This window comes from Calonectris borealis, chromosome 6 (genome assembly GCF_964195595.1).
Source record: "Calonectris borealis chromosome 6, bCalBor7.hap1.2, whole genome shotgun sequence".
Taxonomy (NCBI): domain Eukaryota; kingdom Metazoa; phylum Chordata; class Aves; order Procellariiformes; family Procellariidae; genus Calonectris; species Calonectris borealis.
The window spans coordinates 19,427,212-19,563,963 of NC_134317.1; the positions used below are offsets into that span (position 1 = coordinate 19,427,212).

Sequence of the window (136,752 nt, forward strand, 5' to 3'; positions counted from 1 at the left end):
GATTGGCTTCAGCTTCAGTGGAACCACAGCCTTGGATTTACTGTAAATAAGATCTAATTCTGAAGGAACCTCCTCAAAACAAACATAAGGCAAGTCATTCCATACTCCTCCCCCAAGAAAAAAAAAACAAGTACATAAATTACAGTGATAGTAATAGTAACTTACTTCATCTACTGTATTTTCAGCCACTTGGCATACCACATGTGAGTCTATCAGTTGATTATACTTGATGCTGAACTGAGTTTTACTTATGCAAGATTTAATCTGAACCTTCAAAGAATATTTTAAAAACATTTAATTGTAAGTGTAATGCAATGCATTTTTAAAAGTGTTTTACTATTTACTATATGCAAATATACATGACATATTACTTTGAAATGTCAGTAAAAGACTTTTAAAAGAATAGCTCTCATGGAAGAAATTTTCCAGTTAAATAATTTTGAAAGTAATCCTCTATCAGGTGCTATGAAACTATTTACTATATACTATTTATATACTTTGTGAATATTTTCAGTACTACTTCTAAATTTGAACATAAAATCTGAAATTATGTAAAGAGATATAACTTCAAAACAGTTTTCTTCTATGTACTGCATTAAAACATATGCAATATATACATAGTAAAAATGAAAGACAATCCACAGTTTGACAGTTAAAAATTATGCTAATAATTATTTCTATTAATAAATAAAGCAAAATTGTCATAGCAGCATGTTGGCAGAAGGCAAAAGTGTGTACAGGTGGGATTTGGCTACATGGCTCCTTTTCACACAATCATTCAATTGCATACCAGCTCTAGGAATTTTCTTCTTATTAGTTTAGTATTAGTTTTTTTATCTTTGGTGCATTTTAAACTAGAACTAAAGAGTGACTGATCTGTGCCAATTCCCTCAGCTGTGGCATTCAGAAACACAATTTTTTTTTTTTCTGCTCTGTATTAAAGAAGGAATTTTAATTAAAAAACAAGGCTGCAGCTTTATATTACTAATAGCTATACAGCTATAGTTACTACTGCAGCTATACTATTTTTACTGGTTAGTCTAATGTTCATTTGTATGATACCATAATAATTCTGTAAGGATTCTGTAAGAAAAATTTATGAAGCCATAAATCAGAATATTACGGATTGGATGGACACAATTTCATAGAAACAGAACATTTTAGAGTAAAATGTAGTAAAAAAGCTACTAGTAGAAAACATGCATATGGGAGAAACATTAGCAAGATTCACATTCATCACTTCTTGCTAAATAGTTTTCTCTTAAGGTCTGGGAAAAACATTGAGCAGATCTCTTAGAACTACATCTCTTTGCAGTATTGATGGGTTGCCTGGTGGATCTCTATTGCTCTGCCCTACCAGAGAAGAAACTTTTTATATTAAGGCTAGGTAAGTCTTTGAAAGGTTAGTTCTTTTTTACTGTTGGATGGGTTCCTTGGCCATGAATAGAGAGATCAGAGCGAGATGAAAGGTCCACAGAAATCAGTAGCAAGTCTAGATGGATGGAAGTCACTTTAAAACGGGGCACATCTTGTGGCCTATCCGTGTGAAAGAAAGGGGATCTAAATTTCAAAAGAATGACAGACAAGAAGCATGCTAAAATAAAAGATTATCAATCATTTATTTAGATGAGAGTATGAGATGGGATCTCCCACCAACTACCAACTCATTCTACTACAGCTTTAGTTCACTAAGCTTTCAGCAGTTTGCTAACTCTCATGATTTTACTGAAAATTTCCCAATATTGTGTGATGGATTACACTGAGAAGCTCAGCTTCCATTAAATCAAATCAAAACATGAATTTTCACACAAATAACTTAAAGCTTACCTGTAAAAAATATCAGTGATTTAATAGCACAAATGTGACAGCAGTAAGAAGGAAAATGTATCCCTTTTTGGCGCTTTCTCTAACGTCTCTCTGATATTCTATGAACTATCTAAAGGTGCAGATGAAAATATCTTGGGTTTAGCCTTACATAATTACATTAAGCATCCTGATCTGGATTTTTTTTAAAGCTTCGTGGTATCTTTTCAGATCTTGTGGCTGAAATACAGTCTTCTGAATATTATTGTTCCGAAAGGATCATGATAATTCTAAGGATAAGCAATTATTATATTTAGTCTCTTCCAGTTAGTAATTCCAAATGCTAAAAATATATACATATCAAATTTCACAAGTCCTTTAAGTGCCTTCTTCACTCTATTTAACCAAACATGTACTAAGAACTAAGATGTTATATAATTTCCATAAAGTGTAGACAGTTCACAACAAAGCTTATGGGTTTTTTTTGCATCCTGTGCTCCCTCTAACATATAAAAATTAAAAAAAAAGGATCAGATAAATATGGGCATTGTGTGCTAAGTAATCAAACTTGAAGCTAATAAAATGCGTTTACAGTTTTTGAGAAAAAAAGATTATGTCTGCATTTTATTATTTTTGAGGTTATTTATTTTTAATTAATTTATAAAGCAGCTATTTTAGTATCTATAATCTGATTTATTTCGCAGTGCTTTAAAATGTTTGCTATAGAACTAAGAACAACATATAGTGTTTAAAGGAGTGAGATCAGAAATGCTGTTTTTAACACAACATGCTAATATGATAGCAGGACTGAAAATTAGGACATGCTGCTCTCGCCCTAGGAGAAGCTATCAGACTAGTTAGATTTTAGAGAGAGACTGTTTTCCTTCTGAAGACAGCAGCCTCCCTTTTGTTCATGCCTCTGTTCTGTTCCTTAAAGCCATGACTTGGTCATGCATTCCAGTTTTCCGTTCTCTCAAAATAACAATATATCTCTTCTTTCAGCAATACTCCTCTTTCTTCTTCTTGGAGAAGGCAGGATAAAATGGCTACAAATGGCCAGTAAAGAAGACTTACCAACTTCAGATAGCCGCAAATATGAGACTTTCATAAAGACTAATGGCAACAGTTGATCTGTAAGCAGTAAAACCAAGACTTCTCCAGATAAAAGCTTTGTTCAGGCACTCTAGCTTTAGTTAAATAATACTATTTCATTGATAAAAAAAAGAATAGAGACTTGCAGGCATATTTAAATTAAGCAATAGATAACATAAAGAAGTTCTTACAGATATGTAATTAAATACATTTCATCTCTTCAGTCTACCCATCAAGTGCTCTATACCTTAAGAGTTTATATTCAAATATGTATCTTAGATTCTCCAAATTTAAAGACAGTCACTTTTCTCTCACTATATTATTTTTAATGATTTCTTTAGTGTTTAGCTTAAATTAAGCAAGATAATTCACTAGATAGTTCAGCAAAGAATTCCATAAATGGTAAAAACTGTGAAATCATTCTTGCCCATCCTCCACTCATGCAAGCAGAACTCTCTGTAACATAGTTTATAATTCATTGTCTAGTTTAAATATGTCAAGTATTAGTGCTTTCATCCATCTTCTTTCAAGTCTGAATACATAGTTTAAAATTAATGAAACTAGGCCCTACTCTTTTAAAACAACTAAACATTTCAGTTTGAAAAGCAGCTACTGTGAAAGCAGCCTGACTTAAAGAGAAAAATACAAGGAAATTCTGGATCCATAATTCACCCTCCACCTTCCGACCCCACCAACCGCCATATTAGTGTGCCCCCACCAAAATACCAGCTTGTGTTTACAGTTTCATTTCTCCTGATGGTGGATGGGCGCGTGTACACGCACTCGCTCTATGTGCACTCAATAGGATCATGATCTGGAGAGCTGAAAATGTAAACACAAGCTGGTATTGTGGTGTGACTAGCGGTTTGTGGTTTCTTTGTTTGAATATTTCAAAAATGGCACACTGGTCAGAACTAAAGAGGAGAAAAGCAGAGCTGCTATTTATAAGAAACTTTGATGGTTCCAATAGTCATATTTCAGGTAGATAAAAAGGGCTACACAATTGGAAGTATTTTTCAATACTTTATTTTTTACATAGTTGACTACACTTCAGTGCAGGAATTTTATTTTCAGGGATCGATGAAATATACTTTGTCCTTAATTTCACATAATGAGGAATACCCTGCTTGTTTAGGTGCCCATCAAGCAATTTTTTACAGAGTAGGAATGCTCTGTTCATACAAAGGTGTCCGTAATCATATGTCTGAAGCAGGGAATATGGTTAAGCATTCACAAGATTAGCTCATTTTAGGTGACTACAGCTCATTCTCTTTTCATAAACAATTTACTGGATCATGGAGTTTGCCATTTTCCCTATTCAAGCTCAAACATGGATTCAAATGTGGACCAAACATCCCAAGCGGAGCTCCGAAATGGCATATCCATAGAGTTACAAGAGTGCAAGCTTAAACTGGTGTCATTTCAGAAATAATTTTTTTCTTTTTGCTTCACTGGAAGTAAAAGAAGCAGAATGACTCTCTGAAAAGACCATGAGTCCAAAACCTTATTTGTTTTTTTCTAAGTATATCAGCCGGTCTTAATAAAACCTCTTAATATAAGCAGTTTTGCTACTGTTCTGAACATGGTGAGGAGGGGAGAGGACTGAAATTCAGCTTATAAAGTACTGGATTATATCCAGGTATATTATCATATGATACTTAATTTTTTTTTTTCAATAAGCTTATCAAAAGTAGATATTTGAAGTAAGGTATTTTAGTTTTTTCAATAATTTATTTTAATCAGAGTTGCAGACTGGTTCTAACACCTATTGCACATACTATACATCCTCATCACTGCAAATTTAAACAACAGCTGAAAGTACAATCTAAGAAAAGATTGAAAAAAGCAGAGTGGTCTTCTCAAAACAGTGAAAAAAGTCCAGCAATTCTATTGGTATTAACGCAACAACTCTTTATTCAAGAAAGAGGGACAGTTCTGCAACTAATACCAGCGTTCCATATAAGAACAGCAGTGTTATTCTTACAGTAACTCACAGCTCATGAAAAGAGCATCTGGTTTATAAATACTTATCTGTTCCATTTGATTGAAACATATCTGCCACATAAAAAGCAGGAAATTCTTTCTTAAAGTATGTAGTATTACCTTACACACAAAATCATACAATAATAATGCTTAATTTTCTGCTTCAAAAACTTTTCATGTGTATTTTAGAAACATTTGATCACTTTACACAAACTGCACAACTGCAATGCCATCATAAGGTAGAACATCTTGCTTCTTTTTAATACATTACTCTATATAAGCACCCTCACAAAGACAGCTTGTGAGCATTTCACAAATTATAATAATGGAACCACCTACATGTATATCAGTGCTGACAGATCTGGATCATCTTATTTTCACCTGCAGTAAGTTCAGACTCAGCTGAAAACTAAATTATACAATGAACAGCTTTGTTGTAGGAATATGCATGGCCTTATTTTCCACCAACATTTGCAGAATAAATGCATGTAGCTAGCATAGATATTTAATATTAATGGTAATAAATACTAATGATCCTGCAATCTAACTTTTTTCCCATCCAAATCAAAGATAAAGTTCATCACTTTATTTTTTATATACTGCACTATAGAGGAATGGTTTTGTCTATACTGAGGCACACCTGTTCAATAGCCATTATCTGCAACAGTTTAATGTACGAAAAGGAAAATGTATCCAAAAAGATCTTCTTGCTGTTAGTTGATACTGGTAATAGCATTCCCATTGACTGCAATATCATGAATTAGATGAAGAATTAACTAAAGGAGAATTTAGCATTCAGCTATTACACAAAATACCATAGAATTCTGACAACCGTTTGTAGACAGGTTCTTTACTATATGTTCTTCTTAAAGGTAGTGGCAGTTCTGGTTTAAAATAAGAGGACTGCCAACTGAGCTGTTAACGCCACTCTGGAATTTCTGAGCTTTAAAGACCAATATTGACCAAATATAGACCAACAAGACCAAATACTGGTCATCTTCCTTGGGCATTGTAGAACGGTTTATGCCAGGATGGCTTGAGTCATATAGAACATGTTCGTAATTCTTAAAAGGGAAAAACAGCATTATTCACAGTATTTCCTAGTGTTTGGAGATCTATCTTAACCATTTTTTCTGAAGAAATAGAAATAAATACTCCATGCAAACATGAAATAAATGTGTGCAATACTACATAATAATACATGCCTTCCCCTCCTACTGGCATCAGTCAACGTAAAATAAAATAAAACCGTCGTTCTTTAGTAAGCTTTATGAAACAGCATATTTAGCACCCTTAGCTGCTTCTACAAAAAAAGCACCCTGCTTATTCAACTGGCAAAATGACAAAGACCTCAAGAGGCAATAGATCTGTATGCCCAAGTTTAGGCAGAGTGGATTCTTCCTCCTTCAAAATACCACTTCACTGAAAATATATAAGGGATAGCTGCTTTCTCTGTCATCAGCAAGACTTGATATTATTTAAGGTTTTTTTCTATTTGTATAGTAAAACATAATTCTAGAAGCAACAAGGAACAAAACTTATCTACATTATAACAGCACATAATTATAACAACATATAAGCAGAAAAGAAAACCTTACTCTACTTTATTCGTGACATGAATATAATCCACATCAGTCAAGAATATCTGAAGCCAATTTTAAATTACAAGGGAAGTATCAAAACTACCTAGAATTTTAAGCAGTGAAGAAAATTTAACAAATGTTCAGGAAATTAAGAAGAGCTGAAAGAAGTACCATAAAATAAAAAGGCCTACATGTTAACATTGTAAATAGCTCACCAACTTTGTTGTTGTTTGAAAACTAACTGCAATATCAAAGCTATTTTCAAATAATTAGAAGCATGATTATTTTTCACACAGCAGGCAGCCTATTCTTGTGCTTCAAGACAGTAAGGGTGGTTTGCATTTACAAAATTGTTTGTTACTTAAGTATTTGTGTGTATAACAATATCAGTCACATAGAAGTACAGATCTAGATTGGACAACACCCATACTGTCAGCAAGATAAAAAGTTACAATAGCTTCAAACTGTTTTCTCAAAAATTAAAACAAGAAAATATTTCTTTAAAAAACTGTGTCCCCTGCAGAGGGTCAGAAGACATGGCTTAAAAGACCTGGGCTCTACACCCAATTTTGATGATTATTTGAACAGATTATTTGGTAGTCTACATGTGATGATCACTATTGGGGATTATTTTTCTCTTACTTACTTGAGAAACAAAAACGTAAAAGCTTGTATGGAGGAAACCTGAATGAACTGGTTTTGAAAGTTTTTCAGTGGGATGGAGATCCTTAAGCTTACTGCTTATGTATACCATTAAGAATATATTTCGCTGTCTTCCATTACAAAAGTACAGAGCTAGTTTACCTACCACTCATTTAAAGAATATTAACTATTCGTGTATCACTACTATTACAAAATCCTAGATCTATTACCAAGAACAAAGTCAATGGGTAAAGTAGAGCACAAAATTTGACCTTTAAAAATATTTGTAAAGTTTTCCTGTTTTTTGGAGAGAGAGACACATTTTGCTGAGTGGTTGATGAATTCAAATACTGACCATTTGACCTGGGATTTTGAAAGTAATTAGCAGCTCCAGTTACCTGAAGGATGGATGAGCAGGCAGTTTTAAATCAGCGCATTTCTAATTAAAAATTATGTTATTTACAGTCACTCAATAGCAGTTGTAAGCGTCTGTGCTCATAAAGAAATATGCAACAAAGGATTGATGATTTTTAGCGGCTATCCACAGTTGCTGAAAACACCAAGTGAAGGATGTTGAATACAAAAGGTAATTGTTAGCTAGATGAGACTGTCACTCTTGCTTAAACTTATTTTTCAGGTAACTTGGAAATATGTCATTTAATTAATTTCTATATCCAAGTTTTGTGGAGAAGGGAAACCTCTTCCCAATACTGAGCACGAAACTAAGCTGAAAGGAGCAAATAATTATATTAGCTTGTTGGACAACTGCTGAGAAGGGTACTACAGAAAGGCCAATGCAGTGGGAGTTTTAAGTATACAAACACTAGTCAAAAACCCCAAGCTCCTAAAATACACAAAAATACTATTATAAAGCTTCAAAGGATTCAAATACATTACTTTAAAAAGGTTTGAAACCAAAATTATAGAGTGTGTATTGTAGCACATTTTAACAACCCAGCAACTCAGATACCAGCAATACAATAATTTTAAAAACTTCATGAATATCCATTTTTCATTATCTGGTTTCAATATTTTTCTTTAATTATAACAAGCTTTTGGATTTACTTTTGCCTCAGACATTCTGCTTATCTGTGTGGTATTCTGCTTATCTGGATTTAGATTAATTTTTATCAGTGAAACAAAATATAATAATTTAGACAGTGCTGTGATGACTAACACTTTAACAGCAGAATAAACAAGGGAGTCCTATTTACTCTTTTTAGCAGAGTAACTAAATCTGAAATAAAATAATAAAATAAAGTTTAAATTTAATGAAAATTAATTTAATTTAAAATTAACATATAAACTATTCACAGAACAGATCAATGATGCCTTAAGTACCTGATACTGAGAGTTGCCTCATCAGTTCTGAGGAACTCAAAAGACAAATATGCAAATCTTTTTATAAAAAATAGTATGTGCAAGTATAATATTTGCATCTACCTTCTCTGCAAGGGATAAAAATGTCCTACTGTTTGATTATCTTAGCAAAAAATATCTGAAATGCATCACATTTTCCACATCCTACCTTTGCAGAGAAAAGGCTTAGGTTCAATTGGTGCTTGGACTGAACTCTGGATCTGGAATAAGATTTAAAAAAAAAAAAAAGGTGTTTAGTAGTTGAAGCTAAAAGGATCAGGACTCCCCAAATGAAGAAAAAAATTCGGAGGCATAGGAATTAAAAAAAAAATGGCTGAAATTAGAAATCTGGGCAGTATTAAGAGTTTCTTCAGATCATTTCTACAATGGGAGATTCAAACTGCCACCACATGGTCCCAAATATTTAGGTCTCCAAATACCAACCTTTACAACATATAATTAAAGTCAGTTTATAGCCTTTAATCAACTGAATCAACATAGCTGGTGAGATGAGATAAATTGCTACTGTATTTATGGCACATAGCCAATAAGGATAAGAATAAGGATCTTGCCTTACCTGAATAGTTTATTGCTAATTGCAAGTACTTTGCCTATCCAAATTACACTTCTATCAATGTTTGTAAGGAGCTTGCCTATTCAGTAGAATAAAATCCTGAAAAATCTTACTTCTGACAATTCAGGTACCACAAGAATGAAAAAAACCTTTTCTATGTACTTCTAGTATTTTTACTGTGATCAACACAGAGAACAAGACATGATCACAACTGTACAAATTGTGTATAGTCAAGAAACAACTATGCTATATTTTATTTTCCTTTTCCTTCTACCAGTGCCTCATGTGACAAAAAGCTGAATTGACTGAAGTATGATGTATAAGTTTAATCAATAAAATAGCTGTTTTCTAAACCAACCAAGCAGAAGAAATATCTAAGTGTATCTAGCTAGCTGTTTATAATTTGTATTATCTCAGAAAATTTCCAAACACAACAAGGATCCATCATGCTTTAATGTTTATAAGCAATAGCAGAGAATTCCACTAGGGAGGACATGGAAGAAAGAGACAGGGCAATGAAGGAGAAAAATACCATGGGGTGTATCTTGGTGGACTGCAAGAACTGAAACCATCCTGAAGAGGAGAGTCAACATGATCTGCTCATTAGCTTGCATAACTCTGAAGAGGAAGACTATGTGCAAGTTATGAATTTCATGTGTAAGTTAGATACATTATTTTGTATTTAGCTCCAGTTTCTATTTAAATAGAAAGTACAGGTTCTTTCACTTCCTAAGTAACAGCGTAAATCACAAATGATGAACAGAACCTTATTCTGTAGAGGCACCAGGACTGCAAATACTTTATTCTCTGCTATATCACTGTGATTATTAGAGTAATGTTATCTCTACAGATTTAATTCATTTATGGAGAGCACTGTGGAATGAAGCTATGTAGCAATTCTTCATTACTTTTGTGTCATCAGAGAATTTCCAAAATCTACAAATTGCATCACTGTTTGTGAGGCAATTTCAAAGGAAAAAGTTCTGGCTGAGCCGAAAATCTGTTTTTATAGAATAGTATCATCCCTACCAGCCCTTTAATAAGTCATCATAATTACTTTCACTGTTGTCACCATCATTATGTCCTCCAGCAGTATAGTCATGGATAGCTTTTCTTTAGCATTTCTTTAGAAGTTGAGTTGAAAGCAATCTATTTTCTGCAAAATGGCTGCTTTTATTGTATACAGGACACTGAACCTCTTGTGCGGGACCTTTTCACCATGTTGTGATTGATTTTACATCTATTGAAAACAAGTCTGGTCTCTGCCATTTGTTTACCCGTGTATTCTCTCTTCATGCTTTGGTATGCATTTTTAATTAGATACACTCCAGTTCTTTCACCACTAGCTAACACTTTTATTTGGGAAGCAGTCTTTACTAGCCCTGCAAATATCCGCTGTTCTTTGCAATGTCAAGTCCTTTTCTCACCTTGCTTTGACTTGGTTATCACTTATATCACAAGTAATTCATCCATCTGTTAACTGCTCCGATTCACATTACTTGGCTTTATTTTGAAGATCTTAACAATGGTCAATGGTCTCATCTGGCAGCTGGTTTCTTGTAAAAAATGTGCCTTTCCCAAGTGACATTCTTGTAAGGATCAAAATATTCAGTGAATGGGTTTTATCTAGCAGTTTACAGGTCCCTCAGGCTCTCCATAGAACATATTGTACATACCCAGTACTTTGGGCATGCCATGTGTAGCAATGTGGAAGACTTCACCTTCTTCACTTTTATGTCACTCTTCTCCAGCTTTCTGCCATGTTTTCTTTCCATACTGTGGGTTAATTCTTGCCACAAAAAAAATGATGACACATATCATGCATCTACATGAATGTTTAAGTTTGGATCCAGAGTGAGCCTTTAAAGCAAAACTCTCTGTTCTGGTGCACTTTGGTGCTTTGATTTGCCCCGTGAAGCTGTCTGGGAGCGCTGAAAGTGGATTCTTTCACATGAAAAACTGCAGATCAGGAACATGCTTAATACACTTGGGTTGCAAATAGGCATTCACTCTGTGGGACTCAATTAGAGCTATCCAGAATAAAAAAAGCTGAAAGAAATATAGTGTGGTTGCCTGTTCAGCCCTACAGATTTGTCCTACTAGTCCGTACTACTTCCTAACACAGACATAGCCACAGAAGTGATTGAAATTGTCTTTATTTCTTGGCTTTCACTACCTGACATCAGTGAAAAGCATTATACCAGTTACACAGCATTTTTGTAAAGGAATGTTTCAGTCCAACAACAGAAATATCTTAAGTACTAAAGAAAGTGTAAAATTTATTTTTATTGTGTCACAAATAAGGGGAAAAACTCCCACCAAATAAAGAAAAAAATAAGAATTAGGTGGAACATTGTTCCATCCCACAGTAATCCGGAAAAAAAACACAGTATGTCCACTTTACATACCACCTTTCTCTTAATTTACAGTCTTCAATTTACAGTCTTCTACACGGTTATTTAAATAATCTGTCTCTCACAGAGTAGCACCTTTGCAATTGCCAGGGACACAAACCCACTTCTCTGTTTCCTCATAAAAATTTTCCATAGACACCCCCAACACAAGCATTTCCACTGATTTTTTCTTGGCCTTGTCTTCTCCAGATGGTTTGTAGATAGTTCTCACAACTCAGCCATCACTTTAAATAGACATAAAAAGACAAAAGTCCAGTTTCCTTTAGGACTGTATATGAAACTTGTATTGGCTGGCGAATACTGAACCTTTCAATATAAACAAGATCTTTTAGCTCCAATTGGGCAGGGGGCCGGTTATTATGGCTCACTGTAGGGAATGTTTGCTTTCTTAATATTCTCTCCCTTCTAAACTGGGATGGATTATATCCAAATATGTTGTTACCATTCTTCTCATCCAAATTAATCTGGGTTTATACTTGTCATACTTTAATGGGCAGGTCTATGTTCTGGAAGAGATTAAAATAGTTTTGTTTGCAGGTTTTCAATAATCATATGCTTCATGATTAATGAAGCCTCTTTCAAACCCCTAACAGCCTTCTGCAGCTGATTGTAGAATTGTTGAGAAGACTAAAAAAAGTAATCTCACTCTTGTATACTATCTTTAACTAATCTTGTAAAATTTTAGTCATTGTCTGTGACAAGACCTGTTATTAGTCTGTATGCAGCAAAGAGTTGATCAGGCATTTTACAAGCTGTTGCGGATGTCACAGAGGTCATCGTAGGCACTTCTAACTGTTTTGAGTGCTTGCCAAGTATGACAGAAGAAACCATTTTCCCATGTACAGTCCATTCGCAGGGTAAAAGGCTGCAGTTTAAGAAACTACTATTCCTTTATTACTTTTTCAGTGTTCGACTACCAAACATAGTTCTATGCAGAAAAAAAAAAAACAAAACAATAGTGTGCTGCTTCTGACTCTATTATCCCCTCAGAAGGATATGACGTCAGCTCTTGTACTCCCCAATGTATATTCATTCCCTATGCTCTGTTCTACATGCTTAAGTATAGAAAATATAGCTGTCCACAACTCTAATGTTTTGTCTAATCCACAGTGCATCATGTATTCTAATCCCAGGCTTTCTAAAATTCTATCTTCTGATGGTTTTTTTGGTTTTTTTAAAAGTACTATAACAAAGTCCTGGAGACTTCCTCCTGTCCTAGCACAAACAGCCCTCTGTTTGTCTATATATATGATTTGCAAGAAAATTGTGGCCAGTCTCTCAGTGTATTACTTGTGTTCTACATACAACTCTTGAATTTTGTCACTCAGCTCTGTAAAATTAAAATAATTAATTACAGAGCTGCAGGAATATTGCTGCTTTAACCCAGTCACAAACAGACTTCGGGGACAATCATATACCAGATAAGCCAGGAGTTAAGAAAAAATGGTGTGATGTCTAGCAAGTCTGATCCCTGTTGATGGCTTTACTACAAGCAAGGATAGGTTAGTATGGGGAAAATTGGAAGAATGTAAGGGTCCAATCAAAAGAAGTTTTTATCACTGATGACAGCCATACAAGTAATAAAAAAGGGAACAAATCTTGAACATTTTCATTCAGCACTGCATTACAGCAAAACAATAAATAAATATCTTCTATGGATTAGTCCTGGTTAGACCAAAACACTGAGGGATTCAGTAGCATGCACGAGAGTGCCCTTCAGATTAAATGACAATTTGGAAGTGTTTAACAACATATGGCGTCTTTTCTTTGACATATACGATTAAGACAATATCTTTTTTATATCAAAATATAAAATACCATCTGTCATAAGTACCAACTATGATACTGCCTCTATATATCCAATTAATTCACTATACTTTCTAATGTAAATATTTCTCCTATTTTATTTTTTCTTCTTATGTAACTATATTTATTTATAAAATTACAATAAATGTATATATTAAAAAAGTCAATACTATGACTTGAAATAGGAATGACTTGTAATTAGGAATAACAATGAAAGTCTATTTCACTTTGTATTTCAAAGGAGAAGGGCCAAATCTTCACATGGTTTGAAATGACATAGCTCATTTAAGTCAGTGGGTATTGGTAAATTACAAAGATCTAACTATGTTGGTTTTCCTTATTATACACATTAATCCAGAGGAATGCTCACTTTTCATAAATAGTTTTGTTTTTTGCTTTTTTCAGAAGTGCAGAGTTTCTTAAAGACACATGAATGCAGAGTGAGAATCGAAATATAATGACTGTTTCTCATTAAGGCGTCAGAATTCCAGTGAACATGGAGGAATAAAAGGATTGCTCTCGAAAACACGGTGCAAATCAGGAAAATATATAATGCATTTCAGTCCATGGAATTAATACTTTACCTCATTAATGTAATCTCAAAAAAAAAAAAGAAAAAACCTTTGACCACATAATTATTTTAATGAGTTTTGAGAACATTAAAATATACAAAAGTCTCAAAATACAGTCTCAAGACTGTAGGAGCTAAGTTTTGCCAAGCTAAAACAGGAGAGAATGTAACAGCCTGTTTGAAGCAGGGTGCAAGTTTTCTTTTGTATGAGACAAACATACATAGATAAACATACACACACAGACACACACACATACATCTTTAATCTTTTTTCTGAATAATTTGGCTGTGGGCACATCAATAAACTGCACTAATAGGTTTTGCATTAGTAACATGAAAAAGAAATGACTGACCCACAATATAAACTACATTTTAAGCCTTTAGCTTTTTAAGAACTTTTTGGAAATTTTAACTCTTGTGATTCCCTCAGCCTATTAAAGATCTTAAAAGGGATGGAAGAGACAATTATAGGAATATTGTTTTTCAAAAAGATTGCCCGCTTAAAAGGCAGAATAGCAGGTACCATGGTAATTCACTTTCTCTTTCTTTTGATTCATTTTACACATCACGGTATAAAAACCTAAGACTTCTGAGTCTGCTGACGTGTCATGGAAGGGGTGACTATATCTGTCTGAGGTTATTTCAGTATAATTTATAACATACCACCTTTTCACCTGCTTCCATGTAGTTGTCTGTGAGCAGAAAATGTTGACCATCTTCTAATATTACATTCTCAATCCTTAAAGGAGCTTTCAAAAACAAACCATAATGCTCTTGGTCATTCATGGCAGAAACTTTATATACAGTCCTAAAAAATTGCTTTTATAGGTTCTTAAGCTGTCCAATACTTTCTAAAATATTTGTAGTATTTCAGTAACTAGATATAAATGAACTTCTAAAAAATTGTATTGTTTTAGCCATAATAAGTTCCTGAGGCACTGAGTTCCACAACATGTTCACATATTGTCTGAAAAAGTATTTCCTCGGCCTTGTATTTTCCTCTTTTAATTTACAAAAGTTTTTGCTCCTGTGTTAACATAATAGAAATTCCAGTTTGCTTCTCTGCATCATTCATCAGCATGCATGCTTTTATCTTACTATCTCCTATTTGTCTTCTTTGTACGGCAAAAATTCTCACTCTTTTCCATTTCTGCTTATGCTGTTTTTATACATATGACCACTCCTATTACTCCTCTCTAAATTCTCTTCTCTTCTCTATCTGTTTTTTAGAGGAGTATCTGTGGTACTGTTCCTACTACAGTAATCATTTTTTTATTGATTTGATGACGTATTCGTTGGTTCTTCTGCCATCCTATTGTCTAGTTATGTGAGCACAGGTGCCATTCGGCTGCAATTTGATTCTGAGCTATGGACAAAGTTAACGCACAGCACTTCCCAGCAAAGCAGTTTAAGTGCTTCAGTTCAGCATGTGCCACTTTCCACTCAGTGTCACTTAGAGACTGTGTCCCTCTGAAGGTCTCTCTCCCAAAAGCTCCAAGTAGCTGTGACAGCTATGGATTTGTTAGTGCACAATCCAGCAAGCACAATGGACATCGTGGGTGCGACCATAACATCCCACTGCCTCAGGGGCTTCTCAGGTCCCTTCTCACTACTGTCGCCAGGCTCTCAGTGGCCCCAGGCCCAGGCCGGCCACAATTCGCCCTCTAGTCTCGCCGTCCCTGGGGCCAGCCTGCACGGGAGCGCTGGGGACCGCCGCGGCTAGCTGCGGCCTGCGCGCCCCCATGACACCCGGGAGAGGCCTCCTTTCTTGCTCCGCCTCCCAGAGGAAGGCCGACGGCTGCAGCGGCCGCCCGCGGCCGGGGCCGAGGACGGTTTAACGGCCGCAGCTGCTCCCGGGCGCGAGCGCCAAGCGCGGGCCGGGCGGCCGCACGCGCCGCTGCCAGGCGGGCCGCGTTGCCATGGCTCCCAGCCCCCCCTTCCCGGGCTGCGGGACCGGAAGCCCCCGCCGCGTGCCCTTTGAACCGGGAAGTCCTTGCGGAGGCCTGGGCGGACTCGGTTTGAATGAAATCCGGCTGATTCACGGTGGCCCGGGCCGAGGCGGCGCGGCCGGGGAGGGGCCCGCGCGGAGGTGAGGGCCCGGCGGGACGGGCGCCCTCGTCACGGGGATCCTCGGGGGCCCGGCGCGGCCCGTGGGGGCCTCGCTGCGGCGTGGGGCAGCCTCTGCGTGGCGGTGACGGCGGGAGTGGGGCCCGCGGAGAGGGGGCCCGAGCGCCGGGCAGGGAGGCGGGCGGTGGGGACGGGAGCGGCGCTGTTCGCTGCCCAGGAGGGGGGACGGGGCAGGTCTGGTAGCCCCGGGGGGGGGGCGGTTTTCTCCCCGTGGGGCATCGGCCCGGGCGGGGAGCGCGCCGGGCCCCGTGGGGCCGGCGGTGCGCGCCCGCGATGGTGCTGCTGGCGCCCGAAGAAAGTTTGGGCGCTTTCGGACAGCGGCGGGGGCGGGCGGCGGGGCTGTACACAGCCGGAGCTAGTCGGCAGGAGGCGGCCGGGCCCTGGGGAGCCGCGCAGGGGGGGGCCCGCCGCTGGAGCGGCCGCCTGGGCCTCGGCGCCTCAGGGGCCCGCGGCGGCCCTGCCGCCTTCCCGGCCGAGAGCAGCCGTCGTGTTGCGCTTCGGCAGACTCGGGGCGGGCGGTGCCTGCGAGCGCCCGTTTGTTCTACGGGCAGCAGCGGGCTGTTTCCCATCGGAGGAACTTCACGGATTGAGAGGCTGCTGCTGCTTCTGGGGTGGAGCCTTGCGGCGGTCCCCGCGGCACGGCTGGAGCTGTGGGGCGGGGAAGCGACGGCAAAGCGCTGGCTGGGGTACGCGGAGGAGAAGAAATCTTTAACTCGTGTCAGGAAAGACGAAGGGGAATTAAGTAGGAAAGGAGCGGTAATCAAAATTAACAGTGCTGTTTCTAGTGTGCAGCAGACTGAAGTTTCGTTTTCAGAACAAATCTATGAGACGTAGTTGGATACTTGCAAACAGTTGACAAATCTGAATGTGTGCTGATGTCATCTCTTAAAGCTGTACTTGTTTCCGGTACACTGTAGAAAACCAGAAAAACAACAAGGATCGAGATTGACTTTTTAATAAAAGTTTTATGCAAATGTATTTGAAAGCTGTACGTAGCTGAAAAGTCTGACGGGTTTGTATTAATCTTAAAGCTGTCACCCCCTGTGAGTCCAAGGTGTATTGTATGCCTCGGATATAGGGAGTACACTTAGAAGAAGATTCTGCTGAGAAGTGCACCGTTTGTGAGCTTGTGTTATAGAAACAAGGAAAAGATCTGTGTTTGTGAAGAAATCCAGAAATTGGCTTGCAAGTGAATTGCTTCTGAATCACTCAGCGTGACTTTGAGCAACTAGGTTTTGCCCATAGCTTAATGGGAAATTTGTGTTCCATCAGCTGTTATAACATGCCACATCAGGGATATTTGATATCTATGGTTAAAAAAATGAGAAGTTAGAGCATACTTCAAAATTAACATTAAATAATACCAAAATATAAATTAGTTTGTAAACTGTCGTGGAAGTGATTCAGTCTTGACAGGCATTATGGAGTGTATGCTAACAGTAGCTACAATTATCTCCTAACATCTAGGATGATGGGAAAGGACAGGTAGTTAGGATATCTTGAATAATAGAAAACTGGTGTGATGAGTACTTGCTGGAGTTGGTGGCGGGGGACGATTCCACAACAGTTGTGTGTCTACCCCCCCTCTGCAGATTTCAGAGAAGCTTATTACTTTATATATAGCATAAAATTAATTTTGTGGGTTTCTGTGGTGGTGTGATTTGTTAATTAATCTTCCTTTACCTGTAAGTTTGGTGTAGATGTACTTAAGTAGCTTTAGAGTAGTCTGCTTGGGTCTGGGTTACTTCAGTAACTCCAACTCAGCAATGAATGTAGTAGAATAAGGTTTTCTGTGCTTCTGGAAATCAGAAAGCAGAGTCTGAGAAGCTAACCTGCCTACCTTCTAGTCCGGCTCAGGTCTGTTGAGATTCGGGTCTATATGGTCCAGAAACAGAGCTGAGCACATTATGGAAGCAAAGTAGTCATGTAGCTCTGGATTTGCACTACTGAGACTGCATTCATTCATGGCTTGGTTAATCTTTAGCTTTAATGAACAGATTACTGAGAATTGATGGTTGTTTTTTTTTTTTTTCTCCTCCACTTTTCATACAAAATATATAGGAAGATAGACTTCCCCGCCCTTGTCACGTGTGAAGTCTCTGGTTCAAGTTTCTTTCATTCTGTGTTTGGTGACTTTACCTGCAGTGAGTTTTTGTTCTTTTCTCAGTGAAATGATGTTTCTCTGCAAGATGCAGTTCCTCAACTAATTTACCTTTGTAGCTGTTTATCATCCCTACTGAAGCTGAAATTGTTATAGTTGCAGCAAAAACCTTAAACCACTTTTTTAGTTGCTGTTAATAAAATTGCTAATTCATGTGCTATGTGGAACTTCTCAACAGGAGATCTGGAAGTGCTTATACAAAGCTTAGTATGTAGTCTCAGGTGGAGAAACTGAGATACCAAAGATGAAATGATTTGTGTGAAGTCACTCGGTGTACAAATTGCAAAGTGTGGAGTAAACTGCTGTCACCCGAGTCTAGCCTGATACTCTCTCCACTAATAGGACAGTTTAGTAGCCAGTGTTTTCTCTTCCATGTGTGTAGAAGCTAATATTTTTTTTTTTAACTAACTCAAAAGTTGTCAACCAGGAGAACCCTCTTTCGTTGAGGGATCGCATCATGGAGTGTTAATGCTAGATAAAGATAGTGCACTGTAGTGTGAAACTCATGTGTCTCATGCAAAGAGATACAGTAATTTAAGACTGTGTTTCAAGTCGATTTCAAAATACGTGCTGAAACATGCCAAGTATAAGCACAGTAGCTATTGGTTTATACCTAGATGTGTATATACATTTGTGCATAATGCATTTATATAATTTCATCCCTATGTTACCTAAGGAAAAATAATTTCATTATTAAAAGTCAGCATTTAAGTCAACATTTAAGTGACTTGAAGGTAGTAACCAACAATTGAATGGTGAACCAGAGCTCTCCAAATGGACAACTCTTGCCAATTATTACAGTTACCTAACGGTAGTATTATGAACAAATATTAGACATGGGTTTTTAAAAAATTTCTGTTTTCAGATCAGTTTTCAGATGCTCTGTGTATACTTCCACTGCATTATTAATCACCACAGACTTTTCCCTTTTGAGGCCAGGACAGTTAAATGGCAGTAATGAAGGTTTGGGTTTTTTAAATACCATCCTATGACCAAGGTTTTTTAGCTGAGGTGTTTCAATCATGGACATGCACAAGCAGGGAAGCTACTTAACTTTTTTTTTTAAAAGCCATCAGTGACCATATTGATCTCAATGATGCATGCATGTCATCCAAATCCTGCAGTGCACCAAAATACAAGTTTATTATAACTGGCCTTCTGCAATTTTCTGATATGGAACTGTTTGATATGTGTACCTGCTTCCTTAAAGCTTCACTTTAAACAGAGACTGTTAACTCTTCCTTGCAGACAGAAGGAAATATTATCAAAATACCTTTTGCTGACTTTGGAAGGAAAGGAGGTGAGATTTACCGTGAACTGTTTGTTGACTTTTCTGTGGTTTTTGTGTGTTATCTGTAAGTATATATGTGTATATATAGAGAAAAAACAACAGGTAAGTGTAATAAAAACTAGCTTTTTGCACTTTGCAGCAGAGAGGGGAAAAATTCTCAACTGTAGGTTGCCATGTTGTGTACCTCTCCCAGGGAACCGACCAAGCTCACAGAGATCTGTTTCTCTAATATCCTTGTAGGAAATGGGGAAGGGAATGCAAGGGTGGCCAGCTGGCTAGAATTGAATTGGGTTGTAACTCTGAAGCCCACTTGTGAACTGGTTGCAGTTCTGTGGCAGCCTGTGCTGATATAACTGCTGGCTGTTGTGGTCCTGTCTCATCTGATCTCTTCTGGATCATTTCCTTGTGCAAAGCTGGCAGAAATGTAGCAACTTTTCTTTTGACTTGTTAGTGGAATTCCACCTCAGCCTGTCAGCACTGAGAAACTCTGATTTGTTCTTTCTCCTCTAACTTTCCAGGAAGATGAACACATCTTCCTTTGCTCGTGTACTTCTTTGAGATAAGGTTCAGAACGGTCTCCGTTAAATTACCTCAGTGACTTTAAAAAAAATAACGAACAAAACCAAAAAAACCAAAACCAAAGACATTTTTTGGGCAGCTTTAGCTTAAAGAATGATTTGACATAAATGTCTTCTGGAGTCTGGATTAGTGTTAGAAGCAATCAGCTCTTCCAAGACCTCTTTTTCTGTTATGCCAAGACAACTGTTTCTGGGATGCAGTGCGAATTCTCTCAGAGAAGTGAACAGGGTTAAAAACAACATTTTTGTTAGCCTATCAGTTTACTGCAAGGCTGCACAAATGGCTGTCCTGGCAGTACTGAGAAGGCAGCATCAAGTTGGTAAGCAGCAGCAGCAGCTTCCCCACTGCTCCTTATGTTAACATTGACATTGAAAAAAATGTCTATCAAATCATGGCCACAGATCTGTTTTACAACACTGCACTACAAATGATTGAGTGGATGCGATTGGTGGGCAGTGTTCTCTGGGAAGAGGATAACACAACTTTTAACTCCTAAACTGAATGTGAAGCAGCCTTTCTCGACCTGAATTCAGGCAAACGTAAAGGCCTCTGTGACTTTCCCAGTCACACCAGCTGCTCTTGCAGAAATAAACAAGAAAACTGTCCATACCTGCGGACTGCTCTTTACCTTTGTGTTTAGGTCATCTTAGCTGCGGCAAAATCTTCTGAAATAGTAATAAAGGACCATAGTTTCAGTTTCTAACAGCATTTTAAATTATTGATTAGCTTTAAATTGCTTAAATGGGTTATTAAAATACTTTACTCTTCCATGTAATTTTGAGAAACTTGGAAACTTCTTTCATTGTTATAGATGCTTGGGCAAGACATGGCATGTATGGCTTCCGAGGAGTATATAGTACAAGCGGGGAAAAAAAAAGGCATTCTTTGGGTTATTCTTCAATGGTGCTTTGTCCTTTTGTAGGTCATCAATGTAACATTTCTTTTTACATGTGCTACTGTTTCTAAATTTTAATGGTTTTCTGCCCTTCCCCTCCTTTCTATTTCCTTCTATAGGAAAGAGACCTACTGGCGTCATCTTTATAGTCAAAAAGTGGGAGCTCCTGCTGAGTTTATTCTGCGATCACCTCTTGCTGAGCACCAGGTTAGGAATGCATATTTGCTTTATTTGTAAATGCTAAAGTTATCTTAATTAAGGAATAAAAATTTTGCACAAGGTTTACAAAAGCATTATTTCATAAATGGAATTTATGGCTGAAATAATATTTGGGCACAGTGGATTAACAAAAATTAAAATTGGTTTTAATTTGGATTGCTAACCTAAATTCTTCAGGTGATTATACAGAGTAAACAAATATGTTTAGGTCTAAATATACTGTAATCTACTAAAACATCTTTAGTTACAAATAAGAAAGTAAAGTATTAGTTGCCAAAATTCTAAGCAGAGTCAAGGCACAGAGCTAGTGAAATAATCTGCAGTGCATTTAGAACTGGTTTGTGGAGTTTTTCTCTCTGTGCTACTGCCTTGAGAATCTGAACATCTTCAGTTCAGTGGCTAGTCTGTGATAGGTAGAAAATGTTACATCCCTCCAGTTCTGTAAGACAATGAGATTTTGTTGTTCCAAAACCAGTTATGCTGATAAATAATAAGTTTGTGTAACTTGTAACTTCACTTGCTAAAGTGAAATGTAAATAGGTATAAGACTTGTTATTCAATATTATTTCTTAAATGTACATAGGTAATTATACCTCATAAGCTTATGGAAGTTGCTGTAGTTGTAGGAAAGACCAGTTTTATGGTTACCAGTTGTAGACACTAAGAGTTTTTTAAAATAAATGTACAACCATGATTGATTAAAATCATAATTTTAGTAGTTTAAATCTGCTTCTCAGCTACTCTTCAGCCCTCGTTAGTGTCATGAAAGATGAATCATTGTGGGTTTCAATGGAGGAGTATCTACCACAGAGGCGTAAAACAAAATGTAGTTGGCGTTAATTGTACTCATGAATGTTTTATTGAAGCCATTTACCATGCGCTTACATAATAGCTTTAAACAGCAACTTAACCTTTCCATGGAAATCCTGCAACTTGATTTGGAATTTATTGTAGTTCAGGATAGAAAAGTATATACACTTTGTGTGCAGCTTTTGCCTGTAGTAAAGAAGGTTGGTTTCAATGACTGTCTGAAAAGAAAAGCATAACCACTGACCCTTTAATAAACTCCCTTTTAATTCATATAGTGCCAAGGTAGCTTTAAGAAAGTACTTATTGTTAGTTGAGGCTCCAGTTGTTGGGTTTGCATATTCTACAAAATCAAGGGAGTGAATCAAATGAAGCTTACTAGTGCATTAAACTAGGAAAGTGAAATTAGCAAAAAGAGCAAGTGTTATTGATCCATGTGTCTTAAATATTGTTGTTTGAAATGAGTGAAATTCCAGACATGATTAAAGTAGGAGTTAGATAATCTTATCTAGTGGTAGGTTCAAATGCTGCCTCTTTGTGTGTTCACAAGAAGCTTAAAATATTTGTTTTAAACTTAAACTGAAATAAAGCCTGTTAGTATCTAGCCAGTAAAAATATTAGCAAATTTCAGAAGCAATAGTGAGATGACATTTACCTTCAACATAAAGACTTTCTTATTTTCAATATACAAAGCAAATTTATTTTTCATGAGAAGTTCAAAGTTCTTTTGCATAATTAATTTTAAAAGAAGGTTCTTGAATTAGTATTGTTAATGCAGTCTGTTGAAATTATGTATATAATTCTCATATGTGTAATGTAACATCCATTTGGAGGATGAATGTATTTTGGAAATATACATATATTTGGAAATATTACTTGCTGTTCTTAATTGCTCTTATATCAGCCGAATAGGCTTTGTTGTGTTGTATTAAAACTTGTGCAGTTAAGATCTTAGTTTCTGATGCCTTACTTTGTATCTTCTATTTCACAAATAAAATAAGCCAGTACAATTTAATTTCTATAAGCCTTGGCAATGACTTGGTTTACTGAAAGCAGCTGTTTAAAAAGTAATATTCAGTAGTTTTTGTTTACTTTACCACTGAGTTTTGTTGTATAAAGCTAAGAAGTTGAAAAAGCCAAGTAAGCAAGATAAAAGTCTGTTACAGCTGGGACCCTTACTGATACCCTTACTTAGGTATCCACAATTAAATAGTAGATTGCTTTTCAACAATAGAAAATGAATAAACTGCAGAGAAATAAAAATCAGTGTAATTTTTTTATAGTTGGGCACCTTAACAATTCTTATTTCTGGAGATCACTCCTTTGAAAGTTGCAAGATAGAAAATTTGGGTTTGTGTTTTGTTTTTTTTTTTTTTTTTTTTAAGGTAACGAGTTAGCTGCATTGATTGGAATAATCTTGCACTAAAGCAATGGCACATGCAACACTGAAAATGTATAAAATGACTGTACTGTCACTAGTGTTCTAACTATATACACATTAAATGTTTACTTTACAGTATTTCTTTTAGTATAATGAGTTCATTAAAAAAAAGCTTTTGATGCTAATTCAGAGATCCATAATCTGCTCAGTGTCTTTCACATGTAGTTTTGATGATAACTGACAAGCTGTAAGTTAATTAGCGCAGAACTTACTAATGAGGATGCTAAAATCCTTACTTTCACATTTTTATTGATGCTTTCTGAACGAATTGGAGTAAACTTGATTGTATATCTAATAAGGTTTAGGCACTTCCTCGATGTAGGTGCTGTTCTTAAGCAACAAAAGTCCCCCAATTAATTGAATGATAGGAAAGTTTTGAAAAGTTTGACAAAAGTGTTCGTCTTCAGAAATGGGGATAACCCAAAACCAAAGCAATAAAACAAGGTCTGTTAATTAGCATGGAAGACAGCTTCTTGAATTAATATGTGGTGTTAATTAACAGGAAGTCTGATGTTGTGTTGTAATTACCACCAATATTTTTGACATACTGAGTGACTGAAGGTGAATTATATAGATAGCAATTTAGTAAACACTTCAGAGCTTGGGAACATTTTTCCTTTTTTTTGTTTTTCTAGAAATATGGATAGACTTCTGCGACTTGGAGGAGGTATGCCTGGGCTGGGACAGGTTAGTATATAGCTTGTCGATATCTTCTCTTTAATATTAATTAATTCTGGAATATTCCTTTTATTATATTTAAAAACAGCATCAAAAAAACAGAGTTCATAGTAATAATCTCTGACTCTAGAGATGCTATATAAGTATGTGCAAATCATTGTTACAGCCTGACTGGTTTTTTTTTTTTTGCCTTGTGTTGGCACTGAGTTTACAGAATATTTATAAATCTTTAAATTGGTGTCTGAACATTTTAAAGTTCGGATTGAAAAGCATTGGAAACACAGAATAAAATTAAAAAATCAATTTCCAATAATGCGGATTTTCAGAACGTGAAGATTATTCTAAATGGCTGAGCATACCCACTTGCTTCTTCATAAATGATATATTTCAGTCCTTGGATCACATTGTGATGGGCATTATAAGATACTGAAGTATATGTAAATTTTGGGAGGTAATTTGAGTTGAATTTATCACTTGCAGGTATTTGTAGCCACCTATCTGTGTGTTTTATTGTGTCTTCTCTTGTTGTGTTGTCCTCACTTCTGTAAGTCTACTCACAGCAAAAAGGGCTCCCTGGCAGCTGTCCTGTTCCAGTGGGAGACCCACATGCATTGTATGGCTTCTCCTACCACTAGAGCAAGCTCTAGTGCTTTTTTCCTTGGCCAACTGGTGTGGCCAGCAGTCTTCAAAAATAAAACCAAGCTGATCTTATTACATTGTGCTGACTACTATGGATACAGGGAAAAAAAATAATTAGGAACTTTTTTGTCTGAGGCTTGTAGGAAGAATTATTTCCTTAAGAAAAGGGCTCCAGTGTAATTTTCCTTTGTAGCCTTGGCTGGCTGCAGTAGCTGGCCTTTCTCTGCTTTCCTCATCTGCCTCCAGGGCTCTGTTCTAAATCGAGAATCCAGACTCTTGTTCTTCTAGAGGAATCAGTTTTGTTTGTCTTAGGCTTCATGATGTGTGTGTGAGTTTGCTTCTGGGATGATTGAAATTGCTAAACCCACAGCTTCTTCTGGTTGTCTGTAGTGTGTTTGTGTCCAGTATAACTAGGGAAGGAGTGGTTTAATACTGAAGCATTTGGTGAAATATTCTAAGCTGATTTACAGCCTCTAAGTGTTTTGCCAAATAAGCTGTAACTTTTGGTGCATAATTTTTTTCCTTTTTATAGCTAAAATTCTATTCACGCTCTCTTAGTGAATCTTCAAGCAGCCCTCAGTTATTTTTAGTTTCACTTTCTTAAACAGTTATTTCTCTTGTTCCTCTGAGCTGCCAGCCTGCTTCATGACTCTTCATTTTTTTAACATCTGCGCAGTCTAATCACTCAAGCTTTCACTTCTTAGTCCTCTCTGAACTTGACGCATATCAAAGCTGTTTTTCAAATTTACAGTTAACTCTCTCTGCTGCTTTCTGAATTTCTCAGCTTTAACTTAAAGCTTGCTAGAAAATTGTGGCAGACAATAAAACATAACATTCAGAAAGAGCTCGCTGAACTCCTCTGGCAGCTTTGGCCTGCAAAGCTGCTCTGTGTTTGTTTAAATATGGAATTGTCTCTTAAATGAATTGATGAGTGTGTGTTGGATTAAAAAAAAAAAAGACAGGAAACTGAATTGCTCTTTATGCAAGTTGCTGCTTGCACTGGATATCTTGACTACTTTTGTAGTCTTTTGATCTATTGAATCAGCAGGAAGGCTTTTCAAAAAGAATAATTTTATGTCTTTAAAATACAGTGTTTCAGTGGACCTTCAAAGATCACTTCTGTTCTGAATATTGATTGATTGATGATTGAGAGATAATCCAGAGTGAATCAGATGGCTTTGAGGTGGAAGAGAGAAGTCAGGTATTTCTTGGACATACTTTGTCCTGCTAGAAAGTAAACAAAGTTATTACCATTCATTTGCACTAGAGTGTTTTAAACAACTGTACAAAGCTTTTTGTTTTTCTTGTTGCTGTGTCACAGTTGTTCTGTCTTTGGAGGTTTTGCTTTTAAGGTTGAACACAGTAAAAACATCTGAGTAAGTCATTCTTGCTAACATAAGAATCATCTGTGTGTATAGGCTTGTAGAAAAAGAGAAGCATTTTCAAAGTAATTTTATAACACAATTTGGGGATTTTTTTTTCTTGTAGCTAGGGGTTTGCTTAGCAAGAGGACTGCATCACATAAGGTTTGCTAACAGTCTGCTTGATTTGCTTTGTAACTAATGTTCAAGTAATAGCAAATGCTTGGTCAGCACAGTTCCTATTTGATCTCTGCCAAGGAATTCTTTCTCATTGACTTGCCTTAGCTTCTTCAACAGCAGTTACTCGGCTCTTCCCCCTTGGTAAAACCACCTCTTCTGATTATTATTGTTTGGGTTTTTTGTTTGTTTGTTTTTCTTCATTTCCAAACTCAAATATGTTGTCCAAGTGCTCTTTGGATTAATGTTTTTACAACTTTCAAGTCCTTTGGTGTCTTGTATTCCACTTGAAAACTGCTTCCGGTGAATTCATGATTCTTCTCTTTTCTTACTACTTGCTCCTTCAGCATGCTATTGAGTGGCTGATTGGTCTTCAATATTGAATAGTCCAGAGGTGGTCAGTGCTAAATTCCATTGACCCTAAGCCTGTCTTCATGTGGCTAATAAACAAATCTTTAAGGAAGTGATCTTAACGTGATATTTCAACAATTAGCTTTCCCTCCAGTGACGTGTGGCTTAGAAATTTTGAGTCATTTCCTCTCTTTTAGTCTTAGAAGGACTGTCTTCATGGGGCAGCAGGTGGACAAGAGAGGAGGAAGAGAATCGTGATAGCTTTTGGCATCACATAAGCCATCCACAGTATTTTCTGGCAGTGAAATTTGTCATTAACTTTGTGTTCTTTGTATGGGAAGGTACCCGTGTTTAGTTTTAAACTTGATACCATAAATAAGACCTTCTTTGCAATGCTGCTTCATGCAGAAATTGTTTGTGTCTTACATGCCTGATATTGTAGGCATTTGAATTTCTGCTCTCATGATATATGCAGAAGAAGAATGAGTGAGTGAAGCTTTTTAAAAAAGATGTGGGGGAACAGTTCAAGTTTGCAAGTGTTGTGATGTCCCAAACATCACAATGTTACTTTAATTTCCCTTCTGTAGTTCATGGGAGTTCAGATTTTGGCAATGCCCTTGATTTCCTTCTTTTTTATGGTCTCCTCTCTTCCTTCTCCTGCCCCTTGTCATGTAAGGTTTTTTTAGTTATTACCTTCCCTTTCCTGGTTTGTTCTTTTCCATCTCTCCCTGTTCATCCCCTTGGAATACTACCTACCACAGAATTTAGCTAGTGATTTAATACTTCACTTTGCATGTTACGTTTGCTGCAGATAAATTAACAGGCTTTGTGGGGTATGTAAAAGCGTTCTACTTATGTAGCAGGCAGGAATTTGGAGCAAAACTCCTCTTCATTTTGTACGCTGAACTATTGTTTGCTAGTGAAATCGGTTCTACATATGCCTCTATTAGACAATCCTACTGGATACTGTTTAAGAGTGTGGGCAAATTAAGTGCATTTTTAGCAGAGCTCTCTCTCTCCAACACTTTCAGAACAATAATCCAAGCTATACAAGTTCTTGTCCATGCTAACATATCCTGTCTGTTTTTTTGAATCCAGATGTGAAATAAATGACACTTTTTTTAAAATGCTGTTGAAATAATTTTTCATTACTTGATGGAATTTTGAAAGACTCATTCACATTGCTCTGTTAGTGCAGACAACTGTTCTAGTGCAATAAATGGAAAATAAAACTGATTCTGTATTTCTGAATTAACATATTTGATGGCAGAGGGGAACGGAAAAAATCCAAATGGAAAGGTAAGGAGAGACAGAGAAGTGACCTGTGTCGTATAAGGAGTGTTTACACCTTGACTTGGAATATAGAAAATAGAAGTGCAGATAGCTATTTTGTTTGAATAATGGACTTGCCAATTAGCCATCAAGTGCTTCCATCTGTGAAATAGTTGATCAGATGGGTTAGCTGGGATGTTTCCAGATTAGGGCATTGTAAATGGCACTTGAAAACTGTCACTTTGATTATGAGGTTTCAAGCATTGCACTGCTTGATGCTGTGGAACCTTTTTCCCTCATATTATCATGGTTTTTTAGAACATGCTGATCCCATTTAGTACATCTATGGCACCGTAGGAACTTGGGAGACCTGCCACTGATCTAAAGTTCTGTTTCATCTGCTGATCTAGCCAGGATGGTTATTAGAAAAGAGCACTACTGGCTCAGTATTCTGCAGGGCTTCAGAATAAGAGTTGCTGATCTGGCACACAAAGGAGGGTCAGGCTCAGTGTATATCATTCCCAACTAACAATTAAATGCAAGTCTCCTTGAGTTACTTCATTAAGCTGATGTGTCTCTTAAAGTAAATGACGTGTTCTAGCTGGCTAATCTGCATCCTAAGATTCCTTATGTAAAAAAAAAAAAAAAACAAAAACAAAAACAAAACACCAAAACAAAATAAAAAAAGCCCCAACAAAACCAAAACAAACCCAAACACCCCCATCCCATTCTCCCCAAACCCCAAAAACCCAACCAGAAAAAAACCCAACACCTTAACATCTTATTGAAAATTGTTTTGGTTAATTGTAGAGTGTTTTGGTATCTCGGTATCTGTTGCACCTCCGTGACTTTTCCTTCCTGTGTCTTCTGGGTGTATGTGCTTTATGTGGTTTGAATTGTTCTGATACACTATTGTCAGCTTCTCACATGTATTCGAAGCTTCAGATACTCCTTTTGAGAATACTCTGCCAGGGGAATAAACCTGAATTACAGCTCTTAAAATTGTGCATAATATCTGTGTCATTGCTTCTGAGACATTTTCTGTGTCATTGCTTCTGAGACATTTTCCAGCATTGCTTCTGAGACATTTTCCAGCAAAGTTCTCAAATACTAAGAATGTTAGTATTTCTAGAATTCCAATATACTGGTAGATGAGATGGTGTACAATTTGGGTGGCTTATTGCAGTTCTTCTTTTTTCCGCAGAAGCTATCAACCATTTAAAGAGTAGAAAAAATTTCTCAGTGGCAAACATTTTTTCATCCATTAAAAACATCCAACATCAACTCCATAAAAAATTCAAAAGACTTCGGTTGCCTATGTTATCTCCTGCAGAAAGTATCAGTGTCGGTTTATATATCCAAAATATATTATTTTGTTTTAAGGAGATAAAACACCTTAGATACAATAAACCGTGCTGGTTTACTTTCAATGACTAGGATGAGTATTTTACTGCATTGGTTAGTGTTTTAATACAGGACTGTTCAACCGAAAGTTTTGTATCAAATTTAGGGTATCGGTGTGGCCTGGGTCTGCTTACACTGGCGATGATGATCGCTCCATGGGTAGTGTATGCTTATTTGAAAGTTGTTGGGGATTGCTAAAGGCTGGGTATAGTTTTCCTGCATTTGAAACACAGTTGAGTGATTGTAACGTGATTTATATCCAAAAGTGCTAATGGGAGAGGGAGAGAGAAACACGCTAGAATTGTTTTAGGAACAGTCATATGATTGTACTTACAACACAGTGCGTACTTTGTGTTATAAAAGTGCCTTAAAATATGATGGGCTGTACTACAGTCATACCTTACATATTAATCACAAACAAACGTAAAACTAAAAATAATAAAGTTAGTGGGTTATGCCTGAGGGTTATCAGTTTCCTCTGATCTGCTATTTTCCTGTAAACTCTGGAGACCATTTTTAGCTGCCTTCTCTTGGCCTCAGATCTTAAACTTCCTTATTTCTAATAATTAGGCAATTAGCTTCTCTCTCCTCAATTTAATTGCTAGTGTAGTCCAGCCGACTTTCCCCAGAAGAGACAAAGGAGCTTGGACAAGGAAATGAGTGTAACCCTAATGAGAAAGAACGGGGGGAAAAAAAGACTAAACAAGAGCAGAATCTTTGTGCCTTTTGCGTTACACCTGTTTGCTTGTAGTGTTCCTGTCTGTAAGCAGGAAACAGCCCCCTTACAGTGATCGATTTAATTTATTTCTTTTAGAAATTGTTTCTTCTTTCTGAAATCCTGTGCTATTGAATATTAAGTTGCAATGCTACTATGCAGCACCTTTGAACAAGGGCTTCTGTTTTCTTCCTGTGGTGTAGAAGAGTCCTCTTCAGTTTTTCCTGGAAGTTTGAAGTGTTGTTCTTGTGGTGGTGGTGGTGGTGGTGGGGTGGTTGGTTGTTTTTAATAAGTGTTACAAACAACTAATGTTCCTATATATTGTCCCTGAGTCTCCCAGTTCACCTGCTTGTGTCCAGAGAACCAGCTCTTCACAACAGAGAGCCTGTAGACATATAGAACCCAGTGCATTCTTTTACATATTGAGTAGATCCCCTTTAACTGCTCTGCTGCACAAAGTGTACTTTACGGTGACCTCGGACAGCACCTGCTGAGGGCTACTTTCCCTTCTTGGCAGAACCGTGTCTAGAATAAGGTAATTAAAAATCTGCGTTAGAGCAAGACTTCTGGAGGCGGACAAAATCTGCAAATGCTGACTCGTTATTTTCCTTGAGGCTCTCATTTCTAAATCCCAATACCTTCTGTAATGGTGATAGGAATAGATAACAGGTTAGTCCTGGTTTTATTCTGGAGTGAAACTGACCTTTGTGTTTTCTGGATTTTCTTTTTTCCCAGTAGCTTGAGATTGTGAAAAATAGTAGTCCTTTGCAAAAACATGTACAACGTTACTGAGGATTTGTTTTGTGTCCCTGATCTTATGGTTTTTTGCTAACCATAACGTTGTTATACAATCATAGAATTGTTTGGGTTGGAAAGGGACCTTTAAAGGTCATCTAGTCCAAATTGTCCTTATGCTTGATAATAAGGAATGTTAACCACAGTGATGCAGCATACCTTCCCTTGCGTTTTTGCATGTCTCAGTGAATTTGTACATTGTACGGGATAAAGGGAGAGGAAACACTAGAACCAGGGAAGACTACACTTAAGCGGCCATTTCATGCAACAGTTGTGTTGGGAACATTGCAGAAACTCTGACTATTGCAAATTGCATCAAGGTAATATATGTAAATAACTTTATATCATGACTATATGTTAATATTGGGTAATAAATATTTATTTCTAATAAAAAATTAGACTAAGTAGAATGACTTTCTGTAAAGTACATTGTAGTTAAATTAACCTTATCTGACCTCAAAATAAATTCAACTAGAATGGTTTGATGCCAAATCTTGGTAAATATTTTTTTTTTCTTAGTAAGCTTTAAGTCTCAGTCTTCGAGAATATTTTCAATGGTAGTACTGAAAAACAGTAGTGCTGTTTTAAAATTTTGACAATTTTGGGCAATTAGATGAGCAAAACACATTATGTTCTATAGATATATAGGAAATCCTGCATGTGTCCATGTTGGTGGATTACTATACCTATTCCATGAAACTTAGTACAAGAGAGATTACTGATAGATGGATAGGATAGAAACATAAGCTAAACTTTGGTGGCTTCCTTTCTTTCTTTTTTTCTTTCTTTAACTAAAAATCTGGCCAGGTTCTCTGTGGAGTGTCCCAGTGAACTAGAGATTATTTTTGTTTTAAGTTCTGCTTTTAATTTAAAAAAACGAAACCCACAGAAACAAAAAATCCAAACAAACAGAAAAGGTAAGTAGTAAAGTTTTGGCTTTGTACTGAAGAGGTGTTTGCAGACTGATGATCCCAAGCCATTTAACCAACTGCTCAGAGCTATACAAAGTTTTGTGTTCTGTAATTTTGGTTTTTGAAGAGGAGGGAAACATTATATATTTCAAGTCCATCTATATTGCTGTTTATGGAGTTCTGTTGTAAATGTGAACCTGGATAAACTTTGTTTAGGAGACAGGATTTTGTAAAACATACTGAGGCAGTTTTTTTATCTAGCCTGTTAAGGTTTTTCTTCAGATATTTTTAATTTAAAGTAACAATTGGTGCCATAATATCATCCATAAATGATGCCATACATTTTGGAGTCTATGAGACTGTCTATGAGGCTAAACATATTACTACAATTTTTATTTCGCTGACATATGGTATAACAAGACAATGTGATCCTTTCAGAAATCTAGGCTGTTTGTTGAGACTTATGGTATTTTGTGGTCTGTTATGTATGCTTGATTATAATTGGTATAAAAATGGGCCTAAACATACAAACTGTTTAGACATAATGCTAGCTTCAAAATATAATCCTGTTGATGTGGAACTAACTGTAAAATTGTGTGTGTACTAGTTTGAAAACGGCAATAAAATTTCAAATTGCTACTAATTAGTGCGTGATTCACAGTGCAAAGTAATATATTTTTCTCTTTTTATGAACTCTTTATGATTTTTTCAAATTTTTTATGAACTGGATCATTTTCTCTGTCATGACTGATCATGTTAACTTCCTGTATTGCGGCAAATGCAATACGTGACTTCGGGGGCTTGTTATGACAATGTTGCTAGAACCATTGAGATCCGGGAATATGGCTTACTCCTTTCGCCACTTCCACTGATGGAATACGAGTTGGTATTTTCTGTAAGTGTATTGTCTCAGCACAGGAAAGATTGCTCCACAATCACAATTTTGTTTAGATTCTTAGGCTTAGCAACGTGTAAAAAGCACTATGCTGATCTAAGAAATCTTTTATTTTTTATGTCACTATATCATTAGGTTATACCACTTACTGGCAAAGGGTGAGTAGAGAAGAGTAGTGGTACTCTGGTGAACTTTTAAGGTCTTTTTATTATCACTAATACCTCTGCTTCCTCTGCACGCTTGCTTGAGTTTGTGTCCTCCCTGCAGGTAGTATTCTGTAACTTTTTTTTCCCTTGTACCAAGCTATACACCCACCATTGGATTTACCTCCACAAAACGGTAGATTTAAGCTCACTTTAAGTGCCTGATCTTTCTACGCATCCTTTAATATGATAAATTATTATTTTACAATGATTGCCGTTGCATTTATACCCCAGTTGCCCTTCTCTCCCCCTATATATATAATAAATGTCATGATTGTCTGAAACACTTGTTTTGGAGGAGGTAGAGAAGGGAAGTGAAGAAGTGGGGGGGTGAATACTTTTTAAAATTCAAAAGTAATGCAAGTTTTTTCCGTCTTGTTTTTTTTAGTTAATCTTTCTCAATTATCTTTAGATATAACAGCTGAAAATATGTTCTGAAAGGGTTAAGTCGGCATGAAAGAATTCATTTCCACTTTAATGACCTAGCCGTGCTGGGTTAGGACGATGGGGAACATGCTTCTGACTTGTACTCCTATTGCCAATTAACACCTCCTATAACAGGTTGCCTCAGCTAGTCATTGAAGCAGAGGCAGTAGAAATAGTTTACAAGCAGCTTGTTTTTCACACTAGTTGTTTAATACGCACAAAATTAAACTATTAAAAGGTTCTTTCTTACCTTACTGGGAAAGAAATAAACACTATAGCAGTCGGTGTTTGCTTGTGTGTCCTATGTTCATGTTTAAATTGTTCCAATTGCAAAAATAAAAAAAAAGCAGTAATGATTGTAGCAGTTCTTATATTTTACACAGAAATATGCTGTTTGGTGCACTAAGATTTGCTCTACAGCACTTCAGTTCACTGCCTTTTTTTATTACAGTTGCCCCTGCAAAACAGTGTTTCTTTGTTGAAACAGCTATGATGTATTTCAAAATCATCTTTTGTGCTATTAGCATGACACCAGAGCAGTGTTTAAGATCCATTTAAACAATAGAAAGTGTCTCCATTTGTGGAATATTTCTCAGTTGCTCGTGTAATTAATCAAGTCCACTTTCTGTACCTATTTGAATAAATGTAAAATAGTACAAATAAAGAGCAGTGTTCTAAAATGACACTTTAGTTCACATTTCATCACCAGGTATTTTAATAACATAATAAAATTGGCTAAATAATTGATACCAGTTCACACTAAAAGAAAGGTGGAGTAATATACCTAAAAGTGTTAACAAATTTGCTAAAAGGCCTGAGTAGATAACACTTCAAGGCGTTAGTTTTTATCCTGTTAGAATGGCAAATGCCTTTAACACTTCATCAACAAGGGCTGCCCAAGTAAAGGGCTGCTTTTTATATTGGATGATCTCTTTAACTGTTTGAAACAAAAACAGTATCATGCATAATTTAGTATTACAATGTAATCTTCTGTTCATAACTTCAGTGTGATTCTTTTTCCATTACAAGTCTTACTGAAAAAAACTAAGCAAAAATAAAATGTATTTTAATAGTGATAACTTAATTTTATCCATTATTTTTGAAATTGGGATTCTGCCATTCTAAAGAAAAACAAAACCAGAATTTGGTTAGGTTTTACAAGATGGCTGGCTGTCAGGCAGCTCATTTCACTGACTGACAGCATGTATAGTTGATTCAGAAGAAACATCCATTTTCAGTAAGTAGCACAATGACAGTATCTTTTAGAACAGTTTTTGAATTTTAATAATTACTGTATCCAGCTTATACAGGAATGCTTGGGAAAAAGAATGCTCAATATTCCTTGCAGTTTCCAAACCCCATTTTTCTCCAGTTCCCCAAGAAATTATCCAATAAAGCTGCGAGCAGGCAGAATGAAGGCAGTATTCGCTGTTCTGCAGTGAGATGAACAGTCTTACAAAACTCTGTGCAGTGGGAGAACTGTCTGACCTTCTTTGAATACCATAACATAACCAAAAATACCAGCAGATCTTTTGCATTGCAGATACAAATGCTTTCTTGTTTGGGTTTCTGACACCAGTTAATTTAATTTGGTACTCTGCTTCATTAGGATGGTGCTCCTTTGTGAAAGTTGGCAGGCAGTGAAGTTTATGAACAGTGATAATAGCACATGCTGTGGAGGGTCAGTGTAGAATACTTTGCCTCCACGTAGAGATTAGCTAATAAAGTCTCTCTTCCTCTTTGCTTCATGAAAGAAATGCATAAACTTCTGTGGAAGACTAGCAGAAACAGACCAAAGAAATCTCAAAACATGTAACCCATAGCTAGCTCCCACACACTGTGTAACTAGTATGCAGAAGATGCGGCTGTCGCTCCAAGGCTGTGTTACATTATCAGCCATTTATGGAAAAGGAGGTGGTCAGAGATGGAAGTAAATTGGTTCCAGTTTCGAAATGTCTGTTTTTTCAAATGGCATCATCTAAAGTCAAGCAAACTACTTGGAAGACCCAAGATCTAGTCTGTTGTTTTTATCTGTTAAATCTTTAAAAGTTTTAGGTTAAGAATTTGAAGAACTTTGGGTTTATAATTTTCTGTAGAAAGACACATGTGTGCCTATAGTATTTTATGTGCCAATTTATCTTTGGTAGAAAAGTAATGTGAAACTAAATCTGTTGTGAAGGTAGATTCTGGACAGGTTTTGACCTATGGATCCTTTCCTCCTCAAAATTCATGAATTGGTACATCAGAATAATTTCAGAACGCTTTTGAGTAGTTCATTCTAATCTATATTCAAAACAAAGGAAGGAATATTAACAGGAAAATTAATACACATAATTGGTACAGTGCAATGAGTTGTTTCCTTTTCTCATAATTTAGCTAGTAATTATAATCTATAAGGAGAACAGAGCAAACTGAAAGGAGATGGTGAGGTTTTCACAAAAGAAGCGTCTGTGACTGAGGAAATACTTGGTATGTGCTGTATTTTATAAGATGACTGAGAATTAATAAACCTACATTATATTTGCATTCTATACTACCATTAGCTAATTTTTAAGAGTTCGGGTAAATTGGTTAACTGCGTGATAAGAGTGGAAGCTAATTTTTAACATTTTTACTATCTTGGGCATGTGCTTAAAGTGAAACAGTGAAGTTTGCAGTTAATATCTCCTAATGCTTAATGTAGTCATTTATATTGTATATTTAAACTGACATTTAGTGTACAAAATCATTCACAGTGAATACTATGGCTTCAAAAAAAAAAGAAAAGGAAAAAAATATGCTCAGCAAGTTGATTTACACCAGTGAAGCATTCCTTTATGAATTAGCAACGTTTCCTATGCTGAAAATGAATTGTTGGCTATGGGTGCTGACAGGAGAACTTTAACATAAGTTTTGAAAACAGAAACTACTTTATCTCATAGAATGCCTAAAGGGTTGATAAAGTATAATATTAAATATCCCCTCTTCTGGACCATCATCAAGGTAAACAAGTATTTGAAAGCTCCAAGGAGTATAGAAACACTAAAAGAAGGAAAGATTAGGAATGAGTGCAGTATGCTAACACGCTGCTTTAGTTCCTACCTTAGCTTAAACTAAAGGCGATTTCCTACCTTGTTACAGAAACAAAATGTGATAATGTTTGGGTTTGTCTCCTCCCTATCTACTAAATAGATTTTAAAATGGGAAAAGTTACAAAGAATAATTAAACTCTTACAAGTTGTGAACACAGGTGTCTACATTGGGGACAGAGATGTGATTAATGCCTCGGCTGCAGGAAGGGTGTCAGTGTGATCTGCCATCGTAACAGACATTACAGATTCCATATTCAAGAGCCATGGTCTCTCGAATAAACTTGAGTTCAAGCTCCTGATTTTTGAGAAGCTAGTCTCAGTCAAGTATCAACATTATCCTTCCAGAAACCACAGAACTACTTATGCTAGTTTCGGGGAGATTTTTTTTATGCCATTCATTATGTTAAAAAAATACTGAAGGGTATAATGGGATGCTTGCTTACAGTGAAATGTTAAACAAAATCTGGGACAAATGTAGAATATGTATGGTGATCACAGCATGGATGTTATGGTTCTTCCTAAAGCAGAAGGTTACTCTGTTCATACTTTTACCTTCACTTCAGACCCTCTCTGGTCTAGAACTGGTAGAAAATTGGAAGAGAGCTTTATGTATGAAGAAGGTGGTTTTTATCAAACTAGTAAGTTTTTTTTAATTAAAACCCAACTCATCTGTGCTTTACTCTTAGCAGTGATTAAGTGAAAATATGAGTCTTTGTGCTTTCCAAAGTATTAAGACTTCTAAGTGAAAAGAAGATAATTTAGGATAGACTTAAAGCAGGAGAGATACAGTTAAGAAAGTAAACTTGCATGTTTATGGAGAAAAAGACATAGTAACAGTATGAGAAAATGACTGGACATTTGAAGCTTTATCAGTCAAACAATCTAGTTGTAGTAAATTTGGAAGAAGTGATTCGGGTGCCTTATGCATCTGGTTCTGTGAAATGTTCTGAAGAACTGCTCATAGAGTTTTTCATTGTAAGTGTTAGAGGAACACTTCTCCACTGGAGCATCTCACTATTGGGCTATGGCTAGTCAGGGAAATACTTGATGAAGTGGTGGAATTGATTAAAGGTGGACCTTTGGCGAGAATATTATAGAAGGTGAAAATCTAAACCTGCTGGAAGATTACTGATGGAAAGGCAAAAATTAGCAATGAGTAGTAAGAAGTGAGGGAGGGCAAATATCAAGAGGTGATGGTCAACAGTATCAAAGTTGGAAATAAAGGTTTGAAGGTGTTAGGAAGCAGTTGTGGTTGACACAGATCCATGCACATATGTGAGTTTCAAAATATAAAGATAGGATCTGGAGCTAATAGAGAAGGAATTCATTGACATTGGGGGTGGTGGGAAACCAACTGAATTTTCTTACTGTCTGAAGACTAGATGATGTTTTCCTGTGTGTGTAAAAGTGAAAGTATGCAGTAAGGACAATTAGATGCAAATTTACTATGCCGATTACTTAAGTTCCTGGTTTTATCTTCAGGTGATGGCTTGTGTCGATTGCTGTGTCTTATGTTTGACGTCATGTGGACGCGTGTTGTACTGAATTTTTCCACTTTAAGTGAAAAATCAAGAATTTACTCAAAATTTTTCTTTTTTTGCCCAATTTTGCTTATAACTGTGGAATCAAAGTTCTAAATCTACAAAATCTTTGTGTAAAGACACCGTTTTTTCCCTCCTTTTACTTAATGGGGAGTATCTTTTTTTTACGATACTCCATGGTTGCTTTGTTGCCCTTCTAAGTTTATATCACTTAGTGCGGAAGTAACCTTTTGTCTTTTCAGTGGAAATTCATTGTACACAATTTGGTAATAAAGTAATGAATGTACTGTTAATTGGCTGTAATGAGGTACGCTGATACAGAATTCTGTATGTAAGAGCAATATGTCTCTTGCTCCTCCAGAAAGGGACATTTAAACTGCTGCCTCCTGTGTTTTTCATTTTCAACAGTACACAGAACCTGTTTCAACCAATCATTCACACCTGGGACAGTTGTGCTAATTTTTGAATAACTACTCATAAGGCAAAGAGCAAAGTATTTTGTTCACAGCTTTTCCACCTAGGGATCGGAGGTCCGTTTTTTCTCTCACTGTACCAGTGTATCTGCAAAGTACTCCCATAGCCTTTATCTGCAAGTCCTCTTTAGCTGAAAGCTGATGAAGCAAAGGGAAATTGCTGTTTGTGTTGGTGCCAGTTAATCATGCTAGCCCAGCAGCATTTACATTCACACCACTGTAAGAAACACATAGTTAATTGGAGAACTGGCCGTATTTTACAGCTGACGAAGGTTAGCATTGCAGCAAGGCTGGCTAATGGAAACTTATCTGACTCTCAGCCTGGGTGTCTTGTAACGGGGTTGTACCCAGTGCAATACTTGCCAGTTTTTTATTTGACTGATTCTGATAAGATTGCTCTTTAGATTAGTATTGTTTTGGGGTGGGGGGAGACAAGGGATGATGGCTAGGTGACTTGTATTACAAAATAGATTAGTGAAGGAAGGTGCTGTAAAGAAGTGTTTGGGGTAAGTTTTGTAATATGGAAAACAAAAGAAAATGTTTAGAAACTGCAGAATAACAATGGTGGAGAAAATAATTATTTATTCTTTTCATAGGGGCCACCAACAGATGCTCCCGCGGTTGATACAGCGGAACAGGTTTATATCTCTTCCCTTGCTCTGCTGAAAGTAAGTGTTCTGTGTGTACTGCATCTGTGTACAGTTGTGTACTGCCTCTGTATAGTGCTGGAGATAGAGCACCTGGCACCTATCCAGAGTTTATGGATTTCTGCTCCTTAGGTGCTGCTCAGACTAATTTTTAAAATAAATTATTACTGTTTGGAACGCTCATAGTAAGAAACTTATTTTAATTACTTCTCATTTGTTGGCTTCATTTTTACTATTTTATAGTTTCTTGCAGTTTCCAAAAGTGCTACAAGTTGCAAATTATCTATAGATCAATAAAGGCTGAAAGAACTATCCCAAGTCAAACTTGAACCTCCTGTTAAACGTACAGTGTCATTTGGTCTTAATTCCAGATGTTGAAGCATGGTCGTGCTGGTGTCCCTATGGAAGTTATGGGTCTGATGCTCGGGGAATTTGTTGATGATTACACTGTGAGAGTGATTGATGTTTTTGCAATGCCACAGTCAGGAACGGTGAGTTCTTTGCAGCTAGACCTTGATAATTTTGTTTGTTTCTTTCTTTTTTCCTTATGGTAAATATTTTTAAAAGCTTTTTCTGCTTTACCTCATTTATGCAATCTTAAGGTATAACCTACTAGGTATAATTCAAACATGTCTAGTGGATTTAAGGATTTCAGTTTAAAAAAATCAGTTAAAATATTTTGTTGGGTTTTTTTGTTTTCTTTTGTTTTTTTAGCAAAGATCAGTACATAAGTGTGTATATCAATATATGGAGATGTTATGTCTTTACGTATGTATAAATATATTGGTATAACATCACTTATAAGATTTATAAATTGATAACTTTAAGAACTCATATACTATGAGCCAGGGGAAGGATTCAAAATGTAAGAGGTTTGATTAGAAGTGTATCATGCCCTTAATTGTGATGGTGCTATAGATATACTTCAAACTTGCTCCCTTTGACAGATCTTACAGTGGCATGTTTCTTAAATGACATTTTTGTGATGTGAAAAAAATTATGCATTTTAATTTTGAGTAAGACTATTCATGTTATGAAGAGATATTTTAAAGGGATGATGAGCTAATGGGTATAATTGGAATTTATGATGCTTTTTTGTGTAACTTGAATGAAATATTGTTCTTAAAAGAAGCATGGAGCCCTTTATAACTCAGAGCTGCACATCAATGAAAGTTTTGAATTCTTTTGTCCTGAGTTTATTCTATGCATGTGCATAGTATAAGTAGAATCTGCAAAAAGCCAGTATGTGATATTTATCTTGAATAAAATCTGTGGAGCTGAAATTGTGAGAAACAACAGGCCAGAGTTTGCAGAACAAAAAGAGGAGGAAAAGATTAATTCCTATGCCTATTTAATCATGTTTACTCTTAGTAGAGGTGACTTAAATAGCAATTCAAAATCTTCTTTGAGCATTTTAAAAATCACATTGAAATACATTTATAAAAATTGTATTTTACATTTAAAGGTGTTCTATCAAGTAGTTCTAAAGTAGTCGGTTTGCCCTTTTAAACAGATGCTTATGAATGGTGTTTAAATTTTTGTTTGTGGAAAGTAACAAGTTAAAAGATAATATTGCTTTATGTACAACTACTATGATTTTTGTCTGTGTTCTACATCAGGGTGTCAGTGTGGAGGCAGTTGATCCTGTATTTCAAGCAAAAATGTTGGATATGCTGAAACAGACGGGAAGGTAAGTCACCCTGAAGAGGGCTGACAGTAACAAGTACTCCCTGCATGTTGTTTAGAAGAAACAGCTGGCTTTCCGCAAAAAACTAGTGAATTAGGGGCTATTAATAATGTTTAAAAAGAAATAATTGGCCCAGAAATCAGGTGAGTAGCATAGCATGTAGTTCAGTCCAACTCATGCATTTCAGTTGTTATGTTAAACCTACAGCTTTGATTATTGCACAGAAAGATTAAAATGCTGTTCAAATTAGTATAGGCAGTTACTAGACAGTACCTGCTTAAAAGATTGATTTTTTTGATTTCTTTTAATTAAAATAAATAAGCTACAACTTTGTAATTTATTTATGAGCAATTTTAATGAAAACAAAGGGAAAACAATTTTGTAAAAGATCCTAGTATTTAAACAAATTTTTATTTCACTCCTACCTCTCAACAGTTGTCATCTGCTTGCTCAAATTCTTTTACTGTGGGAAAAACTTCAAAATTAATGTTAGCAAAAGGCTCAGCAGCTGAACAGAACAGTGCAAATTGCTTTTTGACTGAGTTCCTAGTTCTACTGCTGGTTTAATTGATATTTAATCCTTTCCCACTGTTGGTTCCCGTTGTCCATGTCTGAAATGGACTTTCTGCCGTGAAAATTCAACTCTTGGCGTCAAGGAGTTAAAGAGTAGATATTTACTCAAGTGCTGAAAGGGTAAAAACTGGTTCAGGGAAGGTGCGGTAACAGGGTGAAAAACTGAAAGCATGATCTACCACTGCTAATGTGCATCCCTTAATGATAGCCCTCTTTTGTCGCATTTATTCATGTCCATGTTTTCACCATACTATGGTGAGTAATTTAAATATTTCTAGTGGTGTTTTTTTCACAGCTCATCCTAATTTATGCCCTGATACATTACTATTTCTTCTTGTGTTACGTGTTTTTATTTTTAAGAATCTCAATGTCCTCTTTGTTTCAGACCTGAGATGGTAGTTGGTTGGTATCATAGTCACCCTGGCTTTGGCTGTTGGTTGTCTGGTGTAGATATCAATACTCAGCAGAGCTTTGAAGCCTTATCAGAAAGAGCTGTTGCTGTGGTGGTGGATCCCATTCAGAGTGTAAAAGGAAAGGTATAGTAGGCTTGCTTTTTTATTTAAGGTACTTGGTAAGATTTAGTATAGAAGCACTGTAAATATGTGTAAGTTCTTGATTTTTTTTTTTGGAGGCCCATTCTGCATTAAAAAATAAAAATAAAAAAAAAATTCTCATTGTAAATGAAAAGATAATTTTTAGTTTATTCTGCATCTTACATCAGTAGTCCTTAAACAGGCTGGAAGTCTTTGATAATGTCAGTACACATAACCAATCATAATCCTCCCTTAATATTTTGCTATTCAAGTGTCACTCAACATGTTTGCAACTAATAATCGAAGTATACATTGTTTCAGATATTACATTTTAGCCACAAAATCTAAGATCAATTACTAACAGATTGGAATAGGTTCAGCCCCTTAACGTGGGTACTAAGAAGGCATTGATTTATAGGCGTTGCATATGATGGCTTTTAGTATCATTTCTATTCCAAATGTTTTGGGCAATAAAACTTTACAGAAGACTTGGTATCAAGCATTTGAGTTTTTGAGAAGTGTGCAGATAAATGATTAAGTACGTTAAATGATTATGAAAAGAGATTAACTTGCAAAGCATATTGGGTTATAGTTGTCCTTTGTTGAAATCTCTTTTGTTCTTGTTTAGTTCTCTTTTTATTTCTTTCTAGCCCCATATGCCATTTTCCTATTTCCTGCCTCATGACAGCAGGGAGCAGCTCTATTATCACCTTCACAGAGCTGTCTGCAAATGTGAGAGGCAATTCGATTTTGCTCAACCACAGGGAGAGTGGATTAGAAAAACTACAGAACGTACAGAAATTGGCTAGGTGGTTTACTGCTTTAAAATACTGCTGAGGTGTTTTGTTTGAGCATGCACTCCCATTGTATTGTAGAATAATTATTAAAATGCGTCATGGTATATATGGATGATATTAATATAAATTTATAAATATTTTAGAAGTAAGTGTTCATCTTTTGTAAAGCTGTAGTATCATATTTCCTGTGAGACAGATCATATTATAGCTACCAAACAATTCCACTAAGGGTTCCCTTAATTTCATAATAGAATATTCTGAAGCTACAGTTGCATTTTCAGTTAGGTTTTTTTTAATTCTGATTTTTATAGCAAATTTGTTTATGTAACAGGCAATTGAAAAATTAATAGCTTCTGGTTGTTTGGAAGCTAGTAGACATCTGAATCAATTTTGCTGCCTTTTAAATTGCATGAAGAGTAAAAGAAAATTTAGGTAGTTTTTGTGGAAAAAAAAATGATGCAGTAGAATATTTAATTACTTCTGACTTATTTTTTCTAGAACTTTTTCCTTCTGCTTTTTCTTATTTTCCCACTCAAATAGAAATGTTGAAATAGGATTCTTTTTATTTTGTCAAAATACAGTTTTCAGGACTATACTAGTAATTAATTTAGACCTCACTAGCTATTAAATCCGTTAAGGAGATAAGCCTCCCAGTAAGTCACACTACTGTCATACCACACTTGCTCACTAAGTGCTTTTTCTTTTTTTTTTTTTAATAATTTTTTGCCACTGTTCTGTTGTTTGACACAGATGTCATCTTTGAGGGTCTTTGTTCTCTTCAAGAAAATAATCTTTGGCATATTTATTTTGAATGTGAATAAATTTTTGTCCATCTAAACATTTCTGGAATTTTTGTCCATCTAAGCATTTCTCAATTACAGCTCTTCTTATGGCATTGCTGCCAGTACTTGAGATCACTGGAAGTATGGTAATGTTTGTTTTTCATACATGTCTAGCTGCTACAGTCAGATTAAATTACATTCTCAGGTTTCACATTAAAAAGAAGTTTACATCTGTCATGTTTCTGGCAAGTGCATCCTTAAAAGCTTAGAAATAGAAAGAATCCCCCAAATTATGAATACCACTTCTAATTAATTTCTTGATTTTGGGGGGTGAGCTTGGGCTATGGAATGTGTATGACACTTATGATCCTGGTTGGCAAAATCACTTATATTAAAATGTATTTTGACTTTAGATTAACTGAGAGAAGAACATATACATTAGGGCTCAAGGGGATTTCTTAGGTCAGGTTTGACTGCTTCATGTGCATGGCTGCCTTAGTATGGCATCCAGTTAGACGACTCAAGCTAAGCCTATTTCAGGGAAGTCCCTGCTCTTTCTCAGCGCCAGCAAAAGAAGAACTGCTTGCAGAGGTGATTTTGCTAGTGTAGTAGCCACTATACCGGTGGGCTTTGGCTCGTGTATGTGGCTATGCGAGTCCAAGATCATTATTCATTATACCTTTACTAGTATAATTGTCTGGCAAAAAATTATAGTGAACATGTGGCATAGAAGATTTTAATATGGTGTGTTTTGACTGAGATTAGATGTATTTAAAAACAAAGTCCAAAATAACACATTAGCTCATTTTAAACCTGCCTCAGGGCAGGTCTGTGCCCATAAAAATTGCTGTGGCTTATAGTCAGTGAAGCAGTCATGGTTGTGCTAGTGAAGAATAACCGGGGCAGAGGTTATTTTCATGTGTCAGGAAGTTGAAATGAATTCTGTTGAGGAGCCTCAGGTTCACCTTGACTAGCTAAAGCATTAAAAAGCAGTTTGCCCTGTCACTGGTAGAAAGCAAAAACTTGTTAACTTTTGTTAGCTGTCCTCATCTGGATACACGTGTTCCAAACACCTAGTAGGACAGGGGTGTATGATTGCGATTTAAAGATACAGATACATATAATTCTCATCAGTTAAAGAAAAAAAGTCATTTTATATCTTCTTAAAGCCAACGAGCAAAAATAAAAAGTCATATAAAATCCTTATATAAAAATAAAACGCTCATATAGATCTGTGGATTAAATGCCAACTGCTTTAATGACCATTTTAGGACTGTCCAGTAGGACGCATGAAGTAACTCTAAATACTGATCTTACTACTTTACATACATATTCTTGCACATGCAGTATGCTTTTTCATGACTGTGTACCATATACTGCAAGTTTTAGGCTAATAATGTTCTAGCTGTCTGTAAAATAAACTCAACAGATCAGTGAATTTTAACTGAAGGTCAATGTTATCAGAACCCAGAGAGAAAAAGCTTGTTTTGGCTTTTTTTTTTTAATTGATTTCTATGAATGAAGTCAAAGTAAACATGCTGAAATATGGCCAGTGGGGCAACCTGGCTAGTTGTTGCTTCATCTTGTACTTACTAATAAAGCTTTCTTTTACCCCCTCCAGTTTTCCAGTCTGTGCAATGGAAGTTGTAATACATATTTAGAACATTCCACAGAAACAGTAATTTCATTAAAGAGCTGAAATAAAGCTAAATATTGACATTTCATATTTATTTCCAACATACATTTTGAAATGTCTGTATAGAGAACTATATACCTTTGCCAAATGTTAAAAATAAATTTTTTTTTGGACCTTAACTTAGCAGCTGTTCCTCACCTCTTAAGGAAAATATAACTACACTAAACCCACTGTAACATAGTATCTTTAATTCCACAAGCATTAACTTACTGTGTTGCACTCATATATGTTAAATTAAGAAAAAAGTGGAGTGGTGTTTTCTTTTTTGAACTGTTTTAAACTTTAAATTTTAAATCTTTATTATAAAAAAGTCACCATTTAAAATGTTTTTTTCTGAGGCAGTTCATTGGTTTCTCTTGATTAATAATTACTGGCAATAAGGATCAATAAAATATCCAAAATTGTCAGCAGTCCATTTTGTACATCTGAGAAGTTTGTTGGCGCTTGTGGTGTTTAGTAGGATATGTAGCAAAATCTCTTATTCATAGCAAAATTTCATGTCCGTTGTACCATAATTTTTCCTAGCAAGGCACTGTCAGAAGTATTTGTAGGAAGATCTGTTGGTTTATGGCAAAAATCTTTTTTTAATTATTTGCTGAGGAAAAAATTTGTCTTTGCGATAACTTTTTATAAATTTTACTTTGCATGTTAATCACAGGTAAAAACAGATATGCTATACATCTTAACCTTGCGCTTAAACCGTATCCTGCCACTTTCATAAAAGAGGTTTTTGCTCTGGTATTTTATCCTTATCTTAATCTCATTCAGAGGGTACAAGGAGAAAAAAACATGTACATTTGGGTAGCCAGGTAAATCAAAATAATTCCAGTTGTAAATGATCTCAGGAGATCATCTTGTGCAACTTTGTGCAGAGCACAGTGTCAATGTTGAGTTCAGACCAGCTCGCTTAGGGTTTTGTCTGCTTGAGTTTTGAGATGCAACAGCCTCACGGGAATACCTGTTCCAATACTTTATTATTCTTGCAGGGTTTTTTTTTTTCCCTTGTGTACAGTCAGCAGCTCCCCATTTCAATTTATTACTACTGTCTCCTGCCACATACATCATTGAAGAACCTTGTTCTGTCATCAGAGTAACCTCTTCTGGAATTTGAGGGTTTGCTACTTCAAAGAGTAGCCAGAATGTGGGCTGTAGGCTAAAACCATGTTGTTCAAGCCGTTTCTTTTCAGTGGAAGTCGTAAATTGCTTTCTTTTCTTCAATTTATGAGATCTTTAGAATTTTATTCTAAAAGGAGTAACAAATGTGATGAACTTTATCATTTGTTCTTTTACTCATTTTTGAAGTGTGAAAAAAATTATTCTTATCATGCTCCTAGAAGTCCCAAAGAGGGACAGTTATACTGTATATTTTTTAAAAAAAAAAAAGTATTATTTGTCCTAAAATAGCTATTATTTGGAGAGAGAGAGAGAGAGAGAGAGAAAGATGCTGGCTTTATCCTCCTTGTACAAATGAAGAGCTGAGGAGAAGAGAGCTTAGCTGAGTTGCTCCTGGAGGTCCATAGCAAAGTTGTGTCTGTCCACAGCCAAGGTCATCTTGAGCAAGGTGAAGATCTCAAAGTCCTTTTGAGCTGTTAACAAAGAAAAATAATATCTTTAAATATTAAAATTTCTATTTAGAATGATAAAGCTTTCTACGCCTATCGTAAAAGTGTGGTGGCTCAAATACTATACTTTGAAATTTTGTAGTATTCCAGCATGTTTCTAATTCTTATTGTGCTAATGAGATTTTGTCCATTTTTCAAAATGGACAAAATTTATGTAGGCATAGGATAAAACGCCACCACGAAACCAATAGATCATATGGTTGAAGAGAGCTTTGTTTTTCATTTGCTGGATGACCTGTTCTGGTGACCTCTTCCATAAAACACTCCTCTTCCTCTTTTTTTGCACATTGGTATTTCTAAATCTAGATGACAACCTGTGTGTACTTAGTTATGTATAAGAGCAATATGGTTTTGTTAATACCTGATTTCAGTTTTTAACTCTTCAGAGTAATAGATGGTCATTTTGTCGAGTGCTGACTCAAGAATAGCGATTTGCAAATAGTTTTGATCTTTTCTGCTACTTTTACATCCCAGTTTAGATTAAATTTTCTATACGCTGTCTCAGCTTGATGACATATGTGGGGAAAGGCAGCTGAACTCCTTTTCTGAGACAGTTTTTGTGTTGCAAATCTACCCAACTTATCAAGACAAATATGTATGTGAATGGTTTTATAACTTGGTAATTACTTGATAGTCTAAAAGAGTGAAACCAAAAGCAAAAAGAGATTTAACAATTACTCTTCTGAATGTTGGAATTACCATCTAGCCTCAAGAATTTTCTTCAGCTGAACACAAGTCTTACATTAGTTTTCTGAAAGATTGCATATTTTCAGACCTCCACTCTTTCATCAGAGTGCTATTATTTTTCCTTTGAACCTGTCCTTTTCCCTTGTTTGTTTGAATTAAGGATTGGAGGAGATGGTGACTGTTCTTTAAGAAGGCAGGAAAAAACCCAATCCTTAAAATGAGATGTGTGGAGAGACTAGTGTAATGCCTGAAATTTGAAATTTAAAATAGCCCATTAAGAATTAAGTTTGTGAGAACTTTAAGTAGATTTGAGCCACCTAACAAGATTTTCTTTATATACCCAAGTCCCCCTCCCTGCTTCATGCATTTGTCTTAATAACCTTAGTAAATCTTCCCTAGGCACAAGGGAACAGTCACACAGTGACACAATTCAACAGTCATTAGGGTACAGCTTGAAATTATTAATTAAAAATAACTAAACAAAACAGTAAATTGACTATATTGTCACTACTGCTTTGGAAACATGTCTGTTTATTGTGAATTATTATGCAGATAATATTTTACAAGAAAATATACTTTAAAACATGTGATACCTACAATTTTGTATCAGAATCTTTTATACCTGGAACAACTTTCATTATTAGAACTGGACTTGCTAACGCTTTTCTATTGTAAAGGGAAAAATTCTAAAATAGAAAAGATAACTTTACAATGTGTAGTTTTGGTTGAAATTTCAAGGGTACATTTCTGTACGTTTTGTACAATGTCTAGTACATTTAGATACTCTTACAGTACTGTGGTATTTCTTAACTTTGTCTGAACAGAGCATTTTGTGCAGTAACCTGCATATCAGAGGCGGAAACATCCTAATTTGATCTAGGCAAGAACCAAGTTTCGATAGGAGCCTGATTTGGAGAATAAGGAAGTAGATACGTTTGTGCTGGGTTTGATTACTGTTGATTCAATAAAGATTGATGCTTTTTTTCCTGTAAGAGATGAATTGCATCTGCACTACAGTGTAGGCCACTCGGTGTTTTCAGTTCAGGATGTGTTTTTCTAAACGTAGGCATAAACTACAAAGTATTGAACTGTTTTATTACGGCCATTATACCACTGTTTTGTTACTGTTTTGTTTGAAAACCAGCATTTTTCATAGTAGTTGCACGTGTTCAGAATAACGTATTTTGCATATTTTACTTCCTATTTTTTTAATGGGATGCCAAAACTGTTAATATTAATGCTGGTGTTCTAGAATTTGTTCTTTGGACTTGCTGTGATTTAATTAAGCAATGTATGTTCACCTACTAAACCATTTACATAGGCTACTTCCGTTCATGCCCTTCCTTAAACCAAAAAAAGTTCCAAGAAGACTTTTTGTTGAAAAGTATTAAATGTTTAATTTCCTTTTGCCGTGGTGGATATAGAACAGTCCATTTATCTTCATGAAGGCATATAGCTTTAAAACTTGTGGCTTTGCTACTTGGGAGTTATGGATGCATGCCCTCACTTGTCAAGATAAATGTATTATACTGTAGTTCTCTCCCCTTCCAGTATGGGTATTCAAGTTGTACTGTGGATTTGACCACAAGTAAGCAATTCTCTAAGGACAGAGAAGGAAAATGCACATACTCCTAGGAATATATTTTCCAGAGCTAAAATTGACATTTTATAAATAATTTCCATGTTGCAAACTTCAAACTCACAATCACAGCAATTCAGTGATATGCATTTGGCATGAGTCAGTTTCAGTTCTTAGTGCTTTTCATTGGAAATGGCAGAAAAAGTAAGATTTCTTTGAATTTTTTATGTTGTGGGCTTACAGGGGACAGAATATGTTCTTCACTTGTAGTTGTCTAACAGTGCATGGCAGCATAAATAACGAAATAGTCATAAACCCGAACTGCACTTCTCCGGTCACATGTTCCATTTCATTTTTAAACAATCTAGAAACAAACTAAGCAGTTGATAACAGGTCAGTTGCAGGTGATAAAAGAGATTTTAGATGGGACATTACTTCTTTTTCCACACCTGGCATAACCACATTATATCCTTCGCAGAGTTGTCTTTAAGCACTAGTATGTTTGTTCATAAACATATGGCATAAACAATACATCGGTATTTGAATTCCAAGGACACAATACATTTTTAAAGGTAGTCACCATATGTCATAGATTCTTCACTGGAAAAAATATTGATGTTAGAATTTTTTTTTTAATTTAAACAAAAAAGGCTGACTTATTTCTAACTGACGTTTACCATTAAAATATAGTGGGTCTTGCAAAACAGGACTGTTTCTTTCAATATTGTTTGTAGATCTGTTATTGGAGGGATTTAATAGAATCAAGTGTGTAAAGTACTCTTGAAATTATCTTAATTTTTTTTTTTTTTTAAATACCCCACAAAGTTATGAAGACAGTTTTAGAAAAAGTGGTAATATATATATGGCATTTACACTCTCAGAAGAAGCTAAAATAAGTCTGGCTACTAAGCATCCTAGATTTTAATCAGCCATGATTTTTAATAATTATGTGCAGACTATAAAAGGCCAGATTTTTATCTAGTTAGCAACTGAGGAGTCCAACGGTAGTCTTGGGTTGTGAATAACTATGAATCATGTTAATTATAGCTATCCTCAAATTTATTAAGTATACTGAAGATAATTGTAAATTTTGTTTCTAAAAATACATTATGTGGGCTCTACTGTGGGTTGTTGACCCCAGGGAAATGCTTAAAAAAATGCCGTATAGTTATTGTTTTTTAGATTATTATGCTTTTTGAAGCTAAGACAGATGTACAAAAAGATGCAGTTTTTATTTTGTATTGGCAGCTTCCAAATATTTAGTATCTATTTCCAAGAGCTGCAATTAGTAAAGCATCCATGGTACTGAAATCCACACATCCCACAAGCTAATTATATTTGCAAGGTCAGATTGAATACATATTTTCAGAAAAATAAAGGGTTATATAAATGTGTCTTCTACTTGGCTGTTATATCACAGTTTGTTGATCTGGAGTATAATGTGTACAATTCACAAATTTGTCTGATAACAGAAAGTGGTGTGTGATTGTGTTTATTTTACTAACCAGTATATTCACAGCAATCACTTCCAAATATCTCTCCAGTAAAGATGTGTTAATTACAAAACAGACAAGGTCTTCTATTATATTAAAGCTACTAACAAGAAGACAGCAGGAATCACACATGTAAATAGCATCATCAACCCCTATTTTAGTCCTCTGTTTTGATCTGTGAGTTGCGCATAGACCAAAGGTGCTATTAAAGACTCAGTATATGAAATAGGCAGCATTATATGAACAAAATTTATTCAACAAGAAAACAGACCTTTAACATGAATTTAACAAGCCTGAGAAATTATAAACTCTCATATGCTGCAGATTCATGCAGTGATAATAAACAAAAAAGGAAAGTAAGAGGTTTCCTTAAGCTAGCCAAACTGCTAATGGTTTTGTTATAAGCTGTCTGCTGTTGAAATGACCTCTGAAAAGTCTGAAGACACTTGTACTAGGAAAAATTAAATGGTCAGAGTGGTAAAAGAGTTGCACTACGGAAGTGCATTTTAAAAAAAAATTCTGCCTTCATATTTCTGGAAAATATCCCAATGGCATAGACTTTTGTTTAACTTTTTTGTGTCTTTACAGAAAGGGAATTTAGCATGAAGCTTGGAAACTGTAGTTTTTACTAAAACAGTGCACGCTGCATTAGGTAATCTAAGTACAATAAAAGCTTAAAAATTTTGGATGAGAAATACTCACTTCTTGAAACAAAAATCTAAGTAACTGAGGGGTTTTGTGCTGCTTTTAATTAATCCTTAAAGGTTCTTTGTTCAAAATACTGTGTCTAAAGTTGCCATCGTAGAATACGGGGTGACCATGTTGCTGTCATCTGATTGCATCATGCTGTACTTCAAAATACACAATCGTAGAGAGGAGACTTCAGCTTGTACGCACCTCTGAGTGCTCACCAGGGCTTTTTTCTTGAATCTTACTGTGGCATAATTAACACCTACTTCACCCATTGCTCATTAGTACACTGGACATTAATGAGTCTATTTATTTTGATATAATCCTCTAAAGGAGGGACTGTCTTGTGCTCACTGTGAAAAAAGCAATTACATTTTATAGAAATGAATATGTAGGATTTATTGTTGTGTTTATGTTTTTATTGCGTATTAGGTCTAAATTTAGCTTCCAGGTTGTTGAGCATGTTAGTTTCTTTAAGATGGTTGCTATAGTGATAGCAGCAAATTCCTTTAATCTTAGTGTAGTTAAAGTATTTAGTTACCATCGGTCGTCACAAGTGCAACTGAGATGAGAAATATCATTCACACGCGTACTTTTTGTACCCCACTGAGATTGTAGAAATTGCAATTTTATCCCTTTTTAAAGCTTAATATTTATGATTTGTGATTTTAATATTTCATACCACTTTCTGTAGATTGATATTTGTTCTACTTAGGAAATACTTGCAGTTCATTCCTTCAGGAGGACAGATAGAGCGGGCAGTCCTTTCCCTTGCAGGTAGTGCCTGAAACATAAGGAAAATTAATTCTGGTCAGAATTAAGATGCTAGAGTAATATTCAGTATCACTCTCAAATATTTTAGCAGCTAGTTCTCATATTTTAATGTGAAGCTTACCCAAATAGAACCTTGAGAACACCAACTGAAATGTTGAATTTGTTATCAAAACCAAGTTTAATCAGTTTTTTATTTTGGGTTTTCTTTTTATTTTACATGACTCAAGTCCCAAAACAAATCCATGCTGGACAATGCCATTCGTTCTTGGATAAACTCAACATTGTCTAGTGAAGTTCTCAGTTAAACTCAAAACTAGAAGCATGGCTGTTAGTAAGTTATAAAGCAGCTCCTTGTGATTATAGTATACTGCCAAGTTCATGTTTCTTGCTCCTCAGGGTAAATTTTTACTTGCTTGGGTTTTTTTCCCTTTATCTAGCTAGTCTCTGGAGAACCTGTGGTGTGGAATATTTTTGCTTTGCTTGACTTTTTAATTTATACTGCCTGTTTGTTATGGATGGCCATTTCCAGGTGTTCATAAATTAGAGCATCTGGCTAAAATGGAACACAGAGATATATACAAAAGCTTGTCACAAGTGTTTTGAGATAGAGAAAAATCTGATAGTGATAAAAAAGGAAAAAATATAATTATTTTGTATGTTACCACAAAGAATGTATAGATAGATATAGAAACTGTTTCTGATCTTTTTGAGAATTAAGTTTTTAAAATGTATTTCCTTTTTTGTAGCATTAGTATCAGATGGCATGCTTTTGCTGCATATTAAATCTGAATTGTATTTTGTTTATATTATTGTTCAGAAAAAATTGTCGCTGTTAACTCACTTTAATTGGGTCACAACCTAACATTTTTAATAGAGAAGATTTTTTTTTTTTTGTACATTTTCTGCATGCAGTTTTAAGACATGGCATATGCAGATGGATCTGGCCAGTCAGCTGAGAGTCCAGGCAATAGCCCTTAGTGGCACTGAGGCACTCAACATGACTGAAATAGTTGGGTCTCAAAAGTAAATACAACAGGTGATAAGTTATTAGGCTTTTTCAGTTCACACTTCGATAAATATTTTTTGTTATGAATACTTGCCAATTAATTTTCTTTCCACATGAATGACCTCAATATTTGTACTCCTAATAAATTGCATATGTATTTAGTTATTAATATTTGTGTAAATGGAGAGGAAAATGCTAGAACAAGGTGGGAGACTCGATGTCGCTTTCTCTGCAGACTTTCAGTGACAGCGGTTGATTTCTTTTTTGTTCAACATGAAAGATTTGGTTCAGGTCTAATTCTTCAAAATACCGAGCCAGCCATATAAATGTACCTGTTGTTGTCCAACCCATAGTATGGAGAGGAAGAGAATAAAAATGATTGTAGAAAAGCTGTTAGAAGGAGATTTAAACTATTTTGTTTAATGAACTAGAATAACTCTTCAAACATATGCAGACAAGATGCCTGCAAAGTATGCCTGGTGCTATTTCTGTGGATGTACAAGGCTGTATGTGCACTGGTCCAGTTAAAAGACTGGGGCTCAAACGAGAAATCCTATCTTGCAATTACGAATCTGTAATGGCGAGTGGGTTTGAGCGTATTGTTGGTATGTTCTCAATTCTGTTTAATTGCACATGGGATAGGGGTGTGGGTTTTATTGTGTGGGGCCACGAAATCCTATTTCCAAGGATTTTCATAGACAAATTCAGGACAGACAGTATAAAAATCAGTGATGGTTTTACTTTATTTGCAATGAAATAGCACTGAATACTACCTACTGTGTACCTTTAAATCATAAATGACCTTGGTTTTCTTTTACTGTATTTTTTACTCCTGAGCATGACACTGACAAGGACTTTTTAATCCATCAGACAGTTTATAGACCCTTTCTTAGTCACAAGAAGCAAAAAGCATCTGACTAGAAGGGAATACATGGGGCAAGTTCCTTGCTGGCTATAATTTTGTTGTCATTTCAAGTATTGTGGTAGTATAATTGATGTGACAGGACTGGGCTTTAGACTCGGTCCCTTAGCTTGTGCTCACTTTCAGTTTTAGTCTCTCTCTGTCACTCATTTTGATTGGATAAGATTTAGGTGACAAACATATGCATACCTTTGAAGCTTAGAGTAAGCATACATAAAAATTCAATGTTATATGATGATACCATGTATATAAAACTTACAGCTCCATGGAAAACGTAATAATTGGTGTCACCTTACAATATAAGGTAGTGTAGTATGCTGATAGCATAGCCAGCAGGAGGCTCTTTTTTATTAATATTATAATTAAATGATTTTCTGGATAAAGGCCAAAAACAGATGAGAGTTGGTTGTGCCTTGTCCACTGTTGCTTGGCACTATTAGTTGCATTTTCTAAAAAGAATTGACTTGACATCTTGTTTTTACAGGTTGTTATTGATGCCTTCAGATTGATCAATGCTAATATGATGGTCTTGGGACATGAACCAAGACAAACAACTTCAAATCTGGGTCACTTAAACAAGCCATCTATCCAGGTAAACCCAGTGTTGATAGTCCTGTAAATTGCAAGATTGATTCAGCAATTTTGGGGATAGGTACCTAAAACCAGTAAGCTACAAATTGTTTATTGTTCTCTCTATAGCATTTTTCTGCATGCATTTATAATTGATGTGATTCATCAATGGAGTTATATATGTGAAGAGTTTAAAATTGAGCCCTAAATTAGCTACCTAAGTGTGAATGCATGTATAAGTATATACTGCAAAGGTTAAAGTACAGATTTATGGAAATGCAAACTTTTAAAAGTGACAATTGATGTCATACCATGTGATGCAAGATAGGTACTGTTTTCAGAGTACTGCAATTTAAAAACTGCTGCTTATTAACATCTCAGCTTTCCTGAAGATAAATTATTCTGAAGCAAATTATGGAAAGAGTTCCCTCTTCATTAATAATCTTGTCTTTCTACTGTATGCTTATATAGGTTCTTGCTTAATAAGTAATCTAGATTTAACCTTATATTGTGTCATATAAAAATCAGAGATTAATTATTTAATGCAGTAATTTGCTGAAAAATGGTGGAGTGGAAGATTCAGTGGATAAATAGGATGTTTGATTGTCTTCAACTGTGATATTTCTTTTGAGTATGTTGTCTTACATTTCTTTGCAAGCATTTGTGAAACTTAAATATTCAAAGTTTGATTTCTGAAGTTGACTGTCACTAGTAAGACAAAAATGTTGGTCTTCAACGAAGCAAACCTTTATTTTGAGAAACAGCTTCTGTCCTGAAACAAGTATCCTCTGGAGTGATTAATGCTTTTATCTATGTCATTCTTCTGCCTCAATGTTTTTTCCTTTTCTCTCTCCAGAAAATTTTTTTCCCCTTCCTATGCATTCTAAAAGGCATGTGTACTTGCAACCATGAAGCATAATTCCTGCTCTGTTAATCCGTTACTTGAACAATAAAAGTAATATTTGCTAGATAAACATCCAAGAAAAAGACCGTACGCTAGTCATAGTAGAACTGAAATAAGGGCTAAACTTCTGCTGTAAAAGAGCTATCCTTTGGGAGTTACTTTGGTATCACCATACCCCTATCTTTCAAAAGATCGGTTGTTTTTATTACTAATGCATTGAAACCCTTTACTACTTATAAAAATGCTAGCCAAAAAAAAAATCAGGCAATTAAAGAGTGTCTGCTTCAGGAGGTGGTTGTGTCTTACGTTTGATTTTTGAATTGGTAAAAACTGTGAACTATGAGTATGAAATAAGCAACTAATACTCTTGATTGGATATAGGCAAGCCCATGCTTGCATGTTTCAGGACTTTTCTAGCTGGGCTTTTTTGGACTGTGTGTAGTGATCTCCCTTGTAAAATCCTGTAGTATTGTTGAACTTCATTATTTTAAGATCACTGTCACTACAGCATGGCATATTTTGGCCATGGGAGTTTTGGGTTTCTATTGTTAGAGTGGGTATTTTCTGTTTGTGTTGGTTTTTTGCAAGTTGGCAGTGGGCTGTTGCAAATGTCACTGTTAAGCTAAAAACCATAGTTTAAAATGATACTCTGTTCTTAAAACTGCAAGGGCGCTTGCAGTGTTGTTTTGCTTTTATTCTAAGGTTGCGAATAAAATTCTGACCCAGTTGAGGTCAGCAGCAAACTTAATATTGATTTCAGCTGGGCTAGAGAAGCAGGGATTTTAAGACATTCCGTAAAATCTCAGGAATAAGAATAGTACGTGGCTTGGCTTGACTTCATTCCTTTTTTTGTGGTTTTTCTTGTGTTTCCTTATCAACAGCTTTTTTACTTGCTCTTTGTGCATCTAATTTGTAAGGCTTGTTGGAGTGATGGTTTCCATTTGAAACAAAACACACAAAGAACAAGTTTTGCTTTGAAGTGTTTTATGGGTTTTAGTTTAACCTTTTGCTGTGGCTAAACTACAACTATTGTTCAGGTTTGAAGTGGAATAGTTGTTTACTTTTTACATTTGTCCACTCTTTTAAAGAGTGATTTTGGAAGGGGAGAGGAAAAAGAGAGGATAGTGGGGGAAGGCAAAGATGTTTGTCAAATTTAGGAGCTTTAGAAAACTCCCTAAATATCTACAACTGAGTTTAAACACAAACCCCAAAACCTCATATGCAATCATTTTGCGTGGGATAAGAAAATGGCAGTGGAAACTACTTATTGCTAATAGTTTCAACCATAAATTACTTTATTGATGATAAAACCCCTATTTTACAATTCTAATTATAAAAAGTGGCACAAGTAATGGTTATCTGTAACTGCTGGTTCTCGTAAATGTAACCATTCAAGTAGTTTTGTATCTTTGTATATGTGTTTGCAAAAGAAATCTGTTTGAAATGTATGTATGAGAACATTCTGAGTTTTCATACGGGTAATTTTGGAATGCTGAAATATTAAGTTGCATAAGATGCAAATACACATTCATTCTGTATAGCTCTAAAGAATATATTTAAACATAAATAGGTGGAATGATTGAAACATAGGAAATATTTACCACTAATTCTGCATATTTTATGTATGATTTATCGTATCTCATTTCTAAATATATACTTCGTATGTAAAATTTTATTTGAAAAATAGACAATTTTAGTTGTGATGAGAATTTATCATACAATTTTGTTAACTCCCTCCACCCCCAAATATTAATCCAACTCACCCTTAAGTCATAAATATCAAAAAAAAAAAGTTATGTAATGCATGTGAGCAAAATAGAAGATACATGCATATAGGTGTCACTTAACCTAATCTCAGTCGATCAGACTGTGACATACAAGTTTAAGGACAAATTTGCAAAGGGCATAATTATAATGAGAAAGGCTTTTTTTTATTTGAAGTTAAAAAAGAAAACTAGCTTTAATATCCAAGGTTAATTTGATGCACATAGTCTAACCGATACCTGACAAGTTTAATCACTGCTTCAGCTACTCTTTCTTTGTATTGTGCCTTAGACAATGAACTTGGGAATGTTGGCAGTGGTTGTAAATAAATAGATAGCCAACATTCTTTTGTTTGTAACAGAGAGCGCCTTATATTTTAATAGAAGTGATAACCGAATTTATTGAGAGAGGAAGGATTTGAGAGAAATATGTTTGTGCATATGTATCGGTCAAGTGTTTGCAGGCAGTTACCACTTTTTCCTGTGAAAGTTGTTACTGTGTGAAAAAATCCGTGGTTTAGAAATAGAAAGTATAACTGTCAGTTAACGAACACTGAAAGAGAAATAGGAACAGGTATATTTACTTCATACCTACTTATAGTCTCTGTGTATTTGTTTCTCTGTGGTTTTTCTCTTATTTAAGTGATGTTTGAAGATGGCTGTATTTAAATTAACTCTTTCCTTCTAATATTTCTTCATTTCAGTGATGGGTAATTTTTATGCAAACTTTTCCCTGAATTTTACAGGCACTAATTCATGGACTAAACAGACATTACTATTCCATCACCATCAACTACAGGAAGAATGAACTAGAACAGAAGGTAATTGTTTTAGCTTTTATTCAGAGGACAAAGAACACTATACAAACTATTTAAGATTTGTGGCAATATTCTGATTTCAACTGCTGATATTTTCATTAGTTGTTTTAACTCTCCTGAAGTAGATGGCTTCTCTTCCAGAAAGCACTTAGATGTGTAGTCATGATGATGAAACCTTCCAAAATCACATTCTAATATTCATATAAATAGTTTGACAACATTTTTGTCCACATGTTTTATGGAAAGTCCTCGTGCTGTTCTGTGCACTTAACAGGTTTGTGCAAAGTTTCAAGTTTTCAGTGATGAAGCTGAAAGATGTACTAGCTGCCTTAGGTTTTCACAGGCTGGAATTCCGGAAGCTAGAAGACCTGTTTTCCAAAACGGAATTGTATAACCACGGAATCTCAGATTTTTATTGGCTATAATCACTTCGACAGAAGGTGCTTCCAGTTAGTGTGAATGGAGCTCCCCAAGGCTTCACTGAATATCAGGAAGTAGTGATGATGTATATTTACAGAAGAAATACCGTTCGGTTACTGACAACAAATATTTTCAGTTACTTTTGTATCAAACTTCCTCAGTTACAAGTAAAATCTAGCTTGACAGTCTCAACCAGGAAAACAAACAGAAAAAAGAAAAAAGCTTATTTATCATCTGCAGAAGTTAATTCTTGAAAAGCCAGATTCTGTCCTCAGTTATGCCTATGTATGTTCATGGCCTTGTTAGGGTTATAAATTGATCTCAGAGTTGGAGTTTATGATGAAATGGTCAGAATAGTTTTCTCATTTAATTTTGACTTGTAGAGGGCTATAAGTAATAAAAAAACCCCAATTTTGAATAATGGAAGAATATGCATGCAAATGAGGGAGCTGAAAAGAATTTGTGAAATGCATAACCCTTTTTAGGATGGTATCAGACTTTCAAGAACTCAGTGTTAGTGAAAAGAGTAACCAATTCAACAAAACCAGCGCTCTCAGGCAATGTCCAAGAAGCTTCTGGAGATAATTGTTTCCGTTCAAATACAACAGTGTGGCCAATCCAGTCTTTTCTGAAGTTCCAAGTGTGTATTTTCTTTAATGGCTTTACATATGTAAGTTATTACCTTTTGTAAGTAGGAGAATAATCTTGACCAAGTTAGGGAAACTTTAATCTGTGAGGCAGCAACTATCTCCACACATCTTTCATAAGGCAGGTTCATACATTTCTCAGCCCCTCCTCGGGGTGGTGGTGATCTGTTATCTCCATCTGTAGTAAGAAGAGTACATGCTTCATGTATTAGATGAGGAGCCTATCACACCAAACCATAATTTTAAAATCCAGATAGCCTAGCGAAACGGTCCATATGCAGTTTGCCTACAACTCCTTCTGTCAGTAACCAAGATCTTGCTAATACAAATTATGACACACAGTTTCAACTCAGTTCATATGTTCCAAAGCCAGGTTTCTTTGGAAGCTGTACATAGGATGAAACAGGCGCTTTTATTCAGGTGATAGCAATTACAGGGCTTATGGGTTCTCAAAGATGTCTGTAGTAAATGTTCACAAATTGAAGGCAAGCTGAAACGGTTTGCTGAAAGGGTCCTCCCTACAGTCCTCAAGTGTGCAGAAGATCCACAAAATATGCTTTCTTTATTCATGAAAATCAGGAAATTGCCTTTGTTAGCTATTCCTTCACTCTTTCAAGAATGACATCAGAGCATCAACTAAAACATTTAATATATTTCTAACTAATAGTCTGTGTTTATAACCATCAAAACTCTACATCACTTTATCGTCTTGTTTTTAAGGCTGTTTACTTTGTAGGAGGACAAACGCGCACAAGTCATGCTTTGGTTGCTTTTGAAGTTCACTTCATCACAACAGTGGCAGCCGCTTGCATACAGTTCAGGATAATCAGTGAAGCCTAAATAACTACTTCATACATTTAATCCAAGCATTAAAATATTTTTCAACTTCATCAGAGGCTGGAAGCTTCAACCATTCCTTATTTGGCAGCTAAAATATTCGCCTTTCTGTTAGCTCTCCTACAATGCAATTGTGCATTCTCCACCTATAGTAAAAATAAAAAATTACAAAAGAAAAACCTAAGTCCTGTCAAAGTAAATGTGACCCTGGTTTCCATGCCTCATTTTCATATTTAGGGTTCAAGAAGTTTGATCCTTAAAAACTTATGCAAAATCTATCGTCTGCTCTAGCAGAATAATTGATTATTGTATTTACTGTATTTAAACATTGTAAGGTCAATAATTTTTTTATTACATTCTTACTATTATAAATTGTTTTTCTGTCAGAGAGATCTTCACAATATTATGAATGCATTTTATGATGCATGTTCTAAAGAGGTTTTGTTTTGCAGATGTTGCTAAATTTGCATAAGAAGAGTTGGATGGAAGGTTTGACGCTTCAGGACTACAGTGAACATTGCAAACTCAATGAAACAGTAGTGAAGGAGATGTTAGAATTAGCTAAGAATTATAACAAGGTATTCATGTCCCATAATGGTAGTGTAACTGTAGCTGTGTTTTTGAAGAAATTTATTACTTAATTTCAGAAGTAAGAGGTTGATTATCACAAGCTTTATTCAGAATGACTTGTAAAGGACTAGGCTATAAGAACAAAACAATTGTTGCAGGAACTCTTTTGGACTTTGGTGGTTATCTGATCGTATAATCTGTTTTCAGCAAAGAGTTTCTTAGGATTTGGTTAAATTAGGCACAAGTTTTAATGGCCTTGTGGAGACTGTGTTTCTTATTAATCAACTATGTATCATTTCTATGTGAAGTTGCCTATTAGCTCTTCAGGCTTTGCCACTTGACTTTTTGCCCTAAACTAGCAAAGTGTTTAATTACGTGTTTTGCTTTGAAATGTGAGTAATCAGATAAACTTTGTATTTTTAGTTAGTGAAGAGAATATAAGATTCCTGTAGATCAAAATAAGCAGTTGATTGTATTCTTCATTCCTTCAGTTAAGGACTACTTGACCAGGATAGCAGAATAAAGATTATTTATCTGTATCATTCCAGTAGATAGATAGTAAGTATTTAGAACACATTCTAGAGCCCAAGTCAATGTTCTTTTTAGATAAAGAAACTATTATTGCTGTTGTAAGAAAGAGGAATCACAGTTATTTGTACTGTTTTAATACTGGCACTTACACTTAGAAATATTTTTTATAAATATTAGATCTCAACAAGCAATCTACGAGTAGTAAGCATGTCAGTCATTCTTGATGAGTGCTATTTTTTTAACTTCTTAGAAGTACTTAAAAACAAAATTCAATATTATATTCACTAGTTAAGTTAGTGAATTTACTTTATAAAGATACAGTTGTAAGACAATAGAACATTATAAAAATGTATTAAGATGTGACTTTAAACAGTATAAAAATGTATTGAGATCAAACCTCCAGTAGTTGAAACAATGTAGGTAATGTTATTTTTGGTTCTGCTTTACTAGTTTAACTATATTCAACTGTCTTTAACTATTGATACCACTCACTTAAGATTTTTGTTTAAAAACAGTTTTGTGAATATCTGGCAAGAAAACCATGCATGAGTATTTGCCTTGATCTTTTGCACTAACACTTAGTAATTAAAACCACGTCTGCTGAAAAGCTGAAGTACCTTTCCTTTTGACTTTCTGAAATGTGTTGCTGTTTGATTTTTCTTTTTTTTTTTTTTTTTTTTGAGAAAGAGAATTATATTTTGAGAATCTTGTGGCTTGGGGAAAAAGTAAATGAAATCTGAAACACTGACCTTTTCTGTGTTTCTTTCACAGGCTGTTGAAGAAGAAGATAAGATGACACCTGAACAGCTGGCAATAAAAAATGTTGGCAAGCAGGTGAGGTGTGATGAATTAGAGTGAGGTGGAATGATATGCTTCGTTCATTCTAAATATTAATTTTTTTTATACGTGCGTAGGTGATTTTAGTTCTACGTGCAAGATATTCTCAACGCTCCAGATAATGAATTTATTTTTATTGAAGATTGTTCTGTAAGGAACAAGGCTTTTTGACTATAGGTAACCAGCAGATATCTGTAAGTCATGTTCTATCTGCATTTGTATTACATGCTGAGGAGCAGTGTTGAGATTTGGTAATTTTTCTTTTTTTTTTCCTTTTCTTTTTTTTTAACTTCTTTCCAAGAAGAAGCATAAAGATATCCAAGTCTATGTCAGAGAGGCCAAAACTGTGGAGACTTTTAAGTGTTGTTTATACATTATCATGGCTGAAGAGCCAGCTCACCCCTATCCTCAGTTCATGAACACAGTCAGTGCTTAGTTCCAAAGCACACATATGCAAGTAAGCTGCGTTGCTTTGTATTGCTGTTGAAGGAAGACAGTTTAGGACCATAGCTGAAACTGAAAACACCTACTCAATTCATTCTGTCCCTTTGCAATGTCAGGATATAATGTCTGTGTAGAAGACTGACAGAAAACTATTTCTACATTTGATTTCAACATAAAGGTTGAGGAAATGTGCTTTGGTGAGGGAGAGGAGAGAAAAACAAGTTTGTAAGAGGTTGTGTTCAAATTCAGGAAGGGCAGTGGAAACAAGAAATAGCTTTAAAAATATCCAGTGTGTCCTTAAAGAACCAGTATTTATTGTATTGCTAGTAGCAGTAGAAGAATTTAAAGGATTCTGGATTGCTCTTATGTGTCAGCTTCTAGCAGCTATGTCATAACACATCTGCCCTATTGTTCAGTCACTCGTGTATTTCTGTAGCATTCAGAACAATGGAGTTTATGCGCACCTACACATACATAAATATATATATATAAAAAATAAAACATGTAAGAAGGGTTGTATCTTAAGGATTATGATGTTACCTCAAACAGAACTTGAGCTTCACTAGTTGTTTAAATCATTACGCATACCTAAAAAAAAAAAAAATTATTTTTATACAGTTCTTTAAAAAGAAAAGAAATCTTTTCCTGGTAAAATTATTACATTTTCTTTAAATTACATAATGGTTCAGTTAAGTAATTTCCATGTGAGTTTTTTATGCAACTTATGTAAAAAGCTTTGTAAACAAACAGCTGCTCACAATAGGGATATTACATTATTCGGTTGCATAATTTGCTAGGAACAGAGAGAATATTGGAGAACTGTATGATCTTTGAAAATGAGTTATTTACTAGAAAATCTGTGTAAGCTGTCCTTCTTAAACTTTTATGTAAACTTAGATGGGTTCATTAGATTTTTGACTAATTCTTTTTTAAAAAAGTTAAAATTCCCACACATGATTGTCTTCTATATTTTAATTTCTTCACACACAAGAGTGCTACAATAATACTAGAGTAAAGTTTAGAGGTGTTTTTTAAATGTGCCTGATAATTTTGCAGTATTTGGAGATTAATTACTTAGTCTTAATTCTGAAACTGAGGAAGTGCATGAGTATGGCTTTCAACCAGAAGTAATTTTATTGTTCTATGCAGATGCCCACAAATGCCTACATCAATTGAGTAATAGTGTGTGGGGATGTGTATTTTCAGAACGCTGCTTAGGCTTAATGTTAAATTTTTCAGAACATTTGAACATAGCATTGTGCATTTTTTCATTTTTTTGTGGGTATAAATATGCTAATTTTCTTGCAGTCAACTATTCAAAGACTGTGTTAGATCATGCTTGAGTCTTTACAGGATTAGAACACACATTTGTACAAAGATCTGAAAAAAAAATTGCAATGTACCAGAACTAAGATTAAAATATTGGCCTTAGTGAGATGCATAGTGAATTCCACATATTGTGTGTTGTCCTTAACACTCACAGCTGTCACGGTTACTCTTCAGATGCTGGATAGAAATTTACTTCCTAAACCTGTCCTCAACTTACCTGAGTAATAGTATGGACTAATAAAATCTTACTCATGGAAATTCAATCATTTGCTAGGTCTTGTTAGAATGGAAAATTTAGGAGCCTTACTGGCCTGTGTTCCTTAACTTACAATCGTCTTAAATAGACCTGAAGTAAATGAAATCCTTCAGAGATGTGTTTCAGTCATTTCTCTCGTGTATTTCAGGACCCCAAGCGTCATTTAGAAGAGCATGTGGATGTGCTGATGACCTCAAACATTGTCCAGTGTTTAGCTGCTATGTTGGATACAGTTGTATTTAAATAACTGATTTACTGTTTGTGATGCTTTCTGTGTATATTTGTTTATTGTTTCTAATACTCACAAAACAGAGACTGTTGAGGCTATATTTGATTAAACAGAGACATCTGACTTCATTTGCAATGTAAGTGCAGCACTATAACACCTTTCAGTCTCTAATTGTGCAGTTGCTTCAGTTTCTTTATGTCAGGGTCTTTACAGATTCCAAAGCATTCAAGAACACAATGTGGGCAAAAATGTATTACATTTTCATTTAATATTTGGGGAAAAAATCAGTAGTACATATATATTTTGATTGTTGCAACATAATAAAAATACATTTACAAACCTGTCTTAAGTTCTGGAAGGCCTTTTTTGAGAAAGGACGGTGGGAATTAACAGTATAGGAAAAGTGTTGGTAAAGGTTTATTTCTACCCACTGTAAAACTACTGAGATATTAATTGCTAGGACAGCAAAAATTCTCTAATGAAATTTGGCTCCCATTACCAGGTACTCTTAATTGAGATTAAAAAAAAAAAAATTAAAATTGTAGTAGCACTGAATTCTGAGGATGTACAAAAATCAAAATGCTGAAATTTCCCCTGCCAGCTCCCTTTCAATATTATTCAAACCTTAATATCCACAGAAGACAATTGACCTTAAGAAAATGAATTCAGTTATGCTGATAACTGAATCACACAACTCTCACAAGCAGTGTCATAAATAGCAGTATTCTGAGAATAAACATTAAAGTGATAGAGGCTGTTCTAGGTTACATGAACCCTCCCTCCTGCAAAAGAGAACGTATGAGAGTTGTCCATATATATAAATATATGGAGAGAGTCCCAACTGGAATATAACATTTAAAACCATTTCACTGACTAGAGAGGGAAACACTCCCAGGAAGGCAGGTGTGTTGGCTGCTTGGTTTTAAGCAGGCAAAGCCAAATAACTGGGTTTGGGGAGTGACTTTGGGTTTTGGGCAGGGGAGTGGTTGGGGTTTTTTGTTTGGTTGGTTTTTAAGTATTGGTACTTAGGCTGATTTGATTCTTTTGTCTGGGCAGAAGTGTCCTCTTCCTGTGTCACTCACAATATTTTGTTTATGGGGTTTAAAAAAAAAAAAAGGCAACGATTGTGGCACGCAAATATTTTAAAACTAGATACACCTTTTTGTGTTGAAGATTATTTTTTTAAAGTGATTTAACTTCTTACTTGCATAGTAAAGAATAGCCCATAAAGTTGTCTTACTTTCCACTTTGTACCCAGTAATCTTCTATTTACTTATTCATTACCATTCAAAGGTTTTTCTTTTGTTTGGAATTTCTTATTTAGGCCTTTTAATTTACTATTTTAGAGTAACTCTCTCTCAAAGTATATTTAGCATGCATTTCTTTCAGAGGGAAACATGCAGATTTTTGCAGCTGCCCTCCTTATGGCCTTCCCTCTGCCCCCACAGTAGGCAGTAGAATATCAGACTGGGAAAATGGAGACGTACCAAACCACATTTGCCTGCATCTAGTTAAATGGAAATGCTTTCTGGCAATTCGCACTAAAAACCTGCGTATCACCGAGGAAGGCTGTATTTGGGCCTTGCCGCTGTCCGATGTGTGCGTACACCACTGCACCCCAGGGTGAGACGGGGCAGGAGCTGATGGGGGGACCTGCCCTGGGGCTCGTCTGCCAGCGGGGCTCTGCATCCCTGCCGCTATCTACCCCCACGCACACGTGTAACACCACGGTGGAGACGTAGTTTGGCAGGTCATGGGTAACATGGCACTGCAGAACAGGAGAGAAGCTATTGCAGTGCTGCAGTGTATACATGCGTGAAAGGCCAGTATAAGCAGGGAGACAAAACAGTGAGTCTTGCATATTCTAAATTAATTTTGACAAATGTACCTCTTGCAGAGGGTAGCTGAAGGGAGTCTGCTGAAATGCAGATCTCCTGTAGTATGAGCTTGTGCTGTGGTACCCTGCTTTCTATCCACTCCTCAGTTTGAGTTGGAGGCACAATTTTCCATTTACCAAGATGTTTCATGAATAATCAAAAGGCTGTTTTTTCGGGGCATCTTTCCTCATTTTTCTCCAGTGCTTTAGGAGCTACACAGAGGATTTGGAAGAATTTGTGTGTGCAGTAACCTGAAAAGCAGCAGCCCATATACCATCGTGGAGGAAGAAAGAGGTTTTCAAGCAGCCGCCTTCTGAGCCTCCAGCCGCAATGGAGCAGACCTTCATTAGCAGCTTGACCCCTCGTCACCTGTCAGCATGAAGGACGGGCATATTGTATTAGCAAACCTCTCTCCTTCTTTCTATGACGATTCTATAACACCACCTGCCATTGCATATCCCCCTATTATACCAGTTTAGGAGTTGTGCACTGAAGATTTTTGGCATATATTAGCACTTCCATGTGATTGGCAGTATACCACTGAATTCATTGCAGCTCCGCTCTATATGGGTGTAGCTCCATAATTCAGGGCAGCATTTCCCAGGGTTTATCTGTGTTTCAACCCATCTCCTGCCCATATAAGTCCACTACCTTTCTGTCAGTTTGAAGCAGGGAAAGGGAAGGGTGAGCACACTGGTGAAACAACTGTCGGAAGCATTAGTTAGAACTCATATTAATAAAACTATTTTCTTAGCACTGAAAGGAGGTGGTGTAGTACAGAAAGTTGCATGAGCTGTACCACCCGACTGCGAGTAAAACGGTGAACTGCTTGGTTTTTGCTTCATAAATTATTTTATTAGAATAATTTCCTTGCAGAGAGTGTGTGTATGATGGCTTCTGTGAAACGCCAAATAACTGAACTAGCTCACGGTTAAGCAACAGACAAACTAAATGGCCGTGGGATTTGAGAGCGTTGAAATACGCATTCTGACAAGTCATCCTGGTTCTAGTCTTCTCTGAGCTTGAGTTTGCAAAGTTTCAGCCTGGCTTCAGATGATTATACGCTGGTCTTGGTTTTATTATGCGATGATCCAGGCTGCATTAACTATCGGTGGAATTTGAAGCCGGCTGCTGGTGTCACCTAGAAGGAGGCACGATCAGTAAAATACCTGAAGTCCAAAGCGGTAAGGGGAAAATACTAAGAAAAAAGAAAGAAGAGAGCTCCTCCCCGGGCAAAAAAACGGTGCTTTTAAAAACTCACGGGCTTGCCGAGGAAGGGAAACTGAGCTGATGCTGGGCAGAGGCGGGGGCGGCAAGCGAGTCCCCTGAACTCTTCAGGCGCACCTTCGCGCCTCGGAGGGTCCCGCGCCCAATTAGCCCGAGGCTCGCACGGACGCGCCGCGGGACCCGCCGGCCTGTCCCTCCCGCTCAGGGGGTGCTGGGCGGGCGGGCGGGCAGCCGCAGACCCCGGCCCGAAGGTGCGCGGGCCTGGCCGCCGCCCCGGCCGCCCGCGGTGCCGCGCTCAGCAGCCGCGGGTGCGCACCCAGGGGCCGCCGCTCTCCGCCGGGGCTCGGGGCCGGGGCTCGGCCGGGCCCGCGACTCTTGCGGAGTCCCCCCCGGGCAGAAGGTGCCGGCGGCTGCTGCTGCAGCTCCGTCGTGGTTTGGGTTTCTCCGCTCCCGCCCTAACCTGCCGCCCGAGCCGCGGCTCATGACAAACCTACCGCGAACGATCGCTCCCCTCCTAGCGCTGCCTGCGGGACCGAGCCACTGAGGGAACACGGGCACCGCGTGGAAGGAAATCCGGAGCCGGATGGGCAGATGGATGCCTGTTTTGCTGATAATCTCCGGCATTACAGCTCCCAGATGAAATATTTATTTACTAAAGAACCCGTAAACATCGCGGCAAATACATTAGGGCACTTCGGCTGCGCGGCTTATGATTATTTCAGAACTTAAAAGAGATCATACGTGGCCGCTGCCAGCGGGGACGGAGGGTGTATTTTCCCCCGCGAAGCAGGCACGGGTGGGAAGGGGTGGGGGCGTTGCGCCGGGGGGGGGGGAGGGGTCGCTCACGGGAGCTGGGGGAGAGGGGCTGCGCGCTCCGAAAGGGGAGGCGAATTGCGGAGGTGAGCCGAGGGCAGCAGCCGCCCAGCCCAGCGCGCCCCTCGCAGCCGGTCCCCGAAGCCCCCAGCACCCGGTCTCCTCCCTGACACACAAAGGCGGGGGACACGCGCGCAATATTTGGGGAATCGCAGGGTTTTTGATTTATTTTCCAGCCGTAGTCAAAAAAAAAAAATGCTGGAAAGGTCACGTAATAATGAGCTCTTACAGCAAACACACTCTTCCCTTCCCCCTTCCCCTTCCTTCTATCTCACAATAAAATCATCTCCTTCAATTTGCCATGATCGTCGCGACCAGGAGCCAGGTGATTATCCTAATTAATGTCTATCTAATTAAATTACTGTCAGCGGTTAACCAATGGCAGAAGCCGTTTCATCCTCTCCACAAGCAGCAAGATCAAAAGTGAGTCTTTCCTGATTGCTGCATAGTGTCAATTGGCCAATCTCTTCTCCCAGGGAAGGGGGGAAAAAAAAAGAAAAAAAAAAAAAAAGTAAATCAAACGTTTGGGAAGCATTTGGTGGATGAAGTGCTTTCTGTCTAGTGAGGGTCCCAGGATGTCTAGCTTCTGATACTAAGGAGCCCTTTCAGATCCAGGGACTGAAGGGTTATTACTGTGGTGCTAGAGCTATGCAGCTGGAGCATTGTCTTTCTCCCTCTATCATGCTCTCCAAGAAATTTCTCAATGTGAGCAGCAGTTACCCACATGCAGGCGGATCTGAGCTTGCCTTGCATGATCATCCCATTATCTCGACCACTGACAACCTGGAGAGAAGTTCACCTTTGAAAAAAATTACCAGGGGGATGACGAATCAGTCAGATACAGACAATTTTCCTGACTCCAAGGACACACCAGGGGACGTCCAGAGAAATAAACTCTCTCCCGTCTTGGACGGGGTCTCTGAGCTTCGTCACAGTTTCGATGGATCTGCTGCAGATCGCTATCTGCTCTCTCAGTCCAGCCAGCCCCAGTCTGCTGCCTCTGCTCCTAGTACCATGTTCCCTTACCCCAGCCAGCATGGACCTGCTCACCCAGCCTTCTCCATCGCCAGCCCCAGCCGCTACATGGCTCACCATCCTGTGATCACCAACGGAGCTTATAACAGCCTCCTGTCCAACTCTTCTCCACAAGGCTACCCCACGGCGGGCTACCCTTACCCCCAGCAGTATGGCCATTCCTACCAAGGGGCACCTTTCTACCAGTTCTCCTCCACCCAGCCGGGGCTAGTTCCCGGCAAGGCTCAGGTCTACCTGTGCAACAGGCCACTCTGGCTGAAATTTCACCGGCACCAGACGGAGATGATCATCACGAAGCAGGGGAGGTAAGCCACCGCGCGGACCCTCGCCGGGTGTCGGGGCTGAGCCGCCGGTCCCCGCCGGGGGAGCCGCCCGGAGCCTCTGCCGCCCCGGGGGAGCCGCCCGCCCGCCGCCGGGGCCCCTGCGCTGGGCGCCGGAGCGCCGGTACCCGCCTGCGCCCGCCCGCCCGCCCGCCTGGCTGCGCGGTGCCGGTCCCCGCCGGGGCAGCCCTCCCTGCCTCCCCGCAGGTCCCCGTGCCCGCTGTCCTCATCCCTTCCCCGCGGAAAGCTCGACGTCTCGGGGAGGGAGTTTCTTTTGATTTTTTATTTCCCGGTCGCTACCGGGAGCCGTGAGGATAAAGCACAACGGGCTGGCTCCTCCGCGTGCGCCTGTCGCTGCCGGTGGCTTGTTTTCCTTCTTTCCTTTTTTTTTTTTTCCTTTCCTTTTTTATAGGCGCATGTTCCCTTTCCTAAGTTTTAATATTTCTGGTCTCGACCCTACGGCTCACTACAATATTTTTGTGGATGTAATTTTGGCGGATCCCAACCACTGGAGATTTCAGGGAGGCAAATGGGTTCCTTGCGGCAAGGCGGACACCAATGTACAAGGCAAGTTCCCCCAATTAACACTTTTCCTGACACATATGTAGGTGAGAATGATTAATTAAAGCCTTTGTGGACTGGCTCTGGCGACTTCTGAAACGAGAATGGGCCAATGATGCTTTTAAAAAAAAAAAGAAGGGTGGAGGAGAAAGTAAAAGGTGTTCGGAAAACGCTGGTTTAATCCTCCTCGGTTAAAATGAAGGGAGCTTCGGCAGTAAAATACTGCTAACTTTAACGGGGTCCTTCGACCTCGTGTGCTGCTGCAGTGGCAGAACCGGGGTACACACGAGAACTGTGATGTGGTTGTGTTTTTTGTTGTTTTGCTTAGGAAACCGGGTGTACATGCACCCCGACTCCCCCAACACGGGAGCCCACTGGATGCGCCAGGAAATCTCCTTTGGGAAACTAAAACTCACAAACAATAAAGGAGCATCAAACAACAACGGGCAGGTCAGTGGGGGAAACGCAGACGCTCTGCCAGACTTATTTTTATTGTTTCGGGCAAAACCCTGCCCTTTCCGAAAGGACGTGCATTTTTTTCAGATCGTGTCGTTAGGTGAAGATAAAAGGGTGGTGGTGGGGGAAAAGCCCTCCCGTTTATTTTGCCGCGGGCCTCGTCCACCCCGAGCGGGTTGCCCAGGCTGACGCCGCTGCCCGGTGTGCCGGGGGAGCCCACGCCGTCCCGGGGAGGCGGCGGCGGGGTCCCGCCGCCCGCGGGCATCGCTCTCCCCGTCCTTCTCGCTCTGATTTCCTCCTCTTCCCGCGGCCCCCTCCCTCCTTTTCCTCTGCCTGACAGATGGTGGTTTTGCAGTCCCTCCACAAGTACCAGCCCCGCTTGCATGTGGTGGAGGTGAACGAAGACGGGACGGAGGACACCAACCAGCCGGGCAGAGTGCAGACCTTCACCTTCCCCGAGACCCAGTTCATAGCCGTCACCGCCTACCAAAACACCGATGTAAAGAGCTCCCCGGTTTACCCCGCTCGCGGTCGCCCGCACTCCCCGCAGGGCACCCCGCCGAGGCCAGCCCGGCCCGGCCGCTGCGCTCCTTCGCCCAGGTCTCCGGCGCCGAGAGCTGGGGCTTCCTCTCTCCCCCTTTGTGCCGTTCCGCCCTGGCCGAGGCTGGCGAGCCCCGAGCGCGGCCGCAGCCGCCCGCGCCCTCCGCCTTTGCCCGAGGGCCCCACGCCGGCGCTGTCCTCCTCGCCCGGCCGGGCAGGCATCCCGCCGGCGGCGGTGCCGCTCCGCCCGGAGCTGGGCGCTCCTCCGCGGCGTTTATCTTCCAGTCGGAAGCAGCTCAGTTAGCTGTTAAGCTGTTAGCTGAAGCTTTAAGTCTGCAAAGATCAATTAACAAGCTCATTGATTGCGCCGGGGGTGACGGAGCAACTTCCTCAAATTAAAATCTCGTTAATGCCTGGCTACGTTTCGGCGTGGTCTGGCTTTGCTACAGACTGGTGCCCCCTTTTTCAAATGACATATGTTCAGTCCACATTCTTGCTTTAATTATTTTGCTCGATGCAAATGTAAACTCTTAGCTACCGTTCTGCGGTACGTTTTGCCTAATTTCAGGATTTAAATATATTCATACCCATGCAGTAGGGATACTGACACGCCTCAAAACATGGGGTTAAATATTAAATTTTACCGTACTTTTTACAATAAAGCAAATCTTAAAATTAGACTATGATGTCTATAAGCATGCCAAAGCTTTATTTTTCGCGTTTTTAAAGGCAATTTGGTCGACTAGAGTAAAGCTTGATCCTTTTAAAAATGGGGTAGCTGCAGTAGGGTATATTTTTCAGGCTTTCACAATGTGCACTGTGATCCTTTCTTTCCCTAGATCACACAGCTGAAAATAGACCACAACCCTTTCGCAAAAGGCTTCCGAGACAATTATGACACGTAAGTAAACCGGATTTTCATTACCCTTCTGCCGGCTGCACACACATGTCAAAGGGGAAAGCTTTAGGAGGCGGGCTGGCTTCATTTCACACCGAAATGTGTAATGTCAGGCTTTTCCAGAGCCCTCCGGGAGGGAGGCACCCGCAAGCTCCCCCGGCGGGTCCGCGGGCGCGGAGGGGCTCTCCCCGCGGCTGACTTCCGCGCAGTCTGCGGCCACCTCCGCGCCCGGGGGCCGCGCTGCCCGCACCTGAGCCCGCACCTCGCTTTGGCACTTGCGGCGGTTTTGTTGTTATTTTTTTCCTGGCACGTATCTTTGCGCCCCTTTCCAAGTTCCCGTTTCATTTGCGCGCAAAGGCTCCGAAAGAAGCACCCGAGCAACCCGGGCTCCCTCCCCGAGCAACCCGTCGGGTTTGAATGCTCCCGGGCTCCGCAGAGCCGGTGTCCGGAGGAAAATTTCTTCGTCTCGTTTTGTTCTTCCCTGCGGTTGGATTTTTTTTTTTTTCTCCTCTTCCTTCTGGGTGGAGCTAAAGCCTGCGAAGTTTTTGTTCGCGGTTTGTCCCCGTGTTGCTTCTGCCCGTCCGCCTATTCTCCGGCTCAGCCGTTTGACCCCACCGGCCGTGGCCCCTTGCGGGAGCTGCGGCTGGTGCCGCCCCGAGGGCGGCTCCGGGGGGGGCACCAGCGCCCGACCTCCCCGCCGCCCTTTCCGGCCCTCGGGAGCCGAATGGGAACATCCCCGCCCGGCAGGCGTTGACGGCTGCGGCTTCCCCCGGCCCGGGGTACGGCCGGCCCGGCACCCCCTGCCCAGCCCGGGCCGGACCAGCGGGAGGTAGCGGGCACAGGGCGGCCCACACGCCCGGGGGGCGGGCCGCTTTGGAGCTCAGCCGCCCCGCTCCGGGTCTACGGGACGGGGCTCCGGCTTTGAGAGGGGAAATCTCCTTTTCCCTCTCAAAATTGCGGCGGGGAGCGGCCTCCTTTGGAGCGCTTAAGCCCGCGCCTATCTTCAGCGCCTGCTTAAGCCTCCCTCAGCTCTGAGAGCGGTTCAGCATCCCCCAGGAGCGGGATTTCAGTCCAAGGGTGGAAACGACGCCGAGGCCTGAACTACTGCGAGAGAGGCCCGGCGCCGAGCCCTGGCTCTCCTCGGGGAGCGGCTTGTGGTGCGGCCGCTCTCCCCCACGGGCGGGAGTCCTGGCGGGGGAGCCGGGCGGCCGGCGGGAGAGGAACGGCGGTCCCTGGTGCCACAGAGGGTGGCAGCCGTGCCTGCCCGCGCTTCTGGGAGCTCTACTAGGAAGATGCGTGGCCTTTAGAAAGGCTGCGTGGCCTTCGCCCCCAGCCGCAAGTGCTTTTCTCTTTTTAATAGGGAAAAAACTTTACAGGGCGTCACTTGAAAGGAGACGGGGGGAGGGGGAAGCTTCAATGTTGTCTAGCACATTGAATTTGTTTAAGGGCCAAGTTTATTTTGGATAAGAAATTCCAGGAGGCGTGGAGGGTTAATTAAAGCACAGTTTTAGCCTGAATTAAATACAGATAGTAGTTATTCATCCATTAAAGTTTTTATGATCGCAAATTACAGCCCAGCATGGGAGAATTATATATAGGCCACGCGCAGGGAACACTGGATGCGTCTCGTTTTACATTTCCTGCAGTAGGTGTTTAAAGATTAGCTTAATTTAAACTCGGTAAAATGTTGATGGTTCGTCTGTGACTCCCAATAATAAGTGTTAATCAGCCGATATAATTCCGTAGTCTGCCGTTCATGCTGTTCGCGGCAAATGACCGGGCTGCCTGTTGCGCATATGGCGGGACCGGTCGATGCGTCCCCGCGCGGGATTTCAAACCGTTGGGACGCCGGGCTCGGACCGGGGCGAGAGACCTCAGCCCTGCCCGTGAATGGCCAACCGGTTCCCGAAGATTTGCTCTCCGGGCCTCCCCCCATCCTCCCCCTCCCCCGTTCAGGCCCTCAGCGCTCCCGGCGCCGGAGGCCGAGCCCGGAGAGGGAGCGCGGGCCCCCGGGCAGGGCAGGAGCGCGCTGGGGCGGCCGCCGGCCCGTCCCGTCCCTCCCCCGAGGGCTGCGGCGGACACCCAGCTCTCTCCCCTTCTCTTGCGCAGGATCTACACGGGCTGCGACATGGACCGGCTGACGCCTTCCCCCAACGACTCGCCCCGCTCGCAGATCGTGCCCGGGGCCCGCTACGCCATGGCCGGCTCCTTCCTGCAGGACCAGTTCGTGAGTAACTACGCCAAGTCCCGCTTCCACCCCGGGGCAGGAGCCGGCCCGGGGCCCGGCGCCGACCGCAGCGTGCCCCACACCAATGGGCTGCTCTCCCCACAGCAAGCCGAGGACCCGGGGGCCCCCTCGCCGCAGCGCTGGTTCGTCGCCCCCGCCAACAACCGCCTCGACTTCGCCGCCTCCGCCTACGACACGGCCACCGACTTCGCCGGCAACGCGGCCACGCTGCTTTCCTACGCGGCCGCCGGCGTCAAGGCGCTGCCGCTGCAGGCGGCCGGCTGCGCCGGGCGGCCGCTGGGCTACTACGCCGACCCCTCGGGCTGGGGGGCCCGCAGCCCCCCGCAGTACTGCAGCAAGTCGGGCTCCGTGCTCTCCTGCTGGCCCAACAGCGCGGCGGCGGCGCGCATGGCCGCCGGCAACCCCTACCTGGGGGAGGAGGCGGAGAGCCTGGCCCCCGAGCGGTCCCCCTTGCCGGGCGCCGAGGACTCCAAGCCCAAGGATTTGTCCGACTCCAGCTGGATCGAGACGCCGTCGTCCATTAAGTCCATCGACTCCACCGATTCTGGGATTTACGAGCAGGCCAAAAGGAGGCGGATCTCCCCCTCGGACACCCCGGTGTCCGAGAGCTCCTCGCCCCTCAAGAGCGAGGTGCTCACCCAGCGGGACTGCGAAAAGACCTGCGCCAAGGACATCGGCTACTACGGCTTCTACTCGCACAGCTAGGCGCGGCCCGCCCGGCCCCGCCGTCCTTTTGCACAATAACTCCTCCGCGTTAGCGCACTGACCCCCGCCCCTAGCTGCCCCATCCGCACCCCCGGCCCCGGCCCCGGCCCCCGCCCGGCAGAGCCGCGGCTGCCGCCGCCCCGCTCCCCGCCCGGCCCGGCGCCCCGGGGGCGCGGGGGGCACCGCCGCTCCGAAACCCACTGATAAGTAGGATGCTTAGACTCTCTCAAACCGTGCAGCGCTTCCTTCCTTTTACCACGGATGGATCCTAGGGGATAACAGTAATAGTGGGGAAAAAGAGCCTGTGAAATGCCTGTACATAGTATTTAATTTACTGTAACCAATTACTTTTCTTTGGTTCCGTTTCCTTCTTATTTGTTTGGATTTTTTTTTTTTTGTTTTGTTTTCATTGTTAAGTCACAAAACTTAGATCCCGTTTAAATTTCTTTATCCCGCCCCCCTCTTTGCTCCCTCTTCCCCCTGCCCCTCCCCAGGTAAAATTCTTTCTAAATGCCTCTGGAAATGTAGAGCGGTCCATAGCTGTAGCAGCGAGTAATGGGTTTCTCACTTTCACTGCAATTCCTCGCATGAAATAATTACGCTGTGCCCTGGGCTAACACAGCTAAGGAATAGCTGAGCTTTCCCTTCAAAAGAACAGAAATACGTCACGTAGGAAAGTCGATTAAAGTAGCATGACGCCTTCCAAAAGCAAAATTAACTGCCTCTGTATTTTTCTTTAAGAGGAGTAGCTCGACATCAGCAATATTATTATTTTTGTGGTATTCCTCCCCCCCCACCCCGCCCCCAAGTGCCAAATCCATTACTGGTCCCTGCAGGTGCCAAATATGCTGACAAACTCTTTTCAAACTTCTTTGCAGTTTTCCCCTCTTTCTTTATATTGCTGTAAATCTTTGTAATGAATAATCTAAAAAAAAAAAGATATAGACGACTGAATTGTTGGTAACCATAGTGTAGTCCAGTGAAGATGACTTGTGAGTTGTATATTTTACTGCATTTAGTTTTGGAATTGACTTTTTCATAAAGTAGCTAACCGAGATCTGACTTCCTGGGGAATAAAATGCACATCGAAAGTAAGAGCGACCTTTCCTGTGAACCTCTTATTATATTAATGAAGGAGAACTAATATCCCTCCAAGTCTCCTCCCCCGGCGAAGCAGAATAGTAAGTCTTCGAATTTTGAGTAGCAAATCTATACAATTAACGCATTTTTATATGGAAAAAAAAAAACAATTACAAACTGAAATATGCATCAGGCTAAATATTCAGTCTAGATTACACTCGACGGGGAAATTTCCTAATAGAAATTCAGGGTCATAAACGTGTGTATATTTTTGACTCTTCTGTAAATCGAATGTTGTGATTTTTATATTTGTTCTGTTACGTCTGTGGAACTGAATAATTTATACCAGTACATGCTCCATTGAGAAATGTTTCGGTTTTTGCCCGTTTGTATCGTCTGTGTATAACAAGTAAAATAAACCTGGCAAAACGTTAACGTCGTGTTGGAAAGCACTTTGCCGTTTTGCAAGTACGAAATTCGGCGAGGCCAAGGGGGAGAGGCTGGCGGGAGCTCGCCCCTCTCCCGGCGCGCTGCCGGGCGAGGCTCTCGGGGCGGCAGCCCCGCGGGTTCCCCTCCTTGCCGGAGCTGGCCCTCTCGCCCGACGTTTGTCTTTTTGGGGGGGTGAGCGCAGGGGAGAGTGTGTACACCGCGTGGCCAAGCGTGGAGCTTTGCAAGTCGGAGAAGGAGGGAGATGAAACCCCGTCGGGTTTGAGAGGTTTATAATTATCCCTGTCTTTGACGCTTAAAAACCCTGACGGCATTTTGCAGGCGGGAGAGGTGCCTGGCGGGGCGGGGGCCGCCCGCCTTTGCTGGCGGAGCAGAGGCGAGGGGCGCAGCGCTGCCCGCCCGCAGCCTCCCCTCGCCTCGCCTCCCCGGGGCGGGGGCTGCGCTGGCGAGGACCCCGCGGTGTGCGGCAAGGTGCGCGGCCGGGCCTCCCTGGGCGGGTGCCCTTTCGGAGGAGCAGCCTTCCCGGCTGCGCGGGCTGCCGCGGGGGCGGAGAAGCGGCAGAGGAGCCCCCACTCCGCGGCACCACCTCTCCCGCTGCCGACCTTCTAGGGGTGCTGCCCCCCTTTAAAAAATACCCATCTCTAGGCTTTAGGGAGGGCGCCGTCCCCCGGCACCTGTGTGGGTCGGGGTCCGCAGGTGCTTGGGGTAAAAGGCCAGTTTTATTCTTGATTCCTCGGCGGGCTAAGCGCGGGTCCGGAGCCGCCACGGGGATTGTGTCCTGCTGCGGTATTGACGGGGGGCACCTGAGCAGCCCGATTGCATTTCCCCCCCTTCCCCTCCCCCGCAAGGTGCGGGGCTCTACCTGAGCGGGGCCCCTGCGCCCCCCACGCCTCCGCCGGCTGCAGCGGCCTGTGAGGGGGCGCGGAGGGAAGCACGGGCTGCGCGGCCGCGGACCTGTGGCGGCGGCGGCGGCCCCAGAGGGCGGCGGGAAGTGGCGCCCGCCCCGCGGCTGTCGTCGGGCTCACGGTGCTGCCCCCGGGACCCCCCGCCCGGAGAGGGGCCGTGGGGGCAGAGCCCCCCGGGAGGGGCGGGCGGCCTGGGCCGCCAGGCGGGAACGGGCCCCTCGGGCAAGCGTGGGCAGCCGGGGCGGCGGAGGATGCGCGCCCTTCCGCGCTCGCCGCACAGCGGCCCGCGTCCCCCCGCGCATCGCCGGCACCTCTCCGCCTCCCGGACCCCCGGCTGCCCCCTCAGCGGCGCGGTGAGGGGCTGCCCCGGCGCCCGCCCGCGGCTTCCCGTACCCGGGGCAGCAGGGCTCCAAAAAATGCCGTATTTTCGGCCCTCCTTCCCCTCTCTTGGCCGGCAAAAGCCGCCCTTCCCGCCCCTCCTGCCCCGCCGGTCCCGCCGCGTTGCCCCCCGAGAGGGCAAAGCGACCGGAGCGGGACCCAGCGGCTCCCAGGCGGGGAGCCCGGCAGGGAGCGCCCAGGGGAGGTGCAGGGGGCCCCGCCGCAACGCCGGCCGGGCGGCCACCGCGGGCAGACCGCTGCTCAGAAATTATTTTGGCAGGTTTTATTTAGTGGGGGTTATCCAGCGGGTCTGGAGTCAATACGTAACGTGTGACAGGTCTGAACAAAATCCTTTCCTGTGCGTCAGTGGTTAATGTTATTTCATAACTATTTCGGCAGGATGTTATAATTGGTAACTATTTCTGCGAGAGATTGGGAGAGATAAGCACTGCAGAAGTAAAAAAGGCTATTTCCTGTCGGTAGGTCACTTTACTATTACAATTTTTCCGATTATTATTATTAGAGGTGCACCTGTGTTTCTGCTAAACATATGTTTACTGACACATGAGAATGTTTGCGTTCACCTAGGATGGAACATGCAGGTTTTGACCCGATGTATGTAAATGATAATATACTTGCAGCGCGCTCAGTTTAGTCGAAGCAAACCCCCGTGTATGAATTTGTTAGACCAGCAACTAATTGCATGAATTTTACATGAAGTATAATTTGTATTGTTATCCTAGGCATGCTGAACGGGGTTTTAATTTAATTATTGGGTAAAATAATCTGTTCAATTGCCCTTTCTTGGCTTTATTTGTGGTAACACAAAATCAAGCTCCGAAAGAGACGATCCGTAGAAGGTAATTCAAAGTTCTTATTGGTAATACTTTCTACGATGTTTCACATTAATACTGTATCAGATGTAATACAGTGATTTACGCTCTGCAGATTTTGCATGAGTACGCTATGCATATTTGATGACACATTGCATATTTTAACAAGGTTTTTAATGACTGATTGAAATGTTTGCTAAGATATTTTTTAAGAGCTGGAGGAGAAATGGTTGTGGAAAATGTGTGTAATAGAATAGTGATAAGGATGGGAGGGTTTTGATTGACAGTATGAGGAAGCAGATGGATGACTAGGTAGGTCAGAGGTAAAGATGCCTTTGACAGCTTTTTAAGTTCCTTTGGCCATTTTGGTCCAATGAATCATGCAAAACATGTGTACATTACCAAACTGATGTCTCTGCATCGTTTACTGTTGGAATCCTCATCTTTTCAAACCCACCCTAACCTTCTTTCATCACCACTTGACGTGCTATGTCTAAACTAGATTGCAAGATCCTAAGAAGGCAAGAATCTGTCTTGTATTACTTGTCAGCAAAAAAAAAAAAAAAAGAAAAAAAAAGAAAAAAAAAATCATGTAAACCTATGGAGCTAGAAGAACAACCGCGACAGATTGGCAGAATAGGCGTAAGGTGGGACACGTTCTTCTTAATTTTCGCTGTCTGGTCATCACTCCCCTCCCCTAGGTAGTGCTCAAGGGAGATGTGGTGAACAATGATTTTTTTTTTTCCCCCCAACTGGCATAAATCTGAATTTTCATAAGTCTGATAAGAGACCTAATTGCTTATTTTTCCTTATAACATTATGCAGTGAGTGCTGTTGCTATAGTTAAAATGGTTTTCTTCGCAGTCTGTGCTTCAGGTGCTTTGTATGTCCCTCGCCAATTACTTTGTCAACTGGGAATGCTCTGATTTATCCCTGTAAAAGGTTACTGGTTTTGGAAATCTTATTTAAATTACATAGGACAATTTTAAAATCGCTGTGATACAAAAAAAGCATGTGTGTGTATTGGGAAAAGCAGAAAAAAGGGTTTTGCATGAAAGTATGCTTTCCAGGTACTGTTTCTGTGCAGAATGGACACAAGTTTTCATTTTAAGTATTAAAACTTGCCATGGATGTGGTCTCCAATGGGGAATGTGTCACTTGCTAAGATACAGGGGCAAAGTCAAAGAAAAAAAATTGAAATAGCGGAGTGATAAGTAGATGGAAGGCAGCAGACTGTTTGCGTTCAGTACCCCGTTCTTTCCAGCTAAATAGATGTAATATATTTGTAATAGGTCTAGAGAGCCTCACAGCTTAGCGATAACATTTCATGCATTTATCAGAATGCATATTAATCCAGCATGCACAAACAAAAGCACCGCTTATTTCAGAGTGTGATCACTTGAAAGCTGTCCATTTGTTCAAAAACGTATATCTGAAAAAAATATATATTGGTTGATGTGTGTGTGTGTATATATATGTATTAAAAAAACTCTCTTGAATTTTTGAGCATATGTAATATTTTCCTTCTTACAGATGTAGAATAATCATTAATTCATAAAGATCCAAGACTGCCGTTGCTGATTAAATGTAACTTTTGGCCTTATAAAATATATTACACAATAAAATCTGTGATGTTTTATTCATGCTATCACTGCAGTTTCTCATAGTTGCAGTGTTTCTAACGCTAAGGGGCTGGTATGAGTACGAGTGATCTTGTTGGTCTTAAGTTGACTTTTTAGGTAAATTTTTTTTTTTAACTGAAGGCAGAATGGATGAAAACTTCAGGTACATTACTGTGTGTAAAACTATCTATACTATTACATTGATATTAACAAGCATTTATTTCTTAAGCTTTAAATAAGAAACAGCTGGTAATGACTTTGAATCTGTTTTAAGAGAGATTTTAGGTAAAATGTTGATAGCTTGTAAATGTGTATTCCTGCCTTAGTCTCTGATCGTGCATGCAAGTTCATATGTGTGAACAACGTAAAGTAAGAGGTCAGTCCTACAAAGACTATTCACTTGTCTAAAAATTCACAGACATAAATGTTTTCAGGATCAAGGCCTTTTTCAATAATTGTGATAGTCGTGTACCTTGAAGTGACTGACTGATTTAGAATACACTTAATAATTTCATTTTTTAATATAGTAAAAACACTGCATTGATGAGTTACCAAAGCGCATCACACAAGCTCCCACTTCAATCATTTGTAATATATTTTTTGGCTTGTTTGGGTAATTTCTTGTTGTTTTTTTTTTTTTTTCCGTGATGGCACTGACACATAATTTAAACTTTCTAAAAGTCACGTCTTAATTTCTATAGGCCGTGCTATGGAATTAATTTTTGTAAGTAGGCTGCTTTCTTGAATTAGATTTAGTTACGCATTGACTGCTTTTGTTTATCCAAGAAGCAGATAATATTGGTCTGGGACTGAAGGGTGAGAGACCAACACCAATATTTTGAGTTGAGAGAAATTTTAGGTTGCTGAAAGGTGTCCTAGTTTAGACGGAGACACCCACCCACCGAGAATTAAACTGAGATCATAAATGTCAGCTAACAAATGCTTTTGGTGATTGATCAACACCCTGGTTACAGCTTATTTTCCTTTGTGGAAATGCTTGCTGAAGGGGAGGCGTTATTATCGGGGGTTGACTACAACTAGACTGTCACATCTCCGTCTTCCATAGACCTCCTGCTGAGGACGCTGAGGAAATATGGTGGTTGCTCTCTGGCCCCGGGGAAAGCCGGGGCTCACCCCGTGTCCTCTGGGAATTCCACCCGAGGGCCTGGCAGCAGCACCTCCCGTCTTGCCTGTTGCTCTGTGATCGGTGCCTACGTTTTAGGAAATTAGGTCTGCGGTGCAATAACACAGAGGAGTAACCGCGCCCCGCGCCACCCCTTGCAGCAAACCCTTAAGGCATTTCCCCCCTCCCCGCGTTGCCACCGCCTTACCACTGTACTTCTGAAGCACGATGGTTTTGTACATAGGTATTACTTTAAGCTTGGTGTAAGCTCTCTTCTGGTAGCTCAGTTTACTCTTGCATTTGGAGAAGGGAGCATTTCACTTGGATTAGATGCAAGGTATTGAATAAGAGGTGAAAGGTTTCGCTTTCTATTGGCAGTTCCTGAATTTCCTATGGAAAAACCACCGTGCATAAGTGAGGAGGGGTAGGGGCATTTTTCAAAAGTCTCCGAGTGGTTTAGTAGCCCTTGTTTAGAAATGATGAAAATCTCACTGAAAAATCTCCAGTGCTTGCGGTTCTAAATGATTTCCACGCTTTTTACAATTTTATTCTTGGGCACGTTATCGAACCGTTATTTCAGATATTCACTGAGGACTGGTATTTGTTGCAGAGTTGGGGTCACAATAGCGTGGATTAAATCCTCAACTGGTGTACAGTTATGTCATTTCATTGGCTTCAGAGGTTCCGTACTGATTTGTATCATCTGATTGTTTCCTCCTGTGGTTTAGAAACTATCCAAAGCAGGTGCTGTTTGATGGAATGAATAGGGCCAAGTATTAATTTGATATACATATTTGTTTGTCCTGTGTTAAAATAAATATAAAAACATCAACTGATGTCTTACTGTACTTACACTTTTATTTCTCTCTGGTTAGATTATAAGAATAATTGAAGCTTCATTTCTGCTTATTGTCAAGGTTGATTTTGATGCTTTGATTGTCTTCATAATTGCATCAAAACCAGTTTGCTTGGTGTGTTATACAAGAATTTGTCCCTTTTTAGGGGCAATATTTAGGCCAACTGTATTCCTTTAATATAAAAGAAATGTTCAGAAGTTGAATGGAAGGAAATTAATCAGATATTTCCAGTCCTTCTTATATGTGTCTGAAATATTGTAATGCCCAAATCTTTTTCACATTCTTTGCAGTCTTATCTAGTGTACCTCTTTTTTTTCCTTGTGTTAAATACAATAAAACCCCTCTGATGTTAACATTCAGTATTGTATTTTTAAACGTTTCAGTGTTTCAGTTGTTGTGTTTCCGTATATTGTTCACTTATAACTTCTCTGTGATCACAATTTTTTTTTTATTGCAAACTGATTCATTTGTATGAGTAGACGCAAACTAAAGTAACGTGAAATGTAACAACAGAAATGAAAAATGGGCCTTTAAAAATTAACATACAAGTTTACTGTTACAACATGTGGAGGTAAGATTCCTCCAGGAATATATGTCCCTGTGTGCCATTCAGACAGATGTAACCTGAAAGGCCAAACCCCATGGTAGTCCATTAGCAGTATTTTCCAAATAGATTATAACCGGAGAAACAACACAAATAATTGTCCTGTGACAGTGTAAAATTTAGCATGTAAGTCTTTGCAGGATAAGGGCCTAAGTTTTTGCTTCAGCAGTGTTATCTGTTGTGGAGTTTGGGATGGTTTTTTCCCTTGGTAATTAAAATGCAGTTCTATCACCGTGGTCACATTTCCCATCTATAGAGGGACAAGGGCAATGTCTGTGCTAAATACACACCGCGCTAAACAGTAATTATATTTTATTTTGACTTTATTTTGATATCTACAGCTGCCTCAGGGTGAGGATCTAGGAGATTTTAAGTGTAGTTCTGTGTACCCAACCCTTTCCACGAGGGTTGGTTTGCTGTTCAGTTCAGCTCCCTGAAGTCACTTGGATGGTGATGGTGCAATTGCACGGAAAAAGCTGCCAGGCTGGTGGGTGCAAGGGCAGGACAGCAGGAAGCCAGTGATCCCTTTCATAGGCAGGTAGGTATGAGATGTGCTCATCTATAACCTGAACCCTGCCCTCAAAGAGTTGTTTAGGATAATGCATGCATCACTCTATTCCTGGGTGATGAAGCAGCAGAGCTCCAAGCTGTGCAAATACACCAGCAGTCCCCAGGTAGCCTCTGGTCCCCTCCCCTGGTAGATCTCCAAAGCTTCCCATGAGCTCCAGCCTCTGCCTTGCTCTCCTCCATCCTTTTCCTTACCGGGGGGCACTTCACTGGCTCCTCCGTGGCTTGTTCTGTTTAGAGCTTGAGCACGTAGAGGAATGCTCTCTCCTTTAACTCCTGCTGTGGAGGATGCTTAAACAAGGAAAGCCTTGCTCAGCGTTAGTGAGGAGGACGGGATTCATGGAAGGCTGCTCTCTTTTATACCCAAACTTTTGAATTTACATGTACATACAGTTTCTTGTGATTGTAAAGGGTTTAACTCGTACAAAACATGTAGCATGACACATTTTATAAGAATCTACAATGTAAATATTTTTAGCATTGGTAGTTGCATAACCAGGGTGTCTGTTTCTGAGGTTTTTTAAGTAGCATGTAACAGGTGAACTCCTAGTTTTATGGGTGTTGCGTTATAATTTATGGGGCGTCTGCTGATCTAAACTTGATTCTTTATAGCTTTTAATTTTTTTTTTTGTTTGTGTTTTTTTTTTACAATTTTGACACAATTTTCCAAAAGACTCCTGGCCAGAGGATATCTTAAAATAACCTGCTTAAAATTTATTCTTTTATAAAAATATTTAAACTTGTAACAAATTGTAATTGCAAGAATAAGGATGTCATGTCTAGCCAGTATAGATTTAATCTATAGGATTAAATGTTGTCTCAAATAATGTTTTTTTCTGAATATGAGAATATTCTAGAACCAATATGCATTTTTTCTGAATTACACAAACACGCTGTTTTGCCTGAGAAATCTTGAGTTTTATGCATTTTAGGTTTTTTTGGTTTTGTTTTTCACAGAAAAATAGCCAGTATAATGCAGCTTTAGTCCATCTTCTGTATTTTTCGACATCTTGGTGTCCTTCTATTTTTCATCAGAGATTTAGGAGCAACTCAGCTAGTGCTTTTATTCTACGCCATTACATTTTTCTTCCATTTTTTGGTGTAATATTAGATTATTATTATATTTGCAATATCCTTTGCAAAGTTTCATCTTGTATTACAGTGTCTGCAGTGACAAACCACAGCTCGCCTTGAGACTGGGAAGATTTTTCTTGAGTGTCTCCACCATCAGACTATGGTGTGTGTATGTCGGTTTTACCGAAAGCTTGGATAGGGTATCAGCTGTCATTGAATGCTGTCTAGATTTATATTCTAGCTGTAAACCACACAACTGTGTGAAGACTAGCCTCTGCAATCTAGGAGATGCATCTCCTGAATTCTTCCTCACGGCTGTTACTAGTGGCTTTGTTTCTGACAGTTTCTAATTTTCTGTACATAATAAAATCAATTATTTTGCACATATATGCTAAAGCTAGAGGCTGTTTTTTGACTGTGCATGCTACAATTAGTTATGTAAATAGCAGCATATGCTACAAGTTTCCAATGCTCACCCTGCCTTTATAGAAGTGTTGGCTCAGGCTCTGCTTCGAAGTTCGTTGGCAGAGATGTTTGGTGCTCCGTGGCTCAGGCTCTGAAGACAATGCGTTCTTCATCAGTTCCCTCTCGTGTTTAGTGTTTCCGTCTATAGTACATGTTTGTACACCAAAGCCAATACATGGCTTGAATGCACTAGGGATTTTGGTAGTCAGACTTTTAAGCTTCTCCACATTTTTCTTGATTCATATGTAGAGGTATACTGGTTATTGTAGGCGTGCTGTTGGACACCTCCTGTCTGCCTACATCAGTCAATCTTCCCCCTGTCCCACTTAGGTTATTTCTTTAAGTTTGAACTTGTGTTTCTGCCTAATGATTTCTCAACCAGCCCTTTCCAGAGATTTTGGGGCTATATAATTAAGTTACATTATTATTTATTCCCATATGAAAACCTTATTATTGCAATCTCTTCAATATCATCAAATATGTCTGTGTCTTTTTGCAAAATACTTCAGCTGCAGAGTGTAATCCAAAAGGTAGGTTGGTAAAGCAGCGAATTCCAAGTGGTGTTTTAAAAGTGCTCACATGCAAATTGGTTTGTTTTTCATCTTTTCCTAGAAGATCCCGCTGGAGCCCTCATCAAGCACCCAGTGTGGAGCAGCTTTTGGCACTTTGTTTTTCAGCAGGACTTCTGAATCTTAAACCACGAGCTTCCATAGTCTGACTCAGAGAAACAAGACAGGTTTGTGAAAGCTTATTGCCTATTACTTTTGTGCAAGCTCCCTGTATAAGGGGGACATTCTTCAAAGATAATTTTGGTTAGGAGTTTTTTATGTTGTGGCACCTACTAATGCAGGGTGTTTGCTGGATATGCAAGCTCCTCCAGAATTCACTAATAAAGTTAACTTATCTCTTAAGTTAACTCTGTGCTATTGTTTTTGAGAATCATGTATTATTTGTATCTATGTGATAACACCTTACTGGCAAGGGCATATGACATTAAAGCCACAATGTAATAGTAAACAGGAGCTTAATGGCTGGCATGAGATTGAATTTAGATGCCGTGAAAAGCCTCTGAAAAAAATAATTCAGACAAAACTCAGGTAAGAATCCAAGACCCTATTGTGGATTAACCAAAAAAGTTCTTGGATATTTTGAAGAGTAGTTGATACGCTCATTCCTAAGGAGTAATTAGTTCAGAGTCTGCTGGGTGCATAAGACTAAAAATAAAATATGCCCAGTGAATATACGTCTTCACAGATGAGGAAAGTTTCCTAAAAAAAATAGTGAAGTTCTTCTTCTAAAAAAAGGAGCTGGCATAGTCTGAGAGGTGGGAAAGAAAATCCTATAACGCCGTGTAATTGATGCCCTGCGTTGGTAGAAACAGAACTGCAAAAGGAGAGACCAATCATAGGTGGTACAAGCAACAGTCTTCCATCAAAATCCTTCGTCTGCTGTCTTCTATCAGGATTATTAACAAGTGCTCACATGTATGGGACCTTTTATTTTAGAGAAGGACAAGGGTTAGTCTTTGAGCTGCAAGATTTTAATTCCTCCATATTGCTAAACGGCGCATGCATTGCTAAATAGCATCCATCTTCTTTGGATACAGGGGTTTGTTGGCACACACCTTCTGTTTCATCATATGTAAAGTATTCACGTCTTCGTATTTCTGAACAAGTATGGTGGCTCATGAAAGAGTAAATTCCAGTGGCAAAATGATCTTTTGCTCTAACAGCAGCTACTTTAACTAGGATGTTGGTAACTATACTTCTTAAAATTACTTTTTTAGCACTTTGTTCAACTTAAATTTATCTTTTAAAACCCATCCATTAAAGAAGTGTAACGTTTATGCATAGGCAAATACTTAGAAAACGACTATAATTATGGTAATTGTATTATTGAGAAGGTAAATGATAAATGTAGAAGCAAATAGGTTAATTTGGCCTGATCAATGGCTTAAAATTATGCTTTTGTAAGTAATCTTTTTTCTTTGAAAGTAAACCTATTCTCTAAATGTATTTAAAATGTTAATAAACTATTAAATGAACAAGTAACACTATATTCAACATTTTTACACCATTTCTACAGTGGGTAAAATTGTAGTATAAAGTTGGTGTATACTCGATAACAATTTACATGTTTATTTTACCATCTGGTAAATGTGTAAACGATATTTTGAGAAGCACATTTCAAATTCACTTTAACAACTTATCCCCGACAATATGTATCCTATCTCATGTACTGACTGGAAGGATTTTGAAAACCTCTCAGAGAGAAATGCAGTAACAAAACATATTATTTTTTTTTAGTGATGCTTAAGATCAAGCTTAGCATCAAGTTGGAGGTCTTCCACTATTTGGGAAGGATTTTGGTACGTTAGTGGTGTCAAAGAGAGATTTCAGACTATTTTACACACCACGGTATAAAGATATCATATCATCTTCCCTAAAGAAACCATAGGGTGCATAGGTAGTAATAACAAAACAAATACAGTTTGCTATGTTGTTGTATAACTGTATTGTATCCTTTCCAGGGGGTTTGAATTTGCTATCTCTTGTGTCTAAATATGGGAAGCTCATTATTAGAAGTGTTACAATGAACCCCAAGTGGATTGCTTTTCTCATGTACTTTAACAGCACTTTGACACTGCAGCCTTCTGCCTTTTTATTTTAGTCTTCTGTTTATTGGTCTCTCTGGATTAAATCGCAAGCACTTTCTTAAATATAACAAACCAGAGAATATTCTGTTATAGCTCAGCTTTTATTCACCCTTTCCTAGCTGTTACTAATCTTAACTGGAAAAAAAAGACGACTTCCTTTTCTCCTCCCCCAGCCCCAATAAAATTTAAAAAACCCTGCCCTGAAAGCAAGTCTGCCTGGAGAACACCTCCACACTAATTACCATCTGGCCAATCTGCAAATGAGGTTTGAGAGCAGATTTCAAATGTAGGCTCCAGCTAGTCTGTGCCTTGTATTAGTCCATTAGTATTTATTAAGAGATTTGAAAGCATTTAGGCAACTAGAGAGCAGGCAGGTACCTTAACTTTTGGAAATCCAGTCAGGCATCTACTTGTTCCTTCCAGGCCCTAAATGCCTTTGACCTGGGACCTGACCAGCAGTGCTCCTCTGCCATTTGTGGCAGCCAGTTTTGCTTGAGTACAGACTTTATAATGGGCAATGGCCTTAAAACACCGTTTAAAATGCATTGGTGAAAAAAACTGTATAAAATTATTCTTACAAATTCTAGCTAACTCCTGTATCAAAGTTAATGAATTACAACATTCATTTATTTTTGTTTATGTGCTATTTCAGCATGTGGGGAGAAAACCTTGCTTAGTACAGGTCAAATCCAGTACTGATCTTGAGTAATCGGAGAAACCTGTGGGCTGCTCTGATTTTATGTGTGCATCTAAAAACAGGTTTTAGCCCAGTAATAATAACAAAAACAGGTTGTCATTAAACAGCAACTTTAAAGTTAAAAAAATTTATATTTTTGCAAGTTAATTAAGCACACTGCATTGAACATTACTGTTTTGTTTCATTTAGATATTAAACGCATTTCACTAATGAATTTCAGGTTTAGCAGCTATTTTCTCTTTCTCTTCCCTTACAGAGATTAGACAGGACCTTTCCTGTTTGTAAATCAGCACAATCAAAGATGATAAAATTCTTAGCAGACTGTTAAAGAAATAATTTTGCTTTTCACCTGTCTTCCCTTTGCTGGTCTCTTATTTTGTCTCAGCTCTGTGAAAAGCACTGTCAAGCTTATGTAAACAATAATTTATTATTTTGTTTTTAATGATTAAAAAAACAACCCAGAAACTCTTTCAGCAAAAGAGCAGTAGTTGTTTAGGACACCTGCTGTTACAAAAGATCTTCCTACAGGAGCTAATTAGTTCATAGGTAAAGTCCCAGCTGAGAGCACCTGGGAACACGCAGAACTGAATCTGAGTTTTGTAGCACCAATAGCAGTTTTTAATATGTACTGAAAATGTCTTTCTCTTTAGATTGGCTGCTGGTATCTATGGCGCAGAAGCAGATGTTCAAGAAATTACTCAGAGGCTTAAAATGGTGTTTGGTTGGAATCACCTGGAAAAAATGGGCAACACTTGGAAAATCTACTTGATAGAGATCTGGGGAGGCTTCCTGAAACGATACAGGTTTGAAGGTAGGTAGTTAATTGACTAGGCCTTGATTACTGGGTAGGGTTGCTTTTATTGTTCTGCATTAGAATTTTAATATAGAATTTTTTTGATGGAAAATAGTTTTGTTCTGTAGCTATTTACTGTCAAACATGGTGCTTGAAATCAAGAGTGCCAACACCAGGAAGGAATCTGCCCTTTACCCCATGATCACACTTACCATGGTGGATTCCAAGAAGAAGGTACCTTGGCTTGCAAGATGTAAGCTGCTTGCCTTTAAGTGAAGAATATCCAAGCTCATTTAAGAAAGATTAATAAAAAATGAGCTTTCAAAAAAGTGAGTTAAAATGATATATTTAGTTCTCGTATTGTTAATAACTGGTGCTCATTGGCCTCAGAAGCTCCCCTCCTCCCCATGCTTTTCTGTGTGTCTACTTATTTCCAAAAACTGTAAATATCAAGCTATGTATTCAGTGTTCTAACTTCTTAAATAAAATTTTAAAATTAAATGTGACATTTTTATAGATTTTAATATTGACTAAAATAGACCTTTTAAAGTGACAGAAATACATAAATGGAGATTGATATATTTATTTCAGACTACCATATGGGAAAGCTGATTACAAGGGCATGTGGAGCACAAAGCCAATTAAAGATATTGTTTCCTCTTACTGTGGACCATCGCCGCCTTCCCCATATTCCCTGGAAGCTAAACTGAATAGCATTTACGAAAAATATTAAGCTAAGGGTATCATCATAAATTCTCTCTTTATGTAGTCCTGTTCTCTATTGACAGTCAGATTTGCATCAAAGAACATGACACCAGTGACTTGCTGGCAGCTTAAGTAATTGGGGAAAAAAGTGGTTATTCATACGGAAACAGGAGTTGGCTCATTACAGCCAATCACCTGAATAGCAAATGGTATGGCTGCCAATAGATGGAGAAAAAGGCAAGTCTAGTGGAAAATAGGAGCATTTAAAGGCCAAGAAAAGACATATGGTCTGTCTATGCTTGCCTTATACGCCTGGAAACTATAAATTAAGCTACAATATAGCCCATCACCTTAATGTGAAAATTCTCCATTTTTTCCCATCTTAATCCTGAGAAATTTAGCAGATTTGGCTAGTAATACTGACTTTGGCTTTTGTGTCAGCATTTAAGTTCTATATAGAAATAATGGCTGAATTGATTGTTGTCTAGTATTTGATTCTGTTATGGCCATAAAGGATGTACTTTTGAAATAAACTCTCTTTCATAGCAATTGTAGATATGGATCTGTTCTTTTACAGGTGTCCATATTTTCATGAGGGTAGGCAAGAGAAGAAAGTAAATCGTTCTTGGCAGCTACTTTTTATAAGGTAATCCTGTGATGGTGACATGAACTGATTTGTGTCTTCAAGACCAGTAAGTACTTTAATGGATTTAACTCATTTACTGTTAGTTGTAGTCATAATTTTAATTTATTGTGCTAATGCTCTCCTTTACTCTTTAAGGGATATTGTATTATTCCTGTAATGAAATAAGAGTCCAAGTCCAAATTGGTCTACAAGTTTCAAAAACATTGGGCTTATTGAGGTAGCTACCTAACTATCTTTCTGGTAAAGCATACAATAGAAGTTGAGAATACAAAGTCTTTTAAAATGTGCTTGTATAGACACATTTCACTTGAGAGACCACATTCTTGAACATCTGAGGGCAGTTTGAGTTTTAAGAAGATTTTATGTGGCCTCAAGACTGCGAAGGCTTATAGCCTTACAGCCTTTTTCTTCATAAGCTTTTTTTTTGTTGTGTTTTGTTTTTTTTTTTAATATATTCCTTATTTTAAACCATCCCATGATATATAGTCATGTGGAGAACAGATGCTGAATTCGGCTCTTTTTTGAATGCCATGCTCTGAAACGCCAATGGTTTTTCCTTTTCAGTTAGAAATACTGATAATGTAACCAACATGGGACTCTGACATAAGCTTCCTGGCCCTTACTTCTGAGTACCTGAGTGAGTTACTAAAGCTATTATTTCTGATTTGCATTCATGGGCTCTGAAAATACAGCATATTTTACATATTCCAAAATTTCTCTGATTGAGGCTGAAAAAATACGAATCTCTTTATTAGTAAATAATTTCTGACTTCATTGTAGTGCTATAGGAACAATGAAGCTTAAAATTTTATTTTGAAGCAAATTTTGGATTTAATGGAGGAACAGTGGATAGCAAAATGGTGTATTATAACTAACATGCATTTAAAACTTGACATGTGACAGATATGAAAACCACGGAATTTGGCACTGCATAAAAACGTATATATGCTTATGTGAAGTAATTACATCTATAGAGTTTCTAACTGGGTCCAGTGACATTGCAGTTCTTCCCCTACCCTCGCCAACGTTAGGTCCTTTCACAAGTACTTCTGTTCTCCTCTTTCCTACTCTTTCTTTGCGGGTGAGTGACCTGCTGGCTTCATTTCTCTGTCTCATTTTGGCACAGGCACAATCAAATCATCCGAACGGGTGACCCTTCTGACAAGGAACTGCAGAAATGAAGTTACTTTATCCACTTTGAATCTGATGTGTGTCCCACAGAGTTATTTTGGGATTCCTGAGGTGCAGGGCAGAGAGAAGTAAATGTTTGCACAATTCTGAAAAAATGTTGCTAAGAAAAGTTCTTATGAAAATATTGCTTTCTTCTGGGATCATCCTGCATTTAAAGTAGTACAGACTTTTATTTCAGGAGGTTCCGTCTTGGTGACCTTTTTCGTTCAGCTCCAAAAATCACCCCATAACTCTTCAACAAACCCTTACCAGGTAAGACCAGTCTAGGTAACAAGAGCCTTTCCCCACCAGTATACACTGACATTACTCATTTACTGTAGCTCCAATTAATGGTAGTGGAAGTTACACTTGTAAATTCCCCCACGCATTAATGAGCGAACAGACCCCCTCCATTTAGTTAACCATCTTCCAGTTACCTGGCACTTTCCCCATCCCCTTGTGAGATCTCAAATATTTAATTAAAGCCTTTCGGGTTTTCTTCTTTTTTTTCCTCCCCCCACTCTCCTTCATTCAGTTTGTTGAGTTGTAATTCTTGTTGGCCTGATGCCTTGGCAACATTCAGCACTTCTAATTGCCTGTATAGTCTGGCCTAGTCATGGAGCCTTTTAACTTTCATTCAGGCTTCCAGCAGTATCAGCCTCACTGGTCACAAGCTTCCCACTCAGGTTCCGTTCACAGCCCTTTCGCTGATTACTTGTTATGTATTTAAAGAGCTCCATACTGTTTATTTCATTTCCTATTTGAGATAGTCTGTTTGCTTAATTTTTTTCTATGCTAATTTAATTTTAAACATATAGGGCTGTCTTCCTGGTCAAACAAGCCAGAATTTTGCATCCATATGTTACATTAAATAATAATAAGAATACAACAAATAATAGTCAATGCTTTCTACTTCTATAATGTCTACCATTCAACGATCTCAAAGCATTCTTATTTTACAAGTGGTAAAATGGTGTCAAGAGACACAAACTACTTGTTAAACATTATGTATGACATCTGTTACAGAGCCAGACATAGGATTGAGTAGTTCGGTTTTCACTAATAGCAGTTAGTCTAGTAATTGCAATATGCTATAGGAATTATTAGGTTAAAATATGCTTCGACTGAACGGGCTGTACCCTTCTAGAGATATGTATTGTAGAGACTTTTGTTCTCAGAATATCACCTTTATTGGTATATAAGACGCAGAACGGACAGTGGAATCCAATGGATATTCATGTGGACTCTGTACAGGTTAGTAACCCCTGTAATTATAATTCATGTTGGGTTTAGAGTCATTGTTATTAATCACAAATAGCCTGGTGCCTTTTTGTCTCATTCTGTTTTCTGTGTGAAGACCTAGCATTCCCACTTCCCTAGATTTCAGCAAACTTCTGGCTTACTGTGGCTACAATAACTCGTTTATGTCTCTGCAGAGATAAGATGCTAATGTTATGACCTATGCTAACATAATCTGAATGTGTCCTCTATCAGTGTCAAACAGCACACAGAGGTCGATTGAAAATGGTCACTACAATTTTTGATTTTAAGGTTGCCCGTGCCCAGCAGCTAATCATGGCTCTATGCTGTGAGGGCTACCAGGACCTCATCCATGACCAAGGTCACATTCCTTTGTATGATCATTCTGTAGGAGTCAATAGCTGATCTTTAATGCCTGCGCTTGGCTTTTAGGATGTGAATGCTTATATTAATTATTATTACATACTTAAAGGAAAATATTACATACATGTGTTCTTCTTCCCAAGGTCAGACAGCAGAACGCAAGGGCAAAGAAGAACCAATGTGATTGTACCGGTAGCATATGTGAGCGGAGGCCAAGCAAGTAAAAAGGAGAAGAATTCACTGCTGACTGGGGAAGGTTCCCTAACATGGTGGTAAGCTTGGTGAAATGATCTTTTATAGTTTTCAGGAGTGAAATTAGCATAATCCCTGTGGTGATACAAGGATTACTAGGAACTGCAGAGGAATAACAGGGTGGACTGGAAAGCTAACAGTTTAGGTATGTGGAAGTACAAGGTCATACAATATCCTTGAAAGAAAAATCTTAAAATGGTTGTTTTCTTAAGAACAACTCAAACTGTGGTCATGTTTGAAAAGCAACAATATAAAAACCAGTTTGCTACAAATACAGGATTTAATTTGTGAAATAAATGTATGTCCAATTATTTTTATAGTTTTCCTTGTTTGACCAGTGTGTATTCTGAGCTCAGTGTTATGCATAACTTGGTGCCCATGGATGCATTTGGGCTTCTCTTGGATAAGGACTGTGTGGGCTTTTGAACAGTAGCCTGCCAAGCAATGTATCATGAATCCTAATTGTTTTAGAAAACAGTTGTTCTTTTTCTTCAGCAAATACTGTTGTATCCACATTATTAACATAGATATGTATAGTCGTTTTGAAAATCATTCTCGGTTTGAAGAATTCTAATGCTTCATACAGTGATTATGCAAAAGTCTCATGTATAAGCAATACCGATGTTACTGGAAGCGCCTCATACAGAGTCCAAATATAGCAGATCAAATCAAAACTGTGCTACATCTTAAGCAACTGTTGACCCATTTCCATATCAAATTGGTTTCTGTCATAGAAGACTTTGCTTTTTCTCTTAGAGATATTTACTTGTGCTGTGCTAGCTCAAGTACAGTAACAGCACGTTTTATTCTAAGGTCATTTAACAATTGGTCAATTGCTTTTAAACTTTTTTTATTAATAACTTTCTATTTAAGAGACTGTCATAATGAAAGGTTTGTTCCTGCTCGGTAATAAGTGGACGTACCACTGGCTCCTGTAAAATCAGTCGCCATGATTCAGCGCGGGCAGAGCTGGTGCTAGGTGCTGTGCCACGTGCAGGATGCCTACCAGGTGGCTCGATAAGCTCAGGCCCAAGTATCTAACTTAAACTGTGGGGAGGAAATTATGTTTTAAAGATTCCGCTTTGTCCCTTGTTTATCCTACTTTTTGGGGGGGGAGGGGTAGGTAGGGTGGGGAGGGTGAGCAGCAGAATTAATAGACTGGTATATCAGTACAATTTCAGAGCTTGCTATAAATACCCAGAGTAGGAAGAAGGTGAGTTGTTAGCGGTGTAACTTGTTTGTGTCACTTTGTTAGAACATTGGCAGTGCCTTAATATAGATTTCTTTTTTGGCTTCCAACTGCACATTCGTTTCGCCGGGAGGGGACGGGGGAACGCGCCGCCGCTGCTTTCCCGCCGCTCCCGCCCGCGGCTGCCGGCGGCGCGGCCCCCCCCGGGGGGCGCGCCCGCCCCCCGCCGCCCCCCGCCGCCGCCCCGCCTGGCGGGCTGCGCCGCTGGGTGGCAACAGCGGTGCCGGCGGCGCTGCCGGAGAGCCGGTCTCAGACCCCTGTAACGCTTTAAAGCAGGGTTTACTTCACGCACCAGAAGTGCGCGGCCCAGGCTGAGGCGGCAGGGCAGCTGGGACCGCCGCGGGCCTGCCGGGGCCCGGCTCGACATAACCGGGGATGTTGTGTACTACCAAGCCACGCCTACAGAAGCAATTACATAGTATCGACAATATTTGAACATTTTGACTTCAAAATTGCAGATAAATTTGCTTTTTCCCAATGGCTGGTATTTGTTTTGCTTTTTATGTGTGCTATTATCTAAAACGTAAGCATCATTCACAGTATAAATGTTCCAGAAAATAATATTATTTGAAGAATAAATGTAATAGATTGTTTAGGTGATTTTGATACCTTAACAGCAGTTCTGTGCTGAGATCGTACATATTTTTGTCATCAGTGACTATACGGGTGATTCAAATGTACAAGAATACAATTTGTAAACTTAGTATATCTGTACTTTTGCAGTCTTTCCTTTGAAAAGTGGGTTCTAGTCACTTAGGAGAGCAGTGTGGTTAACATCAGAGTTTTCACTAAAAGCTAAACTTCTTTTCTGAGGACATGGTTTTACATACCACCTCCCAAAAGACGTTTTTGATCTCTGTTAGCAGAAGCTACTGTTTCCTCCCCAAACTCAAGATCGGTATGTCAAATATAGAAACAACAAACGTGTGGTTTTACGTCTTATGTCAAAGATGATGCCTCAGAAAGCACAGCCGTTTCCATTACGATGCCAGGGCAGGGTACAGTATTAGCTGACAGGCGTGGGAATCTTGTGTTTTAGAGGGTATGTCCTAGTGGCAGAACTAGCCTCGTTCACACCCTGCGAGCAGGCAGGTCACAGCCTGCTCCAGCCGCCCTGGAGCTCTTGGTCCACAATGGTGCTGAGCTCTGTGTCCTCCACCTCTGCGTGTAGAGGACCTCTGGGAGCATGGGGCTGTTCAGGGACTGGTGACCCATGAGAAAAGCTGCCTGTCCTGACAATAATCTGTAATGGAACTTTTTCACATCAGAGAATGCAGATTTTTTGAAAATGGCATTTTCAATGGAGATAGTTTGTTTGAAGAAGCAAGACAAGTCAGGAAACTTAGCTGATTCCCCGAGGGTTCCTTGCCAGCCTGGTATTCCAGCTTACACGGGTTACCAAAAAGCTGTATCAGGTGGATCTCACAACTGGACAGTTTCAGATCCTCCCTGTTTTACTGATAAGCCTCTTAAGGCTGAAGGACGCGAGTTTCTTTTTGCCTTGCTCCTGTTAGAAGCCCAAGAAGCCTGATGGGAACTCAAAAACTGTGAGGCTTTGAAGTTACTGTGCAAGCCAGGGCTTATCATCTCCTAGTTTTTCAGAGTAAGTGGCCCATTATAATTCCCTCCACCACTGATTATCAGGCCTATTTTAACTATGAATGGCTGTGATTAATTAAATTATTGTAACTATAGTTTTACAATGCCAGTGAAGCAAAACCTGCCTTTGTAATAGTGTTTTAGGTTGTCTCTGGCTGCAGACTGTGAATGTGCTAGATGCATTTGAGAATTTCATGGCAAATACTGGCTAAGGGAAGCCTGAATCTAGGCTTTGTTATCCAGCCTTTCACGTCTGTGAATTCCAAATCTATCTGAAAGGAGAGAAAGCAAACCAAACCCTTTCTTAAATCTAAGTGGTGTTCTCCAGCTGGAATCCTGTTACACGTCATCAGATACAAATACTGTTTTTAGTGAACTCCTCAAATTGATGGCTTTTTGAAATGTTCCACTGGACGTGGCAAAATGAGAAAAAAACGTGTAATTGAGAATTTCTTTGGAATAAATAAAACATATCTGCTATTAGCATTTAGCTTTGTATATGATAAAAACTATTTGTGTTCAGGTTTGGTGATGATGCAACTTTGAGTCATTCTTAAATCAGAGACCTGGGTCTGAATCACAGCTAAACTAGTCCCATTTTTTTTTTTCGGGGATCTTCAGCCTGGCTTTGTTCAATGAAACTGAATATGCCACATTAGAGCACAAGCAGATGATTACCAACAATGTTTATTGATGCTACCACTAAGAGAAAATGGCAGACTGATATAAAATAAAGAGACTTAGCAGATGGGATATTGGCATTTGAATTGGTTAAAATAGATTACTGATTTTACCCCAAACCTGCCCTTTTATGAACATTACAGTATTGTCGCTTGTTGAAGAACTGTAAATCATATTAATTCTTACAAAATTATTTCCTGTTGCAGACCCAGACTATTTATTATTAAATATGCAAAGAATATTTTATTACCAGGGAAATCTAAAGCAGTGGTTAGTGCTCCTGTCAGCACTGACTCTAGACATAAGCTGCTAGCATAGAAAATTAGATTAAAAGAAACATTTACTGTTTCTAGGCATCCCCTCTTAATATAAAACCAGCAAAAACAGGTCTGCAAACATAGACACATGGCTCTAATTGAAATCAATCGGAATTAGAAGCAATATCGAATAGCCTGCCTTTCACTAAACCCCCGTGACTGAGCAGCGCCAAGAACCACGTGAGCCTGCAGAGGGATTTGGAAAGCCCAACTAAGGGGTAGAGCTGTGACTTGCCTCGAGTCTGCTAACAACAAAATGCAGATGTAGAATAGGCCTAGGATAGGTGTAAGAACTTAGTGGAGTTTAGGCTATCTGAATCTGGCTCTGGGCGCCTAAATAAAGCTGCAAGGTCTTGGTCATGGTAACCCTCACAGATGCCAGGCTAGCGTAAGGAGGCATGCTATGATTAATTAGTTCCTTGGTTTTAACATCTAGCATTTTGTGCTATGAGTATCCAGCAAGCTCTGCAGCGGCTATCTTCGTTATTGGTAACCCTTTATCGTGGGTCAAGGCATGTTCTTTACATGTAGGTCATCAAAACAGTCCTGACTCACCCATGTTTGCTCTGGTGGCTTTTTGCACTGGATGCAGTTCTTGATGTATTTGAATTAACAGTGACCCTTAGTATCCAGGATGATTCATCACAATTGCCAATGCATATTTATAGCAGCAAAAATTCATTCAGTGCTAGTCAAGGAAATCATGTGTGAATTTAAGTCCAGTTGGCAAGGTAGTACAGTATCTGAAATGTTGGCTGTGCAGCAGCTGTCATTCTATGCCAATCTATTCTATCATACAGTAAGCAGGTGGCTCACACATATTGTTTTTACTACATATCATTTTAATTTTGCAATGTCTCACTGAAATAGGAAATGTGTGCTACTGATTTCAATAAGATTTTCTTTATTGAAGCCAGGAGAGCATGTTAATAGCATGCAGCAATTTACAGTGTAGTTGGAGTAATACAGCAGCTGGTGAACCTGTTTATTCCCTATGGCTGTAGTTGTATATCAGTCTTAAGTGTAGCTAATTAACTTCTATTCATTAGGGATTTTACATAAATTCAAGCAGAAAAGAGAATACAAGCCCCAAACAGTTTGTGTTCCTTCAGCACCCTTTTGTGATGCCATACTGCAGCAACCCGTCTCTGGTAGACACGCGTTGTCCTCAGGCCAGCCGAGGGGGACTCTGTGCTCTTCTGTATTTCTGAGATTGGTAATTTTTTGAGGGCTTATCTGCTAAAGGAAATGTCTTTATTGCAATGTTGCATGCTAGTTGTTGTGTGTGATAATGATACCTTGATGTATTGTAAATAACAGTTCTCACAATACAGGCCTTTGGTGTTTCTCTGCTCATCAGAGTTAGTGTTTGTGTAGGTCAGGTGAGGCTGGCAGGACAGGGAGTGATAGTGTCCAGCCATGGACAGGCTAAGCATCCATGCAAAATGTGGTCTCTGTTTCTGGTATTTGGTGATCTTCTTGGCTTGCTTGCTTCTCAGTATATTTCTTAGCTTCATCTTATTCTGGTTGGGCAAATAATATTTTCTTTCAGAATAAGCAGTATCTCCTACTCAATTTTTGTTTCCATTTACGTGTTTTAATTTTCTGACACTTATTGGCCTGGGAGGATATCTTGCTTGGTCTGATTGTAACTCCTATTCATATTATGGAAAGCTCTCGTAAGATATTTCTCTTTGTGGGAATTACTGTCGATAGAACTGATAATGTATTATCTTTTTTTTTTTTCCCCCTCTGCAAGTTAGTTGTTTGCCTTTCAGTTACAAAAGCCATCGATAGCAGAACCCTTATTTTGGCAAGGTGTTTCAAAAGTGTATTCTCTGAGGTGGCTTTTAGGTTAAAACAAAAAAAAACCCACCCCAAAATAACGAAAATAATTAATGGGAATCAGGAAGGAGAAAGAGGGAGAATAAAGGAACATAGTATATGGGATTGCTTCTTATCCCTTAGGCTATAATGTCTCTGAATTCAAGATTTGCATTTCGGTGAAGAGGAGTTTTTCCCCAGATGAGCCAAAAGACAGTGATAACCTGCCTGACCTTTCCTAGCGGCTTGTGCCTGTTTCCTTGTCCCGTTCTCTGTGTGTTCACTTTGTCCTTCTCTCACTTGCACGTATTTGCTGAACGTCTCTTCTTGCTCCCTCTGACTTTGTCTCGTCTCCTGTGCCCTGCAAACTTCTTTCACTGTCCCTTCCTCTCTGCTGTTGATTTCTTCACTTCTTACGGCCGTGACAGTTTACCAGTTCATATATCATTTTATGCTGAACGTCCAGTTCCTCTGAAAACCCCACTGTGACTTTTATGCTTTTCCAAAACAGAATTATTGAGTCTGAAGATGAGATCAAGTGAAGGATCAACATCATCCTCTGTTCTAAAATTCAGCTATTTTCTACGGATTAAGAAAGTATCGTTCCACTGCGTATCACACTACTGGGTGCTCTGGTGCAGCAGCTCCCTGCAGTTGTGTCATTTGAACACTGAGTGGCACTAAAGCCCACGTCACTGACAACACAAGGCATTCCAAAATAGGGTCTTTAACTCGGGAGGATGCAAACTACTGGATAACATAGGAAAGGGTTTTTGTATGGCTGGGAAAAGAGGTTTTATAGATGCAAACCTGTAATGGGCATTATATACTTGGATATGTTGCCTCTCCAGTTACTTTTGAGGAGGAATTTATCTGAAGTTTTGCTGGGGATCATTCTGAAACCGTTGAAGAATTCCTCTGATCATGATACTGAGGTTTGTTTTTTTTGTTTGATTGTTTGTTTGTTTTTTAAATTAATTTACTTTAATTCTTAGCCAAGCAGGTTCAATATATTAAAAGCAAGTCATTCTTCTGGAAGTCCTACATCAATGTGAACTTCAAAAAAATGTCTCAGTTTGTTTAGCTCAGAGAAGCCGTAGAGAAATGTCCGGTGCTGTAAGTGCTATTGAACAACGTTGACGTCGTTTCTAAAAATTATTTGTGGGCAATAATTCATATTTTGTAATACCCCATTGTTCTGATGAAATTTTGTACAAAATTTCAAAGTTAGTTGAGACCCATCTTCTACTTTTTCAAAAGTACAGTTTGATCAAAGGATTTTAATCTTCCTCTGAAAAAAATGGCTCAGTCATATCTGCTTTTATTGTAGGAATGCTGTTTTTGCGAGTAGTTCATGACATGAATGTTACATTCAGTTTTCTTAAGAGTTCAAGATCATCCGTGCTTTACTTGAACAAAACACCTGGGACTTGACCTTAGACAGCTGCACTTTGTGTTTAACAATTTTTACTGGAGCTCAAGTCTGGGCCACATTTGGCGTATTGCCCTCGTTCATCGTGCCGAGGACAAGACCGCACTCCCAGCTCTGACCTGAAATGCTGGAGGGGTAGCTGTAGTATGTGCTTAAAAGTGAAACTCCAGGGAAACCCACCAATTTCAGGCATAGTGTGGTGGTCCTGTTTCAAAGCGTGACTTAGACGCAGCAAACGCATCAGGCAAATGAAGCTAACTATAAAAATCACTTCCATTCCTCTCGTTATTTATTTTCCACCTTCTCCTATGACACTGCAGCCATTGCAACTTATTTAATCTCAGTGCACTAAATCAATTTCTTAGTTCCCCATAGAATCTGCTTTGGCTTTTAATCCTTTCTGGAGAGTGAGAGGACACATGGTACTATCAGCATCTTACTGTTTTTCTTACTTGATCAAATTTACCTCAATCATTGAATTGTGTTTACAAGTGGCATATCCTATTTATTTAGTACGAGTGCACTAATCAGATTGTGCATTACTGATCGGAGTAGCGCTTACTTCTCTTCACAGCTGGCAGATGGTTGTTAGGTACAGAAGGATTTTAAGTGGGCAGGGGGGAGCTTAGTGGCACGCATTACTTTTTGCCACCTTTCATCTGCGCACTGCGGCACTGCCTCGCTTCTTCACACCACTTTGAGGCAGGTAAGAACTTCTTCCAGTTAAGTGAAACTGAGCCAGCTGGACAAGGTTTGGCACCACCTGGAAAAGTTAACAGTTTCCATAATGATCTACTTACACTTACAGGGGGAAAAACCTTAACTTCATGTCCAAGCACAGCTTAAGGTGGAATTGTAATTATAAAAGGCTACTGTGTCCTGAGCTGATTTTTATCAGAGAAGGGTAAATCAACTTTAATCTACCGCAGGGTCTTTCAACTCCGTGGTTTGCATTAACTTTCCACTGGCTCTTAATTTGAGATATGGGAAGGTGAGACTTAAGAATTTTGATAAGGCTTATGCTCGTTTCCCATATCTGAACCTTTTTCAGCAGTATGGAAAGGGCCTTCTGCAAGCTGACCACCTCTTTTGCAGTGTCTGGCCACTAGCTAGCAAGTATCATAAGCACAACCAGTGACCAATATATTTTCTGTTGAAAACATCCCATAATAGTGCCATGGAAGAAGAACAGTTAATAACTTGATGCCTTGCATTCATACACCACAAAGATTGTATGTTTTTGTTGCGTTTTGCTGGGATGAAAGAAGGAATGATATATATAAAAAAACCAAACCAAAACAAAAACAACAAAAACACCCAAACTTGGTCCCTGTTAAACAGGGCATCCAGATCTTAGAGGGATGCCAGACAAGGTTCCTATTTTAATGTTACTCTCTAGATAAAGTTTCAGGATCAGTTATATATGATGGAAAAACTCATTCATATGTTTTTATTGCATGACAGTTATCAAGTTCCTATTAAAAATAGGGAATATTTTTTGCTTCTTCTGCAGTGGTAGATGAGAGTTGGTGCAAGGACCCTTATGTCAGTTGTTCTGATGAACTCGTCAGGCCTCTGTCTGTGGCGACACGACTAACGTATTGTCGTAGCTCTGCGTGTCATGCTTCAGATAATTCACCAGTGTATGGAGTTTCAGACAAAGGCAGAATTGCCTTTTGACGTGACTCTATGCTCTAAGGCTTGTGGCCTTGCACAGTTACCAAAAGCTGTGCAGAATATGTTTTGCAAATCTGGACAAGCTGTGCTTGTGATGTAATCATGATTGCTTTAAATGACCATAGATGGTGGCGGTATCCCTTGTGTCTCAGAGGTTTTTCATGCTCCTTCTACAGATGAAATTCGAATACGGAATTCTTTCTTTCCTCACAGCAAATTCTGCAAATTCATTAGTAGTTGGAGAATCTTCTTTACCTTCTTTCTGTTTAATATCCCCAAACGGGTATTTGCTGTTCCATAGTGTGAACGGTTTTCTCATATTTAAGCCAGCCTGGTGATACATTGTCGTTCCTGAATAGTTCTGCCTGGAAAATGGGTAATTTATTACAGACGTTTCACAAGGAAGAGAAAAATGTCTTCCATTAAATTGTTTTTTTACTACCTCTAGGCATTAAATGATATTATTTTCTGATTGATGGTAGCCTTGTGATTTGGACAAACAGCAGCAATCAGCTAATGTGAAAATGTACTCCTCTCACCTGAGGGTTTGCTCATGAGCTAAAAAGAAATGGCAGAACTTGTGACAATAGTACTCACAAGGGTATCTTGGGCTAGATTTCCCCTTGAGATACAGGCTTTTTCCATTTTCATTATTAGAAAATCTGTTTCAATTTTGTTATCAAAATTTAGGATTAAATACAATATTATCATCACATCCTTACAATTTTTCTCATCATGGGGAAATGACAAAGTTTCCATGCTGAATTTGTTAAACCCCCTTTCAGTAAATTCTGAAGTTTTTGAAGATGACCTACAGAATCTCATGATCTTCATTTTGTTTTCTCCTTTTTAATGATCTCAAAACATAAAGCATCCTGAAAGATCTTACAGGGAGGTGCTCCTCAGTTATGCTCAGCAAATCTTACATCTGTTAGGCTGTCATAGTCGTTATTAGGCAAATGGAAGTTAGACTTCCAATACCACCAATTCCTCCAGCCATTAAACAAACTTGCAGTGTATTTGGTGCTACCGCAGTTCCACTGCCAGCATTATCATAGCTCAGTAATTGAGGCATGGCTCAGATATGAATGTGTGTGCTGCAACGATAGAAATATAGTTATATTCTCTGAAATAACACCAAGAAATATAATAAAATATAAATTATCTCCAATGCTAGAAGCATTGACATGCAAAAAAGTGCTCTTTCCCCTAAACCGGTTAACTTCCTGCCAACCCTGAATACAATTCAAGTGACTTAACATATTCCAGTTGTAGCTTGGCCTGAGGATGTGAGAGAAACCAAAGTCTGTATGGAGAGGAAACACCTCTCAGTGTGGTGGGAAAAAATGGATATACTCCTAAACTTGTAATCTTTTCACTAGATCTAGCGAGAGGAAGCAAAGTTCAAGCAAAATGTAGGTTTTACAAACGTGATCCGGTATGACGCCAGACATTTGAGATGTGAATTTCTGGTATCTGAGACCTGTGGCATTATCCTGATGACCATCAGTTCTTGGGGTAGGGCAGTGATTTGTTCTCATGAGAAGGCTCTGCCTCTACGCACTTTCCAGTCTCTCTGGTTTGAGTGCTGGGGTACCTGGGACAAGTCCTGTGCTCTTGGTGTCCCACTTGTCTCGGCTGCAGCGCACTCCAGCTTCCCCGTGTCGTCGTTTCCTCTTTGTGGGAGCCAGGGCATTGGGGGAGAAACGGTACAAAGGTCTTGTTTTGATATGGATATGTCAGAGTGGGAACCGTGGGAGATGAGAAGCAATCTTTGGTCCTTTAGACAGTTTAGACATTGGTGTTCCACAGTCTAAGACGTTCGAGATGTTGAGCACAGTTTACGACATAATTTTGGTCAACGTTTTAATCAGTCCATCACTGGTTTCAAGACACGCAACCTGATGCCAATGTCAAATTATGCAGCAGTGCCCCAAGGTACGTTTCCAGCAGGGCAGTTCGGTCAGTGTGATATTTACGTTTGATGCTTCAGGTGATCCTGATAACCTCACACTTTCACTCTAATGTGTTTTCATGTGTGCAGTGAGAGTATTGGAGGAATTCTGGAAGCTTTGGCAGCTTCTGGTCCTGCCGGCAGGTGGTAACATATTTTACCTGTGTCAACGCGTTGGTTGTGTTTTTTAGGAACAGGCAATGATTCTCCAGACTGAGCACTAGTAGAAGTGTTGCTGGGCATAATGCAACGGCTAGGGAGTGGATTTACATCTGTGTCCTTACACTTAGAAATCTACAAATAATGTGGTGCCATTTGCAGAAATGGCAAAGAGATTACATGTACTAAATGGCTTGTGTGTCTTTTTTTTAATCTCTTAATGAGCTTAAAGACCCTATAAATAGATGAGATACAGAAACTCCACAGTCACTGCCTTAGAGATCCACAGACATGCAGATAAGATTTTTCGAGAACTCTTATCAGAGTTCTCTACTGTTCTGGTAAGAGTTTGTACAAATCATCTTATCTATGCATTTAATGTTACAAAAATAATTCCTGTAATATTGGCATATTAGTACTTCTTAGTTTTCTCTTTATATCTAGAATTTTAATCTTATGTTTTTTCACCTCGAGGAGGAAAGTACAATTGTATTTGAACTTAATTTTTGCTTCTTTTCCCAAGCAAAATTTTTGAGCTCAGTTCTGTGGTTGGTGTGTTTAATTTTGGTCAAAATTGGATAAAAAGGGGAGTTCAGGCTTTATGCTGATATTTACTCTGTAAATGATCTCTCTTTTTTCATGTGTAAAGCAAGACACCTTGGGGGGTTACTCTGACAGTGTTAGATGTGTCAAATGTGGCTATTGGTATCTGAGCAATTTGTGTGAAATCCTTTTGAAGTCATTGGAGAGGAACAGGTACTCCTAGATCACGATTCACCTTACATGTTTACCTTAAGGTGAGATGAATTACAGCTGAGAAATGCCTTTTGCTCTCCATAAACTATACAATGACTGTAGATTGCTCATAGAAATTTAGGCTGTCAATGCTGTAAGTATATGATTTGAACAGACTCCAGCTTGTTGATCTTCCTCTGTGTACTGGGGGCCCAAAACTGGAGCCATGTTATTTCAGATGTGGCTTTGTGAGTGCTGAGCAGAGGGGAACAGTCACATCCCTGTACCTGCTGGCCACCTTGCTAATTCAGCCCATAGAATTGACCCATCCCAGGTACAGGACTCTGCACTTCTTTTTAAACTTCATAAGGTTTCTGTCAGCCCACTCCCATTTTTTGAGGTCGTCTTGAATGGCTGCTCCAGCGTATCAACAACTTGCCCCAGCTGGGTGCCCCTCCATGGGCTTCAGGAGGGCTCATTCTGTCCCATCATCTGGGTCATCGAACGTTAAACACTTGAGGCATTAGACAGGATCAGCCCCAAAATTGACCGACTGGAGATGGGCACCACTTGTAGCTGGCTGCAGTTAGATTTTGAACCATTGACCACTAGCCTTCGGGCCAAAAGACCCATCCAGCTTCTCACTGACACTGTGGTTCAGCCATCCAGTTCATACCTCCCCAGTTTCTCTGCAAGGATGCCATGGGGGGACTGCAATGAAGGCCTTGCTAATGTCAACGTAGATGACAATGCTTGCCCTCCCCTTGCCCACAAATACAGTCATTTCATTACGGAAGGCAATCAGGTTGGTTAGGCCCAACATGCTTGGTTTAGTTCTGAGCTTTAGGACAAATGCTTTGAAGTGTGATTGCAGCTTACAGAATATGAGTCACCAACAGTTGTGTATTGGGATCTCCGATATATTTTTATGTTATTACTATTATCAAACATAATGAAACAGAGCTCTACCACATGCTGTGTAGTCTTCCTACGGGAAATCTAACGTGGGGAAATTCTTACAAAACCAAGGAATTGTTATCATTGACTTCAGTGAGGCCAGTAATTCAGTAAAGATTTCACTTTCTGTGTCCTATTTACCTGCCTATTGGGGAACATGGATGAATTTGTTCTGTTTGCAGAATTTAAAAGCTCAAGTGAAAAGTATTTCTCTTTGAAGAGAAAAGTTACTACTTCGTAGTAACTATTGCACTATGTATGAAAGAACGCAATTACAATTCAGTGGAAATTCTTTTTAAATCCCCATTTTTGATTTGAGTTGGCTACTTCAGTAAGGAATGCACTTTCACCTCATAAAGCCCATTTGACTGTGTTGGAGCTGTGCCAGTTTATACCAGCTGCCGGTATTGTGAAATCGCAAGCCAGTCAGGATCCTGGATTTCAGGTAAGGTATTTCTTCTGGAAATCTAGCATGTGGAAAAATGAGAAGGACGTGTATTTCTATTTCACTAGTAGGTCAGTATTATTATTTTACAGGCCAGACAATTGAGACACAGCAAATGTTTTCTTAGTGGTTAGAGCAGCAAAGCTGACACAGGTGGTATTTTGAAATATAGGAAGCACTTTTAAAGCCGACGCTGTCATCTTTGTCAGTCAGGTGTTACACGTGGATATAGTTTTTGTGAAAAGCCAGTAGAGAGCTAGAAATTATGAAACTAGTAAAACATGCTTACAATGAACACTTCTCATGTTATATGATTTCTAAAGTATTTGTTATAAAAATCTTGTGTAATGCAAGAAGACTGCTCAGGCTGGAAGGAATGTGTGATTGGAAAATATGGTAAGAGTTAGTGTTTGTTCATTTTTACTTGGTATCTCAGAGTACGTTCCCAGAGGAGGAGAAAATAATTGCATCTGCTAAAAGAACTTCATGATACTGGGGCCAGGTTCCTACCAAAGGTGATGGGTAGAGAGGGAGCTAGATTGCCAGCTCTATAAATTACCTGTAGCACTGGTAATTACTGCGGAACTTCAGTGTAACGTACAATCTAGAGTGGGATTTTTATTGGAATATTTGTAACTTTAGTAGCTTTGTTTTAAAATTTTTAATTAAGAAATTACTTTCTGTGTTTTTTTTTTTCTCTCTTTAGATTTAACCTGTGTTGAATGAACTTTGTAGTCTGAAAACTTTAGGAGGAGGTGGGTGCTTTTTCTGCCAGGATTAACTGATTTAGCCAAAGTGGTGTTGCAAACAAACCCCTGGGTTGCCTGCAAATCAAGACAAAGTTGAGAATTCCAGCAGTTGGGATAATGCTTCTTACCCAAGCTGTAATGAGAAAAGTGGATACGATATTTCCCCCCCTCTGGTGGGGACTGTTCAGTATCTGACAAGGGGAATATATTGGAGAGTTACTTAATGATTGGGGTAAATACCGTATTACTACATGAGGTTCTAAGCTCATCAGTGGCATAATCAGAAATAAAACACAAGTTTCCTGAGTTTCAGTCTAATCTTCTACACCTGCGTGAAAAAGTACCTTCCTTAATATGTGACTAGGCTACAAAAGCTTCATGCCAGCAGCCCTTTGATTAAACATGAGTTTAGTTGGTTCATCAACGTTTCAAGGAAACAAAAAATAATTTAGGCTTTGCTTGTTTTCTGTGCCAAAGCATGTTTCATGCTGTATTTTTTCAAATGTAACAGGAAAAATGTAATCAGTACAAACGAAAAAGATAAAAGTTTTGAGGTGAGATCTTACTGCCACGGAAGTTAATAACAGAATTTCCATGGACTCCATAGAGTCAAGACTTCATCTTTTGTTTAGTATTGTTAGGCTTGTCTGGGTTTACATCAGCATAAGTACATTTTACAGAAGTATTTTCTTTCATTGTTTTCTTGTTCCTGAAGCTTGGAAATTAATTTGCGGTTTTACCTGAAATACAAATACCAGTAAAAGGTTGCAAATAAATCATCTTTTAAAGGTTTCTCTTTATTAAAGGAATATTTTTCTGATAAATTTGCACTAATCCTAGTCCTCTCATTGTCTGGTTTTGAATATTGTGTGAAATTGTTTACTCTGCTGCTAAAATCTGCTGGCAACCTTTTGAGTGCATATTTTTTTTTTAATTATGAAGGTGGAGAGAGCATGAAAGACATAAACAACTGAATTAGGTAGACTTCAAACATTTCTACTATGGGGACACTTTAAAATGTGTAGGCAGTTCTTTTATTCAGTTTTGTAACTAAGAAAGCTTACCTCTGAATATCTGATGAATTTCTGAGAATTGGATCTCAACCACAAGAGTTAATTTGGACACCTTTTTGCTGAAACTGCGTGGAAATCTAGAGTTTACTGTTGTGTACAGAAGCTATTCAGTGTGCTTTTGGTGTGAATCTCATTGTTAATTCCATGCTAATCTGATTTTGGAGCAAATAGTGGAGACCCTGGCCTGGGACCGTGCTAAGTTAAAGGAAGCAAGTCGTCCTGGGTGTATGTGTTAGGAAGGGTGAGAGGAGCCCATACCTGAGACTCCCCGAAGGGGTGATGACTATGACACCACATTAACTAAATGCTGTTCTGGTATTCCTTTCATATGCACTCTTAACTTTCTAGCCGGGTGAGACAAAGCCAAGTATCTGTGTAAATTCCCTGTCCAAATCTAACAGCTCAGGCGTAATGCCATGCAAACTCTGCATTGCTTCAAGGACCCACCTGGCTTGGGTGCAGGTAAGTTTAGTTCTCATGGCTTAGTGTTCTGTTTCTGGGATTAACACAGATAGCTTTTGTGTCTTAGACATATGTGCAAAATATTACTGTTCATAAATTGTACACATCTCAAGGCATAGTTCTTTTTATAGTTACATGAATACCTATGGAAAATCTTCTGGACGAAGTTTTGTGCCTTTTGCTCCATCACAGTGAGGCCACGTGACGGTGTGGTCTGTTAGAGAGGCTGATAGACCCCCTGCTGAAGTGCTTATAGTCTAAGGCAAGTGACAGACAAAGGGTATGATTAGGATTTAAAAGGTAAAAGTAGGTACACGCACTTCATAATATTTACTTTAGTATGTATTGGTAAATTTGAAATATTGCAAACAAATAAAACCACAGCCCGCCTCATCCATCTTTCCCAATAAGCATCATCTGACCCTGTAGATGCCCCCATTAGGAACTCTCCTTGTGGTGCAACGCTTAAGGGAACAATCATGTTTCATGATGTGGAAAACAGGGGATGATCCAGATGTCAAAGGCATATAGTCTGGCTTCCGAATGCTACATTGTTAAGCCAAGTTTTGGAATATTGTGGTGTTCCTGTGCAAATTGGAATAGGTCAGAGGAGCCATGACAATGGTGCGAAGTCTTCTCTTGCAGTAAGGAATTAGAAGCACTATAAAGGAAGAGAAGAATTAAGAGAAGTACCTACCTATATAAAGAAAATGTTCCTGATGTTAGAGGACTTCGTGGCCTAGAAATAAGAGATGTAGCAAGATCCAACGACTATAAGCTCAATCTAGACAAATGTTGTCTTACATCTGTAAGATACATGTTTAATTATAGTTTGCTGTTGGAATAACTGAGCAAGAAACAGTATATTATCCCCCCCTTGCAGGTTTTAAATTATAATAGCTTAATCTTTCTGAAGGATTATTTAGGTCAGTGACTAATCAGGGCCTGATTCAACGTATTTTATTTAGAAAGTTGGATTAATGCATGATATGTCTGAGGAACGTCTTTCACTTGAAAAATAAGCCTAGAAAGGGTAGCTATCTTAATAATTAGCATGCTAATGTATTGATTAATTTTATGTATTATTTTATTTTAACAGGTAAGGAGTCTTTAACACCTCTTAAATTTATTTTAGATTTTAGAATAGTGTTCTCTAATATTAACTTAGTAAATAGTAAAAATCAAAGACCCAGCTTAGAATCAGAATACCATAAAATTCATAACCTTTGGTAGATGATCCATTTTGGGGAAAATTAAGGAAGTAACAAATATTTGGTACTCTTTACCAATACAGATTGTCTGACTGTGTTACAGTAGTCGTAGGATTGGGCTTGTGGACACAGACATATTTCATTGGCAGTACTTTTTTTGGCTGAAGAAGGTGAGAAGTTATATTAGTGAGACAATTATTAGAATACTTTTTTCCCAGTTCTGATGTGAATAGAAAAAAAGAGATTATGTCACAATCAAAGAATACATCCCAATCAGCACTGAACCTTTTTGGATCATATTTCAAATGAATTAACTTAGAGTCAAATAATTTCAGACAAGAGCCGTTACCGCTTTCCAGTGAAACGAGAAACATAACTGAGTACCACCTGTCACAAAGGCAGTACAATGATCCAGATGGTTATTTATTTTCAGATAGGGAGGAAGAATGGAGAGAGGGAAAACTGCTGCCAGAATTTATGTTTTTTTCCCCTCCCCTTTGTTACCTTCTTGTCAGAACAGTTTATCTAATTACAGGGAAAAAATTTTCTTAGGAATAGGTTGTATTGATGGGATGTTCCTTTTGATATCTAAAGGTAGTTCACTTTTTTTTTATTAGCATGAAATGCAGTTTGAGAGGTCCACCCATTACTATTTCATCTTGTATGATCAGTAAGACAATAATAGAATGAAAAGGATTTTGGCTGCTTAGTGATTTCTTTTCCCCCTGAAGCCTAGAAATTAATTTGCAATTTTACTTAAAATAGAAATACCTGTAACAAGCTGAAAATAAGCCGCAATTTTTAAAAAAAAAGGTTTCCCTTCATTAAAAAAAATTTTTATGATAAATATGCACAATATGAGCATTCGAACCAATGTGTATTGTGCGTGCATTTTATTTACCAGTGTATTTGAGGCTCAAGCTTAGGCAGGAATGAAGAAAGGGCAAACTGATCTAACCCTAGTCCTTTCTGATTTTGAATATTGTGTGAAATTGTTCACTGTGCTGCTAAAATCTACTGGCAACCTTGTTAGGTCTGACAGAGTACAGGTTCTTTTTGGAATTAAGAACATGGTGAAAGTATTGGACATAGATGTAAATGAGTGAATTTCAAGCGTATGGGGACATTTCAAAGTAAGTAGTTCTCATGTTCAGTTTTGTAACTAACAACTATGTGGAAATCAAGAGTTCACTCTTGCTTAGTAGCAATTCCCCCCCTCCATCCTGGTAGAGTGACATATTTTATGGATAAACTGGGAGAAGAGCCAATACTCCCAGGACATCTTCCTAGAGCAGGAATTGTATTCAGAGAAATGGTTTAAATAAAGCATTTCTTTTAAATTATAGCTATATTTTGATCGCAAAATGAAAACTGACAGAGAGGTATCACAGTGAAAATGTGAGTGGTACTGGGCTCAGTGACGCTAGGCTTCTGTGACAGCATTTATGCATATATAAAAATATACGTATACAAATAGCATTGCTTATTTCTATCAGAATACCTTCTTGGGACTTAGGTGGAGAAAGGACCTGTCACTCTTGATGATTAGGGAGTACTCTTTAGGTAGAAAACCAGAACTTTTATTACAAAGACATAATAGGAGAAGTATTGCAAGACCTCTCATGAGCTTCAACTCTGTGATTTTTAGGTCTTTGTTTTGGAGCTGCATCTTATCACACACCTGTTTTTGTATATACAGGGCTATGTCAGTGATGTTCAAGCCAGTGGGAATTATTTACATCCCTGATCATTTTTATGTCAAACCCAGATAGGTAGGTGTATGCTATATGCCTCCAAAATCTAGACTATATATCTCCAAAGTACTTTGAGAATGGGCTGAGCGCTCTGAATGCATTTCCCCTTATATATAATACATACCCCTTGTGAACAGATTTTAAGGAATAAAACCTCTGTTCAGTGGGGTTTAAAAACATTTACCGTGATTCAGGAGAACATCTGAGTTACTGGCTTGCTGTAGGCCAAAGGGGGGTAAGAGGCAATTTTAGGAAGGAGAAGAATAAAAGTCAACTTTCGCTGTCTTTGTTTTCTTCTGAAAGATGACACCAGGCAGGGATCAGGTCAGTTTCTGACCTAAATTCAAAACATCATTGAACAAGAAAAATATTTCCCCATTTTCCCATTGAAGTTTGCTTTAGGAGCTTTACTGTTGTAAAACTAAATGTAGAAGCCCTTGCTATTTCATTTATGTAATGCACTAGAAATATATATAAAGACAAAATCAGTCTGACATAAATATGTCACAAAAGTATTTATTTCAGTGGCATATCCTAGGTATTCTTAAAATCTTAAAACTTCAGCGTATCTGCGTGTCGTGATTTCACAACAACCTGCTCTTCTTGTGTTCAAATTGCTGATGACTTGAGAACCTCCTCTTACTTTTTTCCTTAGCCTTCATGTACAAAAGCTTGAAAATATCACCCAGTTGTGTACTAAAAGTTCAAACTTGATGATAAAGCCTGCTCTATCTCATGATTTTAAAGCTAATTTTTTGGGGATGAGAAGTGGCACGACTACTGTAATAGAGTAATACTGCAAAACAGAAAATTGCTGGATGTGCCTGGGAGTATGGCTCACATCAGATGCAAAAGTGAAAGAAGCCAACTTGAAGAAAGGGAAAACAGAATTCAAATTCAATTATAAAGCAATTAGAGAATAAATCTATTACTTTCTCTTCATTTTCTCTTTGGTGTGATATACTGCTAAGATGTTCTAAAAAAAATTAGTATCTTAGTTATGTTTGGTTAAAAATAAAGCTTTCAGCTCAGTCCTTTATGTTCTTCCACTTTTCTATGTGGAATGCCTTTGGCTTTGGAGCTTTTGGATTCAGCATTTTGGATCTTCGTATTTGAAGCATGTTTGTCACAGCTGTCGAAAGACTGACTTGCACTTTGACTTTGGCTATTAATTTGTGACTTTGTAGCTACAGAGGTCTGTGATATTTTTGTGTGAGTGGAGCAGGATGATACAGAATGATTTGGGGGGGTTTGTTATTTAACAGAGTTTTTCCGTATTTCATCTATTATTCACTCCTGACTGTAAAGCACTCTGACAAAGAACCTTTGCAAAAACAATTGCATGACTGATCTTAAATGCCTTTTGATGGCCCATTCAGTAACCCATTTGTAGCTCGTGGGCATGGTGCTCACGGTCTTGATCCTGTTTCTCACTGTGAAATGTTGGGAATAGCATCCTGTACACAATAAGCGGATACCCTTCCTCATGGTCTTCATAAAATCTGGTTTGTTCCTACTCTTTGCTTTTAGATGTGTGTGTGTGAATGAATGTGTTTTGGGGGAATCTTTTGGGGAGTGAAAGATGTGTAAATGCCATTGAGCTTGATGTATTGCAGCATCTTATTAAAAAAATGCTCTGGGACAAGCTTGAGGTATTTAGGTAGAGAAGTCTAAGGATGCTTATGCTAATTTACATTGAAATAGCTGCTTGTAGACAGAAGATTTTTCGTCTTCCCTGTTTCACAAGTGGCATATTCACTTTAAGTCTTTTTTCTTTAAAGAAGGAAAATAACTTTCAAACACATTCCTTTCCCAGCTTCATCCTGACTTTCATAGCTTAACAATAAGCTCCTGCAAATAGGGTTTGTGCAAATGCTGACACAGCCTTACCTCTAGTGACCTGAACGGCCTCCTGTGTTAATTACTGTAGATCAGTAATCATGTTATAAACATATGCATCTGGCTTCTGTCCCAGAATCTGGACCACAGTGTTGTCTTTCTGTACAGTGTTCGATGTATGTATCACTTTGTACACAGACCAAATTCTCAGCTGTGACTCAGAAAGTTCTTCTTTGTAAGAGCTAGCTTTGACTCCCCTTTCCTTTATGCTACCTCCTCAGCTCTGTGTCTTGCTTGGCTGATGTACAAATAAATTGACCTGGAAGATCTTTAGGAGACTTGAAGAACATGCCTCATGGCAGATGAAATTAAATCAGATTTAGCAAAACTATTTATTGATCTACTTTTAGACTGCAAGGGATATCCAAAATGTAGGGAATGGCCTGCTGCTTTGGCAAGGAAATCAATGTTAACAGGCAGATAGAAGTTTACTTGTTAGCTTATTTTTCCTAGTCAGGTCTCTGTTCATTTTGATTCTTACGCACACAGGTTTGGATGCATAAGGGCATGTTTTTTCGGGGAGATGTGCTGGGAAGTGATGAATATGAGCACTTCTCTGGCTCAGCTGCCTTGCTAGGCAGCATCACACTTGTGTCCTTAATAATACAAGTATTGTGGGGGCTCAGCTACCCCATGCTCACTTGGATAGCCCAATTTAGGCCTCGACAACCATTTGTGTATCTTGTTGGGGTTTTGGTATGGCTGAGTGTAACCAATGAGTGGCAGAGGCAGGTAGACTCGGAGAAGCGAAATGTGTAGCAGTCTTGAATGATAAAATTGGGTGAAGAAGGGGGTAAGGCTCCTGCTAAATGAACTGTATCCAGAAGGACATAGTAATCAGGTATGTGTTTATAACTTGCAGGTAAAAGGGGGCGATTGGGTGATTTTAGTGGAGAACGGGACAAATCTCTATTTTGAAGGTGCTGTGTGTGTCGAAGGGTGGAAGCTTGGCAGGAGCGAGCAGAGGATCGCTGGTTTTCAGTGCTCTTCTGGTGCTGATCAGATCAAAATGAATTTTGGCCCGAGACTGCACTGAAGCAACAGTCTTGGGGGGACTGCAGCCGAAGTCTGGCGTGAAGTGCTAACTCCCGAGCCGGGTCTTGATGTTCCCAACAGCGTCACTCGCGGGTCTATGTTTGGGAGCCGGTCCCTCCGCTCCCCGCTCCTTCCTCTTCGGATACGGAGCCCGCTCCCGTGTCGGCCGCGGGAACTGGGCAGAGCCCGCCCGAAGAAAGGTGCCGTGTGGAAGAACTGGCGGCACCGGCGTGCTCGGGCGCCGGTCCGCAGGCGCCGCCGTGCAGGGGCGAGGTCCGCCCGCGTTTACCGCCCCGCCGGGGGGGGCGGCGGCGGCGGGATCCGGCCGCATCCCGCAGGTGGATCCGGCTCCTGCCTCCCCCCGCGCTGGGGCCGGCGGTGCGCGGAGCCATGTGACTGGCGCGCGCTTCCTGCCTCCGCGCCACCTGATCCGCGGAGAGAGCGCGGCGGAGCGCGGAGCCCAGCGCAGCCCAGCGGCTCCCGCAGCGCCCGGGGAGCGCGCCCCGGCGGGCGGGCGGCGGGGAGGGCGCCGCCGCGGCCCCGCCGCCGCATGGAGACCCAGGACCAAGGGGCGCAGATGGAGCCGCTGCTGCCCACGGTACGGCTGCCGCAGCGCGGCCCCGGCCGCGGGGGGGTGCGACGCGCCCCGCGGGGAGGGGGCGCGGGGGGCCGCCTTCTGCCCGCCTGTGCTGGGGGTCGGAGCCGGTTTCTCGGTGCGTGGGGAACAGGTTGGCTCGCTCCGGTGCCGGGCGATGCGGCGGCGGCGGGGTGCCTGGGCGCCAGGGCGCTCGGGGATGGAGCGCTGTGTGTTTGTTCGCGTATGTGTGTACGTGTGTCCCGCCGGGGCGAGCACCCTGCCCTCCGGCTACAAGCATCCCCTTCTCCTCGGTACCCCCTCTCTCCGCATCCCCCTGCCTCATACATCTGCTTTCTCAGGCTCCCCCTTGCCCCCCTGCTCCCCGGCGGTGGGGCAGTGCTGGGGAGCGAGCACCTGTGGGCTGCTCCGTGGGGGTCCCGCTCCCACGGGACTGGGGGCTGGGGCTGTCTCCGCAGGTCCCTGGTCCTCCCTGCTTGCAGACCGCAGAGGAATCTGCTGAGGTCTGGCACTTGCACGGCAGGGTCTGTCTCCCTCCGGATCCCGGTCTCTGCTTCGTGCCGCCGTGTCGCAGTTTCTTGTGCTCAGACGCGGAGCTGGTCATCTGTGGGGTTATTGTCGTCTGGGGGGGCACGCGGAGCACCCTTGTCTCTGCCCAGCCGTAGCTGTGCAATCACACTGTTCTCAGTGTTTCCCCAGCAAGTATGAAAGGGGTCAGTTGGTGGGGGACTTTTTACACTGTTAGATCAGCGGGGATCCTCTTTTCTGCCTGGCCTCCCCCAAACACAGGGTTTGCAGACACACAGAAGGTGTAAGTGTGGGTGTCGATCTTGATCTCATATGGAGATTCTGTTTATGAATGGTGGTTCCTGCCTTGCACTGGAAATCAGTCTGTCTGGGGCAGGGAAGAAGTCTCTCGTGCATACACAAGTGTCTGACTGTGCGTACACATCCCTGTGAACACACCGCATAGGTCTGCCGAGGCTTCGCTGGCTCCTGAAATGGCTCTGTGTTAGCACGATGAGCTGCACAACGTTGACAAAGCTTGAAAGAGACAAGTCTCAGCTGCTGCAGGTTGATGAGATGCTCTCGTGGCAAGCCCGTTTTTCGTAGGGTCTGTTCCCATCATCTGTTGACATGGTCCATTTTGCAATCAGGTGGCAGGTTGCTACGCAGTGTGAGGTTATCTCCGGCATCTCCTTTCTCCTTGTGGCGGGGACAGTTTCTCCTGTTGCTCTCTGGATACCTTTTATGAATCCTAATTCCTTTTACTTGCTGCTCTTGCAGTTTCTGACGCTGGAGTAGAAGAATCCTGTCTTTTTCACTGACAGATTGGCTGCCCAGTTCCTTTCCTTAGAGAAACAATTCAGTGTAAATCCAGTTTCCATCTGTGGTTCATGATTACCGATTCTGTGGAAGACTCAGTCCTCAGTGTTTCACACCAGTGCGGTAGTCTGCAGTCGGTAGCAGTCTTGCTCGTGCTCATCCCTTGCTAGCCGATGTGCTGGTCTCGCTTTGTCAACGTGTGTTGTCTCTGGTTGTGCGACGGCCGCTGCGCAGGGAGTCAGAGGAGTCAGCTTTCAGGAGGTGCAACGTACAGGATTGCCTTATGCTGTCTGGCTTTAAGTTTTGTTCCTCCAGGGCTGTGCACAGATCAAAAGGCCGTTGCTGTGGTTGAGAGGACCAAAGAAGATAGTATTTCTTGTGTGCTGATGAGGGGAGAATTGTCGCCAGTTCCCTCTGCAGCCCTGCCCGGCAGAGCCCTGCCCTGATGCGGTACCTGTCTGCAGAGCTGCAGGTCGCCGTCAGTGCTGTTGCTTGTTAAGTTTGTGGCCTGGTTCTCACCTCCATTTACTACAGCTAACTAGTTCAGCAGCTGTTGTGTTTGCTTCAAGTAGGGAAGGGAGACTTCTATACTCCATGTAATATTTATTGTGGCGCTTCCTCTTGCTCAGTCCTCTCTTGCTGTTTCCGAGAGGACCTCTGCAGGTCAACAAGGCAACCTTGCTTTCCTGCCACAACGATGGTGAAGGCACAGCTCCTTCGGTCTTTGAGATTTCTCTGTCCTGGTGGCATTTTCTCTGTGCGTCAAGCAATAAAGTGTGTAAATGTGCTCTGGCAGTCTCAGCCTGGCTGATGTCTAAAGCCCTGCATGCGGTAAGGCAGAAATGGCTTTTGCATGGTGGGAGTCTTGTACCTGGAGTCATGGCAGAGTTTAAAGAGCAGGAATCGGTGCTAACTTCAGCAGCAATCGGTGCTAGCCTGGGGGGTAATGCTGTGACGCAGCAGTACCTTTAGAGTACTTCTGTTTTAAGGATCAATCCTCATCTTGACTGGAAACAAAGGGAACAGGAATGCAAGCTGTAAAATGGATACAGTTCTGTTCCCAAGCATCGTCCCAGTTTGGTGGACTCTGGGTATGAAGAAAAAGGCTCCTAGCTGGAAAAGCTTGTTTCCTTCAAGGGCTTAGTGTAATGGCTTTGGTATATACAATAGAGCTAATCTTTTTTTTGTGAAACTGTAACACATGATACATTTTAATTGTTATTTATAGTAAAAAGATAGCGAATGTAGTCCTTGATTAATTTTATCTTCTAATGGTGCTCAGAGATTGTGAAGCCTCAATATAATTTCCCACCAAAATCCCACAGTTTGTACAAAGAGGAATCTATTTTTATTGTAGTGTTAGTCATATGTTGTTATTGATTTATTATACAAGCTTTTAATTAAAAACCCCAATCCCTAGCAATTTGCAAAATGATAAAATACATTGTTGCCTGTGGTTTTGCGGAGTTAAATATTTTCCTTATCAGTCTCTTTTCACAAACTCCTTTTGGAAACAGTTCTAATACAGCGACAGCACCTTTGTTAGCGGTTACGCTGCTGCCTCTCAGTTTTTTTGCAGTGTGGGCAAATTTCTGTGAAAATTATTAGAAGTCTATTGCAAATTGTCTATAAGTGCAATATTGTAGAAATAAATGAAAAAGGAAATTGATCACCTGCAAACAATTTGCTCAAACTGCTCTTGAAAATGCAAATATAGTCTTATTTTTATTGTTCAATACATATACTAATATGGTAACAAAATGCAGACTTGTATGCTTTCTGTGTCATCTAATGTTTTATTTATCAGTCATCAAGTATATTTTTTCAGTATGATTATTCAGAGTGCTTTAAAATAGTTGTGAGTAATTGAAAGATTGCTGAGGAGTCATCATTTGTTTACAGAATGGGAGAAACAATCTGCAGATCTTCTCTACAAAGATCTTTTATTGATTTCTAATCAAAGGACCAGATATTGTTAGTTTGTCTGTATACGTGTATACCTCATTGCATGTAAATTATGTTGCAAATTGTCACTTAAGGCAGTGTATTCATAGCAAAAGTTATTCGTAGAGTATTTGTTTCTGTCCATTCTGGATCTCTCTTGTACGCAAGTCAAAATCGGCTTTCAAAACAGGTTGTCATCTGACAGGTTTGATGCTACAGATATAAGGAGCATGTATAGACAAAGTGCAGGTAGATATTTTTGTTAACTGTATTTATGCTTGGCATGTTGTTTTCCTGCGTTTTCTGAAGGTAACAGTAAAACCCATGTATGTAAAGCCAAATTGACTCTTCCTTTCTAAATTCCTACTCTCTCGCCTTCCTCGTTCTGTCTTAAAATTCAAAAGCTGATTTGTTTTATTTATTTGTTTATTTATTTAAAAAATCTAGTAGATACAAGACCTTAAAGCATGACATTGCTGATATATGTCCACAGATACATATAATGCATATGCATGCACTATGGTATGGTATGGTGTGTGTGCAGTAGGTAGGTACTGTTTGTATAGAGTACTCTTGTCGCTACTGCAAATGGCACGCAGTAATTACTACTTAGGCCTCCGTATGTGGGAGAACGGTATAGCGAGATCTTGGGTAGTAACTATTTTTAATGTAGCAGGTGAGTGTGGGAAGCTGCTTACAGTAACAGGCCAAATTCTTTTGCTTTTGTTAATGCTGAGTGGGACCTCCGGCGAGACTTGCAGATGAAATGTATTGCTCATTATGAGAATGGATGGCAGAGCCTGACCCCACAGTTTGTATAACAGTACTAATTCCTAGTTCACTTCACCAAAATTTAGCATTATAGCAACAGTTAAGGCAAGTTTATAGAGACTACAGGAATGTTGTGATTCTTTTGGAAAAATACAGAGGCAGTATTACATTTTCAAGACAAGAGTACTGAGATGATGGCACCATTGAAAATAAAACCCCCAAACCTAATTATAAGTATAAATTTAGGATTGAATTGCTGCTTTGGGTATTTTCTTTTTTACTGCCTGATTCCAAGTTCTGAGTGAAAAGAAAAAAGAAATCTTTTTTCCAGGAAAATGCTAGAATGAAATGAAGTAACAATCAGGGATACATATTTGTTTTAAAAAAACACAACCCCCTCCCTTTATATTTGCCAATGTCATGATTAAAACAGATTTCTCTGGATCATATGGTATGCTGTGGTGTTACTGTTTAAGAATAATTGGCAGCCTGATATGTATTTGTGGAAAAATAAGAAAAAGTATGAATACTGTGTGGAAATCATCCCACTTTAATACACCTATGTCTGGTTTGAGTTCTTCCCACTATTTCTACTTGTTAAGTATACACTTTCAATTTCCTCTGCTAATAATTGCATCTTCCCTTTCTACTTTTTCCTTTGGAAAAAAATAATAGAATCAATTCTAAACCAAAATACTTCCACTGACATCTTTTAATGCTTCTTAACTAAGTAATGTTTACAACCTCAGTAGATGAGAGGATTTAAGCAGGTGAAGGAAAACTTAATCCACTGTAAATCGTCTCGAACAATTAGTTGTGTATCTGATATGAGAAGAGAAAGCCATAGGCATACCATGTTTCTTTCATTTCTGTGATACACTGTAACATATGTGTTCAGGTCTGCTTTGTAAAAAAACCCAGACTTTTGAAGAATCATGCCATTGTGACTCCCTTTGCGATAATAATGCCATTTTTGTGTTGTCCAAATTAATGGAGGACTGAATGTGTTCAACACAATTTTCAGTGTTGGTGAAATTTAAAAGTTATTCTCATGAGATGAAAAATAAGCTTTGCATATTTTAAGATGATTAAAATCCACCTCGCTTCTACAAGGTTGTTGATTAGGATAGGCAAGGTGAAAGTTGGAATAGACGATAAAGGCAATTGTTAAAAATAGAAGGAAGGAAGTGTCTTGGGGGGGAAAGAAGTTGCAGGATGAAATGAGGGTAAAATTGAGAGCGTGGAGAGATTTCTGCAAACTTGGAGAATTGAGGACGTTATGGCTGACTGTGGTATGAAAGGAAAGAGGGAGCTGATTAAGTCGAATGGGGAAGAATCAATTTGGTTATGGCACGGGGAAAGAAATGGAGGAACAGAAGCAGGAAAGCCACCTCATGCCCTTGTACAGCTGGGGCAAAACAGGATCTTGGATCCTGATTCTTCCATATCTTTGCTGATTTCCCTGGCCACCTGGAGCCTTTTCACTTTGTTTAATTAGCTATTTATGAGACATTGAGAAGTTGATTATACATAGGTTTTGGAATTCAGTGGATATGTGAAAGATATGTCAAGATTTGCAAGTTCTCAATTTTAATCAAACAGAGCAGGAACTTGCTGCAAAGGAACAGGCACATTAACGTATTTAGGAGAAATGAAGTCTTCAAGGTACATGAGGTAATATTTGGCATTTGTAAGGTATTAGCTGATTAGTACAGTACTATGTGCTGTGTTTCAAGAAAAGAATAGCAATCGTAGAGCAATTCAGGAAGAAGAACAAAAATCAGCATGGGCCTAAAAAATATGAAAGAAGATTTGAAGAAACTGGGATTCCTTAGCCTGACCATGGAGACACGTGCGTTTGGTATGTAAAAGGCTGCTGCTGCTGCAAAAAAGACCAGTTTCTTTCTTATGTCCCTACTGAATAGGAAAAGAAGAAAAGGTTATGGGACAATATGAAAAGGATGTTTAAAAAAACCTGTCTAATGCTAAGGATAATGAGGCAGTGGAACAAGTTGTCTAGTATATTTGTGGAATCTCCATTATCCATTTGTAAGAACAAGTAAGATGAATATCTGACAGGAGAGACGCATAAACAGTTATTGCTGCTTTAGGATTGAGTGATGGACTAGAAGACCTCATGAGATCTCTTCCAGTCCTAACATTCTGTGGCAAGGGCTCACTCTTGTCTTTTTGGAAAGACTATTTTATAGATGGATGATATATTATGTACAAACTGAGGAGAAAGGAGCAGTTTATCTGGATTATAAATGTTGATACCTTCAGTTAAGTCCACCTGAATCTTGAATTTACTATAAACAACATTTACATTTACTATAAACACATTCAAAGAGTATATTAAAAAGATAGATGCCTACCATTTATCCAATTTTGTGATTGCAAGCAGGTTTTAAAAACATACAGAAATATAAAATGTAACATTATTTATGAATTTGTATCTGCAAAATGCTAATCTTAAATGTAGATTTTTAAGCCTTCATGGAGTCCTGTTGACTTTTTAAAGAGTGTAGGAGTCTGTCTGCATCAGTGGAGGAAGACAGAAGTTCCAGGACAAGTTTCACTGGGAGCAATCACTTTGTAGCTGTCACACTCAAAAATGCCAGAAAGTATTGCATATTTGTGTTGCTTTTTGGAGAGAGATTGAGATAGTTTTGCACCTTTTTCTGGAAACTTGTATTAAAAGTAGTCAAAATGGTATAAATTAAGAAAAAAGAAGCCACTGTTCTGGGGAATTGTTCCAGATATCACTCATTAACAGTTGTGCTAGATTCTCTCTAGAGGCATTCGTAGTCACTGAAACTATGTAAGGATGGGAAAAAACCCCAAACCCTGCTATTAGATTCTGGCAAAAATAGATACTTAAATTGTAATTAGTTTGGCAGACTATGTCATTAAATTCAACAGCAAAATGCCATGTCATTTCTAGAGAGGAAGATCATATGTACATGTGAACTTCCCTTTCAACGTATGAATATGTACAAGGGTTTTATTTTAGAAGTAAGCAGCCATCAGCAAGAATGTGATTTCATGTCATGATTTCATCTTTCCCATGAAACACTGAAAACACTGTGGTGGTTGTGTGGTGTCAAGGATGTTTATAATGTTGTAAATGTCAATATGAAATAAAGGTACGGTCAGGGAGATTGTACATCAAATCATAAGTGCTTTAGATTTTTTTATTGGTACTGACTAGTAGTTTTCATATTTTTTTTTTATATAGAATCAAAGAATAGAATCCACAGGGGAATAAAAATAACTTCAGGATTGTAGGATTGTTCTTTCTTCTCAAGCATTTTAATTTTGGGGTTCAGGAAAATGCTACTGGTAAATTTGAATAATTGGATTTATGATTGTAGAATACAAATTAGAAATAAAAAAGGGCTGCATTATATTCGTGTGCTCAGTATTTGTAAGATTCAGTAAAATTTTCAATTTTGTGTTTTGTTAGTGGACTGAAACATCAAGCTTCTGAATACTAAGGTGGAATTATTTCATTCTGTAAAGCTATATTTCTGTTATAAAATGAAGCAGAAAAAAACCCGTAATTCCAGGATGAGATCCTGCAATCTCTTCTAGATCTGGCTGGACTGAAGATGCAATCGATAAATTTGTGCTAGAGTGTATTTCTAGAAAGAGGATTTTGCTTTCAACATCTGTATCTTTGACAGTTTCCCAATAGCCAAACAGGAATCCTATCAGTCGTATTGTTAAAATTCAACTAAGAAAAATATCAATGTCTTTCTTCACAAATTAAGATGTTGACTTTTTTTTTTGGAAACGTATACTGAAAACATACAGAAAAGTATGAAAACTTTCTATTTGGAACTAACCAGTGTAATGATGTCTAAAATCAGCTTGAGGAGGTTGCCAAAATTCCCATGTGGTAATCTATAAAGTCTAACTGCAGCTCTAGAAATGTGCATCTTTTTTCAAGGCCCGACTCAGTAAAGACGTCATTCTCATTGTTGTTTAATTATTTCATCTGCTTATCTCATAAGACAGAGCCTATTACAACAGCTGGAAGACAAAAGTGAATCTTGAGCTTTTAGCTAAATCCATAAATTATATGCTCTGCTAAATATAGGAGGTTGATAATTTTCATTTGAACTTCAGCTGAGTGATGATAACGATGAGAATTTGAATGGCAAGTATTAGCTGCTCATCTACTCTGGAGATTTGTTCTTTACCTTGGGATTCAAGGTTGAGCTTACAGATACACTGTTCCCAGGGACTGCTAAATAGCCATGCAGAAGTGGTTGAACCACTATTGTCCCTATTAACAAAAAATTTCTCACCTGTTCTGCCCAAGTGGGAAGTGGATAAAGTTTGATATAATCTCCTAAGAATGCAGAACAGTTTTTTATGAGATTGCATTACCAGTATCTCAAGTATATTGATGCAAAATTGAAAAGATTGGAAGTTTATGATCTGAACATTTGTAAGGAAGAGGATATATTTTCCTGGTATGCTCTATAGTATAAAGAATGTAACAAAAATTATAACTTCATCTTGCCTGTGGAAGAGTGGGAATTCTTCTACCTTTGATTTAATGAAAATGTGGATAACCTGTATCCTTTTTCAGAAAAATCGGCATGCTTTAAGAATTTCTTTTAATCATTTTTGTGACCTATTTAGGCAAGTACCGAAATAGAACCAGGGTGTCCCAGAACAGTAGATTATTGTGCCAACAGAAAGGATATTATATGTATTGGTGTTTTAAATTAATTTATAGAATGGAAGTAGTGTTCCCTTCCACCCCCTCACCCCCAAATCTATGCAGCAGTTGCTGCCAGCCATCTTAATACTGTCCTCAGAAACGGCCTACAGTTTCCAGTTCTTCTGAGGTTACTGCTACCTTGTTTGAGATTCATGTAAGTTCCAAAAGTATCATCCCCTATACAAATGTTCATGCAGTCTCTGCAAGTCTGCTGTGTTCTGAGACTTTAACATACTTTACTTTTTTGCAGAAAATTTCTTACCTTAGGTTATAACCCATATTATCCATCTCCTTGAATTACTGTCATGCTTTCCCTTTATTTGAAGAGAAGATAGAAATGCTCAAACGTGAGACTTGACTGACTATATAATTATCTTTTAGAAAACTTCTGCTTTATTCTGTTTTTCCTCTTAATGATTGTGTTATAGTGAAATATTTAACTATGTCCACTTGTTTTTATTGCAACATTATAATAGCTTTTGAAATTAAATGTGGCAGTGAGCTGTAAAAGCACTCATAAAGCTATGTTTCATACTCGTCCAAGAATCTTCTCATGTGAAAATTCTAATAATAGGTGAATCCCATATCTTTTTTGAGAGAAGTATCTGGATGAATCCAGAATAGGTGAACACGCTCTCAAAAACAGTATTAAGCAGTGCAGAAGCCTTCATGCTTATCCTCACCAGTTTCATAGAATGGAGTTTTTTCTGTAGCCATCCAGCTGGCTTTCTTCATTAAAATCAAATGTGCCTCTTGTTTTTGGAATAACGCCCCACAGTCTCATCTTGTAGGGGAATGGACTGAGAAAAATCCTGCTGTGGGATACACTGAAGCCTCACGTAACTCACAGGACTTTGCTCTAAAACGACTTTGGAAGGAAAGCTTAAAGACTGTTAAAGTAACTTTTAAAGAAAAAGCCCCATTAAGTTTTAGAGAGGATGAAATGTTTTTCAGTGATCCTTAGTTTGCGTAGTTTGATTGTGTTTGTTTCACTTCATCTTGCCTAAAAGTTTAGGACTCTGTGTCCGCTGTATCTGAATTGATTTACTTTGGCCACCAGATACATGAAATTTTTTTTCTATTCGCCCAGCCATAATTAAGAGTAGGTGAGAGGTTTCTAAATGCAAGCCAGTATTGCCCAGAGCGACAGCAGACTGCAGTTACCTCTGGAGTGAAGAAGACCCATTGAAGAGAAACTTAAGAAATAAATGTGCAAAAACCTAGTAACTCTCCACTGATTTGTGAACTATGATTTTTTTTTCTGCTTCTCTGTCCAGTGCTTCTACATTGGCCAAATCTGGGCAAAAATAACAGAAGCGGCAAAAACTTTCTTGCCTTGCAAAATATTAAGTCACTAAAGACTGCGCATGCGTTAGCAAGGCACGCAGCCGACAGAAGCAGATTTGTGGAGGAGAAGAGTTGGTTTTGAGAACCGGATATCTCCACTGTACTCATGATGAGGGATTTGCCTTGGGCTAGCTTCTGCCGCAGGAACCATGTTCCCATTAGCAGTTACTATGAGATGTACATGGTAACAGGATGATAGCTTGCAAGCCCCAATACATTATAGCCAAAAAAACCCAAATCCCAAAGCTACCTTACCCTGCTGCCTTCCCCCAAATTTCTCCATAAATATGAAACTTGTTAGTGTATGTATGTCTATGAAAAAAGTTAAGCTAGAGAGAACAGATAGAACTTCTTAAAAGAATCTTTCAAAGAAAAATAGGGCAATATTAAAGTGAAGACATCTAGTGAAAGTTATTACCAAAACATGTAAACGTGTAAAACTTGACTAAATGTTTTTTTTTGTTTGACTTCTTTTAAATTCTTGTGTGAATGACTCAGACCTGTTCAATCTAGTCTTGTGCACGTTCATACCACTTACACGTTTTGGGTAGTTCAACACAAAGAATGTAGGTTTGATGAAGCATCCAATGCAGGATCTGAGAAAGTCTGGTGGGAAGGTAGTGTTCTTGTTCTGAAACCATTTTTTTGGTCTTAAAGTCTAGAAACTATGATTCCAGAAGTGGTCTGGTATTTAGAGCAACTTGTCATATAAAAATTCTGAGTAGTGTTTCAATGACAATATTAGAAAAAGGTAATCTCTACAAAACCAGTTCTTGGTGACTCTTAGGCTATTAAAATTGCTAACTGTGGCACTCATCAGAAGTTATTCATTATTTCATGTTTATTTGTTTGTGTCTATCTGTTCTCCCTTGCCTTGCATACAAAGGATGGCTGTACAAAAAAACTGCTGCAAGGTAGGTAGCATCAGAGCCTTCTCTTCCAATTCCTTAGTTGAATGCATTGACCTTACAGAAATACAAGGTAGGTTTACCCGTGATAAAATTGGGGTAATCTGCTTTGTGCTCGGCATCATGTAAGAATAAAGACAGTAGTTTATTACAGCATGGATAAGATGCTGTAAATGAATGACCAAGTTTAGGTGGTTGTATTTTTTTGTTTATTCGTTTAGTCAAAAAATTATGTGAACCTTTTGGAATGAGGACCATATTTTTGTTCTGGGTGGATGCAGGGTCTGTCACGAAGGGGTCCTGGTCCATGTCTGGCCAATTCAGGAGCTAGGACAGTACACATATGAATAATAAACTTGTTTTAATGGCTTCATTGCAAACGAATAGATTTCTGGCAATGCAAACATAACAGAATCTACTTCTTTTCTCTAGTTTGTTATTCTCCTGTTTGCTCATGGAAATTACTGAGCTATTGCAGCATGACCATTATGACTGTAATCGCATAAAGTGCTTGCTGTAAGAGTGCAAATAATAATAGTTATAAATTGTGAATGGACAAAATTAAAAATACCTCTTAGTTTGTGCTTTTATTTCTAAATGTATTTGTTTGTTTGTTTGTTTTTAGACTAATAAAACTTTTAATTTTCTTGACACAACAAATAGCAAATTTTATGATTTAGGGGAAGTGCTGTTTTATGGATATGAAATTAAAAATTCTAGAGAATTATAATTAATCTCATTCAAATACTGTAACCCAGAGACTGTTATTTTGCTATCTGCTGTACTTTGAGTCTCAAATTTTTCACTTCGTAGTGACTGCAGATGTTTATATAGTACTTCCATTATGAATATTAATTAAAAAGTAAAAAATGTCATTAAAATAAATCTGGCAAGATTGTCTTGAGCAAAAGAAAAGAATTGATAAGTGGTCTCTGCAAACTGTAATACGGTATTGTTAATGCTTTGTGGTTACAGTACAGGTTTTAATAACTCATTTTATTACTAAGAGTGTGTTTATTTCTGCTACTGATATATTTTATGTAGGAGAATAATATTGATTTATAATTATTATGAGTGATTTAGTTTGGTCTGTTGTTGTTTTTTTTTTTTTTTAAGTCCATGATGTAACTGATTATTTTCCTGCTAACATTTAGTATTTTTTCAGGAGGCTTTTCTTGTATGTTAAGAAAGTGTGTGTTTTTTTTGTGTCCATAGATATGCAAATATGAAAATATATTTCATTCTAATGGAATCTTTTTAAAAATTTCTGCCTGGTGGCAAATATTCAATTCAATTGAATGTTTTCAGTTTCCAAGAAACACAAGACTAAATAAATTTTCGTTTGGTTTTGTTATTAATACTGTGTTTTAGTACTAGTAGTACTCCATTTGAGTTATCTAAACCCAGGCTTTGTTTTGAGATGCAGGTGCTTAGCATTTCCTAATGACCAAACTTCTTCAAGGCACTAAAATCACATTGAGATTTATTACAATATTCTAAGCCTTAAAGCAGTTTCCAAGAAGTGCCTTTAAAAATGGTTGTAGTACTAGGAAAAAAAGTCTTTTTCCTTTTCTTATTTGGAATGGGAAAGCAGCTCAATCCACAGTCAGCAGTGGGATTCCTTCACAAAGTCTCCTTCCTTCACAAAGTATTTCATTTTAGGTATCTTGATTGGTAGGAATAGAAGTACAGGTGATAGGAAAATTTCCATCATTTGGAAGTACTAAGTTTACAGATGTGTTTTGAACATGAGTGATCAAATACATGCATGTGAATTGTGAGTATAATGAAAAAAGCAAGAAATTAAAAAGAAAATTCAGTATCAAATCATTATTGTCAGTTTATGTTTCTGCTGTAATCTTGCAATCTTGTAGCTTCAACGCCAAGAAAACACGTACATTCTAGATTTTTATTTAAAAGGTAAAAATAAAGTAGGCAAGATTTTAGTTCTCATGGTAGAGATAGAAAATGTGAAAACGTCAGTCTTGATAATCCAGGAGGCAAATATCATCCTATGTGTGCTTCTTTTTAAATCTCATCTTTTGAGCGAATCTCTTGATTTTTAGGTGCTACTGCTGGCTCTCGGTATCTTTTACTGTAACAAATTCCATCTCTCCCTAGGATGGTTTTCTCTCTGCTGCCTAGGATGCTCGTTGTCCAGGTTGTGCTCCTTTTCGATGCTGTGCTCTACTCGGGCATTTCCTCCTGCACTTCTGTTGCTTTTGCTTCCCACAAGTGTGTGCCTATGTTTAAGGGGGGGTGAGCGTTAAATGGCTGCTGAATTGGACACAATATAAAAAAACCTTCCCAAGCACCTTCTGCATATTTTTTTTCTTTCTTCAAGAAAAAATGAGGAATACTAAATGTTATCTGACCTGTCCGCAGCTTTCATGTGGTAGTAACAGTCGCCATCTGGAATGGTCTCAGATAATGTCAGTGATGATAGCCCTGAGTGCTGGTAACCTGAGACCGGGCTTTCCCTGAGCCTTCAATTTCAGGACTGCAAAATCTGGATCATATTTTGAGGTCGTGTCATTCAGCGTTTCTTGACTGGTGGGGAAATAGTTTCTGTTCAAATCAAAGCTATGTAGATTAGGAGTTGTTCTGGAAATAAGGCAATTCAGGAGGCAGAGGCTATGATACCGTGAAAAATAAAGAAAAGGTGAATACAGAATAAATTCTAACTATTTCATTATAGCAGAAATAGCGAATTTCAATAAAATTATCAATCACTAAGTTAAAAACGAGAGAAACACTTTTTCCACAAAGCGTAGAGTTCAAGTGCAAAACTATGTGATGTGGAATATTGTGGAGGCCATAAGTGTAAATAGGTTAAAAAGGAATTAGGTAATTAAGCACAATGATCCTAATTCAACAGATGCAATCATCAGCTTAGGAAAACTTTAAAGTGCTGATTACCAGGAACTGGGACTGAATACCAGAGGAAAGACCATTTGCTAGTTCTCTTTTTTTCTTATACTGTAAGAACCAAGTAGTAGGGCAGCCTGAGACAAGATACTGGATTTCAAAGATTTCTGCAGTTCTGCTTTCTTTCCTGGGGTGCATGAAATGGGGTTTGTCATTGTTAGCTTGGCAGTGACAGGTTATGTCTTGGATGTTTTTGTGGAAAAAGAAATAATTCTCTTTGGTTTTACCAATGACCTGTTCATCTGTAGATGAGATCATTTAAAAATAGCAGCTTATCCAAAATGATTTGGCGGTGCCGATGCATTGTCTTTATTTTCTTGTGCCAAAGAGTTTATTTTCTTTCTGATCAGTTACATTTTTTGTCGGATTGGATATTTCCAGAGAAAGATGTTCCTGACTGAGTGGTCTCAAACATAGGAAAATGTAGCACTTGTCAAGTGTTTGCTGTTTTAGCAGTGGGCAATGACCTGAGAGAGATCTGTCAGACTGTTCTTGCTGAATTCCGTAGCAAAGGAAGAGGAACCTTGTTCTGCTCTGCCCATGCATTCTCGTTTTCTTGTGAGCAAATGAGCCATCTAAACGTGGATATCTTCACAGGCTTGTGAATTGCTGTCCTTCTTCCCCAAAGCACCTCCCTTTGCTGAATTTTTGGAGTTTTGTTAATGTCATTGCTCTGGCTGTCATCACAGAACTGGTTTTTGTAATCCAGATTGCTTTCAGGCAGTTTCGACGATGATTGTGAGTCTGTTGCCCAGCAGTTTGTAGGCTACAGATTGGCGGGACATGCCAAATACTTGCTTTTTACAATGGGCAAATAGTTGTATATTCTTTTGCAGATTCAATTATGAACTTCAAAGGAGGGCACAAGCCTGCCACCGAGCTAGGGAGAGTCATTGAAGGAGCTGATGATGGAGGCCAAGTGCTTTCACTTTATATTGTATTAATGGCAGACTATTATATTGCATTTTGCTTGGTTGATTCATTTGGTTACCAGTTGTGTGTGATCCAACTGATGGGCCCTAGATGGCATCTAGTCTGTCTCTTCGCTGCTGCTCTGCACGGTCTCTTTGCATCTTTATTGTGTGCTTTACTTTGGCAAGCAAAGTGAGCTCATTGCCTGGCTGATGACAACGCATGGCTGTTATAATGGGAAAACAACCTTGTAGCATTTCTGGAGTTACAAAATTTGTTGGTTTCAAAGATCCCCACTAGTTTTGGTGCTTCAGTCTTTGGATACTGAAATTGAGGTAAGTTTTTGGTCTCCATTTACTCTGCAGTTTCACATAAGAGAATCCTGGCCTCTAGAATCAAGCAATATAATCATGCACACTCTTAGTAAGATCTATTTTTCAGATGCATAAACATTCAATATGTTGGAAAAATCAGCAATTTTTTTTTTCTGATTGTTTTGACAATACTGCTGCATACAAAATTCATGGTCGTTGTTTCACATATGTCTTCAGATGGATCAGGAGAGACACAAAACCATTAGTGGTCCTAATTTACACCACTGCAGATATTTAAAAATAACATCTAAAACAGTGTGCAGGGATGCTAGAATAAAAATTGAATGCAAAGATCTGTAGAAAAGAGATGTTTATGAAACATTTTCCTTGCAGGACTGGGTAAGACTAGATGCTGTGTTGAAACATTTGTAAGAAGGAAATCTAGGAAAATATTCTCTGTGTCAGGATTAAAGAATTAAGTTCTCAGTTTTGGATTGTGTTTTGCTGAGAAACCAAGCTTGAATTCTATTTTAAAGGTTAATGCTCAGATTTGGAAGTTTGGGCTTAAATTTTTTTACCAATATTTCAATCGCAGTCTCTAGGTTTGGATCTGGTCTATAATAAAGAAATGTCCATATACAGAAGTTTTTCCATACATATTTTTTGTTTATTTGGATGGTAAGACTTGGCCAAATTTTATTCAGGAAGGTGTAATGCAGTGTAACTTGATTGAAACCAATGTAGTTGTCCAAGATTAATATTAAAAGCTGAAAATGGGATTTCTCTCTCTCTCGGAGTATTTCTATATGTTTACACAAACATGTAATAGCATCCTGTTTTCATATGCTAACATCTTCATCCTTTTCATTTTGTTTTCTGTTTTTCTCCTCTTCTTTGGTTCTCTCTTTGTCCATTGTGCCCCACCATCAGGAGTAGATTATCACTTGGCATGATTGTGCATATGGTTCTGTAGAATATCGGTTTTCTAATCCTGACAGCTGAGAGCTACAGCGGCAGCAGTCTGAAATTAACTTAGAAACTCAGGATCCTAATCATTGGGTTTTGTGCTGCTTCAGCTGTCTGCACTTTCAGCCAGCTAAACCAAGACTGTATTACTTGCAGATGTGTAAGTGTGACAGAGCTGATTGATGGGTCAATTCAGGATTCATTCAAAGTTGAGAATCCAGCTGGGAGTTGAAAAAGCAAGAAAGCCTTTCTTCCACATAGGTACATGGAATATACTGGAGAAGATGAGATCTAACTCTTGAAATTTAAAGGATATGTACACAAATTTTCAAAGACATTTAGACATCAAAAACACAAGGAAGTTCTTACTGCGATTTAAAAAAAAAGTGTAACTAGGTTTGGTGTAGTATTTTCATTGAATTAGACTCTTGGGCAACTGACCTAATTAAAAAAAAAACAAACACAAACAAAAAAAACAACTAGCAATTAAATGCAGTAAATTTATGAAAAAATAATGCAAAATTGACATTGAAGAAATGATATGTTAATAAATGTACAGTCACCTAAGGAACTATGTAAACATATATTGAATCCTCCTGGCTTTTAAAAACTGACCAGATGTAATATATCTTGGTTTCCACTTCAGTATACTTGCAGTGTTTTGCTAATGAATGAGAATAGATCCCTAAAAATCTAACCTAAAAATCTAACTGCAAAACAAGATTAAAATAGACTATTTAACTAAAATGACTTACAAGCTCATTTAAATAATGTTTGTATCAATTTTGTTTTAAATTGATCTGCTTTGCCTAGGGCACGGTACAAAAGGGCAGAACCTGGAGAGAGAGCGGGCAAGATGCCTGTGGCAAAGTTTGCTGTACATTTGGTTAGGCAAATGCTTAAAGATGCTTGTTTCTCTAGGTACCTTTTAGCTTTCATCCCCTTCAGCAATGATGAGTCTGTTCTCAAACTGTATTTTCTTTGTGATCCTTCTAATGGGATACTTTCTACTGACTGGTTTTCATTTGAAAAAAAAAAAAAAGAATTACTCTTTCATTTACTTCTTTGTATATTAAGAGCTATAAGTTAGAGGTAGCAAAGATGAGCACAGACTAAAATAGGAACGTACTCTCGAGTGTCCATTTGTTGCTTGAGAACATCTTCTGGATCACTGTATCCAGAATAGATCAATACAACAGACTTAAAATTTTAGATGATTAGCATTTGTATTTCATAATTCTTATTCTTTACAGAGTGTAGGGAAATTTCAGGTCATATTGCTGAAATATAATATCTGAATTTCTGCTATAATTTGTACTGGTATTTCCAAAATGTCTTATTTTGAGGACTTCTAAAACAAACAGGGAAAAAAGTAGAGGGATTCTATTTTTTACCTCACAGAATTCCCTTGAAGCATGGGTGATCTAGTTGCAGTTTCTCTCCAGCAGCTGTGAGAGTACTTGAACATGTATCTCCCACTTCCAGGATGAATCTACCCCAGTGAATCGCAGCAGGACCTGCTAGTGGGCCTTTACGATACCATGCAGACGATGGGAATTACTGGTGCATTGCAGAGGTTTCATGTTGTTGCATAATGCATTGAAAAAGTGCATAATGGGTTACATGAGAGTTGAGATTTTTTCTCTTAATTTGCCTAATTAGTTTCTTTTTAATTCATGGAACTTCATCCAGTTACTATAGTAATTGATGGAATCTTCCTTCACTGAAGTCTTACAGCATAATTGACTGCTTTTCCCACGTAACCACCTGTAATGTTGTTTTGTGGTGGTGGTTTATTTTTCGTTTTGGATTTTTTGGTGTGTTTTTTTTTTAACAATAATTTTTTAGTGTATTTCTTGTTGGCAGGGCTTTATTACGTAAGGGAGATGCAGTGCTATAACTATAATTTTTAGAGAAGAGAGGATTTAGTTAAACAAGACCACTTTGCAGAATTTCCTAACGGTGCATGATTTGGCTGATCTACTGTGGGAGTTCATTCTAGCACCAGAATTCTCTCTCCAGCCACAATTATTTTTCCACCCCTTCCTCAAATACTTAGTGATCTGCATTAGGAGAGCATGGTGAAGCCTTCGCACTATTCATAGACTGCCATTCAGTCTTTGATCTACATATACTTGATTTGGTTAGGATTACAGTCTTCCATTAGAGTCGACTGTAAATATTTTGAAGAACTTGATCATGGGCCAGGGATGCGCAGGATGGCCTAAATGAGGGTAATCAGAGACGGCTGGCAAAAAAAGGGGATCGCACCCATGCATCATCCATGCATTAAATTGTGGTAACCTATCTAGATGGAGAAAATTTAATACTTTGACTGTAGTCAAATTTTGAAATGGAAGGAAGGGGCAGCATTTCAAAGTTACTGGTATATACTTTTTACGTGCTTATCGTCGTTCTTTTTTTTTTTTTTAATTGATACAGTTTTTTTGCCATTGATACAGTTTTATTTTGTCATAATTTGACACTAGTTTATTGACTGCAGTTTCAAAATAGGAATGAAACATTGGCTTAGTTATTATTTACACAGGGAAGACATAGTCATTTTCCTAGCGTAAATACCAAGGCTTTAAAAGAAAAAATCTTCACATACTGAAGAATTATGTTCACTTAAGGAGCCAGAATTTTCTCCAACTAGTTATGATTGGAAAATGGATTTAATAGTCTTTCTCCCTCTGGAGAAGACTTGTTAAGGCTGAATGATATAAAGTTTCTGAAAATAGGGCAACTGTTATTAGAATAAATGACAAAAAATGTAGTGAAAGACATTTATCATCTGAATAATGTATTTTTGCTTGGAGGCTTACTTATATTTAGTCTCCGTGTTATAAATATCACAGTTGTAATTTTTCGGTGGAAGAATCACAGCAGTAATTGTTCTGATACACTAGTAATAGAGATTTTGGCATATTCCCCAGCACCCCGCTATAAAATTTAGATGATGAAATACAAAGGTGGAGTTTTTTTTAAATTTTACCTAGGTGATTTTGATGCTCGTTAGTTTTTAATGACATCTGAAAATCTCCTGAATATGTAACTTTATCCCCTTATTTTCACATTTTATTTATGACCATTCAGAAATACTTCCCAATTTAATTTTCTTCCTGAAGTTTTAGAGCCTCATACAAATCCTTGCAGCATTTTTTTTTATTTCCATGTTATTGTCTTGCTGACAAGATTAGCTTGGTTTTCTAAGTCGTGTCACCTATCACGGAAGTTTTTTCTCTCCTTATGTGGTTATCTCCTGCTAAGGAATGGACAAAGAAATGTCTGCTTGATTATTATTTCATTGAGTCTCTTTACCTTATTCCTTTAGGCCAGAAATGTTCTTACCCTTTACAATTAAAAGCTAATTTAACCGTGAGCCATTATCTGGGAAATGGATAAGATTAGTGAGGAAATTTTACTTTCTGACAATGCAGAGGATTTCTTTATTGTTTCCAGCAATTGTACTAGGAAAGAGTCAGCTGTTACCTTGTATTTTGTTCAGTCTAGCACTTCTGGGTGTCTGGAAAGTTGGGCTTATGTTCGTCTTCTTTTTCAAATGAACACATTTGTTGACCCCTTAGCTGTCTGGTTTCATGAAACTTTTGGGGAGCATTTGAATACACCTCTCTTTACCTGCTTAGGCTCTTTAAGCAAAATTCAAACGATGAATTTTAAGAAATTAAATCCTGGCCTACAGCCTAAATTATTCAGATTTGTAAAATGCTTTCAGGACACTTAAAACCAGTTCGCTGTCAAAGCACAGGCATTGGTAAAACATGAATAGAAATGGAAGTGGGAATGATCCATCCTTTCCCTAAAAGATTATTTGCTACATTTTCAATTTTTTAGGGAGTATTGTAATGCTTATCATCTTAATACCTGAGCTCCTCACAAGGATGATGTTACGTCATTGTCTCTCAAAAGCAAGAACCATCATTGTTCTTCCATCTATTTAACTTATTCCAGAAAGTATGCTAGGTAATGATGATGAGAGACTCTTTATTGGATTTCCTGGGTTCTTGTTAAGGTGATTTGGAAAATTAAAACTAAAATCTCTTGCGGTTATTTTGCACAGCTGAGCAGTAAAACAGTCAGTCGCTGTGTTTTAGTTTATATGTCATGGAAAATGCACCGGGGAAATACATCCCGTGGAATTGGTTCAAGTTCGGCTTTTTGTGTACCTAGAGGGCTTCATTAAATCAACGCCCTTGTTCGAAAATAAATATATGCATAATTGGACTCACTTATAATAAATCCTTTGCAGGTAACTATATTCAGGAGTAAACTGAAGTGCAGAGAGAAAGGACTGCAAAGGGTGCATGCGCCGAGGAAAATAGCCGGTAGAGATACATGAACTCTTGGTAGAGCATTAATTGCATCTGATGCTGTTCATGTGTTACAGAAATGTGTTACAGGAAAAGTTGCACGTTTCTCCTGACAAAAGCTCTGCAGTTCCAATGCCGTGAATTCTTCTGGAGGACAAACTATAACAAAAAAAAGCTGTTTCTTTAGACACCTCAGTTAATTTTTAGGGTAAGAAACTACAGAACGGTTGTGTTCTTGTGAATTTGAGGGTAACTCGTGTTAATATGGTCTGCCCTGCATACTTAACTTAGAGTGTTATCCTCTCTAAGTAGGTGTTTGTCAGTGCTGGGCAGTGGCGTGCTATGTTCTTGAAGAAAGTTTACTTACGACCTTTCTGAGAAAATTTAGTCTCAACTAGGGAGAGGTGAAAGACCTTGCAATTGAGTGCTCAGAAGTTGGCGTTAATAAGCTTACACTTAAGCAGAGAGCATTAGGGATAATAATGTTTGTGAACTGCGTGGCCTGTTGTGAGTCTGAGCAGGTTCCAGCAGTTCTCTTCAGGCCTTGCCTGAAGGACGGCTGCCATCTTGGTGTGGAAAAACGCGCTAGGGCAAAAGTTGCAAATATGATTCACGTGTTTTTGACTATGCGTGGATAAAACAAACCCAGAACTGGAGGCCGTTTTACCGCAGGAGCACGACACCATGCCTGCGCTAACTGCGTCCGCTCAGGGGAGTATCGGGTGAGCCCGAGTACACTGGGACACGCGTGCAGCTGCCCAGCTCCTGGGCCAGCAGCTGACACAGCATCGTACTGGTGCACCCGCACACCCAAAATCACCCAGGTATCTGACATTTGACAGGACTAAAGCTTCTAAGTTTCATGGGCATTTATGAAGGTTTTGGGCTTCATTTTCAGGTGTAGACTCCTGAACTCGGTGCAGGTGTTGGTGCTCCGTGCGAGGGTCTGGGTTAGGTGCCTCAGCAGGGTGCCTGAGTGTCGGCCTCCTCCCACAGCTCCCTGACCCTCTCCTGTGGGAAAATGGTGGCCATGCTCATGGCTTTCCTTGTATCAGTGGTTCAGTGGTTAAGATAATTATGCAGGACATTGGGAGACCTGGGTTCAACTCCTTTCCCTTTTTTAAAAGGATAAAACCCTGTTTCTGTCGTCCCTGAAAAGTGTCGCAACTGCGAAGCAGCTCTCGCCCCCCTCTCCAATTGGGGCCATTTTCTAGAGGTGTGGGAAGAAAGTGCCCAAATCATTTCAGGTGGAGAAGAGAAGCAGACCTATATCTTCCATATTAAAGTGGAACAAACAAGGGTTGATGGCGTTACAGTATTGCTA

At 39.0% G+C, this 136,752-nt stretch overlaps 2 protein-coding genes across 8 annotated transcripts; both read left to right on the forward strand.

Moving 5' to 3' along the window:
• The first annotated feature begins 15,627 nt into the window (after nt 1-15,627).
• PSMD14 (proteasome 26S subunit, non-ATPase 14) lies at nt 15,628-64,246 on the forward strand. Of its 7 annotated transcripts, none has more exons than XM_075153084.1 (13): nt 15,628-15,916; nt 19,364-19,415; nt 21,000-21,087; nt 23,983-24,034; nt 38,856-38,927; nt 39,278-39,397; nt 40,526-40,596; nt 41,552-41,702; nt 54,232-54,339; nt 57,731-57,805; nt 60,159-60,284; nt 61,579-61,641; nt 63,822-64,246. In XM_075153084.1, exons 4-13 carry the CDS (start codon nt 23,987-23,989, stop codon nt 63,918-63,920), a joined length of 933 nt encoding a protein of 310 aa, XP_075009185.1. In that variant the 5' UTR covers nt 15,628-15,916; nt 19,364-19,415; nt 21,000-21,087; nt 23,983-23,986; the 3' UTR covers nt 63,921-64,246. The 7 variants fall into 7 exon arrangements, with proteins under 7 accessions (XP_075009185.1, XP_075009186.1, XP_075009190.1 ...); XM_075153089.1 differs by lacking the exon at nt 15,628-15,916 and adding an exon at nt 16,549-16,640; XM_075153085.1 differs by lacking the exon at nt 19,364-19,415 and having other exon boundaries at nt 15,690-15,916.
• A 138-nt stretch (nt 64,247-64,384) lies between these two features.
• Nucleotides 64,385-74,642, forward strand: TBR1 (T-box brain transcription factor 1). The gene is made up of 6 exons (XM_075153081.1): nt 64,385-69,219; nt 69,647-69,801; nt 70,124-70,245; nt 70,592-70,750; nt 71,631-71,692; nt 73,799-74,642. The coding sequence occupies exons 1-6, from the start codon at nt 68,528-68,530 to the stop codon at nt 74,640-74,642; spliced, it is 2,034 nt and encodes a 677-aa protein (XP_075009182.1). The 5' UTR covers nt 64,385-68,527.
• The last annotated feature ends 62,110 nt before the right edge of the window (nt 74,643-136,752 follow it).

Coding starts and splice junctions, on each gene's coding strand:
- PSMD14 (XM_075153083.1), top strand. CDS start 32,429: ATGCAATACGTGACTTCGGGGGCTTGTTATGACAATGTTGCTAGAACC. Junction 57,806..60,158: donor AGAATGAACTAGAACAGAAG/GTAATTGTTTTA, acceptor TTTGTTTTGCAG/ATGTTGCTAAATTTGCATAA. Junction 60,285..61,578: donor TAGCTAAGAATTATAACAAG/GTATTCATGTCC, acceptor TTTCTTTCACAG/GCTGTTGAAGAAGAAGATAA.
- TBR1 (XM_075153081.1), top strand. CDS start 68,528: ATGCAGCTGGAGCATTGTCTTTCTCCCTCTATCATGCTCTCCAAGAAA. Junction 69,802..70,123: donor GGCGGACACCAATGTACAAG/GCAAGTTCCCCC, acceptor TGTTTTGCTTAG/GAAACCGGGTGTACATGCAC. Junction 70,246..70,591: donor CATCAAACAACAACGGGCAG/GTCAGTGGGGGA, acceptor TCTGCCTGACAG/ATGGTGGTTTTGCAGTCCCT.